This window comes from Marmota monax, unplaced genomic scaffold, assembly GCF_021218885.2.
Source record: "Marmota monax isolate L192 unplaced genomic scaffold, Marmota_monax_Labrador192_F-V1.1 WCK01_AAM20220418_F8-fsc00001, whole genome shotgun sequence".
NCBI classification, from domain to species: domain Eukaryota; kingdom Metazoa; phylum Chordata; class Mammalia; order Rodentia; family Sciuridae; genus Marmota; species Marmota monax.
Genome location: NW_026693777.1, coordinates 29,941,479 through 30,060,051, shown reverse-complemented (window position 1 = coordinate 30,060,051; position 118,573 = coordinate 29,941,479). Strand labels below are relative to the sequence as shown.

Below are 118,573 nucleotides of genomic sequence, written 5' to 3'. Positions count from 1 at the left end.
GACAGAGAAAGAAAGTGTAAAACAGAAAAAGCCATCAGGGGGAAAGTTACAACAGGAGACTGCTACTAACACCTTTCTATCACCAGAGGGTGTAAGTGTCCAACCAACAGCACCACCTCTACAGGAGACTGCTACTAACACCTTTCTATCACCAGAGGGCGTAAGTGTCCAACCAACAGCGCCACCTCCATATGCTGGGAGGCCCCCAACCCCCGCAGTTGATAGTTGGGATCCTGAGACAAGATCTCAAATATTAACATGCCCTGTATTTGAGGCAGGAGGGCAGCGATTTTACCAAGTTTTAAATTTCAAAACAGTGAAGCAGCTAAAAGAGGCTGTAACAACCTATGGTCCTCAAGCACCCTTCACTGTAAGCATGGTCGAATCCATTAACAACTTGAACATGACGCCAGCAGATTGGGCTAATATGTGTAAAGCTGTGCTAAATGGAGGACAATACCTGTTATGGAAGGTTGCCAATGAGGAATTTTGCAAGGAGACGGCTAGGCGAAATGCAGCAGCTGGTTATCCTCAGAGAAATCTAGATATGTTGTTAGGAAAGGGACCTTATGAGGATCAGCAGCAACAAATTGCATATGATCCTGGCGTATACACACAAATTGCTGCAGATGCAATTAAGGCATGGAAGACTTTACAAGGACATGGAGGTTTACAAGGTCAATTATCTAAGGTAATACAAGGAGCTAATGAACCTTATGCTGAATTTGTAGATAGGCTTATTCAAAGAGCTACCAGAGTTTTTGGGAATACAGAACAAGCAATGCCATTACTAACACCTGGCTTATGAGCAAGCGAATCGTTGGTGCAGAGATATTAGACCATGGAAACATGAAGATTTAAACACATATATTAAATTATGTAGAGACATTAATGAACAAGAGCAAGTCGTGGCAGCTGCAGTAAAACAGGCTTTAGATGCCAGAGACATTAATGAACAAGGGCAAATTGTGGCAGCTGCAGTAAAACAGGCTTTAGATGCCAGGCCAAGAACATGCTACAATTGTGAACAAACAGGACATTTTAAAAGGAATTGCCCCATTGGAGGAGGGTTTAACAAAACTAGGTATCAAAGGAGTAGAATACCAGGTATTTGCCCACGATGCCGTAGAGGGAGACATTGGGCTAATGAATGCCATTCTCAAACCACCATAGAGGGTACTCCATTATCAAAAAACGAACAAGGACCAGGTGTTTATCCACGATATCGTGGAGAAAGGCATCGGGCTCCATTGCCAAAAAATGGACAGGGGGGCCCAATGCTCCGGGGCCCAAAACCACAAATATACGGAGCACTGGAGGAACCCAGCAACCCCATCAGGGTAGTGCCCAGGACACATTGTCCATCAGATCCCTCATCAGACAAACCAGAGGGAGCGCAGGGTTGGACATTTGCGCCTCCGCCAGAGCAGTACTAACTCCAGAGATGGGAGTTCAAATCATTCCCACAGGGGTGAAAGGACCTCTTCCCAAAGGAACAGTAGGCTTATTATTGAGACGCAGCTCTTCTACTCTAAAAGGACTTATGATAAGTCCTGGGGTAATTGATCCCGATTATGAAGGTGAAATAAAAATTATAGCCAGTTCTCCAAAGGGTATATCAGTAATTTCACCAGGAGATAGAATAGCACAGTTACTAATAATACCCAGCCTACATGATAAATTTTCCAGTAGTACTGTAGAAAGAGGTTCCAAGGGATTAGGCTCCACAGGTGTAGATTGGGCTATGCTTTCTTTAAATTTAGATTCTCGCCCCATGCTAAAACTAAATATTCAAGGACATGAATTTAATGGGCTACTGGATACAGGTGCAGACCTTAGCATCATCTCTCGTCAAGAATGGCCAAAACATTGGCCATTACAACAAGCCACTCAAACGCTTCGAGGCCTAGGAGTGGCAACTAATCCCCATAGAAGTGCAATGGTATTAGATTGGAAGGATCCTGAAGGATGTGAAGGAACTATACAGCCATATGTATTGGATCATCTTCCTATAAATTTATGGGGACGAGATGTCCTAGATCAATTAGGTTTGACATTAACAAATAACATCAACCAAAATGCACCCACTATTATGACTAGACAAGGTTTTAGGAAAGGAAAAAGATTAGAAAAACAAGAACAAGGTATAGCAGCACCAATACAAATAGATCAAGGAACAGACAGACATGGGTTGGATTTTCAGAAAGGGCCACTGAGACAATAAAAATTACTTGGAAATCAGAAAGACCAGTATGGGTTCCTCAGTGGCCCCTGACTAAAGAAAAGATACAAGCAGCCCATGACCTGGTCAAACAACAATTAGCAGAAGGACATATACAACCTTCTGTATCTCCCCATAATGCTCCCATTTTTGTCATCAAAAAGAAATCTGGTAAATGGAGATTATTGCAAGATTTAAGAGCCATTAATAATGAGATGGTTATTATGGGACCTGCTCAATCAGGGATTCCTCAGTTGTCTGCTTTGCCAAAAACCTGGTATGTTTTAGTTATAGATATTAAAGATTGTTTTTTTTCAATTCCAATTCATCCTGAGGATAGTCCACGTTTTGCATTTACTATCCCTGCACTGAATCATGAAGGTCCTGATCAGAGATATGAATGGAAAGTACTCCCTCAAGGGATGGCTAACAGCCCAACTATGTGTCAAATTTATGTTAACAAAGTAATCCAGCCACTTAGAAATCAAAATCCTGAACTACAAATATTTCACTATATGGATGATGTATTATTAGCACACAAAGATAAAAACACATTGCTAGAATGTTATGCCACACTTACAAACTTATTAAAAAATTATAATCTAGAGATAGCAATAGATAAAGTACAATTAAATTTTCCAATTAATTATTTAGGAGTTCTATTATCCTCAACCATGGTCCGTCCACCAAAAATTCAAATACGAGTAGATCAACTCAAATCACTTAATGACTTTCAAAAGTTATTAGGAGACATAAATTGGATAAGGCCTTATTTAGGTATACCAACAGGAGAGTTGGGACCTTTATTTGATATCCTAAAAGGTCCATCAGATCCAAATTCACCCCAAATGTTAACGCCTGAAGCAAGAAAGGCATTAAAAATCATTGAAACATATATGGAAAATATGCATTTGGATAGAATTGATATAAGTTTGCCTTTATTATTTATTGTACTACCAACAAAAAATATTCCTACAGGAGTATTTTGGCAAGAAGGTCCATTATTATGGATACATTTATCTTATTCTCCTAACACTATTCTTACTAGGTATCCTGAGGCTGTAGGACAATTAATACTCAAAGGAATAAAAGCAGCAAAGGGAGTGTTTGGAATTTCTCCCAATAAAATTATTACTCCATATACTATGAATCAAATTGATGAGTTAGCTAATGAGTTAAATACTTGGGCAATAATCATGTGCAAATCTAATGTTTCATTTGATAACCACTTACCATCTAATCCTTTATTGTCTTTTTGGTCATTGCATCCTGTAATTTTTCCAAAAATGACAAGAAAAACACCTATCATGAATGCTCCAAATATATTCACTGATGGGTCAAATAATGGTACAGCAGCAGTAGTTACCCCTGATCAAACTTTTACATTTTTAGTACCCAAACAATCAGCTCAAAAGGTAGAGCTTAATGCAGTTTTACAAGCTTTTGTGATGTTTAAAGATTCTGTATTTAATTTATTTTCTGATAGTATGTAGTTAATGCTATAGTATCTCTTGAAGATGCTGGTAGGATTTCCCCTTCTTCTACTGTTTTCTCTTTGCTTTCCACTATACAAAGTCTAATCTGGGACAGAAAAGATCCATTCTTTATAGGACATATCAGGGCACATACAGGATTGCCTGGAGCCCTTAGTTTGGGCAATGATTTAGCAGATAAAACTACACATGACATACATATTTTCTCTACACTAGAAGAAGCTATAAATTTTCATAAAAAGTTCCATGTCAATGCTAATACTTTACAAAAGAGTTTTAAAATAACTAAGGAACAAGCTAGACAAATAATAAAACAATGTCAAAATTGTGTGACCTTTTTACTACAAGTTAATCTTGGAGTCAATCCTAGAGGATTGATACCTAACCATATTTGGCAGATGGACGTCACGACACACTTGCCAGAATTTGGAAAATTAAAATATTTGCATGTTACAGTTGATACTTCTTCTGGATTTTTGATGGGCTCCCTTCATGCCGGAGAAAAAACTAAAGATGTTATAGCTCATTGCTTACAAAATTTTGCCACTGTGGGTGTTCCAAAACAGTTAAAAACAGATAATGCCCCTGGTTATACTTCTACCTCTTTTAAACAATTTTGCTCAACATTTGGCATTACTCATATAACAGGAATCCCATACAATCCACAGGGACAAGGCATAGTTGAAAGAGCTCATCAAACTATTAAAATGTACTTATTAAAGCAAAAAGAAGGAATTGGGAAGGGGTATATATTCCCCAAAGATAAACTTAAAATAACCCTTTTTACTCTAAACTTTTTAAATTTGGATTCATCAGGACTCAGTGCTGCGGAAAGACATATGTGTCCAAAAAATGTGCATAAGCCCAAGGTACTTTGGAAGGATATTCTAACAGGACAATGGAAAGGTCCTGACCCAGTAATTGTCTGGAGTCGGGGGTCTGTTTGTGTGTTTCCACAGGGAGAACAGCAGCCGATTTGGATTCCAGAGAGATTAACCAAGGTCCTGACCCAGTGATTGTCTGGAGTCGGGGGTCTGTTTATGTGTTTCCACAGGGAGAACAGCAGCCGATTTGGATTCCAGAAAGATTAACTAAAGCAATTTCTACAGACCAAAAAGATGATTTGGCTCAAATCCATAACAACTGATATCCAAAACTCCAGTTTGGCTATTCTTACATCTGCAACAGAACCAGGATGCTTTTTTCAATATCTATTTTATTATTGCCCTTTGCCATATCATGAAGTTCTATTTTGTTTTTTGAGCTCATACAGACCTAGGTTAATGTTTTGCTGATCAGTTCTATTTTTTTTGACTATAGAGTTTTTAAACATTGCAATGGAGATTTCACCTGTAAAAAGTTATAAGGCCTTTACTATAATGTTATGTGTTGTATGTATTATATTATGTGTGCACACTTGTGTTTTGTGTTATATGTTTGAATGTATGTATGTCCATATATCATATATGATGAGCGCTCATGATAAAATGGATCCAAATATTTTTTTTTCACGTGATTTATATGATTTAATTTAAATTGGGTAAACAACTGTTGAGGATTGTTTTAATATGTAAACAAAAAAGAAGGTTAACAGATCTGTTTGTTTACTTTCACCTTTCCTTTTCATTGTATTTAATAATTCTCTTAAAGACAATGTAAATTGTTAAGAAAATTGTTTTCTTTTAGTGCCTTCTGTAATGTTACATAATTTTTTCTTTAGCCATTATTGCCAGAATTCCTATCTTCATCCCAGTGCCGGTGAAGACAATGTAAATTGTTAAGAAAATTGTTTTCTTTTAGTGCCTTCTGTAATGTTACATAATTTTTTCTTTAGCCATTATTGCCAGAATTCCTATCTTCATCCCAGTGCCGGTGAAGACAATGTAAATTGTTAAGAAAATTGTTTTCTTTTAGTGCCTTCTGGAATGTTACATAATTTTTTCTTTAGCCATTATTGCCAGAATTCCTATCTTCATCCCGGTGCCAGTGAAGACAATGTAAATTGTTAAGAAAATTGTTTTCTTTTAGTGCCTTCTGGAATGTTACATAATTTTTTCTTTAGCCATTATTGCCAGAATTCCTATCTTCATCCCAGTGCCGGTGAAGTCAAAGATAAAACCAATCTACAGCTTCTACAATAGCCATCACTGAACTGCTTGCAGAACTTGCCTGGACACATTGTGAGCTCACCTGTATGCATTGTGAACTATCTGTTGGTGCAGCGACTTGTGGTAGTGTTGGGGTATTTTTGCTGATGATGTCATTGGTGGTACAATTTTTCCAAAAGGAGCCGTCAATTGGCTTGGTGTATCTTCCTCCCTTCTGCTTGTCATGATCGTCCAGCTAAAATTTGGGGGCCAACAGAGGTGAGGCAAAGAACCTCACCCCCCCGCTGGTACAAAGACCTCTCCACAGGTGTGGCTGTATACTGGACCGGTAGTCAGTGACGGGTAAGATCCAATTGCAATGGTACCAACCTAAGGACCATATGTACTATTGGACAACCTAAGGCAGGCACGGTCCCTAAGCCACATACTTGTTGTTTAAACAGAGAGGGGGAGATGTTGAGAGCCACAGCCGAAGGGGCCCCAGCAAACTTCCAGCTGGAAGTTGGCCGTGTGTGTGTGTGGGGGGGGGGGGGGAAGCTAGGTTGGCTTGATATTAAGTGCTCACCAAAAAATCCTTGCAGCCTGTGGAAGCTGCAGGGTTTAGAAGAACAGATGGGAGAGTGATGAGTGAGGATTCTAAGGGTCTTAAAGAAGGATGTTAATTTGGCCAGAATCACACTCTGCCACGTTAACCTGTGGCTGAGGCAGAGGGTGGGCAGAGTGGCTTACAAATTGGAATCTATTTTGGTTTCTTAGTGATAACCGCTCTCTTCCTCAAAAAAGTGGGTACTAAAACAGTGTCTCTTGATGCTCTCAGCAAATTTTCCCCTGACAGGCATACACCATGTTAGGCTGGCCTGCAGGCTTATGGGAGTTGTCTGTGACACAGGACCAAGAGGAGACCTAGAACAGCTCACCCTACCTTTGAGAGATTGTGATTTTCCTCTTGCCTCACCCCAGCTGAGGTTTGTTGAAAAATGCTTCTAAATCCTAGGGTTTCCTGGGTTCAAGTGAACAGTGCACCTCAGAAGTGCCTAATAAGTTTGTTGTGATTCATAATTTGGGAATCAAAGAACATAATACATATACAGGACTTATGTTCAGCCGCATGTGAAGTGCCCAGTAATGTCAGCTGTCATTGTTGCTATCTGTGGTTTTCCATGTGCCCAATGTGGACACAGGATAAACAACTCTGGGTTGGTCTTCATAAGTCAGCCACTCCTGATTTGGTTATCACAGAGAACACAAAGCTGACCGGTAAGGGACTGAATTGCCTGAGAGCAGAGGCACAGCAAGAATGCCCCAGCCCCATTTGGCTGCAGTACTTGAGGCCCTCAAAAAACACTGTTGACCTGTTTTGACTATATGCCAAGACCTAGCTCCCAGTGCTTTCTGTGGGTGGTAGAAATTTTTAGCAGGTGGCATCAGAGAGACACTCGCTGGGCTTCATTTCTAGCCAAGTGTAGCTGCCCACTTTGAGACTGTTTCAGGGCCCCCTAGTGTCAAGCTGGCGAAAATACTTCCTATCATGGTACAGTGCTACTTTCCTGCATTACTGTAGGAGCCTAAGACTTCAAAGAAGGGGCTAGGGAGGCAAAGACCCTAGCCCCTCACCAAACACACCAAAGGAAACCTCCCCTTCAGCTTTTGCTTAGGCTCTGATACTCTGGCTTTGTCTTTCTCCCATCTCCCGTGTCAAGCCCTCATTTGACCATTTTGAAAGAAAAACCAAAATCAGAGAAATTTGTCCCTGGGGTAGTTTAATTTTCCCCTGTCCAGCAGATGAGAGCAGAGACACAAGGAATGTGTGAATTAGAAAGGAACAAAAGCTTAAGATTAAAGTTTGCTTTTTCAGGCTTTTGTCAAAGTAATCCTTACAGTTACTGCCTAAGCCTGGAGCCCCTGTGTTTAGGAAGTACCTTGTTGAGAGCCACAGCTGAAGCGGCCCCAGCAAACTTCCAGCTGATTGGCTCCTCTGCGGTGTCATTGGGCTGTTTCCCCGCCCTTTCAGACCATGGAGCTGCTCATTGGGGGATTCTTTGGCTCTGCCCACTTGACCCAGCCAATCGGCCTCAAGGGCGGGAAGAGCCGGTGGTGGCAGTTGGGCTCTGAGGGAATTCCTGAAGAGCTAGCATGGTGCAGCCTGTGCATTCTAAAAATAAAGTTCTTTCCTGCTTGATAAGTGGCTCCTGAATTGTGCCCAGCCAGACCTCCTTCTGAGATCCACCCCATACGTCCACTCACCATGGTGGACCAGTTGTCTTCCAGAACTCTGTGCATATAGACCATCACATGCCCCTCCTATATATCACTGTATATGAACCTCTGACCACTGCACTGACGAAACCACTAGTTTGTACCACTACCCTCAGCGCCTCATGTGGTACACCCGCTGTAAAATGTCTGCATGCCTTGTTAGTGACGCTCTTAATGTGAGGGGTATTTGTGCTGTTCAGAGCAAAACTATTAATTTTCAATCTAGGATGAGAAGCTTGAAGTGAGGGACAGAGGGGGTCTTGGGTGATCTTCCTCTGTTCATCGCTGGTCACATGGGAGCATTTTGTATATAGGGAAGCTCCCATAACACCCATGGGTGAGGGGAGGAGTGGTTCTTTAACAGTCATTGTCAAGCATTTGGTATAATCTAGGCTCTGTTACTGCAAAAAGCTGCAGGCTGATGGTTATGGCATGACCTCAGGGGTCTATCCTAAGCTTTTCCCAGCCACCATTGTAACGGACTCGTCACCACCTTGTACCAAATCTCTTCTTTCTGTACACTGCAGTTGGCAACAATAAGAGCTAGTTATTTAAGCCAAATATCAGTTACTATGTTGTGTTTAAATGTATTTTCTACTGCACAGTGTCAGGCACCGGTGGAATCAGATCCTTTCTAGCCCCATCTTTCCTTTGGATTCATTGTTAAGCTAGTGTTGCAATCTCTTCTGAGTTGGTGGAAGTACCTGTGCTGGAAAGGTGCAGTCCCTTTTGACATGCTCACTATGAAGTTTGTGGTCATAGCTGATGTTTGCACAAGTTCATGGGAAGAGCAAACATTGTGGTTATGCACCCTGGGTGATGTCCAGAGTGTTTATATCAAATTGGTTTAAGCAAAACCACAGCAAGGCGTCATCCTTCCTCTCCATGGGAGTGACATGGTAGCAGTGCCTCAATTCTAGATGGTGGTTTTGACCCTGTGCTATTTAAGGGGAGCAGAGCCACTAGAGTTGCAGCTGGGAAGGGAGAAAGAACTGAAATGCCAACAGAGAGAACCTGTTTCCTAAACTTGATGAACTTTGGGAGGCCCTTAATGCATAATTGAGAAGGTGCTCACTAAGCTCTAGCAAAAGCTGTGCCATCCTGTGGAGGCCACTAGCCACAGGTAGCTATTCAACACTTGAAACTGGCTAGTCCCATTTGAGATGTACTATAAAATATTTAACCAGGTATCCATTTTTTTTTTCAATATGAGAATGTTGAATAATACTTTATAAATTTCATGTTTCTCAACTTTTAAATGAGAGCCACACATAGGGGTTACATTATTTCCATCTGACAGTTGTAGCTCTATATCTGTGTTCTTTATACAGTAATGCACAGGTGAATTGCTGGAGATTCTGACAGTGGGTCTAAGATGGTACCCCAAAACCTGTATTTCTAACAAGCTCTCAGGTGATGTTGATTCTTCAGTTCAAAGGATGACAGGGTAGCTAGGATCTGGAGAGATGGAAGCACAAAAGGGCTCTGGGCATGGTGAACTCTAAATGCTCAGGCTGTAGTGGGTGGAATGGCACTCAAAGGCCATCAAGAAGGGTAGCAGAATTCCCTTAAGATAGTACCAGTGGCCCCTGCACCAGAATATAGGTGTTTCTCCCCATGGTCACTAGACATAGTCCTCCCTATTTGGAAGGCAACTATTAAATTGCTGATCACAGGTGCTCTGCTCCTATCATTCTTTAATCAACCTTATGCTGGAGATGCCTCTTCCCATCTAATAATCACAAATCACAGCACTTATATTCCAGAAAATAAGCTGCTAGGAAGGGCAGGAAAGCACTTTTCCTCAAATTCTAGTCCTCATCTTAAAGTCATACAGAAAATTCTAAAATGGCATACACAAGGATGTGGGGATAAGGGACAATGATAAAGAGAGATCAATGCCTCAGCCACAGGACTTTTACAACCCCTGAGGATTTTTCACTCACCCGACTCTAGCCTGTTCATTGCTTACCTGGTGTCCTTAAATAGCTCCTGCCAATTTCCCCCTGATGGGCTAAAGTCTCCATCACATTTCCACTCTCCCTATGACTCCTTCCTACAAAAGCTCATGAAAAAAAAAAATCACTGATTTGACTCTTATTATTTTACATCTGAGTTTTCCCCACTGGTTGCTCCTTTAAAAAAAATTCACTTATGTAACTTTCCAGTTTTTTTTTTTCTCACCAGATCTCAGAATGGGGGGAGATGATGGTTTTCCTTATTGAGAGTTTCACAACTAAGGTGCAGATGGCTTGTTCGAGTCCACTTGCAAATTTCCTGTGCTTCCTGCATGAACCATTATATAACTCTAGGGATGGGGAATTTCTCACAGCCTGTTGGAGAAGCCTTTCACTTCCTTGCCTATTCCTCCTGTTCCTGGATGGCCTACTCCAATTAAAGGGTTGGGAGTGACATGGTAGCAGTGCCTCTGTTTCTCCTGGCAGGCCAGGCTCTTCTAAAGCAGCCACTTGTTATCCTCTCTCCACGATAACCTGAAAAGTACCATGAGTGGGTGGGGAGCGGAATCCTTCAAAACTACTCAGTCTCTTCTAACATTTTTTTCTTGCTGGTTGCATATGGGTACCTTGGAGGCCCACTCTTGTCTGTTGTAAAAAACCAAATTATTATTATAAGTCACACACATACTATGGCTGCCAAAGAAACTGGTAAGCAATCAATTTTCTCAGCTTGCCAAGGATGAATTGTTAATAATACCACCATGATATATAATTAATGAATGTATTAACAGAACACCTTTCCTTACCTGCCCCCCAAAAAAGTATGTGTGTGTGTGTGTGTGTGTGTGTATCCCCCACTAGCGTTCATTCTTGCTACCCTCAATGTAGTAGTTGAAAAAGACATTAGCAAAGTACTGTTAAAAGATTTATTGCAGTAATACAATAAAAGTTTAGAAAACATTTGTATGACTCAAACTGGTTTGGAAGTTGCAGAGCAACGGGAAATTCCTGCAACATGACACTGAGAGAAGATTCTTAGACACTAGTTCTTTGAACAACATGCCACCGAATGTTTTCCCAAATTACACACAAGTACTTAAGTGAGTCCTGTCTACCATACCCAGTGGTGACATACTGTTTCCCCCTTAATTTACAGAAGTGCAAAACTTTAAGTTTTATTCCATTACCTAAACATGTCTTTTGCAAGACCATTTAAAGCAGCCTATTTGGTGCCTGTGGGTTTTTAGTAGTATTACCTTGTTTCAATAAATCATTTTAAAATGGAAACATGACCAAATTCTATGGCTTTTTGTTTAAAAAAAAATACCAGCTTTTTAATAAAGTTGTTTATATATATGATTCTGGCACCTACATGAAAGACTTTAATGAGCAGCAAAAAGAGTAGAAAAAAGTGGTTGAAATGTGTATTTAAGAATATTTACAGGATGGATCCAGTGCAAAATAATGTAACCCCAAATATTTCAGCAGTGTAAGCCAGTTTGTTGGTGTTCAAAACCTTTAAAGGGTTTGATCATTTCACCCAACATAAAGTGCCTCTAGTTGATAGTAACAAAATATATCTTATCAATCCCCAGATTTCTCACATCCTTGTTTTGTTCAATTACTCTAGACATGAATTTGTAATCTCTGAATTCTATTCTTTAGCTTCATCTCATTCATGGTTTGTAAATTCATTTGGTATTTGTTCATTCTACCATATCCACTCTATGAATACCAGAACTGGATGGTAAAATACAAGCCCAAGAATCACAAAACTGAGTACTTAAAACAAAGAGACCAGCTGTATAAGAACCCACAAGATGAAAAAAACTGTTTCCTCACAAGTGGAAATTCTTAGAGCCAGGGAACTTGGGACTCCTAAACAGGAGTAAACTCCCTTCTGCAATTCTACCCAAAACTCCACCAAACACCAAATATACCAATAGCCAAGGCTAGAAGTAGCACCTCGGATTTGGAGTATCAACTATAATAATTATAATGAGAAGCTAGGGCATGGCGAACCCCCCAATGATTTATGTGAGGTACTATCATGCTAATCACACTAAGATATGGTATGGTAATAATGTCTAGTAGAAATTTGATAAGGATTCTTTTGTAGTTACATAAGATTATTTTTTGCAGTTATTAAAAATAAACTACTTACATATTTGTACATAATGCCTCTTTCATTATAGTTTTCTGTAAGATTGTCACTAGGAGAATGACAAAACACATTAGCTGGAAATGATCTCTTGGTGAGGGTAAGTTCTTTATTGAGCTTTCCCCAGGGTAGAGAAGAGCAGCACCAGCTACAAGGATGTGCTCTGCATTCTGGGCAAAGGCATCACTTTCGGAGCCACACACACCTTGGAAACAAGCAGGATGGTTTTCCCTGGAAACCTGTGGTGCCATCTACTAAATCCCTCCGAAACAAACTGCGAGAATAACAAAAGACCTCTTAACTAAGCGGCTTTTAACCTGTGCCTAGATAGGCAGTAAGCTCACACGCAGGAATGAATGGCCTTAATGACTTATTTTCGATCACAGAAAATAAGTTCCATGCAAGAATGAACATAGCGTGGATGGCAGGAATTCAATAACCTAGGTAAGAATGAGCTTAATTCCAGTCAGACTACAAGAAAATAGTTTAAACTTGTTCTAAGACATTATTGCAGCTAGGATTTCTTCTGTTCATGGATGTGGGTCCTACAGAACAAAAAGACCTTAGTTTCTTTGGTATGGAGGGAAAGGAAAGCAGGAATGTGAAAAGCTACAATGGAGCAGCACAAATTAAATAAACTACTCCTTTCCCTCAAAAAACCACCCCCTCCCAAACAAGAACCAAAATCCTTGATCTAAAAGCCAAAGATGACCAAGTTACAAAGAAAATATTTCTAATTGCCTACAGATTCTCCGCACAAAAACTGATGGCAGAAAAACTCAGTTTTTCTTTCAAGTCCTCATGAGGAACCAATTCCTTATGGTTCGACCTACCTTTAGAAAGTAGTGTCAGGCAAAGTCTTAGCATCACTAGGACCAGCTCACTGACCAGGCCTGCGAGGCCTGGGACCAGATGGTACCCAGAAAAACGACTTCAACAAACACCACCAACCACGTGCACAGGTCTGCACAGAAGAACCTTTGTGCCCTCTTCTACATCATAAGCATGTCAGTCACCATCACAGCTACCTCACAAGCAGAAATGCTCCTCTCCCTGCTTAAAACAATGGTTTAACTTACTTTTGTTCCAGGCACTATCTTAACTAAACAGGATTCCCTAGAGTGCAGTGGGAGAGCTTTTGTGGTACAAATCTGGCATGTTTGAGTCCATACTTATTAACGGTGTCCGGTATAAGCTTTGAACCAGGAAGTCACAGAGGCCGCAGCAGAGGAGATCATCCCGCCAGCACTGCTGCTTGCAATGGGTGGGGACACCTGGGTACTCTGGCTCTGGGAGACTTCCACAGGCTGGGAAGGGATATCACAGAACCGGGGGCTTGGCAAGTTCTCCCAGTCTGTGCCCAGATCAGTTTCCTCGTCACTTATGTGCTCATCTCCACTCTCATCTGATTCTCCAGCGACTCCAGGATCCACAAATTCCATGGACTCCTCAAGGTCTGCTCGCACTTCAAAAGGTCCCGACCTATGTGCACACAGTGAGGGACTACTTTTAGACAATCACCATTTCCAGGAGATTAGATGCGGTCTTCCCTAAGACCCTACCCAACAGGACCAAGGGACCCAGAGCCCATCACCACACAGTTTCTTAAGTTGACACAGCACTCACAGCTGATCTATAACTGTTTTTTGTTTTATTGGTACCAGGAATTGAACCCAGGTGTGCTTAACCACTGAGCCACATCCCCAGCCCTTTTTTATACTTTATTTAGGGACAGGGTTTCAATAAGTTGCTGAGGCTATACAACTGTTTTCTTTACCCAAATGCCGACTGTCATCCAAGTAAGTAATAAAATCATAATACCCCACTTTTTTTTATGTATTTATGTATTTCCTGGTTAGAAAGAAAACCCATCCATAGACACAGCGCATGCTGGGGGTCGAAACTATGGCTTCCAATTTTTAATAAGTGCACTATGCATGGATGATACAATTCCGACAAAAATGGTCACTTGATGCATACTCTGGTATATTATTTAGTGGTATACAAAAGAAACTATACAGATAGTCCCTGCCTTATGGAAGCCCCAAATTATAAAATCTCTTAAGACTCAAAAAAGCTAAGTGGTGTAGTTGTCTACAGGTCAGCAGCTTCTCTGGATTATGGTCAAGCTCCTGCACACACATGAAAATATTGACTCATGATTTTCCAAAGACATGTTTGTTACACAGAACGACAAAAACTATCTAGAACATATTCATCTGCAGTGAGGCCTGCTTCTATATGGCATTTCAGGAGAAAACAATTTCCCAAAGGACCCTACCTTTCCTTAGGGCTCATCCTGCCCAGCTCCTTGGTGCCACACAGTGGGATGGACCTTTCTGCTTTTTGCCTCCCTTCAAATGTCTGTCAGTTTGTGCTTTGGGGGCACTGGGCAGCCACCCCATCCCATGATCCCTGGAGTCCACGGAAGAGCAGAACTGAGTCCCTCCAGTATCCCCTATCTTCCTACTATTGCCAATAAGCACAGGAGGCCTCAGTTCATTTAAGAGTTTTACTGATAATTACTTAGGGGGAAAATAATAGATTAACAAAAACAACCAATGAGAAATATCCAGCCATATTTTGTCTGTGGTCCAAAATTCTTTCCAGTCTGGAATGATAAAAGGGCTAGAGGTCTGTCTCCTGTATATTGCACTAAAGCTACACCTTCTGGCTTACTTTCTCCAGGGTCCACACCTCTTATTCTTCTAAGACAACTTTGCTTCCCAGCTGGAATAGAGCAGCAACAGCTAACATTGATATTTCAGGTAATGTTTTTAGGACAACTATTCATTAAATAGATATACCTGTAGGGTTTTTCTTCTTGGTCTCCTGTGAGCAACCTATAAAGAGCTCTTCAACGCAAGCTTTCTAGGTTTTCACCTGCCTGGAAGTCATTTTGCAAGGGCTGGAGGGGGTGACCAGAGGGAGGTTTCTTAAAACTTTCCCTGGCTGGGCATGGTGGTGCATACCTATAAACCCAGCAACTTGGGAGGCTGGGGAAGGAGGATCACAAGTTTGGGGCCAGACCCAGCAACTCATTGAGACTCTGTCTCTGAATAAAATACAAAAGAGGGCTGAGGATATGGCTCAGTGGACAAGTGTCCCTGAGTTCAATCACCCACCCCCCGCCGCCAAATAAAAAAATAAATGAATGAATGAAAAAAGCCATGGTGGGGATGTGGTTAAATGCCAGAGTTCAATCCCTGGTATTAAAAAAAACATCTTTCCCTCACTAAATGAGCACTGACGCTGGTACTTTAGCTCTGCAGATCTGTTTCCTTAAGGTTCTCCTTACACTCAAAACTCTTCTCCCTTCCCTTTTTCTTTGGTAAGCTATTCTCCTAAGCTCTACTCCCAAATATGCCATTGCTTGCTCAATCTCTCAGTCGGAGGGTAACTAATGACTCAGACTCATCTTCTTAGGTATCTGAGCCAGTCAACCAATCTCAAAACAGGTCAGTTAGGACTTCTCCCCTCCTCTACATTCTCAAAGGTCCACTCTAGCTCAGGGCCCTACCCAATGACCTCCTATCTGCCTCATTCTGGAGAGCTACCTCCTCCTCATGGCATCTGCCTACTAAAAATGTTCACATTTTGAACACCTTCTTGGGCTCCCCTACCCCCCTAGACACTAGACCTTGCCATCCCTAGGCAGGAGCCAAAATTAACACTCTCCCATATCCTCTTCCTTCTAACTTTGGAGGCTCAGCCTGTTCTCTCTTCTTCCTTGATGCTACCTTATCTACTCCTGAAGTCCTCTCAGCCTAGGATTGCCACTGTCCCTAGATACCCTTTCACGGGTCCCAGGAGCCAGGCAAAAGTGACACAGGAGGAAAGGGCCCTTCTTCCAGGCAGAGTCTTTCCTGGGGGAGTCTAACTAGACTCCAGTTCTCTGCCTGGAATCCCCCAGGGCAGAGTCTTCTTGGCTTGGAGCAAGTGCTCCAAGAAGTACTTAAAATGATAAACAAATGGAAGATCCCTAAAGCAGCCAGTTTGGAATAATTTTGGTTCTCAGGAACCTATGTTCCTGAGAAGCCACAGGAGGACAGAGCCCTTGCCTGCTTCTCTGCATTATTTCTATGGCCTGACATCCCCTGAGCTGGAGGAGAACCAAGCAGTGAAAGAATGCATTCTTCTTTCCTTAATGTCTTAGGAAATAAAGATTATAGAATTGTTTAATTTGTAGTTTAGCCGAATAATTACTATGATTTTATTCAAGACCCTGAAGCCAGACTATTCATTTTATTATGATGCTGTTGTAGGGAGTTTTTCTATCAAGTAAGGTAACAAACTGACCTTTTTGGCTTTCTAAAAGTCTCCTAAGCAAAACATCATTGAAAATGATGTGTTAATGTAAGCACCACCATCATAAAGATGAGATCAGATCCATTAACTGACACTTAAGTCCAGGGGGAAATTCTGGCAAGTTCCCCCACAGAATGCTTATTAGCTGCAAGGAAGGAAAAACATAGAAGTACACAGTGGGGAACTGGAAAGCATCTTGACTGGGCATGGAGTGAGTATCCCCTGCCAGGAGCAGGTGGATGCTGCCTCCTGATGCGATGTCCTGAAGGAGACACCCACTCAGGCAGAATGGCAGCCTGAAAGTTCTATTAAAAAGGGGTGGGGGACTCTGTTTAACCATAGGTGAATCTGGGTAAACAGCATATGAGTCTTTGCTATTTTTGTTTTTGCAAATTTTGCAAGTTTGAATTCATTCTAAGACAACTATAATTCTTGATTCAGAAGAGGATCCTTGGTTCTGCCAAGTGCATGGAAACAGGAAGTCCCAACCAGGCTCTGTCCACATTCCTGTAGGTCTTCATTCCGACTGGGAACTTCAGTAGCTCTATCCTGACCATGGGTTCAGACTGTGAACTCAGATGCGACCGTCAGCCAGATGTGTGTCCTTTTGCAGGGCATAGCCCTCTAAATGGAAGAGGTGACTGAAAGGTAAGCCTATAGGAAACTTTGGACCCTCCAAAGTAACCATGGGTGGGAGTATGCCTGCCTGCTTCCTAACAGTTCCCATGTTGAATATCATTAGTTCTTTCCATCTTCTCAAATGATGGTTGAAATATGGAAACATATTTTGAATTTGCATTTATTTTTTGCAGTACTGGTTATTGAACTTAGAGTTGTTCTATACACTGAGTTACAGCCCCAGCCCTTTTTAAAATTTTGAGATAGGGTCTTGTAAATTGCCCAGGCTGGCCAGGGTCTTGTAAATTGCCCAGGCTGGCTTCCAACCTGTGATTTTCCTTGCTCAGCCTCCTAAATTACAGAGTTTACAGGCATGCGCCACCGTGCATCACTAGCATTTCTTTATTCTTGATTAAGGCTGAAAATTTTTTTTGTTACATCTCTCTTGTGTAACCCTTTGAATTCTTTGTCTATTTTTCCTATTTGGTTGTTTATCTTTCTTTTATTGGTCTGTAATCTAGATTTAATCTGCTGCCTATTACACAGGTTGCAAGTGTAAAAGACACTGGTCTTTTAACTTTGTTAATGATATCTCTTTTACTAAACCTTTACTTTTTTTTAATATATATATATATATTTTATTTTTTTTAAACCTTTACTTTTTAGTGAACATTTAGTCAAACTCCTTTCCTTTACATTTTGGGTTTTGTGGCTTGCTTGTGAATTCTCTCCCCACCCTATGATTATGGAACATTGTCCTTTCTAGTTTGTTTTTTTTTTAAATAACATCTTTTATATCATCTGGAATTTATTTCTGTATATGGAATGTGGTATGAATCCAACTTTTTCCCCAGTTGAATACCAACTGACCCAATACTATATCTGATTCAACTTGCCACCCCTATTTTATATATATTACACATATACAAAGATCTGTTTGGAGACTCTTCATTCTAACTGCTATACCCTTTTGCATGCTAACACCACCTTGTTTTGATTAGCTTTATATTATGTTTTCAAAGGGGCCAAGCCCATCCCTTTGAATTTTTTTCCCCAAATTTCCTTGCAGAGTATGATTCCAGCTGAACTTTAGAATGAGCTTGTCAAACTCCATGAAATATCTGTTGAAATGCTGATCAGTTTTCCTTTTGGGAAGAAGTGGCATTTCTGCAATTCTGAGCCTTTCTATCCCAGAAAAAAAATCATAAGGGATATCACTGCCTCAGCCCTTCTTTTGTTCAGTCCCACTCCTCATACTGCCTAGCGGGCAGTCAGGAAACACACTGAGTAAAAAGTTATTCATTTTCTTTAAACACATGCTCAAGGGCTGGGGATGTGGCTCAAGCCACATGCTTGCATGTGGCCTGGGTTCAATCCTCAGCACCACATACAAAGGTGTTGTGTCTGCCGAAATCTAAAAAATAAATATTAAAAAAATTCTATCTCTCTCCCTCCCTCTCTCTTTCTAAAATAAATAAATAAATAAAAAATAAACACATGCTCAACTTACAATGGAGTCATACCCCAATAAACCAATAAGTTAAAAATCCTGAGTTAAAAATGCATTTAATATACCTAATCTACTAAACATCATAGCTTAGTCTAGCCTATATTAAACACTCAGAGCACTTATATTAGCCTACAATTGTGCAAAATCATCTACCACAAATCCTATTTTTCTTTGAGCTGTCTTTCAAAAGTGTGAATACATTAGCCATAGCCCATCTCAGCAGAAATGTATACTGCTAGAGCAAGGAAAAAAGGGTATGAACCTAGAGCAGGGGTAGCAAAGATGAGCCTCATCTAATTCAAGCTTTTCCAGGCTGAGAGACTTGGTCCTTGGAAAGCACAAGGTGGGCCTATCCCAGGAATATTTGGGTTTTTCTACTGCATTTTAGGTGATACATATGTTTGATGCTAATTTTCTCTGAATAACGAGTGCAAGAGGACCATAAAAGTTCAAAGATGATAGCTATTGTTTCATTCAGTGAAGAACTATACACTTTTTGTCTTTTTTTGGAAGACTGGGAACTGGAGAACAGGGAGTACTCTGCCAGTTCACATGATACCTCTACTTCAATGTAGTCACAAAAACATACCTGAAGAAAAGCAACACACACTCTTCTTACCTGCCCAGGTGTTCCGAGTTTGAACTGACCAGGTACATTAAATTCCTGAGGGTATGCAGTGGTTGTAACTGATCTAAATTTACATGCTAGAAAAAGCAAAGAGTTGGTTAATATTTTCAACTATGCAACAAATTTTTAAAAATTTAATTTATAGCATATTTTCCATACCTGAGAAAAACAAAGGTAAAGGATATTTGTATTGAGTTTCTTCACTGCTCGAGTAAATTTCTGTTTGCTGAGATTTTCTCCACAAAACTCACTGTTAAAAAAAAATTTGTAAATTATTTTTCTGAGGAAATTCTATGTTCAAGTGTTCATTTTGAAGAGTTCAATATAACACATACTGTGTCCTTTGCCTCTTTAGTAAATTGCCATTAACAGAAACTTTCTAAGAATAAAGTACTGTCCTCGTAGATAGCAATTTCTCTACATCCACACAAAATTACAAATGTGTGGACCCTTTGATCAAGTAATTCTATTTCAGGAATTCATTCTATGCAAATACTTGCACACTCAGGAAATGGCAAAAGTACGAGATTATTCCTTGAAGCATTATTTAACAGGGGACTGGTAGGACCTTGGTATATGCAGAGAAGGGAAAACTTGGCAACTGCCAACTTATGCAGAAAGACAGCCCAAAGGTTACAATAGCTCCCTGCTGCCCTCTGCTTCCATTGCTCTTAACACTCGTGCCTCCCAGGGCTTTGCACCTGCCATCTCTACCTCAGCATTTTTCCTTAGGGGTCCCCATGGCATGTTCCTTTCCTCCCTTACACTCACATGTGCCAACATCCCTGCCCACTCGAATGCAGAAAGCCCTTCCCTGCGGCCACATCCCCTCTCTCATCCTGTTTCATTGTTCTCCACAGCATGTATCACCACCTCACACAATGTTTTTTATTGATGCCATTCATTAAAATGTAAGCTCCAAGAGGGTAGGGACTGTTTTTGTCTTCAAGGTACTCCAGTGCCCAGTGTCTGCACACAATAGGTGTTCAATAATTATGTGTTACATAAATAAAAACATATAAATGCAAAACACTTTGGCATGCTATCTTTGTGTTTATGGAGAGATAGTAAAAAGAAGTTTACATCTGCTTGAAATGAAATATGAGGGCAATTACCTGGAGGATGGGAGGAAGATGTTAAAGGGAACTGGGTAAACTGTATCTTAAAATACTTAAAATTTTAAATTTTTTCTTTTCTTAAAAAGAAATACAAAATCAAAAACTCCCAACTTTTACAATTTATCCATCTCTTATATATACATATATATGAGGATCTCAGCATATCTTGTGAATATCCTGATTTTTCCTTTTGTTATTTTTTCAAGTGGAACAATTCTCTGTGGTCTTCTCAGACTTCATGTGCCATTGTCAAACAAATTTGTATACAGATTTTTTTTTTTTAATTTATTTTTTAGTTTTTGGCGGACATAACATCTTTGTTTGTATGTGGTGCTGAGGATCGAACCCCGGCCACACGCATGCCAGGCAAGCGTGCTACCGCTTGAGCCACATCCCCAGCCCTGTATACAGATTTTTAAATTAATCAGAAACTCTAGAGAGCCACAGTAAGGATAAGATCACCACCTTCAATTACTTGCCTGTTGCACAGCTTCTTAGGAAGATTGACATCAAGTATATGAGACAAAATGTTGACCAGCTGTGTGGCGTAACACAAGGCAGCACTAATGGTGTGTGCAGGGTTATTATGCTCCATGTCTAAAGGACAAAAGCAAGACTTATTTATACAACAACTTTAACCTCAATAAAAATATTCAATGGTCGAGATTTTATGATCTGTAATTTTACCATCATATCACTGTTAACTTTTTACTTCCTACTCCATGGCCAGACATAAATGGTTCATTTTTATTGTTTGTTTGCTGAATGAAATGCAACATAAGCAAATGAGTATAACAGGCCAGACATAAATAAAATTAAAGTCTAATTTGCTTGGACATGATAATTTTGTTATCACCCAAACAATTCCAACTTAAATGTCACCCCAGAGAGGCCTTTCCTTTATATGTACCCCCATGCTGTTGGCTCCTGATGGCACCCTCTCAGTGTACGGTGCCACTGACCATTCATGTATGCTTGAGTACCTAAATGAATTCTAGCTGGTGAAAAAAACCATTTCCTGTCTCCCCAGAGAAGGGCAAAGGGCCACACCTGTTTTAGCCACCTTTTATCACTAGTAATTGGCACCGTGCATGACATAGCCCTTCCTCACTAAATGAGCTGAATGAATAAATGAACAATTCTCCACCAGATATAAGGTGCAGGAATTTTCTAACTATTAGGAATATTTCAATTTCCATTTAGGACTACTAAAACAAACATGGTACAAAGTGATAAACTAAAAATGAAACTTAATAGGCTAAATACACTTCTTAAAAATAAGGTTTTTTATATAAATCAAGCAACATTAACCCCCAAAAGTGAAATATTTAAAAACAGACACGCTTTCAAACTAAATAAACAAAATGTGGTTTAGCCATACAATGGATTATTTTGCCATAAAAAAGCAGTGGAGTACTGATATATACCTTAATGTGAACCTTAAGACAGGAAGCTAAGAGAAAGCAGTGGACACAAAGGCCATACATTCTATGATTCTGTTTATGAGCTGTCCTGCACAGGCTGTCTATAGGTAGAAAGTAAATTAGTGGTGGCCTAGAGTTGGGGGGAGGAGGAGGGGGAGTGATACCTTCATGCCATGGAGTGAGTTTGGGGTAACGGAAATGTTTTAAGATCTAAACAGAGATGCTAGTGCCACAATGGTGTGTGTACTAAATGCCACTGAATTGTTCACTTTAAAATTATGTAAATTTTACACCAATTAAGATACACACAAATTTTCAAAGATATTTCGTTTCTCACCGGGCCCCTGTGTTGTTTTCTTCTCTTCCACCCAATTATAGTAGGCAGAGTAGTCCCCATTGTTAGGAAGGCTAATCCATGGCCCTGTAATGCTAATGCTGGTGTCGCCATTGTGGTCATCACAGACCCATCTTCCAGAGAGGTAAGTTGTCCTCCGGGCTTCGGCAAGTTTGCTGACAGTGCTGGAGGTCATGGCACTGTCGCTCTCGGAAGACACATCTGCAGGATCTCTGAAAATCAGGAGACATATGGATTTCAAGAGATAGGGTTTCTGAGGGCAGGCAATACACTTGCCACACAAAGCAGAATACTGAGGAGTTGCCTGTAAGCACAGGACTTCAACTGAAATACAGGCAAGTATTTACCATCAGAGAAGATGATCAAAGTGGCACAGAAGGTCACACAATGTGAGGAAGATGGCACTGTGAGCTAGGGTCCGACATTCAGTTCTCAAAGTATGTGGCTCCAACACCCCTTCCCATGCTTACAAACTTTTAGGATCTCAAATAAATTTTGCTTATCTGGGTTGGAATACAGATACTTAGTTGTATTTGACATTAAAAATGAGTAAAGTTCTAAGTTAGTTCATTAAAAAGTAGTAAACCCAGTGACAAAGCTGACACACACACTGGGAAATACTAAATGCTCAATAAATACTTGCTGGATTAATGTTTGCTTGAACACCTAAATGAATTATAGCTGGGGAAAAAAACCATTAGATGTTAGCAGTTTTATGTAAAAAAAATCTTTTTCAAAACAAAAAATTAGTAAAGTTATATTGTTTCTTTTTTCTTTGTGTGGTGCTGGGGATTGAATCCATGGCCTTGTGCATGCAAGGCAAACACTCTACCAATGGAGCTATATGCCCAGTCCTATCTCACCCTTTTGAAAAATCTCTTTTAATATTCAAGACTTTCTGTTGTTCTTTCAAGTAAAAATAGTATCCCAAGAAAGAAGCAACTCACTCAAGTGCTTTCCCCTGAGCCAACTCTTAGTGCCTCAGTATGCAGCTAGAGTACTTTATGCACACTTCCCATTTCATCCTACTGGACTTAAAAAGATGTGCACTAAAAGGTCAAGATATGATAACATTAATAATTTTCACTGTTGCACTGAAAACATTAGGTAAAACTACCTGTTTTTAATAACTGCAAGTATACAGTAGACTATAATGACTATTACTACAGTTTAGTGTTCCTGCCAGAGGTTTTCACTCCCACCATGGCTTTTGAGCCACCAGTGCAAATGCCAACACGGTGAAAAAGGAAAACTTATTAGTATTACTATAAAGGCAGTTTTGACATAGCACAGACTCCCTTCAGCATCTTAGATCTGCAGAGATGCATGTACCATCTTTTAAGAACTGCTAGCTTAAAGTGTGGAACAGAAATCAACCATGAGAAGGACAGCAGGTACAAATGCAAAGAGGGCAAAGAAACAGTGTGCTTCGGGAACAGAGCTGTTTGGACTGGTTGGTGTGTAAGATGCAAAAAGAAAGTGCTAAAAGATAGTGTAGGAAAAGCAATTAGCAGCCTGAGAAGGGCCTCCAGAGCTAACATTCTGTCCTTGTGGCCAGTGGTTCTCAATCTCTTTTCCTTCTGTGTAACATACCACCACCAGGTTAACTCCTGCTGCTATCACAGATGAGACTAGGGGCTGGGATACTGTGGCCAGTTCTAAACTATACTTCTAACTCTTTCTACTCCATTCAAAGAAGTATAGAGAAATACAAATGAATGAAAATCTTATTTTATGGATGGATAACTTCAAAATAACCAGCTTAAATATTATAGGTACATTAAATATAATAAACAGTAAAAATATTATACCTACAAAATACACAGTTTAAAAATGATTATAAACCAGCACAGGCACAGAAGAAGAGAAAATTCTTCACCATGTTTTCTCTTCTAGTACACAACACAGTCATGTGTCACTCAGCAAAGGGGATATGTTTTGAGAAATCTATCACTAGGCAATTTCATTACTGTGCAAACATCAAAGAATGTACTTCACAAATTAAGACAGCACAACATCAATAGGTGACATAATCTTATGGGACCACCGTTGGATATGTAATCTGTTGACTGAAGAGTCATTATGTAACATATGACATGTTTTCTTCTTGAGAAAATTTCTATTTTATGGGAAAGTTGCAAGAATTTTAAAGTTTTTCTGTATACACTTTACTCAACTTCCCCAAATTATCAACCCAGGAAAATACAATAATCAAAACTAGGTAATTAACACTGCTACTATACTATGAACTCATCTAACAGATTACTCAACTCTGTAGCTCTGATTAGCCTTTTGATAGCATTTTGTGGGCCCAGGATCCAATACAGGATCACACACTGCATTCAGTTGTTGGTCTCCTAAAATCTGGAACAGGGCCTTAGTCTTTTTTCTATTGTGACATGTTTTAACGTTAATATTGTTGACCCATCAGAACTTCATTTGGCATAAGGTTCTAGTTAGCCAGCTTCTACCTCTCAAAGGCTTAGCCGGCTGTCCTTGTATCAATTTTTGGACAATCCAACTTCTCCCCACTGATCTAAGTTGCCCTGGTAGAGTTTGCTTCTGAACTTCCTATTCTACTCTATTTAAAATCTGTGCTTTTATTTTTCTATTTGTTAACTCTTACTAATAACAAATTACCTGGAAGCAAATATCAGACCTCTGGGTTTTTAGGAAGCCAATTATGGCAACAGACCAAAGGCCAGCCTGCAGTACAGGCAAGAAAGGTTGCTTTCACTGCCTGATTCCTCGATGCTGGAGACCGAAGAGCCAAAACAGACAGAATATCCTCAACTGGAAATAGCCTGGTGGTCAGCCAGAGCACACAAGAGCCTTCAGTGGTTGTTTCCAAAGCTGCTGATCATCAGCAGCATCTACAGATGTATTCTGAGATGGATTGGGAGGCTGGTGGCGTGCCCTCTGGAACCTTAGTTTTCAAAAGCCCATGGGTGATTCGGATGAAGAACCAGGTGGGGGACCACTGTCTTTGTGCATCCCTAATTTCTAAGGATCCCCATGCATTTGTGCCTGAGACTAAAATCACAGCATTCAACTGACAACAGCTAATATAATAAAAGCCAGTTACCAGGAAAAGGTGAAGTCAACATGTGTACCCACCATCTAAGAGAACCAGCACTAGGTGTTTTCCTACATATCAGGTCATGATTTCTCTGCAAAGTAGGGATTTTTCCATCCCTACTTAAATATGTAGGGAAATCAGACTTGGATGATGTTCAAGAACACGCCCCAGAGCAAACAACTAATGGTCTGGCTGGGAATGCAACTGACATGACCCAGCAGGTAGGTCTTAACCAGGAGGGTGAGTCACATATAACCTCTATGAGAGCACATATGTGGACCATGCCCCTCACCCTGGCTGTCTCCCCAACTTCGCACAGATAAGACTTAAAATTCATTATCAGGAAAACCAATGACCCTAGAATGACACTTAATATATGCTTGAAAAATAATATTTGGAACTTGAAAAACAATATTTGGAGCACCTATTCCTAGAATCAAAAGCCTTGCTTATTGTACCTCATACCAGTCTTTACTTCATCAATTGGAAAAATGACAGAGGTGAGCTCTAATATATGGGATCGCCGAAGACTTGCCAGACGCTCATAATGACTTCTTAAGTCATTGGTTTTTTTTTCCACCAGGTCACCAAGTTTGCGATTGTGCCTCTGAATCTTCTCCTTTTTCTCTTGGTGCCGTTGTGCTCGACTATACAGCTTCTGGTTCTTTTCCTTGGTTTTCAGAAGGCCTTCAGAATCTAAAATGTATAAACACCACACAATTATCTCTGCAAACAGTTCCTGTGTGCTGCAGTATCTGTGTGTGCATTAAGTATCTTTCTGAGGACCTCTCAGCCTACCTGTTCAGTTGCAGGTATGAGATTTCCTTCTAATGGTTTTACTCTTCCTTAGATGCATCTCTTTACCATTTCTACTCAATGAGAACGTCTTAAAGATTCAGTCTCATGCAGCAAGTTTATCCCTTTTCATGATCTCTACTGAGCTTTTACAGGTGTTCAAAGGAGTATGTTCAGCCACGGTGCTAAGTCAAGACTTTTGGGGACAGTTTCAAATCTAATATTATAAACCTTCACAGGTGGCAAGAAATCACCATGGTCACCACATATGCAACCAGTGCAGATCCAGAACATAGAGCTGTCCTTTTCATCTCCCTCAAAATGGCAAAACTTTTTTTTTTTCCTTTTAGGTATTAGAGATTAAACACAGGAGTGTTTTACCAATGAGCTATATCCTTTTTTATTTTGAGACTGGGACTTATTACATAAGTCTAACTTGTCCAAGCTGGCCTTGAACCTCCTATCTTCTTGTCTTAGACTCCTGAGTCACTGGATTACAAGCATATGCCACTAAACCCAGAAAAATGTGAAAACATTCTATCATCTAATCTTGCATCTTTAAATAAGTAACTGATTGCAGCACAGATAAACTCAACCCTGCAACTGTTATATAATTTAACTTCCTATCTATGCCAGATATCTGTATTTAACTATATTGTGAAACTCTAAAACTGAAAAATTGTGAAGTGAGTCATCAGGCTTTGAAGTTTATCATCTGTGCCCTTTCTTTCATACCTGTGATAGTCCAACATCACAGGTTAAAAACAAACAGACTATTGGGTGGCATGGTCTTAATTCATGAGCTGAGGCCAAGATCACTTCTGGAATCAACTCCTTCAAAATTTTTCACAAAATTGTGAGAGTATGGCCTAGAAGGTGGGAATAAGACCTCATTTACAGAGCAACAGTTCCCTACCCTGGCAGGCAGCCATACTACTCAAAATGAGGCCCATGGATCTGGGATGGCCTGAAAACTGTTGCCAATCATGGCAAGAGAACAGGCCTTGCTGGTGTACTAGGCCCTGGGTTCCATCCCTAATACCCATGGCAGGCGAAGGAAGTACATAAATTCAGAATAATCATGTAGAATCATTTTTCTTCAACAGGGCAACACAATATTGCCACAACGTTCAAATGTGTGATCATTTTTCTAAGTCTAGGGGGATCCCAGGATTTTCTCTCTATAGTTTAACATAGTCACCAGGTGACTGACAATTTGCTAGAAACAGTAACCATTGTCACAGACTGCACCGCTTTAGAACTATGTTTTTTATTTTCTGTGGCGGGTGTTTTTGTTTTGGGGTTTAGGAACCTTCTAAAAAGAGCTGACCAAAGCTTTCAACTTGCTTATCAGAAAAATGTGCATGCTCAGTACATTCTACACTTCACAAATAACTTCACAAACAGATGGCTGGTGGCAAACCCTAGTCTGAACACCATGGGAGGACGGGGTAAAAAGGCGAAATAATGTTAAGTAATGAGTGCCTATGCTGCTATGGAACCCAAAACTTGGAGGAATGCAAGCCAAATGCAGTGGATCACTGGCTGGCTGTAGCTCTGAGCACCACTCGCTCCATGCTGCCCCGCTTCTCTAGCTTGCAACTCCACACAAGTTCTTTATTAGAACGTTTTCAAAGGAAGCTTTTACTCCATGACATGCCACTATAAAATACTTTGATGCTTCTGAAAGCAACAAAGACAAAGGGATTCACGAGGTAGAAGGTGACTCATTCTAAACTTTAAAACATTCATCTTCAAAAATACATGTTTCTTAATGTTTTGAACAACCAATAAAATAAAAAAAAATAAATAAAAATAAAAAAACTACATGTTTCTAAGGATGTAGGATTGCTAAAAGTACTCAAATTTTGACAACCACTTAAGAATGAAGTCTTCAAATGTAATGTAAAATCTGTAAAGATTAAAATATGTAGGAGATTCACTAAGAGGAAAAAGTCAGTATACTGTGCTTCTGGCATGAGCTAATGATTATTATAAGTGAATACCAAGTTAGACCGAGTTTCCTATTAATTAAGGAATTAAGAAGTATTTGCTCCCATTTGCCTTTTCATTTTGTGATGCTGGGGGTCAAACCAAGAGCAAAGCATGTCCTCTACCACTGAACTACATGCTTGGCCCTTCCTTTTTGTTCTCCTTTCCTTTTTGTGGTACTAGGTATTGAACCCAGGAGCCACTACCACTAAGTTACTAGTAAGCTCCCTAGTTGTTGTTGTTGTTGTTGTTGTTCTTCTTCTTCTTCATTGTTGTTGTCGTTATCGTCGTCGTCGTCGTTGTCATCATCGTCATCGTCGTCATCATCATCATCATATTATTATTATTATACTGGGGATTGAATTCGGAGGTGCTTTTAAAAAAATTTTTTTTTAGTTGTAGATGGACACAATATCTTTATTTATTTTTATGTGGTGCTGAGGATCGAACCAAGTGCCTCACATGTGCTAGGCAAGAACTCTTATCACTGAGCCACAACCTCAGCCCCAGAGGTGCTTTAACAACTACATCCCTGGCCCTTTTTGTTTATTTTGAGACAGGGTCTCATTAAGTTGCCTAGGGCCTAATTTTCTGAGGCTGGCCTCAAACTTGCAATCCTCCCATCTCCGCCTCCCTAGTCACTGGGATTACAGACATGCCACTCACTGCACACAGATTATTTTTTATTTTATTTTAATTAATGTATTTAATTTATTTTTTGGTAATAAGAATTGAAATTCAGAGCACTTAACCACTGAGCCACATCCTCAGCCCTTTTTATTTTGAGACAGGGCCTTGCTAATTTGCTGAGGTCAGTTTTGAACTGGCAATCCTCCTGCCTTGGCCTATGGAGTTGCTGGGATTATGGCATATGCCATCATGCCCAGGTGAGCACTTCCTTACTTTAACTGGGAAGAATAGCAGGTTCCTGAAGGGCTCTAAATGGTATGTTTATATAATTCCTTATACGAATGTCTTTTAAGAAGAAGGGAATGCAAGTACAGGTTGAGCATACCTGATAAGAAAATTTGAAATTAAAAAATACACTACAAATCCAAGACTTTTTGAGAATCAATATCATGCCACAAAAAGAAAATTCCACACCTGACATAATGAGACAAATCACAGCCAAAAGACATACGCACTAAAAATAATGCATAAAATTATCTCTACACTATGTGTACAAGGTATATATGCAACAAAGAAATTTTTTGTTTAGACATGGGATGCAGTCCCAAGATATCTCATTAATGTAAATGCAAAAATTTTTAAAAAATTGGAAATCTGAAACATTTCTAGTCCTGAGCATTACAGGTATGAGATGCTCAACTTGTAAATTTTTCCAAGTGGATATTGCTGTTATCCTGCCTCTCTTTTGCCATCCCTTTAGTTTATTAATCCCATGAAATTCCACATAAGCCCTTTACTAGGACTGGATAGAAGGGGGAAATTACTTACTTTTCTTCATTTCTTCATTTCCTTTACATATGGTTTGTTTTAGCTGTTCAATCCTCATCTTACAAGACATTATTTTCCATCTCTGGAAAAAAGCATATATCAAACATTAATCTCTTATGATTAATATGATTATCTAGGATCACTACTTATTTTCATGCATATATTAGAAAACATAATAAAATGAGCAACATAATCATATCTAGTATAAGTATCGTAAGTATGGTAGATTACAAAAAAGAAAACATTTTTCTGGTTCAATGCAAAAGCTGCTAGGAAATTGAGAAAGAAATTCACATAGTTCTTTTCCATGTGTCAATGAGCAAAGAGAAAAATGTTGAAAATTCTTAACTTGCTCTGTCCAGTATACAGCTAGCTCCTAGTCACATGCGGCTATTTAAAACTCAATTAAAATTACACCAAAGAAAAATACATCAGTTTCTTACTTAGTCTACCCACGTGTCAAAAGGTCAACACCACCATAGCTAGTGCTATCATTTTGGAGGGTGGAGACAAAGGATATTTGCATCATTACAAAAAGTCTTATTGATGCACTGATCTACACTTTGAGTGATGGTTACTAAGACACTATTAACATTACTGTATGATCTCACACAGTAAGTAAATTATTCCTATGCAGGGCATAGAAATAAAAACTGCACTGAGACCAGTTTTATTTTTAAAGTGTATAACAAGTAACAATTTTCTGAAATGCTCAGAAAATTATGTGAAACATGAAATTGACTATTTATTTATTTTTTTGGCACCAGGGATTGAATCCAAGGGCATTTTACCAATGAGCCACATCCCAGCATTTTTTAAAATTTTGAACTGGGTCTTGCTAAGTTGCTGAAGCTAGCCTTGAACTTGCGACCCTCCTGCCTCAACCTTTCAAATTACTGGGATTACAGGTATGTGCCACTGTGCCCAGTGAAATTACCTTCTTATATCACCAGGAATGGCACAGCCAGGTAATAGCTACCCCTAACATGAATAAAAGATAAAAAAAAAAAAAAATGGGACCATACTTTAAGTTAAACAGTATGATTATTTTCTAATACCTCCATAAATATGGACACTTAAAAACTTACAACAATGTTCCAATGTGTATAGCATTAACACTTATCTAAGTAGTCTATGGCAAAAGACACAAAACAGGCTGTAGGGAAGTGACAAAAGGGGAACTTTTACTCTCTCCGATGAACCCAAAGAGACATTCAAGAACAGATTCAGCTGGGTGCAGTGGCTCACACCTGTAAGCCCAGCAGTTTAGGAGGCTGAGACAAGAGGATCAAAGTTTGAGGCAATCTCCAGCAACTTAGAAAGGCTCTATGTAACTTAGCGAGACCCTGTCTCAAATCAAAAAAAAAAGGGGGGGTGGGGAATGTGTCAGGGTAGTTAAGCAATTCCAAAAAAAAAAAAAAAAAAAAGAATGGACTCAGAGGGACTGACAACTTCAGAAATAAATTGGAAAAGAGTTATCTTCACTGCTGCTGCTGCTGCTGTGTGTGTGTGTGTGTGTGTGGTGCTGGGGATCAAACCCAGGTGCACATGCTAGGCAAGTATTCTACCACTGAGCTACACCCCTAGACCTGAGAGATTTTCATTCTAAAAGGTAGTGGTTTTTAAGAATCAATACTGACTAGAAATTCTAGCCAGAGCAATTAGGCAAGAGAAGGAAAATATAAGGGATAAAAATAGGCAAGGAAGAAATCAAATTATCACTGTTTACAGATGATCTGAAACTAGAAGATCCAAAACACTCCACCCAAGACTGCTATAGCTAACAAACAAATTTGGCAAAGTAGCAGGTTACAAAATCAACAGCTTTCCTATACACCAATTATGACTCTGCTGAGAAAGAAATCAGGAAAACAACTCTATTCACAATAGCCTCAAAAGAAAAAAAAAATCTCAGGAATAAATCTAACCAAGGAGATGAAAGACCTCTATCTAAAATGAAACTACTCTACAGAACATTGAAGAAAAATATTGAAGACCTCAGAAAATGAAAAGACTTCCCATATTCATGGATGGGCATAATTAATAGTTAAAAATGTCCATATTATCAAAAGCAACATTCAGATTCAATGCAATCTCCCTTAAAATATCAATGACATTCTTCACAGTACTAGAAAAAACAGTCCTAAAATTCATTTTGAAGAATAAAAGACCCAGAACAGCCAAAGCAATTATAACCAAAACAGCATTGCTGGAGGTATCACAATATCTGACTTCAAATTATACTCAGAGCTATAGTAATAAAAACTGCATGGTACTGGCATGAAAACAGAAACATAGATCAATGGTACAGAATAGAAGACACAGAGACAAACCCACACGTCTACAGTCATTTGTTCTTTGACAAAAGTGCCAAAAATAAATTGAAGAAAAGATAGCCTTTTCAAAAATGGTGCTGAGAAAACTGGTTATCCATATGTACAAGAACGATGCTGGACCCTTGTATTTTACCCTCCACAAAAATCAACTCAAAATGGATCAAAGACCTCAAAATTAGACCAAAAACAATGCAACTTCTAGAAAAAAACATAAGGTCAACACTCCAGCATATAGATACAAGCAATGACCTTCTCAATAGGACCCCTAAAGCTCAGGAAATAATGCCAAGAGTTAATAAATGGGACGACATCAAATTAAAAAGCTTCTGCACAGCAAAACAAACAAACAAATAACTGAAATGCAAAGAGAGAACCTACAAAACGGGAGAAAAATCTTTGCTAGTCCTTCTTCTGAGAGGATTAATATCTAGAATATACAAACACACACACACACACACACACAGGGCAAGTAACCCAATTAATAAATGGACAATGAACTAAACAAACACTTCTCAAAAGAAATACAGTCAACAAGTATATGGAAAAATGTTCAATATTATCAGCAATTAGGAAAATGCAAACCAAAACTACATACTAATATTAGGAAAATGCAAACCAAAACTACATACTAATAATATTTCACATACTAATAGCAATCAAGAATACAAACAATAAATGCTGGAAAGTATGTGGAGAAAAAGAAACATTTTTACACTGTTAGTGGAACTGTAAATTAGTACAACTGGTATGAAAATCAGTACGGAGGTTCCTCAAAGGACTAGGCATGGAACCACCATGTGACCCAGCTACCCCACTTCTGTATTTATCCTAAAGAATTCAAGTCATCATACTACAGTGACACATGCACACCCATGTTTATAGCAGTACAATTCACAATAGCCAAACTACGGAACCAGCCTAGGTGTCCATCAATGGATGAATAAAGAAAATGTGGTTTTATATACACAATGGAGTTTTATTACTGGTCAAATTATATTGTTATATCGTGTGCATGTACAAACATGTACAACAAATCCCATCATGTACAACTAGAATGCAAATATTTTTTAAAAATGTAAAAAATGGCAATATTGAAGTTTTTGACAGGAAAAATAGAGAATTTAGAAAAATTTCCCACAGACTTTGTTTACTCATTTCATTCACAGCATAAGCAATATTCACCTTTATTATAAATATTCTTTGTAAAAAAACTATGCATGTGTAAAAAAGTATGCATCATAAAAAATTATGATTATTGTGTGTGGTGTGGGAGAATCAAACACTGCAGAAGGAAAAAAAGAAATGTGACTGTTAGCCTGTTTCCTCTTCCGTAGTGGAATCTCTGTGTTCATGTATGTGTATGCTGTGCTAGGACCTAGGGCCTCTCGAATGCTAAGCACGCACTCCTCCACTAAGCTCAGCTCCCAACCCCAAGAGGCCATCTCCAAAATTTAAGTTTGATGAGTATTTTTGATTTTTAGAGAATATTTACATCTAAAATACACTCGCAACAACAACAAAATAAAATACACACAACAAATGGAATCATACTTTAGCTTCACCTTCCATTTTCATTAAAAAAATGTGTCTTGGGCTGGGGATGTGGCTCAAGCGGTAGCGCACTCGCCTGGCATGTGTGTGACCCGGGTTTGATCCTCAGCACCACATACAAACAAAGATGTCGTGTCCGCCGAAAACTAAAAAATAAATATTAAAAAAATTCTCTCTCTCTCTTTAAAAAAAAAAATGTGTCTTGGGGGCTGGGGTTGTGGCTCAGTGGTAGAGTGCTTGCCTAGTACATGTAAGACACTGGGTTCGCATCTCAGCACCACAGAAAAATAAATAAATAAAATAAAGGTGGAAAAAAAAGATCCTGTAAAAAAAATGTCTTGGACATACTTCTATACTGACACATGTAAATCAATCACTTAAAAAAAAATCTTAAAAATTTAATTGACATGGTAATTGTATATATTTATGGGGTTCAGTGAAAGTGACCTTTCAATACAGAAATACAAAGACCACTTTTTTTTTTTTTTCCAAAACCTTCATACTGTGATAGCTTTTTATCTCCTACTGATGGATGAACATTTAGAGTATTCACACACTAACTTTACCACCAGGGATGAGGATAGCCTGCTTCTTTATCCATAAATCTATGCCTTTAGGTGCACTTCCTTAGGAGGAAAATGGCTGGATATGTGATATGTGCTCTTTAAAAACCGCCACAAAACTGTCCCCAAATCAAATGTGCTCATGGATACTCCCACCAACATGAGATGGAAGTGTTAAGAGTTGTCACTTTTATCAAACTCCTTATTTCCTATGTTGTTTTTCTCAGTCTGTTAATTTTGTTTAGTGTTTTTAACACAGAACCTTCTAACTTGTATATATAATCTGTCCAGTTACTTTACCCTATGGCTTATAAAGATCCCACACTCCCAAAGGTTACAAAAATACTCTTGCATGCTTTAATATTTTTATGGGTTTACATATTTCATTTAATCATTGATCCACCTGGAGTGTGTTTACTATGAATGATTTTTGCAAAAAGAATAGGCCATTGTTTTGTGTTTCTATATCTACACCAAACTTCAATTACTCTTTGATGGCTCCACAATGATATGCCCATATTCTGTTTTGGGAATGTAGGTGAAACGTCGGAGAGGGCTACATAAACATATTTAAGAACAGGACTGCCAGGCTTGAGCCTCTGTTTCTCACTCCACTTTTTAATAAATCTGTACTTTGCCTGTTTAAAAAAAAAAAGACTTCCAAAAGTAATAAAAAAATAATTTAAATTCAAAATTATTTTGAAGCTTCACCAACTTAAAAATATGTAGCCTCAGGTATAAAGAATATTAATAGAATATTAATATAAATTCTTCTTAGAACTTACCAATTGATCTGTTATCCATTTTCCTTCCATTGCTTTTAATACCCTGAAGGAAGAAAAAACAGAAAACAAATTCTTAATAGAATTTTGTGAAACTTGGAAGTGTAAAATCAACTTTTTAGAATAAGCTGGGTGCAGTGGCACATGACTATAATTCAGTGACTCAGGAGGCAGATGTGGGAGCATCACAACTTCAAGGTCAGCCTCAGAACTTAGCAAGACCCTGTCTCAAAACAAAAAAATAAAACGTACTGGGGATGTAGCTCCATGGTAAATTGCCCCTGGATTTAAGCCCTGGTACCACAAAAATACATAAGGACTTAGAAATGGCTAGAAATACTAAAGTGGGACTTGGCATTTCAAGTGTTTCCCAAATTCCTTGTTCTCCATAGTTCTCCTTTGCTCTTTTCTTTTTGTACTTCTAACACTGCCAAGAGCCTTACTATAGACATCCACAATAAAGTTCCATGAAGTTCCTGTTGTCTTCAGTCATAATCAATAATTCCCAGTCATAATTAATGATGCTGTGCACGGTGGCACATGCCTGTAATCCTAGCAGCTGGAGAGATGTAGGGAAGAGGATCGAGAGTACAAAGCCAGCCTCAGCAAAAGAGAGGCACTAAGCAACTCAGTAAGACCCTGTCTCTAAATAAAATACAAAATAGGGCTGGGGATGTGGCTCAGAGGCCGAGTACCACTAAGTTCACTACTCCCCTGCTGCCACAAAAAATAATGATGACAGCTGTAAGAGAATTCATAATCTAAAATATAATGATTACTTCCCAAATGGCATGAACCAGCAACTCTAAAATTTTGTCCTATGGAATAAAGTATTCTATGGAAAAAAAATATATAGTTCCTGTGATCCAGTAATAAAGAAAATGTGTTGAGTTAAATAAATTCAAGCAGGTTTCTCTAATGAAGAATATTTTATTTGTTCACCAATGTGTTTATTCAAAACACAGCAAACTCTCTTTAGAGGATCAGACCCCACTTTGGAATTCACTGGCAAAAATGTCAATTATTTTTATCTGCAGAATTAGACCTCCATGTTGGCCTACTTTAGGAAGCCTTTGGAGAAAACCCCTATAAGGGGCAGTCACATTCTGAGATACTGAGCATAGGCTTTCAACATCCAAAATGGGTAAGAAAATAATTCAGCCCATAGTAGTGAAGTAAATGTGAGACTTCACAGGAGAAAATTTAATGTTTTAAGATCTCTTCAAAGAAGCTGGGAATGTGATGGTGCACATCTGTAATCCCAGCAACTCAAGAGGCCGAGGCAGGAGGATCAAAAGTTCAGGGCCAGCATAGTCAATTTAATGAGCTCCTGTCTCAAAAGAAAATATTTAGAAAGGACCAGGGATATAGCTCAGTGATGGAGTGTCCCTGGGCTCAATCCCTAGTATTGCCCCCCCAAAAAACAAAAACAAAAACAAAAATTCTATTGAAAAGTGGAATAAAATACCTGAAATTGAGGTTGTCTTAAAAAATATGGGGCATGTGGAACCATGTTTAGATAATAGCTACTTCCCCAAAGTACTAGAAGTAGCTAATCGTCAACCTAGTAACATCAGAATAAATTTCAACTCTACTATCTGAGATTAAAGATGGAGAGAGAGGAAAGAGATTATTTCAAAAAATCTAAACTAGGCTGGATACAGTGGTACATGCCTGCGATCCCAGCTACTTGGGAAACTGAGTCAAGGAAGATCACAAGTTCAAGGCCAACCTGGGCAACTTAGACCCTTTCTCAAAATAAAAAGGACTGAGAATGTAGTTCATTGATAGAGTGACCCTGGGTCCAATCCCTAGTTCAACAAGAACAACAAAGAAAAAGAAAAAAAAAAAAGAAAAATTCTACAGGACAATTCTTAAACCTAGGAGGTGAGAGATTCATTAGAATACTCACTAACATCTCAGATTCTCAGGCCTTGCCCCAGACCTACAAAATCAGAATGGCTCAGGATATGATTCTAAGAATCTGCATTTTTAAAAACTGTTATCTCAAATGACTGAATTCTGACAAAGATGATCTGCAGACCACAGTTGGCCCAACACTGAACGGAAGAGGAGAGGTCAATGAAAGCACCAAGATCTTATGGGAGCCACCAGTACCAATTTAAGTCTAAGCAAGCCTACTATTGTGAGCCCACATGCCACACGTCAATAAGAAAGGCCTGGGGTTTGATTCATCCATCCAAACATTTGCCAAACACCTGGGAAACCTACTGTATGCCAGGCACCAGGTCTGGGGCTGATGTTTTCTAGAAGCCTGATATTCCCTGCTTTACCTTTCTCAGATATACTCCTTTCCCAAACTTTAAAAGACTATGCACTAAACTCAGTAAGTTAACAAACATTATATCTGCATACCTTAGCAATGAATTAAACCAAGTGGTGACAGATAACCTCCACAAATAAAAAATCAAATTAAAAAACTCACTCTTTTTGAAATTCTTCTTGCTTGCTCTTAAGTTGACTTAACCTTTCCTTCTTGTCAATAAACCTGTAAGAAAAAAATTCAATGTTTTATTTAATGTTCATTTTTTCTCAGTTCATTAACATTATACAGGTCCCAGAGAGTTGATCATTTCTGTGAAAATGACACAGTTCTTAACGTAACAGAGATCCTCAATGGGATGCACACAGCTGCTTGCTGGGTTTATAAAATGTTTACAAATTCTTTCTCCCAACAGGTTAAATTATTTTTCAAAGGATTCACATGAGAATATTAAAATAAATTTGAATTCAAGAAAATTGAGACTGTCATTTTTTTTTTTTTTTTAAACAGTACTGGGGATTGAACCCAGCACTTACCTCTGAGGTAATCCCCAGCCCTTTTTAAATTTTCTACTTTGAGACAGAGTTTTGCTAAGCTGCCCAGGCTGTCCTTGAACTTTTTTTTTTTTTTTTTTTTTGGGTAATGGTAATTGAAGCTAGGGGCACTTAACTACTGAGCCATATCCCCAGTCCTTTTTCATATTTAGAGATAGGGCCTCGCTAAGTTGTTGAGGCTGGCTTTGAACTCATGATCCTCCTGTCTCAGCCTCCTAAATTGCTGGGATTACAGGTGTTTGCTACCATGCCCAGCTGACCTTGAACTTTGATACCCCTGCCTCAGTCTCCTAAATTGCTGGTATTACAAGTGTGTGCCTCCATGCCTGGCTTGATGCTTCCATTACAAAAATAATTTTAATTATATAATTATCTATAGTCCCCCTATAGTGCAATAGCACATCAGAACTTCTTACTCCTATTTAGTATCCACTGACCACCCTCCCTCGATACCTCCCTCCCCACTACTTTCTCTGACTCTTGTAATCACCATTCTACTCAATTTCTATGAAACTAACCTTTTTAGATTATACACATAAGATCATGTGGCACTTTTCTTTTTGTGCCTAGCTTATTTCACTTAACACAATGATCTCCAGTTCCATCCATGTTGTTGTTAATGCTTTCTTCCATTTTAATATAGTTAAAAAAAACTTCCCTCTGCTTGTTTAGCTACAGCCTAAAATTTTTGATGTGGTATATTTTCATTATCATTTAGTTTAAAACTTCTAATTTTCCAGAAGATTCCTTCTTTGCCCCATAAGTTATTTAGAAGTGTACTGCTTAGCTTCCACATATATAGGTTTTTTAGGTAATTTATTGTTACTGTCTTCAAATGTAACTCAGATGTAGGCACAGTATACTCTGAGACTTTAATGTTTGATTAGTGTGTCTAATGGCCTTGCATATGGTCTGCCTCTGTGAAAGTTCCATTTGCACTGGAAACAATGAGTGTTTCACAGCTATCAGGTACAATGTCTAAACTGTGGGCTACTTGACAGTGTAAAAAAAAAAATCATTCAGATTTTTCACATCTGTGCTGGTCAGTATGGTGGCCACCAGCCACACATGACTACTAAGCACCTAAAATGTGTTCTGCTACTTAATTAAGACTTGGGGGATAGAAAGTATGACTAAAAGCATGCAACTGATTATGAATTGAGCAAACAGTGGGTCACTATTTTCAAGGGGACTGGGTAATGACACATGCCACAGTAATATGGTATTGAGTCCAAGAATAGGCTTTTGGCCATCTCCTGAATTCCTAGCATGAATGAAAACAATTTAGCAGAACCAGCACATCCCTAAAAATAATCTGGACAAAGAAATCTCTCTAAAATATTATTTCTATAACCCTTACTTTGAAACATACCAAAGACATCAACTTCTAAATGTAAAGGATAAAATGATATAATTGTGACCCTACTGTTTAATAGTCACTGAAAATGTATGACATATTAATCAAAAAAGCAAATCAAGTAATATTATATGGAACAAGATTATAAATTTATAATGTGACAATTTAAATTAAATCTTTAGTTCCTCAGCTGCACTACCACACTGCAATAGGCACCCTGACTAATTGGGACAGTATGGACACAGAACAGTTCCTTCACCACATAAAGTTCTACTGGATAGCACTGCAAAGTCCATAAGGTGACAGCTGCATGAAACAGTATGAGGTCATTCAGAAAACAAAATGTAAACAAGCCCACAGACTATCAATTGACTTATCAGGTATTTTCTATGTGCCTAACAAAGCATACTCCAGAATATTAAGAAATCTAATTATATATTCTTCTGTTCACTGTGCATTCTCAAATGTATCTTTTGTTACATGCTTCCACTTCCTTGTATCAAAAATGGCAAACTAATGTGATATTTTACTATCTCACTAAGACAACATGGTGATTTATGTTCTGATACTCTGAAGGAAATTACAAACTCAAGACTATCCAACCAAGCAAGAGACACACACAAAAGATAAAATCTTGCTCTCTGGGTCTATGAAAGTTCTTTGGGGTCTGTTGGAAAAATGCCACTGTGCACTAAAACCATGTGGGATGAAAGACAGCTATGTCCGGCTTCACCCTGAGCTGGCTCATTCTCATGGGCTTTGTTAGAAACACACCCCCTTTAAAAACAAACATACTGATAGCAGTAGGAATAACAACAGATAACGATTTCTACTGGATCAAATACTTTGTGAGTCATGTTAACCCTCATGAAGGAAATTAAAAAGAGGTGGCACTAACAAAGCTAGCCAGCAGATGCTATCATGAACGTAGCTGGATCCACATGCCATGTCAATTGCTCACTTGTTACACTCATCCATTCTTCGCATTCTCCAACCCACCACTCATGGAAATGGACTCATCCCACCATCCTGTGTGTTTTCAATATGGTTTACAAGAAAGAACTAAGAAGACAGTCACTACATTCAAACATATTTTATCTTAAAAGGTGGGTAGAGAGAGGTGGATTTATGTTTTACATACTGTTTTGCAAGTTGGGTTTGTTTTCATTGACTAGATATCACTAAAGTTACATAAACCCTTACCCTTTTGTTTGTTTAATAATTCTAGTTTTTGTGATGTCTTCTAAAAGAAATCTGCCAGTGAACCTGTTCCATACAAGGCATTTACAACACTATTTCCTGTAGTTTCTCTTCCAATTAAAAAATACCTTCCCGATGGGTATGGTGGTGCACACTTGCAATCCCAGCAAACTGGGAGGCTAAGGAAGGAATTGTGCAAGTTTGAGGCCAGCCTCAGCAACTTAGCAAGATCCTGTCTCAAAATAAACAATTAAAAGGTCTGGGAGGCTGAGGTTGTGGCTCAGAGGTAGAGTGTTCACCTAGTATGTGCGAGGCCCTGGGTTTGATCCTTAGCACCACATAAAATAAAATAAAGTTACTGTGTCCAACTACAACTAAAAAATAAATTTTAAAAAAAGGTCTGGAGATGTAGTTCAGTGGTAAAGTACCCCTGAGTTCAATCCCCAGTAACAACAACAACAACAAAAACCCTTCCATATCATGTACTAAATTCCTCCATACTTGTAAGATTTAAGGTTTTTGCTCCCTAAAAAATTACTCCCTAAATTGACTTTGTTGTTTCCTAAATTCTCCCATATTTTCATGATTTATTTTTTCCTCATTAAAAAAAAATTACTCCCTTAGGCTGGGGTGTAGTTCAAAGATAGAGCACTTGCTTACCAAGTACGAGGCCCTAAGATTGATCTCAGCACCACCCATGCAAAACCTACTCAAAATTGACTTTCATAGTCCCCCTGCAGTAGGGACTGATGAAAATTAGGAGAGGGTTTGGTCACAGAGCCCAGTGGTATGAGAGAGCACACAACCCAGCTCAGGTCTCAAGAGGGAGCTTTCTGGGAGTGATACCTTTCCAAGCTGAACTGTGAGGATGAGTTATGGTTGGCCCTGTTAAGGGAAGGAAGGCATTACAGGCAGAGGGAATTGGGCTTTGCAAAAAATTACTGTCTTGAACACCAAAACATTTCAATACACCAAGCAGGTAACAGGGATACAATATGCTGCTAATGAGGCAATGATGGGACCCTGATTCCACTCTGCTCCCTAGCTATAATCATGGTGGCTGAGTGGATCTATCCACAGTTCAGACAACTCACATCAATCTATCCTATACTACCAGAACAACAGCACTAGGCATGCACTCTATTAGCATTCCATATTATTAATTCTGTACTAGGGATAATTAGCACCATAACACCTGCAATTTATTGAGCACCTACTATGTTAGATGCCAAGCAAAACACCTTTCATAAGATAATTATAATCCCTCTACCTGCCTGCTCAGTCCTTTCACTCATCTTAGAGCCACATGTGTACCCTATGCCTAAGGTTATGGTAATACTTCAGTCTGAGAGACACTACTAATGTATTTTAAGAAAGACAAAAATGACACATTATATACATGTACTGAAATGTCACACTCCATAAATATGTATAATTATATGTCAAATGGACAAAAATGCATTAAAAGAAATTCTTCTGAGGTAGGCCTGGAGGTGCATGCCTATAATCCAGGGACTCAGGAGGCTGAGGTAGGATCCCAAGTTTAAGGTCAGCCTAGGTAACTAAATTAGACTTTGTCTCAAGATAAAAAATAAAAAGGTCTAGGGATGCAGCTCAGTAGTACGGTGCCTCTGGGTTCAATCTGCAGTATTGGTGGTGGGGGGGAATGGCAAATGAAGGCCTGAAAAAAATACACAAAATCTTTGGAACTATAATGCATTTGAAGGAATCAAGGAAACAGATCAGAGATAAAAAGAGATTTGTTTGAAGGTGTCAGTCAGTCATAATAGCAAAATATTGGAAACAATTTTAATGTTCACTATGACAATTATGATGGCTATGAAGGAGACTAAAATATTTTATGGGAAAAGATGTGAGTACGTTTTTATGACATGCTTTGTTTCAAGAAGCAGAAATATATACATGTGATATGATTCTAAATATATATGAATACCCACAATACTGAAAGGAAGTATAAAAAATATTAACAGCTATGAAAATCTGAATAATATCTATTTCTTTCTGTATGTGCTTATGTACAAGTTTTTTATATTAATCATATATATCTTTATAAAAAGGTTTAAAAAAAGAAAAAGGCATCAATCAATTAAAAAGTACTCATGCTCTCCTTCTGAGGATCAACCCCACTATAAAAAATATATATATAATTCCCCCACTGCATCTAAAGTTCTTGAGACAGATCATACCCTTTCTGGTTTCTTAAATATGGAGGTGGAGGGGGGCAAGTGATGAGAATTAACTTTCAGCTCAGTGGGAGAGAATTTCCCAGACCCTGATTTTGGCACAGGTTGCTGTAGAGTGTTAAATGACACTTTCTCTGCTTCCTGGATGTGACCTCCTGAGCAGTTTTCCTCTGCCACTTCCTTCTGCCATGATGTTATGTCTCACCTCCAGCCCAGAAGTAGAGTTGACCAACCATAGACTGAACTTCTGAAATCAAGGTATTAAGACTCATTTAAGAGATGCTCTCCCCACACCAGGAGGAAAGGAACAACCTTATCTCTGAAGACATAAAGACACAGAGAAGAATCTGAACAACAGGTCTTGCAATTTCCCCCAGTTTCTTTCTGTTTAAATTTCTTACAAAATTTTTTTTGTAGTTGTAGATGGACAGAATGCCTTTATTTTATTTGTTAATTTTTATGCAGTGCTGAGGATCGAACCCAGTGCCTCACATATGCTAGGCAAGTGCTTTGCCACTGAGCTACAGCCCCAGCCCTCCCCCCAGTTTATTTCCAATAGATCATACTCTTTTGTCTTAAATCATATTTCTGACTGACCATTCTTGCTCAAGACTAAGCATAAAAATACACAGGTTGAAAAAGAATAAAAATCAGACAGTAAGAGCTGGGTGCAGTAGTGCACACCTATAATCCACCTTTGGCAGCAGAGGCAAGAAAATCACAAGTTTGAGGCCAGCCTCAGCAACTAGTAAGAGACCCTCTCTCTTTAAAAAAAAAAAAAAAAAACAATTGGGGATGTAGCTCAGTGGTGGAATGCCCCTCCTCCCCCAAAAAGGAAAAAATTAGTTAGCAGAGCCGTCTCTACCATGTTATGTGCCAAAGCTACTGAATAAATAAATAAATAAGTTTAAATAAAGATGGCTGAAGAATTAAATATTTATTGAAATGGAATACTAACATGGTAAGAATTACTTGTCATCAAATTTTCATTTATTTTTGGTGCTGGGGACTCTCAAATGTTAAGCACAAACCCTGCCACTGAGCTACACCCAAATTCCTTCATCCTTAAATTCGTAAGGCATTCAAAAATATTAAAACATACTCCAGTGGTAGGAAAAGAGGTTAATAAAATAGAAATAAACCATTTTCCAGTTTCCTCACTTGTAAGATGGGAATTACGCTTATGTTTTACTTGGCTATAGGGATTAAATAAAAGAAATGTGAAAGTATCAGGTTCAGACACTTGGCACATAACATATGCTAGTCTCCCATTTGTTCACTGCAATGAGTGATTTTACATCTTACTAGTATTAAACTGAACTACAGAATCAGACCATGTGAAGAGACTAAAGAATTGTGAAACTAGGGATAAGAGGGTCCTATTACCTGCGGTGTCTGCACATGTAAAAAGAATGTGCTTTAAATGTCACTATTCATCTTACTCTAAAGCATCCTTTAGAAATGAAAATAGAAAAATTCATTTTTGTTTACAAAATAGTAAACAGAAAAATAAAAAGGAACATTCTGTATAACTTATTTTTCATGGAGTGGCTGAATGATTGTAACTCTAGATTTTTAAAAGAGGAATTTTACAGTTGTAAAAGAGTAAAATAGATGAGAAAAGACAGATGTAAAAGATGTTTATGTATAATAGATGCAAAATAAAAACTACCCTTGCAAAATAGTATGTATCTATATATCTCATTTCAGCATAGATATGCAAGAAAATATTGAGACTACTCCTCATCTAAAATAGAGGTACTGCTACATGGTAGGATTGAGAGACTTTGTATCTAAGATGTTTGGATATTTTAAAATCCCATATTTATAAAATTGTGTTTTCTAAAACACGTGCATTTTACATGTTTCATCAATATAAAAATTCAAACTAACCAAATTCAACCATATTTTGAAGAAAAATAGACACCCCCCCCCCATAAAAAAAAAAGTTTCTGAAATTTTAAAGGAAAGCAAGTGTCACAAAGTTACTATTTCCCAAGTGGAGGACCCACCAAAGTGGCCTTCTGAGATTCAGGGTTACAATGTTTACTTGAGGAAGGTCAACTCTGGAAGAATTCAGGAAAAACAAATTTATCTGAAACATATTTTAAAGGGCTAAATTTGGAAACACTCAATAAAATCTCACATTAATACCTTTCTTACAACCCAGATCTCTAAAGCATCTTGCTCCTTTTTGGCAATTTTTAAAAGAAAACCCAGACCTCTGAGATATGTCACTGGCTGCTCTGCCACACTCGGGTAAGCACCAGGCTTTCAGCAAGTGTCGATTTCATCAAGACATCAATTCAGTACTTTCCCTACCAACAGCAAATTGTAAATCCCAGGATTATTTTTATAATCATACTTTATGTTTTATTTTCCGTAAGTGCTATATGGCTTTGGTGTTTGAAGAAGACTTTAGATTATGAAAACTCTTTTTGGTTATGACAGGTTTTGAAAACACAGTGTAGATATGATGAGCACTGGAGAGAATCTTCTGAACGTTGGGTCTGGGGATAATTAGAACCTGGCAAAATAACAGATGGAGCTACCTGGAGGTGAGCGAACCCTGCCCCAGGAATCTTCCCACCCTGGTAGGGTTCACAGGCTCAGGGCACTGGCTTTCTGGATTCAGCCCCAGGCCTTGGCTTACTTGAGCTTATGTAACCCTCTGAGATACAGCTCAATCTGTGTAACAACATGATATTGTTAAACTCAATTTTAAAATACAGTTCAGATTTAGAATTTAAGAATTAGCACAGACCATGAGTAAATCAGCCCCCAAAATGCTGAGCCTTGGATTTCTATCTTTAAAATGGGTTCATAACTCATGAGGGTGTAGTAAGGCACAAATGAGCCAGTAAGTGTGAAACCTTTTATAAATTCTAAAAGATATCCAGTGATACTGATTAAAAACAAAAACTGTATTTTTCCTGTAATCCCAGCAGCTTGGGAGGCTGAGGCAGGAGGATCATGAGTTCAAAGCCAGGCTCAGCAATTTAACAAGGCCCTAAGCAATTCAATGAGACCCCATTTCTAAATAAAACATAAAAAAGGGCTGGAGATGTGGCTCAGTGGTTAAGCATCCCTGGGTTTAATCCCTAGTACCAAAAGAAAAAATGATATCCCTCCTAAAAAAAAAAATAAATAAATAAATAAAGACCCTGTTATTTTCTTAGCAAATTCACATTTTGTGAGGGAAACACTAGTGATATGCTGCATGGGATGTGATGACAACTTTCCTAAAATACATAATCAGACAACAGTGAGTTAATAACCTCTTTCTAAAGATGAGGAGCCTAGCCACCCTGCAGGGTTTTTCTGCTGAAGCAGCACACAGAATTGAATTCTTAAGACAATAGATTTTTATAGGTCACCATGAGTGACAACCAAAAAGATACAGGAAACGGAATGGCAATATCTAAAGGATACTTTCTGGATATTGGCTGAGACCTCTCCTACAGAAACATCAGCATCAGCACAGAAATTTACAGTAACATCCAAATTTCTTCCCATCTTTTATCCTATCTATCAGTTTGCTTAGTGCCTGCATTTCTGTTTCCTGGAAAAAGTATAATCATAATACCCACATAGTTCTAAAATGTGTCTTTTTAATCCATACTTGAAAAATTGCTGGTTTCTAAACCAGCAGACAGGCCGAGCTTGGTGGCATATGTCTGTAATCCCAGTGGCTCAGTGGCCAAGGCAGAAGAATCACAGATTTGAAACCAGCCTCAGCAATCTACCAAGGATCTAGGCAACCCAGTTAGTACCTATCTCAAAATAAAAAACAAAAGGATGTGGCTCAGTGGTCCAGCACACTTAGGTTCAATCCCTGGTAACAACAACAACAACAACACACCTGCTGACAGATTTCTCAGATCTCATTCCTGGCCCCATTCCTCCACCTATCATGAACTGATAACCAATTTCTTCGTTTGGGGTGGAAAGATTACTCAACCTACAAGTTATCTATGCTGATAATATCTATGCTTAGAATGCTCTTTTGAGTCAGATAAATGTATAATCCAGAAAATTACACTCCTGTTAAAAGGCCTGTAATTTTAAACTGTTCAGAAGTTACTATACCCAAAGATTATACTGCTTGTTATCATTCCTCTCCTAAGGGAATCTAAGTTAAAATGTGGACAAAAAAGCAGAAAAGAACATGTTGTTTTAAGACTGGGGGCAAGAAAGACGATAAGGAAGGATCATGTGGGTGAGGATACAAAAGTTATGAGGTTATCCCACAAAACAAAGAAAGATTAAGTTTGGATATTTTTCCAACAAACCTATATGCCACATTCATATGGTTATATGACATAGACTCCCTTCTTGGGAATTAAAGGAACTATTGTGAGGTAGATTTATTCAATACCTAATTTCCCTTGAACCGCTAAGCCATTAAAACTAGCAGTCAGTGTAAATCCTGAGAGCAGAGACCCATCTTTCTCTGTAACTTGCCAGAATGTTTTATGCATATAATGGTACCCAATGAGAAACCATTAAAAATTAGTTGGCTATTAGGACAGTGGTCCTGGATCTCAAAAGATTCTTTCACCCTACTAGACACTGAGCAACGTCCGGAAACAAAGAAAAACAAAAGCCTCTTTTAAAGGCACATGGAGTTCAGAGATGGGAGAAAGAAGGGAAGCTGGTTGAACAGACCTCTGTGGTAGTCCTGTTACCCCTGAACCTCAAACTCTCTTTTGTAGCTCCAAATTATGAATCGTTGGGGAATTTGCTCTCCATTTTTTCTATTTGGTCAGGAAAATAAATCCAATATAATAAATTATTTTTCTGAATATTCACTGTAATGCTAAAATTTGGCAAAGAATCTATATGTAAGGGTTTTTTTTTTTTTGTTTTTTTCAATGCTGGGGATTAAACCCAGGGCCTCACACATGCTAGGGAAGCACAATCTTCTACTGAGGTCCACCCCCCCACACCCGCCTAAAGTTTTCTTTGATCATGGTCTATGTGCCATCTCCTGCTGCTAAGTCATGCTTTCATGGAACTACATTCTGGATGCAGATATTTTTCTCAAATAGCATTACACATCATGCCTACCACCAAACAAGAAATAAACTGAATGTTATTATGACAAATAATGGTGAGAGATGGAGGTGGAAATCTACCTCATTGAGGAAGGTCAGGGAAGCCCTCACTGAGGAAGTGACATTTAAGTTTGGAGATTAAAGTTAAGGTAACAGACAAAAAGAAAAGTGATGTAAGCAGAAGGGACAGCATGTGCTTAAGGATTTAAGAGAAGGTCATGACTATGGAGCAGTGAATAAGGGGGGGGGGGGGAGCATGGCACGCATTTTTTTTTTTAAATGCCTAATATTTGTAGACATCCTGCTAGGCCCTTTGTATGCATGCTTTTATAAAATCATTACTAGACACTTGACACCCAATCTTTTTCAAAACGAAAAAGGCATAAGAGGTTAAGAAACTTGGTCCAAATCACATAGTAAGTTGTGGGATTTGGATTTAATTAGATGTAGCATGAATGCAAAGCTCACATTTTTAACTCAACCTTATAGCCAAAGTTAGAGAAGCAAGCAGCTGCCAAATCACATGGGGCTTCATATGCCTTTGCAAGGAGATTGGATTTTATTTTAAATGAAATGGAATGCCATTGAAAGATTTAAGCAACAGTGGCATTATCTGCTTTACATTTCTAATGAAGCTGCTGTGAGGAGAGAAGTGGGAGGGGGAGTCTTGAGTAAAAGATCATTAAGTAGTAACAATGGAAAAAACAGTGGCCTGGATCAGAAGTGGACACATTCAAGATGTATTCTAGTGTCAGATTGCATTAGGCCAATGACTTAGATGTAGGGAATACAAGAAAGGAGAAGGCTAACCTAACTCCCGGGCTTCTAGCTTTGGATCAGGAATAGTCCAGGAATAGATTACTTGCAAAGGAGGGGTAGATTCATTCAATCATTTCATAAACCTTTATTGAGCTATGTGAAGATAGAACAGTGTACATAAAGTCTTGCCTGCATATAGTTTTACATCACTGGAGTGGGGGGCACAGTTAGACAAATTAACCTGTGAACCATCCGATGATGATAAGTGATACGGAATAAAGCAGGTTAAGCAGTAAAGAGGTTACTATTTTAATTGAAGGATCCTAAAGAGTCTTTCTAATGTATAAGCAGGATTTAAACAAAACAAACTGTCCTGAATATTTTGGAAGAAAAGATTTTGGCAATCTGAATGTGACTGCGAAGGCCCTAAGAGAGTGTTCTTGGACTGACAAAGAGGCCAAGGTGGTAAAAGAAAGTAGGTAAAGAATATAATGAGATTAGATCAGAGGAGGAACAGATGATACAGAACTTTGGTTGAGGATTTGGCTTTTACTTGGGGCAAAAATGGAAAAGTGCTGACAATTTGAACAAAAGAATGAAGGAGTAGTATTACTCTGACTACAAGAAGGAAATTGCAATAACAGGGCAGGCAAGGGTGGAAGGAGAGACACAAGAGGCAGTAATCCTCTAGTGGATCATACCAGGTGATGGTGAGAGGATAAGATTCAGTACAGGTTTTGAAGAGTAGATAGGATTTGTTGATGAAATTAAATATAGCTGCTTAACACTGGAGTCAAAGAGGACTGGAAGATTTTCTTTTTTGGCCTACATAAAGGAAAAATGACATTGCCATTTACTGAGTTGGTATGAGGTATGAGGAATAGATTTATAAATTTAAAATCAAGAGTTCAGTTTGCCATATTAAGATGGGATACTTAAGTTTAAGGCTTGTGGCTCTTAAACACAGATGTTGAATAAGCAGCTGTTTTCTGGATTTCAGAGAGGTCCAAGTTGAAGATATATGACTGATAAACTTCAGCATCTAGAAGGCATAAATCATAGGAATATTTCTAAGAAACAGTATAGATGGAGAAAAGATCCAGAATTAAACCCTTGATAAACTAAATCAATTAGACATTTCCATCTCACACCAGTATTCTTATAATAAAACTGTTTTTAATTTTTAACACTATCACTTATGATATGGGTGGTTGGTAAAGTCATCTAATGCATCAATGTGGCAGGGGCCAAATTTTTTTTAAAAAATGTACATATCTCCTTAAAAGAGAAAAGAACTCCCATCTATGATCACAAGGATACTAGGAATGTAAACAATTCCAAAATCTAGAGGTTGTAGAGTCCAGTAATTAGATGCATGGGTATATGAATCCACATTGTCTGGGTTTTAATTCTGATCCTTACCCTTATTATCGGTATGAGGTAGGGCAAGGCACTTACTGTGCCTTGGTTTTCTCAGTAATAAATTGGGGATTACTGGGTTATTGTAAAAGAATACACTGCTAACTCTTTGAACATGAAAGTTCAGATATCTTACCATCATTGGAACTAAACTAGTGAAACAAAGTATGGGAATGGAAGACCCTACTGCTAATCATGCTTTTTCAAGGCCTTTAGCAGGGCTTGTGGCTCTATTTAGATTTCAAATTGAAGCCATAACACATTGCTAAATGCAATTTTCTTAACTAAAGGCCTGCAGCTCCGGATGTGAATTTTAAAACAAAGCCAAAACACGACTCTCAAACCCTAGGCAGCCAAAATAATCTTCAGAGATAGGGAGGAGGGAAAGGGAGCAACCAGCTAGTCCTAGTTCACACACTGGAGTAAGATCATTTGATAAAAAGGCTTATCTGTGACTCGGACTAACAGGGCCCAAGTGTCTCTCAGTTATTTGATTCTCTCTTCATCTCTCCTCTTGAGACAAATGATACTGACTGTGCTTCCGAAGACAGAAAAAGGTTAAACCAAGCTTTATGAATGGGACTATAGCAAAGAAATAGGACTCCCACTCTATGGCAGCAACAGGGGAGGACTTCTCCCGAGAACCACCATCTATTCCTCTTTCCCTAGTATCCAGTAGCACAGTGGGGTCAAACTCCTCTCAGGTGGGTGATGGAGAAACAGCGACCTTCTCTCACCTGACACCCCCAACCCCGACTCTGTTCCCTGGCAAGCAAGCGCTGGCGTACAGCCACTACCCCTCCCCCGATGCCTGGCATCCGGACCAATACTAGGGGCCCCGGGCCCTAATCTCCAGTGTTTGATCGCCGGGCAAGAGAGACAGAGAAGAAACAATAGGGCCGTGGCGGCCGCCGTACCTCTCCCGGTCCCGGCCATCGAAGTAGACGAAATCGCCGCTCTGGACACACTTGGCGCAGGTCAGCCGCCGGCGGGTGGTGTTGCAGAGCGGACACCGCTCGACCGCCACGTACAGCCCCTCAGCGTCATCCACGGAGTCCACCAGGTCCCGGGCGAGCGTCTGGGGCCCGCAGCCAGGAGTCTCGGGCGCCCGGGCTCCCTTCCCACTGGGAGACGCCATGATGGCCTGAGCGCAGGGCCGGTCACGTGGGATTTTGTTTTCAACCAGGTGCATCCTGGGCGCGGAGGAGGGGCCTAGGAAGCGCGCTGGGGGCGGGCGTGGGTCTTGGAGGACCCCGGCCCCGCCTCGGCTGCCGCTTTGCCAGCCCTCCAAGCCGCAGCGAGTTCTACCCACGGCGAATCCGCCAAACAAAGCATCGACTGCTGGACGAGGTCAAGGTTGCGAGTTACCGCCTCAAATTTATGCAAAAAATAGCTGTACGTTGCCCTAAGGATCCTGGGGGAAAGGAATGGGAAACAGAACAAGGGAATTCGATTTTCTAAGGATGCTTTTCAGTTTGGCTAAAACCACATGAAAAAGTTGGGTGAGGGGTTGGGTCTTGGAGCCAGGTAAAAGTTTGACTCACCCACCTACTTAATAGCTGCGTGATTTGGAGCAAATTCTTTAACCTGTGTTTTTTTCTCCTCGTAAATGGATATAATTACAGTACCTGCCTAGTGCCATAAGAATTAAGTAGATCCATTTAATAATCTCATACTTTGCCTATATCAACCAGTGAAACCAACCAAACTGAATGTGTAGATCAAAGTTCTGTGGTTTTGAAAGCAATTCTAATAACTAATGGCCAACCTTCCTTCCCGACCCTATGTTCTAAAAGAATTTGAACTAGGTAGGTTAGGGTTTCGCTTCGAGTAAGTTTCTGGGGGTTAAGTAAGGTGGTGGGTGAGAAGGTTCGACTGTCTCTAAGCTACAGGATAAAAAAGAAAAGTAGGTTTGTGGGTCAAATCATTTAGACTGATTCTCAAGGATTATTTCTGTAGAATTGCCACCGACTACTGCCCTGAACTCTCTAGTTGGGAATTCTCTCCAAGTTCCACACGCAGAGACTCAGAACTGCCTCCTAGGTATGAAAAGATGTTCTGAAGCCATCACATACAGTCTCTGCATTAGAGAGACTGAAGTGTCTCTTGAAGGACATAATCAATGCCACGTAGAATGTTAGTCCCATCCCTGTTAACCCGACATCTCCGTAAATGCTGGTGATGCTACAACCTAGTTAGGTCTTCAGTCTGTACCCTTTGCACCTCCATCCTCAGTCTTATCTGGGTTGTTAAATACAGTTACTATGGAGTCTAAGAGTATGCAGAAAACAATTTGTATTGTTTCCAAAATGGCTTACTCTAAACCTGAATGGTTCCTGAAAGTGAGATTTTTTTAATATTTTTTAGTTGTAGTTGGACACAGTACCTTTACTTATTTTTATGTGGTGCTGAGGACCGAACCCAGGGCCTCACACATGTTAGGCAAGCGCTCTATAGCTGAGCCACAGTCCCAGCCCAAAAGTGAGATCTTTAAGTGACAATTTTCTCTGGATATTTCAAACAAAAGATTCAGGTTTCAGATTTTTCATTTTTTTAATTTTTTAGTTGATAGACCTTTATTTTTATTTATATGTGGTCATGAGACTTGAATCCAGTGCCTCACACATGTTAGGCAAGTGCTCTGCCACTGAGCTCCAATCCTGGCCCTCAGACTTTTCATGTTTCACTTGCATTCCCACAGGATCCTTTATAGTACCTTTATCTAATGGTCAGGATAATCTTAATATTTAAAAAAAAAAATCTATGCTGCTAAATGATATTACAGGTATTAGTTTATGCAGTTATTTGCAATTTTATACATTGCTACATATTCAGAGACCACATGCTACTGTATTACATATTTAACAAAAGCAGAAAATTGAATATTAATGATGCTAAAATATTCTAATAAGGCCATAAATCTTAAATTCTAAGAACAGTTTTCTTATTCAATTTTTAAAATAAGATGCAAGAGTCATTTTGTGCAAGAAATTTTCTTCATTTCTTAAGCATGGTTACTCACATAGAATCAACCACCCTATGAAAAGCCAAAATAAACTTGAACATCTACAATTAAAGTTGCAAGAATTCAGCTGTTGCTATGCTGGACTTATGTACATATTTCAATTAATATAATGTTGAATAACAGGCTCAGGCTTTTTTAAAACCTTTTAGAATAGGATAGATGTTTTCAAATGCTTCATAGATCTCAGAACGTTCTTTGGCACCTACAAAGAAAACCAAGTTCATATAATCTTTAATATAAAAATACCAAACTTTTCCTAACATTAAAATTTAATTGTGTAATCTCCAGTTACTTTGCATATGATGAAATCTCTTGGAAGTCTCTTGCACTATATGGGTGTCATCTTTGGCCCCACAGAGGTTAAATATAGAGTGTTCTATAAGTGTTCCAGGAACACAACCCCAGAGTGACTTCTTCAGCATTGAGCACTTCCTTTGATCCATTCATCTCTAGTTATTGTCTTGATTCCCTAATTTGACTAATAGATTTAGACAGAGTGGAGCTGTTCTAGAGTGTAAATTTTCAGTGTTTGGGAAGGAATTGGAAATTTTGCACCATTAGCATTAGTCTTAGCTTTTAAGGGATCTTTGATTATACTGCCTAGAAGTTAACAGGGATAAAAACATGAATTAGTCTTCACCCTTGAGAAGTTAACAGTTCCTACTTATCTCTCACCACCATCCCATCACCTTCAAAAGTATATGCACACATTGTACTGTCATGATGGCACTTCTGATGTCTATATAGCTAATCATGAAACTTCTGACATTTTTGTAGCCAGGAAGGTGGTTAATGAAAGGAACAAAAATTTAGCATAAGGAGAAATGGACAATAGCCAAAATTAGTACTATTCTTCCTTAAGAGCTATAAAGTTGGAGAGAAGAAGGCTTCATAAGAGAAAACCTGATAAGTTTTCTGGTTTTTGTACTAATGAGGGAATTCCAAAAAGGAGTGCCAATAGAGATGAGAAGCACAGCTGTCAGGATTCAGAATCAAGGATAAGACATTTTTCTTAAAAACAAAAACAAAACCCAAGTGATTGCAAGAGTGAATTAGTACTCTGGTAAGTTGCTGATGGAAGTACAAAATTGTTCAACTCCGGTGGTTCAAGAAATTAGGTGTGGTGGTACATTCCTGTAATCCCAGCACTTGGGAGGCTGAGGCAGGAGGATATCAATTTCCAGACTAGCCTCAACAACTTAGTGAAACTGTCTCAAAATTTAAAAACAAAAAGGCTGGGGATGTAGCTCAGTGGTGAAGCACCACTGGATTCAATCCCCATAATTAAAAAAAAAAAAGAAATTAAGGACTTAACACATGATTCAGCAGTTCTACTCTGGGGTAAATGCCCCCATAAAACTGAAAACAAACTTTCATATCAACACTATTCACAATAATCAAAAGGTGGGAAACAACATAAATGCCTTTCAATACATGAATGGATAAAAATTTGTAGTACATACATAATAGAACATTAGCTATAAAAAGAAATGAAGTGTTGACACGTGGTAAGATATAGATGAGTCTCTAAATAAAGCCAGATGGAAAAGGTCATCTGATTATATCTATATGAAATTTCCAAAGTAGGTAAATCCATGGAGACAACTGAGACAGGTGGTGGTAGGGGGACTGACTCAGGAGAGGGGAATGGGGGGAAACTAATGACCCAGGATTTTGAAACAATGGAAATGTCTTCAAGCTATATAGAAGTGGTGGTACATTCACAAAGTACAACTTTATGAAAGTATGAAATGCCACTGAACTGTTGACTTTAAAGTGGTTGCATTTGTTATATGAATTCCACCTCAGATTCTTTAAAGAAAGTTCATGTAATTTTAAGGTTTTTTTGGTTGTTGTTGTTTTTGTTTTTATTGGGAGAGGCAAGAGCAAACGGTTACTTATTTACTGCCAAGGAGTTTACTATTTGTGTCTCCACCCTGAAAGATGTGGGTAGGGAGGGCAGAGAGATAAGCTCTGTACCTCTGTAGCGAAAACTCAGATGATTTTGGTTTCAGTACTGAAGTTTGGTTTTTATAAAACCAGTGTCTTTAGAAACTAAGACAGTGAGTTGGGGAAGAAGAAAAGATTATTGTAAAAGAACCCCTTGTCTCTGGCTTTATGTACATGTTTGACTGGAATAACCTTTTTAATGTAGAATGAAGAATGGTTACAGCAAACCTACCATGTGTCCCCCCCAACCCTCGCCCCTGCTCCCGATCCCGATCCCCCCACCAAAAAGATTCACCTGAAACCAAGGCTCTCCTTTCTACATTTCACTGAGAAATGTGTTCAGGTGCAGCAATTTAAATAATGATGTACTTTTTCTCCATAACACTTTAAAACCATGCCCGAGAGCATAACATTCAAGCACAAAGAACATACCATCTAGAGTCTCCTGGGAACCAGAAAACACCCATTGCCAAAAGGGAATGGACACTGGAGAGGTCATTATTTTATAGCATAGGAAAGTGTCTTTAAACACAAGGGCTGTAGGAAAACTACCTTGTGCATTTTCTTCATTTTATGGATTGGAGAAAAGAGCAAGAAATCAAAGTTATCTAAATCATAAAATAGTTTCTGTAAGCTGGGGTTGTGGCTCGCATGCGTGAGGCACTGGGTTCAATCTTCAGCACCACATAAATAAGTAAAATAAAGGTATTGTGGCCATCTATAACTTTAAAAAATTCTTTTAAAAAATAGCCGCTATGGTAGAAGAGGTCATGTATCAGTGTTTCTTCTTTTACACCAAAGGTCAAATAAGCATCTCTAATACTGGTAACTAGGTGTTAACTGAGAGAATTTAGTTAATTTAGTCAAGTTTTGGGGGGAGGGGTGTTAAGGATTAAATCCAGAGTCTTGGGCATGCTAAGCCACCATGTTCTACCACAGAGGTATGACTCCAGCCCAGTTTAGCCAAAAAAAAAAAAAAAAAAAAAAAAATTGGCAGGGAGGAGGGGATGTTTCTGGGGATCAAATCCTGGGCCTGAAACATTCTAAGTAGGTGCTTCACCACTGAGCTACATCGCAAGCCCTAGTCAAACATTTTAGTCAAACATTTCCTCACTGAAATGCTGACATCAAAATTTAAGGGAGGGGCTGGATTGTGGCTCAGTGGTAGAGTACTTACCTAGCATGTGTGAAGCACTGGGTTCAATCCTCAGCACCACATAAAAATAAAGGTATTGTGTCCAACTACAAAAAAATATTTTAAAAAATTTAAGGGAACTTTAATTTGTTCCACAATCCTATTCAAATCAAATCAAAACCCCCAATTTGTAGCACCAGACTAATTATATGGCCCTTGACTTTTAAGCAAATCATACCATTGTTTTTCTGTAGGCAGTAATGCTGCTACCGTGGGGAATAAACACTATTCCTAACCTTAGTGACAGAGGTGGAAAGGAGATTCTATGGCCTGGTACACTGGAGAAAGGGCTGGCTCTGAAATCAAGTAAGGGCTCAAATGCCAACTCTACTTGTTTTAACATAACAGGCAATTATTTAACCTCCGAGTTTTAGTTTCCTTATCCATAAAATAGGTACAATAGGCTTTATCATAGAGTTGTGATAAGGGTTATATGATTATTGTTTATGGAAAGTCCTCTGGAAGCCAGAACATTTTGTAAACCTTATTTTTTTTTGTCCTTGAATATACTTCAAGATAAGAGAAGCTGGGAAAGCTGGTCCAAGTACCTGACTTCTTACTTGGTAAGAGCCACTGTCACATAATTTGCATGTCTCCTTCGTCAGGGCTGGGTTCCTGCCAGATACTAAGTTGGATCCTCAGCACCTAACAGTACAAATACCTGGTATGCACCCCAAAATAAGCATATCATTTGTCAATAAGGGTTGCCAGCACATTTTCATGTCTTAGCCAGCCCATGTATCAATCTCCAATACTACTTGGACTTCCCAATGCTATTCTTACCAAGAGTAGAACTGTCCATTTTATTTTCCCTAAGTGATGCCACATTTGTGTGCACACAAGTTCAAATCTTACATTTTTTTTAAAGTAGCATTAAACCCCTGAGTACTCATTTTATAGTACATACCAACTTGCTGTATGATTGACAGACATGCTGTGTTCCCTCTGGCCCACTCATTCATCAGCTCTGCCCTTTTCCTGCTGTTCCTGACCTATTTTCCAAGAATCACTGAGCTATTGAGGCTGACCCTCAGTAACAATGACTCAGCTTCTTAGTCCTTTATTTTGGAAAAAAAATAAGTAAATGTGAAGCATTTTACTAAATCCTCTTTAGACATCCTGTTCCCATCAGAGCAAGGCATCACAACTAAATTCTAGTCTTTTTCAACTTTACGGAAACAACCAGGAGAGTAGGATTGTTTTGTATTTTTGTACTGGGGATTGAATGTAGGGACACTGAGCCACATTCCCAGAACTTTTTATTTTGAGACCAGGTCTTATTTTGAGACAGGATCTTGCTAAGTTGCTTAGGGCCTCACTAAGTAGCTGAGGCTGGCTTTGAGCTTGTGATGCTCCTGCCTTAGCCTCCCAAGCCATTGGGATCACAGGTGTGCACAACCACACCCTGCTAGGTTTATCAAAGATCCTAACAGCTAGTGTTTACACCATATATGGGCACTGTTTTCTGCTTCCTCTGAACACTTAGGGAGTTTCTATGGTTACCTGCATTACACATATGAAAACCAAAAAGTGGAAACTTAAATTCCTCTGAAGTCATGTGGCTGATAAATGGCAGAGCCTGGATGCAAACTGGATAGTCTCCAGTGTACATCTTGGCCATCACACCTGTTCCCCCTCACCACTAAGTATTTATCATTCCCTCAGCTGACAAGAATTAGAAAAGAAGCACACAGGAGACCATACAGGTGTTATCATACATAGATCTCTAAAGAACTGGTTGGCCTTGTTAAGGTTACTAAATTTCTCCATTGTCTCCATTTTATAGGAGAGGAAACAGGTGTAAAGTTCAATCTCAGAGATAAATAGACCCCATGTACAAGTTGCTAGCACAGTGCTGGCATGAGTGCCCAACAGCTGTTAATTATTACACCTGATCTCAGAAGTGAAAGTTGATTTATTTGCTGTTTCTTGTGTATTATTCCAGCAGAATAATGAGGCTATTAATTTTTTATTAATAGTGAGGCTATTAATTTTTCTGTGGTCTGAGGAGAAACCTGGGTCCTTAATGTCACATCAGTAACAGAAAATGAGGGAAAACAGTGTAATCTCATCCCAGGTACCACTGCTATCTGCAACAACATGAGATGATGATCAAGGAGCATAGCAGGGCCTTTTTGTCCTTAGCTCACTTTTTATTAGAACATTCAGATGTAGCCCTAGGACATGGTGACTGCAGCTTTGGCACCTTGGGAGTGAGAATTTTACATGGGTTATTATTTTCTAAACCAGGAGCTGTAGCACAATCCTGTAATCCCAGCAACTCCCAAGGCTGAGAGGAGAATCACAAGTTTGAGGCCAGCCTCAGCAATTTAATGAAGCCCTAAACAACTTAATGAGACCCTATCGCCTTCCTCAATTAAAAAAAATTGAGGATATAGCTCAGTGGCAAAATGCCCCTGGGCTAAATAACCATAACAACGAAATCCTAAGGCCTTGCAACTGGCATGTGATACAGTGGTTTCAAGTAGCCACACATTTGTATTATGCACACTGGTGTTTTATAATTCTAGGGAAAGGCTGGGAATCATTTTCTGCAAACTCAGAGTGAATTTGTAACTTCAACACTTGAGAATTTTCTAGGCAAAATATTTGTTCTTGTTGAGACCATACTTTCAAAACATCTCTACTGAGACCTGATCTTGCCATGGTGTCTGAGGCCACATGTGAGCCTCTAGGACTCTGTTGAGCACCCTACCCAAGCACCCCAGCTTCTGCATACAGGCAAGGCTACAAAGAGGCTGCCTTGGTCCCTTTTCCTGGATGTTTACTTGCCCTAAATTGGGCTCTTCAGTTTTTAATTCTTTTACATTTGAGAGGAATGTAGGTAACTAAGGTTAATGAATAAGGAACATTCATCTCTAAAGTTGAGGGGAAAGTAGCCTAAATCTTGTAGCTCTAAGCAAAAGTAATTTAAGACAATATGGTATAAACAAAAGACAATATGGCATTAACAGGTAAAAACCCAATGAATGATAACTATCCATCAATTTAGTAGTAAGTCATGGATTGACTTTACTTCCCAATAGTACAATTTGAATTTCAGTTAAAATATTCATCCCCTCTTTCACAAAAGTGATGATTCACATTTGCAAGGATGAAGAAATTGTGTTAGGAAAGCTGGGTATAATGGTGCAAAGAATGAGGAAATTTAGGGCTGTGAACTGGTAGAGCCCTTGCCTGGTATGCATGAGGCTCTGAATATGATCCCCAAGCCCTGAAAAGAAAAAAAAATTGGAATTGCTTATTTTACTTGCTTAACACAAGATTGTGTGTGTATTGGGGATCCAGCCCAAGGCCTGGAGCATGCTAAGCAAGTGCTCTACCATGTAGCTATATCACCACTCATTTTTATTTTTAATTTTGATAGAGTTTTGCTAAATACCAGAGGTTGGCCTTGAACTTATGATCCTCCTGCCTCAGCCTTTCGAAGAGTTAGGATTATAGGCATGTGCTAACTAACATACCCAGTTTACTTACACAAGTTTTAAGGATGTACATTTGTTTGCTCTTCAGGATTCTGTAGTAATGACATAACTTGTGATTTGAAACTTGCAGGAAATGTGTAAATGAGTTTTTTTTAAATTTAGGTTAAGTGGGAAAGCCATTTCTTTTCCTGCCTCAACCTCCCAAGTCACTGGGATTACAGGTGTGCATCTGGCCATGGAAAACTGATCTGAATTGAGAATATTTAAAGAAATCTGTAATAGGAACTTTAGTCTGTATGTGGCAACGTGTACATTTAATGAGATTGATTCATAATGATACACACAATGTACGTGGAAGTATACTTCCAAAAGATCTTGAAAAGTTTCTTCCTATTAAGTAGGATCCATATATCAGTACTACTCAATTTACTTAGCAGGCTTTCCCCTTCCTCTAGGATATACATGCTAGTCACTGGGAAGTCCCAATACTCCCGAATCCAAATTTGTGACATCTGAGGAACTGTAGTTTTGCTCTAGTCAAAAGAATCAAATTTCCAAACAGGCTTTACCTGCTTTGAAGACAGTTATTTCTAAAAGAGCAAACTATATAACCTTATGAGAGTTATAAAAGACTTTTTAAAACAAACATTCCATTCTGCTGGATGCCAAGTTGACAACAATTTTTCTTAGTTCAGGTAATACAAAAATCTTGGGGTGAGTGAGTACTGGGAATTCAACCCAGGGGCACTTCACCACTAAGCTACATCCCTAGCTCTTTTTATTTTTTATTCTGAGACAGGGCCTTGCTAAGTTTCTGAGACTGGTCTTGAACTTGGGATCCTCCTGCCTCAACATCTGGAATTACAGGTATGTACTACTGTGCCTGGCACAAAAATCTTAATTTTTAAAGAGGAGATGAAGTTTTTTTTGGAAGAGTAACTGCAAGAGGTGATAAGAAAGATACAGAAACAAGGAGGGGAAATTGGAGCTTTCTATCAGATATAAAGAACACAAGAATTAAAGATTCATGAGGATAAATGCAGTAGGATTGCAATAGGCAGAAACAGACCCACATGAAAAAATAAAAGTCAAAAATCACAAAGAGAATAAGAATGTGCTACATCGATTTGGGTGGTTATTTGGGAGTGGGATGTGAAACTCAAATTTGGCTCATGCTTTATAAACCTGACATTCATTTTGGGAGAAGAGTAAAATACAAAAAAAAAGTCAGATAAAACTAGGCAAAAACAGCAAACTTTGGTGAAATTACATGGAAATTCAATCATTTACCTCAAGAATTTTTTAAAGCCTTCTTTATGTAAAAATTGGTAAAAAAAAAAAATCAATTAAGGGGAGCCTAGTGGCATGGTGGTACATGCCTGTAATCTAGCAATTCTGGAGGCTGAGGCAGGAGGTTCAAGGTCAACCTAAGCAATTTAGTGAGGCCCTGTCTCAAAAAATTAAAAGGGACTGGAGATGTTGCTCTGTGGTAAAGCACCCAAGTTCAATCCCCAGTATCAAAAAAATTAATTAATGGAAGAAATTCACAAATTTCTTTAAGATTATGGTGAATTAGTACAAATTCCAAGGGGGGCAAATAACTAAAACTTGACAAAAGGGTATGTTATGTACACACTATTTACATGAAAAAAATGCTACTTATTGGCTATGTTGAAAAGCTATCAATTTCTATTTCTGATTACTAGTAATGTTAAAGTAGTAAGATCATTTCACTTACATAATTTAAAAAGTTTTCTACTCTTTTTGCGTTGCTGAGGGTTTGGCAAAAGATACTTAGATACATCGCTGGCAGGAATGTATGATACAAGAAAACCATTGTATACCTTTAAAAGAATTTGGCAATTTGTACTAAGAACCTTGAAAGCAGTCATATCCTCAGAAGTTCCATTTCTGAGTGTCCACACTAATAATTCTGCACAAATTAAAATAACCAAATGTTTGTGCCATTTATAGGTAGCAAACAAAAAATGAGCTCAAGTATCTGACACTGAGAATAATGTTGATTCAACTTGCTAGAATAGGGGTCAGAAAATGTAGGTCTGCTGGCCAAAGTCAGCCCTTTATTTTTGTTAGTCTGTGAGCTAAGAAGGATGGTTATGTTTTTAAGGAGAAGCTGGGGGCAGTGATCCACACCTGTAATCCCAAATACTTGGGAGGCTGAGGCAGGAGGGTTGCAAGTTTGAGGCCAGCCTGGGAAACTTACCTGTCTCAACAAAGGACTAGAGATGTAGCTCAGTGGTATAGCACTTGCCTATCCATAAATTCTATGAAATTCACAAAAAAATATACAAGCCCATTCTCCGTGTGATTTACACAGCTGCTTTTGTACTACAGTGGCAGAGTTCAGTAATTCCAAGAGAGACCCCATGGCTCACAAAGCCTAAATACTTATTATTTGGTCCCTTATGAAAAAGGCTTGCTGACCTGTCTTAGAACATTGTTTAGCTATTAAAAACCATCATAAGTATGCATCAAGCTATTTATTAGTAAGCAACAAGCTACTTATTAAGCTACTTATTAGTAAAATCTTAATAAAATGTACTGAATGTAAAGATGAAAATATATATAAATATATGTGTGTGTGTGTGTGTGTGTGATAAAAGTGTTATCCTGAGGACACTTTTTTTTTGGCATACAGCACTGGGGTTCAAACCCAGGACCTTGTGAATGCTAGGCAAATACTCACCTGCTGAGCTATGTGCATATACCGCCCCCCCAAAATGACACCCATGGAAAAAAAGCCATATTGTTTTAGGAATTGGGGCCAACAGGTGATGTTATATTACTTTATAAACTCATTTTACCAATATTCTATAGTAAGAAATTACCTTCTAGGGAACAAAGCTATTTAAAAAGGAAAAGCAAAGCATATACATAGCTATTGAATTTTGTGAACGTCAGAAAATAATTTTAGAACTTACCTGTCAACACAACTTTCCCAGATACAAAGATAAGCAACACAATTCGTGGTTTTACCATTCTATAAATAAGGCCAGGAAACAGTTCAGGTTCATAACTGTTAAGACAAAAAAGGAAAATGTAAAAAATAGCACTATTCAGCTACTTTCCACAAACATTCAAGACCCAGTATATTAAGCAGTTGTAAATAACTGCTATTTAAAAATCCAAAAAAAAAAAAAAAAAAAAAAAAAAAAAGAAAAAAGTACTTTTAGTTATCTTGATTAAAGTAGTATCCTGAAGACACTTTTTTGGGGGAGCATACAGTACTGGGGATCAAACCCAGGGCATTGTGCATGCACTTACCCAATGAGCTATACTCCAACCCTGAGTATAGACACTTCTGGCAGTCAAGAACAGAATTTTTGGTTATATTTTTTCATTTTCAAGTCAGCCTAGGTTATTAGAAATTGAGGTAATTTAGGGCATCAGATTTAATGTATTATGACCTTGTTGATTAAAATTCTCCACCTTTCAACAAAAGCCTGCCAATAACAGTACATGAATACAATTTTCTGGATTTTCCAAGTTCCTAATAATCAAAAGCTTTAGTGTTTTTTAGCCCAGATAGGGCCTAAAAATTTCTAGACCAGTGATTTTTTCTTTGGACAATTACTATGTAAAGAAAGATAACTAAACTATCCTGAGTTTGTAAAATTCAGAATTTGTTCCTGTTCCTGTGAATAGTAACTCATTCATATTTACTACCAAATGTAATCTGGCTTCTATGGGACAAAAGATGATAGGACTTAAAAACCGCCTTTCTATACCCCAGTTCAAACAGGACAGAGTCCATAAAGAGGTTGAGAAGCTGCCCACATGGAAGTCAGGAGATAAGAGGAGGCTGATGAAATGTTTTCTCTGATAAGTGGATGCTGATCCATAATGGGAGGGGCGGGGGAGTGCACCTGGGAAGATTGGAAGAACTTTGAATTGGACAGAGGGGAGGGGGCATGGGGGTAGGAAAGATGGTGGAATGAGATGGGCATCATTACCCTAGATACATGTAAGATTGCACCAATGGTGTGACTCTACATTGTGTACAACCAGAGAAGTGAAAAGTTGGCTCCATTTGTGTACAATGAATTGAAATTCATTCTGCTGTCATGTACAACTAATTAAAAAAAAAGGAGGCTGATGAAGTAAAACTATTCTCAAAACAATGGCTAATGAAGAATAAAGAAATCTGATAATATAATGTACACGAATATTTGCATTTAAAGGGTAAACCCAGACCACACAGAGAAGCTCTGTTTAGTTCTACAATGAATAAAATCCATAACAGATGTGAAACCTCTTATTAGCACCAGAAAGATGCACTGCAGTTGTGATGAGAGCCTTGTGTAGGGCATGAAAGTCACCATGGTAGATCTTTCCTCTGGAACACCACTCTGCCTTACTGCAGAAAATCTATCAGGATTCCCATCCACTTTCTGCTTCCTGGTCTTCAAGAGACCATGATACTAGCTGAGTCCTGAAAACCCTTCCAGAGCTTTGATGTCCAGGCCAATAAGATGAAGGCTGGGGAGACAGAAGGAAAGTTTTCATCTCATCTTCCAACTGAATCTTAGGAATCTGAGGGGGAAAAAGTAAACAAGACCTTGATGTGTAAATGGTGAACTGCAGTGGCAGAGTTCAGTAATTCCAAGAGAGATCATTTACCTTCAAAATCATGGTTGTAAGGTAACCAGCATAATGAACTCCTGATTAGATATTTATTTATTCTGTTTCATTCTATAAGAGAGGCTGGGAATATAGCCGAGTGGTCAAGGTCTCAGATTCAATTCTCTTCTCTGAAAATAAATAAGGGCTAAGGCAGAGAAAAGGAGTAGTTTTTGTTAAGAAGATATTCCATATAGACTGAGGATATTAAACTCCTGCCAATTTCTTGGCCATCCTGAGTCATTCTTTAAGTCTCATGTGAAAAACATTGACTAATGCATATCATAAAAGCTAAATCTCAGAATGAAAAACCTAGCAATTTTTAACTTCTGTTGAGATCATCTTTAAAAGAAAAACTAATTAAGGTTAAGAAAAGCATGACTTCCACTATCCCCATCCACTCTATTGTTCACTGGCAAAGAGAAGGTAAAATGTTTGAATGAAAGAACTTAATTTCAAGCTTGATCAAGAGAATTTAAAAGCATTTGTGATTCTAATTACAAGTTAGATGCGTTAGCCCAGGTGCATAGCCAAAGGAGTGGAGGGATTTGGCATTGCTCTGAGGGCCAAAGCAGGTAGGGTCAGAAGAAAAAAAATGGCGGTTCAAACAGAAAGTTAGGTGTGAAGAAGACATGAAGGGCTGGAGACTTCCTTGGGAGTAAAATACAGTAAAGACAACATTGTGATGGAGGATACAGCTATAGTCACCAAAAGAGCCACCCCCAACAAAACAAGTAGGTACGATTGCTTTTTTAGAATATGCTACAACAATTTTTTTCTTCATTTTTATCTCCAACCCTTTCTCTGCTCACCAGCTGTAACCCCCTCCTATTTGCCCAACCAGTATTGCACCCCTTCATTTCTTGCTGTTGCCATCAAAGTCATGTGTGCCTGTTTTTTAAGTCTGTCAATCAGTGGGTCTCAAACCAAAGGCCACTGACCAGGAACACTGGCATCACCTGTGAGCTTTTTAAGACTTAAAATCAAAGTCTTTGGTGATGTAGCCCAGCCAGGAATGTAGACTCTAATAAGCTGTCCAGGTGATCACTATACAATTTAAGCATGAGAACCACTTTTTCAAAAGAATGGGCCCATATGTTGATCCATAAGGACTCAGACACAGCATCTGAACCATCTAACCTACTGTGCCTCCCCCTCTTTTGATAATTGCTTTCTCTAATACTTTATATGCTAAGAGTGCAGTGCCTATCTGTAATCCCAGGAGCTTCGGAGGCTGAGGCAGGAGGATTGCAGGCTCAAAGCCAGCCTTAGCAATTTAGTGAGACCCTGAATCAAAACAAACAAACAAACAAACAAAAACATAAGGGCTGGAGATGTTGCCCAGTGGTTAAGCACCCCTGGGTTTAATCCCTGGTATCCAAAGCAAACAACGACAAAAAAAAAAAAAAAAAAAAAAAAAACCAAACATATATAAATAGCTCACAATGAAACCTCAAAATCTTGGTAAATGCAAAGTTAAGCTCTATAACCGTTTTGTCATACCTACTGAACTGCTGATGGGTTAACACCAAACCCTCCAGCCTGATGGAAAATCTCACGTCGCAGCTTCCAACCATGTTCTGAATTTTAAAATCGAGAAATCTGGCAGGGAACCCAAGCTTCTGTACCACACGAGCATACTTTCTTGCTGCTAGTCGAGATTGCTCTTCACTGGGGAAAGACAAATATAATTAAAGACATCTTAACACATGTCCCCTTTAATATTTGTGCCATATTTACATCATTCTTATTTTTATTCTTTATACCATGTTTACCTTTCAGTGTGTGCTATGTAACTGTAGGTTTCAGAAGAACCTACCTCCCATAATTCTGTTCCCAGTATCTTGTCAAAGGTCTGATACAATGTACAGTTGTTCAACTGAACCATAAATTGTCTTAATTCTTCACCTGTCCCATATAAGGTACTTTTACTTGTGTTATTTGATAAATGAACTATTCCACTGGTTCTCAGTGTGTGTCTTCAGATCAGCAGCAGCACCTGAAAACTTGTTGGAAAGACCAAGCCCCTGGTTCCACCTTAGACATGCAGACACTGTGCGGGGGGGGGGGGGAAGACCCTTGTACTGGTATTAATAAGCCCTTTAGTGCTTCTGATGCTCGAAGCTTGAGAACCACCTATCTATTCTAAAATTTAGGGTGTGCAACATTTATGGTGGAACAAGGACAAAATTTAAAAAGAAAAAAAAAACCCAGAAGGAAGAAAGCTTATGTGCCAATTGAGTGGTACAGTCTTGAGTCTTTATGTAATAAAATGCTAAAAATGTCAATACATTTAAACCTGCTCAATTTTGCTCAGACTTTCTCATCCACCTCTAACTCCTGAAATGTCCTTAACAAGACCATGTCCCCCACCAGTGGTAAAGTTAACTTCCATTTTGAAAAACTACATTTTGCCATATGACCCATTACATTTCTCATAATGTTAATGAATTCAAATTATAAGAACTAACATAATTCTGTAGTTCGAGATACCATGTGTGACCATCACATATAAATTCCTCTTGAAGCCGGGCATGGTAGGATTTGCCTGTAATACCAGCAACTTGAGTGGCTGTGGCAGGAGGATTGTAAGTTTGAGACCAACTTCAGCAACTTATGTCTCAAAAAATTAAAAGGGACTGAGATTTGCTCAGTGGATAGTGCCGAGTTGGCCTCCCAGTACAAAAAACATTCCTATTCAAGTAACAGTTGAAAGTCTACATTGTACAAACATTAGAAAATGTGTTTAAAACCTTGAAATCTCACCAAAAATAATAACCACTTAAATTTTACCTTTTGCACTCTTCCCAAGCAAATACAGTGCTCTTCACTCTTGCTATTATAACTAAATAGGTTTAGATAATAAATCTCTCTAACTGATCTCACTATCCAAGCTTTTACCTCAGATTTTAGAAACCAAATTCAGAGGGGAAAGATTCATGAATGTGTGCATAATATGAGCATATCTCACAATGAAAGTTGGATAATGAACCTATAATTTAGTTGCCTGCTCCACAACCAGTCCAACATAACATGTGACCATCCTTCCAATTCAATATCCATGTATACAGCTAATGCAATTTACTTTGACTTTAAATCAAAACATCAGATTTTTAATTTGGTTTCCCCCATTTTAACAGTGCTAAAATGAACACCCTTACAAATATCTTGCTTAAATGTCCATCTAAATTTTTTAAGTGGAGATTTCTGGGACTAGGGATCCATAGATCAATTGAAGAGAGTCCAGAAGTTTATTCAGATACGTGTAAAAAACTTAAAATATAAAAAAGGTGGGAGAACAGAGTCAGAATGTATATGGGCACTGACTAATGGTTTGAGAAGTCATTTTATATTGACAGAATTCTAGATCTGCTCCATCTGATGAATTTAAGTTAAAAATTCAGACCTACAGTTGCACTAGCTCTATTTCCAGTGCTCAACAGCCACATGTGATGAGTGGCTATTCCACTGGACAGCAGATGCATAATATTCCCATCATCTAGAGAAAGCTCTATGGGAATCAAAATGTCAGCTACCCTTTCCCTAGTAAAAAGCAGGACCTGAAAAAGACAAGAAAAATATGGAAATCTTTATATAATGTTGTGCAAGGGGAATGCCTTCCCAAGCATGAAACTAAACAAACCAGAAAAATTGGATAGACTATATATACACCCCAAAATTTTAATGGCACTTTAAAAAGTCACCATAAAACACAAAACTAATCTGAGAAAAAAAATATATATATATAATGAAAACTTAACCATAAAAAGCTATTAACAAAAAGTTGGGCACAGTGGCATATATCAATAATCCCAGTGACTCAGGTAGCTGAGGCAGGAGGATCACAAATTCAAGGCCAGGCTTAGCAACTTAATACCCTGTCTCAAATTTTAAAGTAAATACTGGGGATATAGCTCAGTAGTAAAGCACCCCTTGGGTCAATCCCAAGTACAAAAAATAAGCTATAAACAAAAGACAAATATGGTAGAATATTGAACCAAATACATAACTAAGCAATTTAACACGATTATGAAATGATATTTAATCTAGTAATCAAGTAAATGTACATTAAAACATAACTGTCCATAAATTTAACAAACATATTTGAACATTTATAGCCAGGATTTATGGGAGAAAACTAATGTTTGGCACATCTGTAGGCAAGGAGAAATTGATAAAACCTTTCAGGAAGACAACTTCCTACACATCTTCCAGCACCTATAGGGAAAAGCATCCCTTCCACTAGCTTTATGGTGAAAGAATATATATTAGCCTAGGGCTTCTTCTGCAGGAGATCCAGAAAGAAGCCTTGTCAGTGATGCCTCCTGAGCTAATGCTCAAGAAATGTCCATTTAGAAAATTCTACCCATTTATCTGCAATGAGGAAAGTCCACAGTGATGACTTCTCTAGTCTTATAATAAATTTGCTTTGTCACTACTATAGTTTTTTTAATGCTTCTTAAAAATAAATTGTAAAGGGGCTGGGGATATAACTCAGTTGGTAGAGTGCTTTCCTCGCATGTGCAAGACCGTGGGTTCAATACCCAGGACCACAAACAAACAAATTGTAATAATACTTCCCCAGGTAAGTCTAGGGGACTTAATTTGGTTTAACTGGCAGACTGTATTGTGTGGAACATAACTCAATATTATTAGACTGAGTTCTTTTAACTCAGAATTTGGCATTTCATGGTGTGAACTATTCAGCAAAGAAAAATATATTGCTCCCATTATGTGCTTCCCACATCCCCTTTACTGGGGATCAGATCCAGGGCCTTGTATATTCTAGGCTGCCACTCTATCAATGAGCTACATCCTGAGCCCAGGTTGCTATACTAATAGCTACACTTGTTTTACATAGTAAGTTGTTTGTCTTATAACAGTGGAGGGTGGTTCTTCATACCTTTTGGCTCCTGTGCAAACCATTTTCCCAGAGCTAAATATGAGGGCTGTTGTCCTGGGCTCTCGGATCCTCATTATGACTGCGGCAAACCTCTGTACACAGAACCAAGAGAAGAATTAGCCTGTTAGAAGTTAGCACTAGCTCAGTTGAAAACCTGGGATGGATAAGAAAACAGTCTTGAAGAAACAGATTGCATGGAAAAAACAAACAATGGTTTATTAATCATTTACAAAAATTATTGAGAATCTAAAATAATCTAAAATACAAATAGTGACAGTTAAAATTGAGTGCCCATTATGTTTCAGGTTCCGTGTTATGAACTTTACAGGTTATCTCTCATTAATCCTCATGACCCGACTGAGTCCATCATTATCTTCACTTAGTACAGAAGGAAACTAAGTGGTTACTTAACTTCCAATATTATATAGGAAATGGTATGTTTAGGATATAAAGTCACAACTAATCAGACTGTTACGCTGATGTACTCCCCTCCACAAAGGATTTTGGGAAAAGTTCAAGTATAGTATGTTATAGGTGTGCCAAAACTCTAGAGAGTACCCAGGTAACCAAAATACAGAACGGAATATATATAATGACAGACATCCTGAAGATGAAGGAAAAGGCTGCTTTGTCAGGTTCCTGCCTTCCATAGTTCTTAAAGTTGGCAAACTCTCCAGGTGAGGCTGATGCTGTTGAGAATTGAGACCTATTGGTCCTCCACATTGACATGTCATTAAATGACCTGTCTCTCCTGCTGGCCCTCACAGACACTTTCCCAACTCTACTCTCCCCATTTAGCTGAAACCCGAGTCAACACTAACACAGAATTGATCAAGTCTTATTCATGTTTTTCAGGTATTTATTACTGAAAGGTAATAGCCTTACCATTCATTTTGCTAAATTTCTAAGGTAGTGTAAGTGCTAAGCAAGAATTTCTTTGGGAGTCAAGTATAAATTCTGAGAGCTGAAAATAGACTGAAAAATATTTTTGAATGTCAAAAGAGGCTACATGTCCTCCAAAAAGAAATGGGGGGGGGGATGTAGGCAAGATGCTGATTTTTTCAATCATGTTATTAATCATTGCTGTAGCCATAGGAATTCTAGCCGTTTCCTTTTCATAGCCAGCAATATGAACTAAAAGGACAGCTATATTGTATTTGGGTAACACTTAGGTAACATTAAATTTAGATATCAGCAACAATACTACAACAGCAAAAGAAAGTTAATCCAGAAGTAGTTACAAGGACTCTGGGTTCGCACTAATGTGGTCTTTTTCATTTGACTAAATCTCCCACTACCTAAGCCAGTGAACTTTTTCTTGGTAGGAACCAGGTATTCCTTATCTTCATACTCCTAAGTACAGAGCCTGGAAACAACAAAAAAAAAATCAGTAAATGTTGATGGGCTTAACAAATCCAATTCCCACAAGGTCAACAGGTCATTGAAAAGAGCATGCCTGCCCTTGGCAAGGCACAAAGAATAGAGTTTAATAAACTTTGGCAAGTTTATTTCTTACATTAGCAAGTATAAGATTAAATTTTAATTTAGCTTTCTCAACTAAGAGAAACTGTAAATGGAAAAATAGAAGTGTCAGTTAGATGAGACAACATTTAGAATGTATTTCCAGAAACATAATGGCATTTTAAGAAAGCTGAAAATAGACTGAAAAATATTTTTGAATGTCAAAGAAAAGATTAATTTTTAGGAACTACTCAATTACTACTTCATTCAGCACAGAGAATATGATGATGTTGATGATTTTATGGTACTAGGGATTGAACTCAGGGTGCTCTGCCACTGAGATGCATCCCCAGTCCTTTTTATTTTGAGACAGTCTCATTAAATTGCCCAGGCTGGCCTTGAACTTGTGATCCTCTTGCCTCAATCTCTAGAGTAGCTGGGATTACAGTCATGTACCACCAAAGATTATCTTTCATAACTTTTAGATAGTTAATGTTTTAAGTTGCAGAAGCTTTTCATTAGTTTTTTTTAAGAGTTATATTCACATGAAGGAAAGTAAATCTAAAGAGAAGCTACTGGTTGAAAGAAAACTCAGAAATCTTACCTTTGGGTTGTATTCTGCATTTTTGGCTTGCAAAGCTATTTTCTTCAGATCCAGTCTACAGGCCAGGTTTACAGTGGAAACTATGTTCCTAAAGAAATAACTTAGAAAATTATATCAGCTATAAAGAATAAAAATGAAACAACTTATTACCTCCCTCATTTCATAGATTGTGCCACAGAAACTTCCTAGGGAGAGAATTCTTCTCAAAGTGAAGTATATAGTAACAAGGTCCCTAATAAAGTGTACAATCCCAAAGTGAAGTAGTAAATAGCTTTTTCTAAAATTCCATCAGTAAAGTTTTAAATTTTAGACCTATGCCTGAAAACAGAAACCACAATTCCAAAACTATTTGCAAATCAAATCCAATTTTACATCTTCATAGCCAACCCTTACCACAATTTAACAGCAGTGCTTTAGTGTAAACAACATAATCTTTCAAAAATGTATTAACCCTTGACCCCCTCTTAATCAAGAATTGGCACTTCCTTTTACAGAAAACCAAACTGTCTAAAGCCATAATCCATTAGGAAATATTTAATAATGAAATCTGAAATTCTCTTCCATACATTATCTTTCAAAATTGTCATCACATTCAGGAATATAATATGCATACCCAGTAGCATCTATTTAAAAAACAACACTTACTGTATTTGAGGCACAATTCCAGAACATTCTGAAAGAGGGGTCACTGGAGTCATGGGAGTTATGGATGACAGAGGCAAGGTGTCAGAGTTTGTTTTCTCAGAAGAGAGCCAGATTGAATCAGCACTACCAGGGTGCAGATGTGAATGGGAATTTGATAAACTGCTGCTTTTTACGCTCAGCTGTTCGCTGGGTAATGGCAAGCTATTTTGTCGAGTTTTACAATTTTCTTCAGTTTCACACTTGCTTTTAATGATAGTCTGGTCTTTATTTTCTTGGGTAAGTTCATCTGGCAGGAAGCTAAGATCCACAGATGAGAAATCACCGGACGTTTCTCTGACTTCAAGTTGTGAACTAAGTGCAATCTCTGAATTGGATGGATTAGGTAAGTACCCCTCATAAGGTACAACTGGGCTGAACAGGGGAGACACTGGTAGGGCAAGGTCATCCTAGGCAGTTCCCAAAACAGACAAAACACAACAGACAAAACAGCACATTAAACACCAAAGGGATAGCACTATGGCAGGCAGGCAATGTGTTAAGCTTGAGGCATTTCAAGATGGCTTCTACTCATACCCTGCATCTTTCTGTAAAGTATCATTGAGATTCTATTACAGGCAGCTCCTAGCAACTTCAGAGGCTGAGGCAAGAAGATTACAAATTCAAGGCCAGTCTTGAACTTAGACCCGGTCTCCAAAAAAAAAAAAAAAAAAAAGGCTAAGGATATAGCTCTGTGGATGATTTACTTGGATTACATTCCCACTACCAAAAAAAAAAAAAGTATTACAGATTACAAAACAATAACAGGAAAGTATCTTAAAATACAGAAAGAATACTTATCACAAAATGTTTTTAAAACTTCAGTTAAAGACCTAGAAGTGTTTTTGGTGGTTGTCTTTCTGAGAGAGTACTGGGGATTGAACCCAGGGGTGCTTTACCACCAAGCTACATCTCCAGCCCTTTTTTATTTGAAACAGGCTCTCATTAATTTCTTCAAGCCTTGCTAAGCTACTGAGGCTGGCCTTTTATTTGTGATCCTCCTGCCTCACAGGCCACTGGAATTCCAGGTGTGCACCATCACACCCAAGTTGCCACTCTTTAAATCCAATTTTGTAATAGAGACAATTGAACAACCATGTTCTAAATAGTGTATACTTAATAGATTCACTGTACTACTTGTTAATTATAAACTCCAGTTGACTTAAATAACTGAATTTTAAATTCTTATTTTATAAAATATGAAAATATAGTCTTAACTATTAATCAAGACTCACCAAATAACACCAATAACCTAGTGTTTTTTTTTTTTTTTTTTGGTCAAAGGACAGATAAGAGGACATTCTAGTTATGTAATTTACAATAGGAAAAGTTGCTGAAGTTGAAATGTTAAGAATAGTTTAAATCAATGTTTCCTGTTTCCAACCCAGGGAAGCTGTTCAATTACTATTACCCAGCACCTGAGGGCAGCAGCTGATGTAAAAACGTGTTCCATTGCTCCATGCATTACCACCTGCTTTACACAAGGCACAGACCTGGGATCTGGATTTTGAGCCCTGCTTACAGAACAACTGAATGATCACATGCATCATGTTGCATCCTCTGAGTGACCAAGCTCCCTCAACTAACACAATATCTGGCTGGATCCTATCGGACTGCTCTATTATTACAAGACCAGCAGATGGCAGGGGTGACTTGTTCAAAGAACTTGCTTAGAAACATGAAGTTATTATCTTGAAACAAGATTTCTGACGGCTTTCATTTTGAATTATATAATTTTAGACCCCATCTCTCCCCATCCCCACTCCCACCCTAAGAAAAGTGGGTACAAATGGGCCCTAATTCCTCTTCATGGTTTCTTCACTTAAGCCTAGGAATTCAGGACCGCCTTGGGCATCATAGCAAGACCCTGTCTCTTAGGGATGGAAGCCACAGGTGCCTACAGTTCACATTTCCGTAAACCCCATAACCAACAACTCCCCCAGGGAGACTTTCTTTAGCCTATCTTTGGCATCAAACGCTGCCATAGCTTCAAGTACAGCACCAGTGCTGAGCGGAATAGGAGTCTACCTTTGCCTCAGAGAGGCAGAGCCCCGTAGTAGCCAGAAAAGACTAGGGGAAGCAAAGGGAACTCCGTCGTGTTTCGCCTTGGCGCTCAGCAGTAGGGCGGGGCCTTGACTCCGGGACAGTAGTTTCCAGGCTCACCTGGGCAGCGCATCGGTCCAGGTAGAGCTCCAGGTATGTGTTCACCTCCATGGGCGGAGGTCCCACTGTTGCGGACTGAGGACGTGAGCGAGGTGTGGGCACCGGGCGCACAAGCCATTTATCAAACCCTCAGTGGCACGAGGCGAGGCGGGGCCGTGCGGGGCCGGGCAGTGCTCCCCAGGCGCCGCGAATGAAGTGATGAGCGGGATGCAGAATTCACCTGGCCCGCGGCGCACTGGGAAGAGACTGCAGGCTGCAGGCGGGGAGGGGCGGGGAGGGCAGAGAGCCTGCAGGGAGCTGGCCCCACCGCGCGGGAGGAAGGGGCGCTTCCCGGGCTTGCCATCATCGCACCTGGCTCACAGCTGACAGCGCCTGGCCCGTCAATTTCATTTCCTTCAGTACTTGCAAATGCTGCCTTCGCCTCCATAAGTTTCCGCAAGTGGCACACAAAGTGAGTGCAGTGGACCGTGAAAAAAATGAAAGGTTTTCTAGGTTTTTCAGAATCTTTCCTTCCAGGGCTCTCCCCTGCTGTGTTTTTTGTATTAAATGCCTACCTGCCTGCCTTCTTTCCTTCCTTCCTTTTTCTTTTTCTCTCTTCCTCTCCTCTTCCTCCTTTCTCTCCTTCCTTTCTTTTCCCCACCTCTTCTCCTTTTCTTTCCAGTGGAACTTGAAACACCTAACCTAATCAGCTGTAGTATTTTTATGTTACTACTTTTCATCTTCAAATCCCAGGTGGGTCTTCTCCAATCACAGAGAATTTACCAAAAGCCACATACAATTAGGGATCTTGCAGCTCAAGAAGGTAAAGGCAATATCAAATATTCAGAGAGGGGTTATTTTTCTGGAAATCATTATTTTAATTTTGACTGTCTCAGCTTTCATAATAACTTAATTGTGCAGATTCTATAAATATAATTAATGCTTATTATGTAAGAGTTTTCAAAATGAACATGGAGACATACATAAAATGTGTCTTTCTTACTTGATTAAACTCTCTGAGAGCAGGAATTTTGATTACTGATCTTAGTGTCTCTGTACCAAGCTCATCTGCTCAACCAAACTTGGTGGGTGAAAGATATTGTCCTAAAAATGGAGCATGGAGACACATTATAGTAGAGACAGATGGCTCTAGGAATCAGATCACAAAAGAAATCCTCTAGAATTCCTAATCAAGAATGAAGAAAACATTTTGAGAAATCTGAAATTTGATCTAATGGCATGTAATTTAATCTAGTGATTTATATAAGTGAGATAGTCTACAAAAAAAAAAAATGTTTAGCACAGGATCTGCCCAGTAGCTCATTAACTATTGGCTCTTAATTTTGTTTTTCCACTGTTTGGGCTGAATTTTGTTCCCTGAAAGTCATGACTGAAGACTTATTCAAGTATGACTGGTGTCTTTGCAAGAAAAGGCACATGCCTATAATCCCAGAGATTCAGGAGGCTGAGGATCACAAGTTTGAGGCCAGCCTTGGCAACTTAGGGAGACCCTGTCTCAAAAACAAACAAACAAACAGAAAAGCATAAAAGGGGCTGGAGGTTATAACTCAGAGGGAAAGTGTCCCTGGGTTTAATCCCATCCCACCCCCACAAAAGGAAAAAGAGCAAGTCTGGACACAAAGACAACAGGATTGTGAATGTACTGAGAGAAAGGTCATGTAAGGTTAACACAGCCAGAGGCAGCTATCTGCAGACCTAGGAGAGAGGCCTCAGATGACACCAAACCTGCTGATATTTTGTTCTTGGACTTTCAACCTCCAGAACTGTGAGGAAATCAATTTCTGTTGTTTAAACCACCCAGTCTCTGATATTTGTTATGCTAGCCCAAACAGACTAAAATACACAATGTGTCTCATCACACGTGGTGGGCCGAATGCTGAAATGGCCTACTCATATCCCTTAGAAGAAACTGGAGGAAGATTTGCTATGAGGCACATTCTTTACTGCTGGCTTTGAAGATGGATGGGGACATGTTGTGAGGAATGTGGGTGACCTCTAGGACTTTAGAGTGACCTACATTTGACAGCAAGGAGACAGGGACTTCAGTTGTATAACTGCAAGAAACTGAATTTGGCCATCAGTAGTGCATAAGCTTGGAAGTAGATTCTTCCCAGAGCTGCCGGAAAGGCCAGTCTTTGATTTTAGCCTTGTTAGGCTCTGAGCAGTGAATTTGGCTATGCTATCTCCAGACTTGGGACTGATATCACTGTGAACTTATAAACTGGTAATATCTTCAGGTGCTATTTGTAGTAATTGGTTACTCAGAAATGTCAAATAAGTACATTATAAATTTTGAACATTAAGTTGAGACAAATTTGCAGTGATGTGTGGCACAAAGGACAAAGCAAAGGAAGGAGATGTTAACAGTAAGCAAACTTGGGTAAAAACTGGCCACATAAGGATTCCTTCGATTATTTTTATTTTTGTAACTTTTGCAAATTCGAGTATTTCTGAATAAAAACATTCAAAATAAAATAATAGTGATTGGCAGTTGTTGGGCAAGAGTTAATTTATCCAAAATATAAATTTGTTCTTTTTCTGGAAATCTAAGATTGATATGATTTGATTGGATAATAGCTAATTGCTAGCATTCATTAAATTCTAACTATGACCTAAATACTATTCTAAATACTTCATGTACATGAACTCACTTTAGTGTTGCAACAAACTGGAGAGGGAATTACTCTTTTATGCCCAACTTACAGCTTAGTATACTGAGAGGTTAAGTAAAACATCCCAAGTCATACAACTCCTAATCAGAATATCTGATTCTAGAGTCACATACTATGATCTTTCAAGTTAGTACTATGCTTGTTATCCTTTTTGACTCTGATTTATTTTTGCTTCAAAACTTAAAATATTTTGTACTTTGACAAAAGTCAAGAAAATAAAAATTTAAAAAATTATCCAAAAAAATTCTTCTTTAACTTATTATTGTAAAGATTTAAATAAATTGGGAGTATGTGTAAACTTTTACCAAGCAATTGCATGTCCTATTACTTTTTAAAGATTTTCTGTCATTTATTGCTTTTTGTCTGTGTATGGGGGTGGGTGAATGAACCCAGAGATGCTTAACCATTGAGCCATATCCCCAGTCCTTTTTCATTTTTTTAAATTAAATTTATTTATTTATTTTTGGTACCAGGGATTGAACTTGGAGATACTCTACCACTGAGCCACATCCTCAGCCCTATTTTATATTTCATTTAGAGACAGGGTCTCTGTGAGTTGCTTAGCACCTCACTCTTGCTGAGGTTGGCTTTGAACTCACGATCCACCTACCTCAGCCTCCTGAGCTGCTGGGATTACAGGCGTGCATCACCATGCCCAGTCCTTTTTTATTTTTTATTTTGAGACAGGGTTTCCCTAAGTTGCTGAGGGCCTTGCTCAGTTGCTGAGGTTGTCTTTAAACTTGTGATCCTCCTGTCTCAGCCTCCTGAGCTGCTAGGATTACTGGCATGTACCACTGTGCCCAGCTCATTTATCGTTGTTAATATCTTTAAGAGAATAATGCTAACTTAGGTTTACCATGTCTATGGTCATGAAGGGTCTTCAGAAGTCGACTCTATGGAAAATGTGCCTTTAACTCCTAAGAGGACCCATCTCTGAAGATAGAAAATAATAAAATGAGCCCACATTACACATTAAATATAATTTCCATGTAACTAAGAGTTAAATTGCTTGTGATGAGTTGTATTTTGTATCCATTTAAACACATTTATTAATTTTAGCTTTGTAATCTAAAAAGCCTTTTTGGAGCCAATAGCTTTCTGCAGATCTCAAACAGTTAATTGTAAAAAGCTTCTGGGCCCTAGGCACTGGGCCTTGGCTTCTCGAACACAGTCACCACTGTTGGGGCCTGAGATTCTATGGCAAGCAAAATGGAGATGATTGGTCAACAGGTGCAAAGTTACAGGTAGGAGGAATACATTCTGTTGTTCTATTGCACAATAGGGTGAGTATAGCTAACAAATAAATGTAGTTTATATCTAGTATATATTTCAAAATCCTACAAGAAAGGATTTTTAATGTCATTTAAAAATTAAGAAAAGGAAAATGGGAGATGGAAATTTGGTGTTGACTGTTCAGAAACAGTTTCACTAGGGGGCGCTCTCTCCTTTCCATGCAGGCACTATCTTGTGGTTTAGGGAGCAAACAGCTTTTGGGGCCAGTTCACCAAGGAGTGCATGCATCCCCTAGATTTTTTCTTTTTCTTCTTTTTAAAAGATGGATATTTCTTTATGGAAGAAGACCAGAGGATATTTCCAAAAATAAGTAGGATTAGTTACTGTATTGGTCAATGCAAATATCTTTGTACATTTTATACAAGGAGGTTCAATTTATAGTGGCTAAATGAAAGTGCTTGCAGAGGGATATGCATTCACACTACCTTGATGGGTGTTAAATGTGAGGGGCAATTTTGCTGCCTAGGATATAAGTGAAAAGCAAGAATTTGCATAAACGTGATTAGGATTCCAGAGGCCATGTTAGGAAAGAACATTTTTTAATCTGGTGGCAATTTTGTTCGCTGCAGCTTCTCTTTTTCCTGGGAGCCATGGACATGGTTGTGATTAATGTCTACATTGAGCTGTCAGTTTCCAGACAGGGATTTTATAACACAAGAATATGGAGGTGGATTTTAGCATTGCTCGAAGGTCTTTTCTAGATCAAAAATTGATGAATTCTTGTCCTTTCAGTAATCATTTGAAACCAAAATAGCCCCCAGTAATTCATCCTTCCCCTTTGTGGTGGATATGGAGCTTAAACTTCAGTATCTGGGGAGGGACCTGTGTAATGGCTTAGTCAAGGAAGTGCTGCACTCTGCACAAAAACCCTTCTTAGTCCCACATCACGGCCCCACTCAGTCCTTGAAAGTCCTGAATCATAACTGCACCACAGTTCCTCCCTAATAATGCCAAACTTTCTCACCCACTGTGCAGGTGCTAATGGACGCTGTCCCTAAAGACTTGCTGTGTTTGTCATTTTCCCAGGAAAATGGTTCGATTTCTTGTAACATTAAGGGTAAGAATTAAAATTTCACAAGTTCCTTTTTCTTCTTTGGCTAATCTTTATTTCTTTCTCTGTGACTATTTCCAGTAAGAGATTTCTACAATAAAGAATGCATGATTTTAAAAACATACTATAACTGAGAAGTATTATTTATAAGCATGTTTTAGCCATTGTTACATGGAAACATAACAACTTCAATCAGCACTGATTCTGGGCAGGAGAGAGTTGCTTTACCATTTCCCAAACTGAGCACATCCAGGAAATTATGATTGATCCCAGACAGCAGGACCCACCTGCCTAGGCCATACCCAGCAGTACAAACAGATTAGGTCTTACAACGTGTGCTTGGAAAAGTATAGATAACTATTTCAACTTCTGTCTTCTCATTGAACTTTATTTCCTATTACAACATCATGACAAAAATGAATATTTGAGGATGTAACTCAGTGGTGGAGCGTTTGCCTAGAATGTGTGAGGCTCTGGGTTAGATCCCCAGCACCTTGAAACAAAAACAACAAAAAACAAAACAAAACAAAATGGGTATGGTGGTATATGCCTATAATCCCCAATACTGAGGAGGCTTAGGCAGGAGGATCACAAGTTAAAGGCCAGCTTCAGCAACTAAGTGAGCCCCGTCTCAAATAAATGATAAGGAATGTAGTGGTAGGGCACCCCTGGATTCATGCCTCAGTACCTACGCCCCACCCCAACACAATAAAAAAGAAAAAAGAACCTTTATACATTTCTACCCTTGCATGCTATATAATTAGAATAAAGTTGGGGGCTACTCTCTAACATAGTCCCCCCACACCAAGAATTTACATTTAAAAATTTAATTCTGAGCTGGACGTGGTGATGTGCACTCATAATCCCAGACACTTGGGAGGCTGAGGCCAAAAAGATCACAAGTTCAAGGCCAGTCTTGCAACTTAGTATAGCCCTCAGCAATTTAGTAAGACCCTGTCTCAAAATAAATAAAAGGGCTAGGGTGTAGTTCAGTGGGAAAGAGCCCCTAAGTTCTATTCCCAGTACCAAAAAAGAAAAAAAAAAGTTCTAAGAGACATTCTCTATAAACTTGACACACATTTATATTTATTATACCAAATTGAATAAACTTCTGAGATCGCAGCTGTTTATCCATTTGTGAAGGGTCTACTCCAATGTTTCTACCCTGGGAAATGAAGGAAGTTTGTTTTTTGTACTTTTGGGGTTGTGGAGAGAGAAAAATCTGCATTTCCTGTGGTGTAGATTGGGAAGCAGGAGTACTGTGTTCAAGAGCTTGGACATGGAAGTTAGACCTCAGTTTGAATCCTTGCATAATAGCTTATAAGAATTGTGATTATCAGTAGGTTATTTGACATCTGTAAGCCTCAACATTCTCCCCTGAGATGTGCTGTTAATAATGGTCTCTCTCAGAGCTGTAGCAAGGAATAATCAGTGCAGCACTCAGGGCAGGGCTGGTATGGAGTGAGGGCTCAGCCAATAGAGGTGGGCTTAGTAGGATTATCTGCAGTTAAGTGGGAGTAAATAGCCCTCAATTCTAACAGCAAAAGTCTTTTAGAAAACTTCAGAGTGAACCTCTATCTAGAGCTTTGTCCCTCTAGAAGGTAACTTCACAAAACAGCTCATGGGCTTATGTGGAGGAAAATGGTAGTGTGTGTGGAGGAGCAAGGCTACCATGAAAGGCTCCTGCCACTCCTGAGAGGCCCTTAAAAGGCAGCAACCTTTGGCAGGAGGCCCAAGGTAGAAGTGAGTCAGCACACCTACCCAGTTCCCGAACTGAGGCTCCTTCCTATAGCCACTGAGTCACTCTTCCCTTAAACCAGAAGCCTGCCCCTCCCAATGTCCTCTCTTCCCTTCAGTTTCAGAACCACATCAGTGTTAAAGGTACAATGCAAATACAATATAATTACCAAGATGACAGACCAGCAAATGATGTTCTTTATGAAAAGGATTTCTGCTTTGGGTATGAGTGATCGATCTCCAAGGTGTGCTTCTTGTGAGTCAAAGGGAATGACTGTTGGTAAGAACCAATTTAAAAGTGACCAGAAAATAGGTACCAATGAATCCTACCATTATGTACAACTACAGTGTACCAATATCCCACCATTGTGTCTACCCTAAAAAATGGGGTCCTAATTAGAAAAAGATATACCCCATGCTTGTATAATTTTATCAAAATGGATTCTACTGTCATGTATAACTAAGAAGAATCAATTAAAAATATTATCATATCCTAATGATATGTGTGTGTGTGTGTGTGTGTGTGTGTGTGAATAAAAACAGTAACCAGGACAGGACTGTGTATCTTTGAAGAAGATATGGACACTTTTCACTGCTGATGTGGCATTGGATGGAAGCATCACTTCCTTCATGATATTTCCAAATACATCTCTGTGCTGACGTATTTCAAGATGACTTACCTGTTTAGTCATCCATTATTCTATGCCAGACACTTTTTTAGATCCACAGAGATGCCTATCTTTTTTTTTCAGTTGCTGATGGGTCTTTATTTTATTTATTTATATGCAGTGCTGAGGATCAAACCCAGTGCCTCACACATGGTAGGCAAGCACTCTACTACTGAGCCACAACCCCGCCCTGAAATGCCTGTCTTTTTAAAATTAATTAATTAATTTGTTCTAATTAGTTATATATGACAGCAGAATGCATTTCAATTCAAAGTACATAAATGGGGCACAATTTTTCATTTCTCTGATTGTACTCGAAGTAGAGCCACACCGTTTGTGTTCATTATATGTGTACCTAGGGTAATGATATCCATCTCATTCCACCATCTTTCAGATCTCCATCCCCCTCCTTTGCCATCCCTCCACATTGTCCTATCCAAAGTTCCTCCATTCCTCTCATGCCCATTATGGATCAGCATCCACTTATCCGAGAAAACATTTGGCCTTTGGGTTTTTGGGATTGTCTTACTTCACTTAGCATAATTGCCGGGTTGCTCGTGAATAAAACACTCAGGGGTCACTCCAGGGGAACTGGGCTAATTGGGCTGTGCAAAATAACCACACAAGAGACAGAAATACTTTTTTCTTTGGGGTCACTGTGATGGCACCTCTGACATTAAGGGTCTGAAGAAAGAGAGAGAACATGTGCGCTGACCCCTTTTATTGAGGAGAAGCTATTCAAATGAGGCAAGAGGTCAGGTTTCAGGGGGCTGAGTCTAGCTTCATGATGTCTGCTGTCAGCAGGTTGACTGACATCTAGGAAGGCCACACTCAAGGGCAGAGTAAGAGAAGGGGACACACAAAAGGTGTTTCCATGGAACATTCTATCCCAAACAGGGCAAGGGATAATATTACAAAAGAACAGGTGAGCATAGCTCCACCCAAGGGGATGTAGGAAGGCACACCCATTCATGAAGACACAGTCACTTGAACCCTAGAAGACCCTGGTGGCTGCTGCAGGACACTACACCGCTCAGCAGGGGAGTGGACTCAGTCGGTCTCCTAAACATAACATTCTCCAACTCCACAAGATGCCTGTCTTTAAGGAACTTGCAATATAGTAGGGTAGATGAATGAGAAGAAAGAATAATAGCATGAACTGGTGATTCACTACACTAAAGCACTATTCCAAGTTCCTTTAATTTTTATTACACCAAAATGATGCTATGAATAGATGCCATTATTATCTCAATTTCAAAGACCAGGAAACTGAGACCTATGGAAGTTAGTCAGTTCACCCAAAGATAAGCTTTGTATAAAAACACACAACACCACACAGTGAATTCAGTTAAGTGTGTTGGCAGGTTGTAGAAAGGAGAGATTACTTCGGGAGCTAGATGTCGGGGAATACCTCCCAATAAAGCAGGGTCTTCCAGGGTGTCCAAAAGACATGTCCACCCCAAACTTGGGAATGTGATATTATTTGGACTTTGTAGATGTAATTAAGATTCTCAAGATGAGATCACCCTTGGATTTGGGGTGGGCTCTAAATTCAATTTCAGGTGTGAGAAAGGCAGAGGGAGATTTAAGACACTGGAAAACAGAAGGAAAAGGACCACGTAAAGACAGAGACAGAGAATGGCAGCCCCAAGTCAAAGTGCTCAAGCCACCAAAACCTGGGAGAGAGGCAGAGAGCAGAAACCCTCTCAGAGCTTCCAGAGAGCATCAACCCCAGTGACACCTTGATTTTGGACTTGTGGCCTCCAGAATTGTGAGTGAATATGCCTCGGTTGTTTTAAGCCACCCCGTGAATGGTTGTGACAAATACAAAAAGTATGTGGGGGTGGCTGGGAAACCACAGTTAAAGCAGAGACACTGAAATGGGAAAATATGAGGGCCTATGTTTGTAGACATTGAATTGTCCAAAGCACATGGATTAGGACAGCAATGGGTTGTTTAAACTATGGGTTCTGCTAGGCAGGATTTTGAGTGTCAGGTTAGAAAATTAAGATTTTTTTGATGAGCACTGAAGCACTTGATGAGTTGTATATTTAGAAAATTAAGGTGTCCCTGAGCTAGAAGCAGGTAATTCGAGCATGAATTAGGGCAGCGACAGTGGGAAATGAAGAGAAGGGAAGGAGAGAAAATATCTTGCAGGAATTCAAGAGACTTGGTGATCAATAGATTTTCAGTCTGACTTGTTAAGTAGTTTGATTCATATTTTACCTATTATTGTTTATGTGTTTTTGTCTCTGAGGCTGCATGGCACTCACACTTTAAATGAGCTACCCCAAGTCATTTGGCTGCATGTCAAGTTGGATTATTCACTTATTTGTCCTTCCTAGTAGTCCATCTGTGCTGTACACTGAGAATTTTCCCGAGTCTTAGGAGTGTTTCTTTTGCCTCCTCTGCCCCTGTTCCTCCTGCATGCAGTCAACCTATGCAAACTGTTTCATTTCCCACACTGACCTTACCTTAGCACCCATCCTGCCAGAGTTGGGAGCAGGAGGAAGGGTTTTAGGGCTGCTATGCTGGCCTCATTCCAGCATTTTATTATAGCTCCTGTCTTAACAATTCATGCTAGATGCAGAGTAGAGGTGGTGACACCTTGAACAGTTGCAAGCCTTACAAGAGCTATGTAAGAGGCTGGATATCACCAATACCCTGGAGACCTTTACTGTGGTCTGTGGCTTTCAGCCTCATCAGCATCATGCTCTGTTGGTTCATTTCCCTAAATCACACTAACCCTCTTGATCTGACTTTCTAATATGAAGCTAACGGAAGGAAGTAAAGAGGAAGCAGTGTTTTTACCTAGGATTTAATGCCAGATATTGTATGAGATGCTTTGCATATATTATCTTGTTTAATCTTCATCTCAGAAGTATGAAGTGGGTGCTTTTATACTCATTTTACAAAAGAGGAAATGGACGCTCAAAGCAATCAAGTTAGTGCACAAGGTCACACAGAGGGCAGAGATGCCAATATCTAATCTCGGAGCTTTCCCAGATGTCCCCCTTGCCTCTTGGAAAAAGAGATTATTTGTTTCAGGGCTATTAAGGCAGAATTCAGTTTTTGACACATGTACAGGATTTGCTTGGCATATGCTGGTTTTTCACTTTGTGCCACGATTTTGTTCAATCATGTCTCCTGTGGTCCTGACTCAGTACTTCCTAGACATCAGCTTCAAAGATGTTTGCGGACTTTCCAGGCTTATGAACTTGTGCCATTTCTCCAAGGCACAAAAGTGTATTTTAGAATCAGGTGATAGTTTCTTGGTTGCCTCTTAGGTTTGGTTGTATTGGAAAGAGCAGATTAAATGGATTCTCGTATGTAGCCTTGATCTCCACTTTGGTCTTGGGAAAGTTTGTGGCTTTGATAACAGTGCACTGGGTCCGGTTGCCTGAAAAACTTGTGCTATTGGGACCTCAATTCACACCCTCTAATCTCCAACCTATATCCTCAGGCACCCAAGCCATTGTCTTGCCAGCCATTGTCCAGGGCTGTTTTTGGCCCGCTTCCTTATGCTAGGTCCCAGAGTGCATTTCTCCCTCATTCTGTAACCCCAAATCTCAACCTGGGTCATGGCTCAGCTCCAGCTCACTTCCTCCTCTAAACCTCTTCTGACCAGCTTTCCTTTTCTAAATTCCTGCAGCTAGTTTGCTCATATGGCAGTTTACCCAGCTTTCTGATTCAGTATTTGTGCATTATCTCTTTGACTATAGCCTATTAGATCAAGGAATGTAGTCTTTCTCCAACACCATGCTGTCTGGAAGAATACTCAGCACACAATGAGGGCATTGATTATTGACTGAATTCCACCTTTTGGATCTGTGCTTTCAGAAAAGGGAGTGAAATTAAATGCTGTCATTCAGTAAACAATAAAACCACATAAACTCCTTGAGGGAAGTATTCCAACATTCATAGAAGGTATTTCTGGTAGTGAGAAATTGGTGGATTTCCTTTTCTTTGAATTTTTGTTATTTTCCCAATTTTATGCAATGAACACTTGCATTATACTTTTTTTGCCATTAGGTTAACATTTATCATTTTTAAAATCTCAGTATTTTATTTTTTATAATTTTTTAAAATTTTCTCATGTCTACCTAGAATTGAGCAATTTATATGACATAATGACCTAAATCCATGTACTTTAGGAGTAGTTAATCATCCCAACATCATCTGTTGGCTGATCCATTCTTTTTTAAAAATTTTTTTACTTGTTTTAATTAGTTATACATGACAGTTGAATGCATTTATGCACCTTGATATATCATACCTAGATGGGGATATAATTTCTCATTTTTCTGAGTGCATATGTTGCAGAATCATATTGGTCATGTAGTCACATATATACATACAGTTATAATGTCTGTTTCATTCTACTATCTTTCCTATCCCCATGTCCCCTCTCCTCTTCTCCTTCACTGCCCTCTACCTAATCTAAGGTAACACTATTCTTCCCTAGTGCTCCCCACCTTATTGTGAATTAGCATCCTCATATTAGAGAAAACATTTGGCCTTTGGTTTTGTGGGATTGGCTTATTTCACTTAGCATGATATTTTCCAACTCCAACCTTTACTGTCAAATGCCGTAATTTCACTCTTCTTTAAAGTTGAGTAATATTCCATTGAGTATATATACCACATTTTCTTTATTCATTCATCTATTGAGGGATACCTAGGTTGGTTCCATAGTCTAGCTATTGTGAATTGAGCTATTATAAACATTGATGTGGCTGCATCACTATAGTATGCTGATTTTAAGTCCTTTGGGTATAAACCAAGGAATAGGATAGCTGGGTCAAATGGTGGTTCCATTCCCAATTTTCTGAGCAATCTCCATACTGCTTTCCATAGTGGTTGCACCAATTTGCAGTCCTACCAGCAATGGATGGGTGTATCGCCAACATTTATTGTTGCCTATATTCTTGATGATTGCCATTCTGACAGGAGTGAGATAAAATCTAAGAATAGTTTTGATTTGCATTTCTTTAATTGATAGAGATGTTGAACACTTATAGACACTTCACAGAAGAAGAAATACAATTGTGCATTTTACTTTTTAACCAAAAGGGTATTTTTAAATAACACATATAGGAAAGGATAGTTGCCGTTTGTTTGTTTGCACCAGGGATTGAACTCAGGGGTGCTTAACCACTGAGCCTATCCCCATTCCTTTTTTACATTTTATTTAGTGATGGGGTCTTGCTGAGTTGCTTAGGGCCTTGCTCAGTTGCTTTACGTAGTTGCTAAGGCTGGCTTTGAACTCACGATCCTCTTGCCTCAGCCTTCCAAACCACTGGAATTACAGGCATGTGCCACCACAACCAGCAGGATAGTGCCTTTTCTCTATCCCCATTTCCATTTTTTTTGATGTCCATAGAGATATGATTTTTTAATTTAACCCAGTGCTTCAAAATCAGAAATCTTGTGTGAGCTCTGCTACCAACTTTCTGGACAACTCTTAAAACTCATTGCTTTCCGGTCTCCGTCAGGCGAGTGATAAGGGAATTATCATCTGCCAGCTTCTAGAGCCACTGGGCATCTAATGAGGAAATGTTGCAAAATTACTTTGAATCCATCTGGTCAAAGATCATAGACCCAAGTTAGGCTGTGCATGCTCTGGATTTATGTGTAGCTCCAGACTCTGCAACTCAGTTTAGTAATGCAAGTCTGCCTGAAGAGATAATGTCTAAAACTTTTAGCACAGTGACTAGCCATGACCAAAGGCTCAGTAAGTTACAGATATGTTTCTAGGCCACAGATTACCTTACTAAAATGTAATGTTTCCCTCACTCCATGCTTTTAAAAAAAATCTGCATTATTTTCCCCACTATGTTTAGAATAAAATACAAATTCCTGAGCACAGAATTCTCTCTCTCTCTCTCTCTCTTTTCCTCTCTCTCTCCCTCCCTCCCTCTTCAGTTTCTAAAGAACACCTCCAGGCTCTGAAAATGATGCATCGGTTGCTCCTACAGCTGAGAGTGTCCCTTCTCTACCTTTGGAAGTCCTCCCTCAGCCTCAGGTGTCCCCTTTTGTGTGGTGCTCTCCTTGACCTCCCAAGACACAGCCAATCTCAGCCTTTCTTACGAATGCCCACATCATGTCACTTTAGCCCAGTTCAGCCTGCATTTCATTTAACCTTGTTCTATATTTCATTGTTGACACTTCCTTCTGGATTGCACACTCCCTGAGTAGAAGGGGTTGATCCCAGTGAGTGCCTAACACGGGACAGTCAGCCTTTTGTAAAGTTGGCAGAGCTTAGTATAACGCCTGATAGGAATCAGAACTTGCTTATACAGGAGCTAAAAGGGGAGGGATGAAAAGAGAATGTTCCTGCTCCTTCCTTCTCTCTCTCATCAAGTCAGCAGCAGAGACAGGGTGCCTAGGTCTCAGGATGCTGGCCTACTTTTTTTTTTTTAAGTTGTAATGGACAAATACCTTTATTTTGTTTACTTAGTTTTAAGTGGTGCTGGGGATCAAACCCAGGGCCTCACACATGCTATGCAAGCGCTCTACCACTGAGCTACAACCCCAGCCCCTGGGCTAGCTTTCTGAGGAAATAGAAATCATTCCTGATTTAAGTGCAGACACTACATCAGAGGCAGGCTTGGGCCCCTTGCCTTATGAGTCAGCAGGCATTAAACCCAGCTCATCCCTTATCCTTTCCCCTTACCTTAAAAGCTCACAGAGCAGTAAACTCATTATTGATACACAAAGAATAAAGAGCATGAGGCCAAGGACAGAGCAGCTGGATTGTTGCAGGGGCTGCTTTATTCAGGGATGAGGCAGTGACCATTTTGCCTTCAATGGCTCAGTACTTACACTACTGCCCGATGGTGAACCCGAGACACCCACTTGACATTATTAGTAGTACGAGCCAGATGTTAGCCTCCAAGTGTTTCCAACTTTTCCAGCTTGATGTGCTCAACTGGTCCTTTATGATTTAGTAAAAATGGTCTCAAATCTCCATCCTTTATGTGGTAGAAGCCCAGATACTTTTCCAAGGGACATGAGGAAGGAAGCTCTGTCCCCTCGTCTCTGCTTCAGCTGATTCTTGGTTTCCACTCCGCACTCTCCTCCTCCGGTTTGTCTTGTTCTTTCTCCATAGCCTGCCTACCTACTGGGCTCCCCTACAAACCCCAGTCCTCACAGTGCCATTATTCAGGGCTGTGTGGGTGGTGTAGACTATAATGAAGATTTGGTCAATGGAGGTGTGTGTGTGTGTTTGTGTGTTATTTTCCTAGGGTTGCTGTAATGAAGTCATGCAAGCTGAGTAACTTAAACAATAAAAATGCATTGTCTCACAGTTCTAGAAGCCAAAAGTCTGAGGTTGAAGTGCCAGCAGGGTTGTGATCCCTCTGAGGTTACAAGGGGTCTGTTTCAGGCCTCTCTGTCTTCTGGTAGCTTGACTTCTGGTAGCATAATTCCCATATTCACATGGCACTCTCCATGTGTGTATCCAAATATCCTCTTTTTATAAGAACAGCAGCCATATTGGATTTGGGGTTCACCCTACCTCAGGATGACCTCATCTTAATTCACTACATCTGCAACAACCTTACTTCCAAGTAAGGATACATTCTGAGGTACTGGGAGCTGGGACTTTAACATATAGGTCTCAAGAGGACAAAATTCAACCCATAATTCTGTGTCTTTTTGTGTGTTTTAGGATTAGGAGTGTTACATTATAGACTAGAAGGTCAGAACACTTGGAACTGTATATTCTTAAAAATCTGCAGCCTTTCTGTCCCCTGGAAGAACTTCTATGGTTGTACCTTCCCCAAGGCCTCCTGCCATGTTGTTGGGCCCCTTCTGACCCTCTTCTTGAACCCTTCTCTCCTTCCTCCTGGTTCATTAAGCTCCAACTCCAAAATTACCGTGCATTTCTGATACAAAAAAGTCAAACTATTTTCTTCTTGCACACCATCCTGGCGGCCTAGAGGGACACCTTAATAACTAAAACATCCACTGGTGATTCTTCTAAGAAGACGGTCATCTGGCTTAGGAGAAATTCTATGATCAGATCTGATACTAACAATTTTCCCCCGTCCCTGTATCAGTAAGTAATAATTGAAATTACTTATTAATCTAAATATTTTGTGAACTAGTTTGTATTTGTTTATTTCTGGGTACATTTAAAAAATGCCTCCTGAGCAAATGCAGGGAAAAAAAAACACCCAGAAACAACAGAATACAAGTTGTGCCTTACAGACCAAGGATGTGCTGCTTATCTCCTGTCCTTCTATCAGAAGACGTGCTAATAACTATGGCACTCTATCAGGCAAGGACATGGCTTCAGAACACTTCTCCATAGAGTCAACTCAAGCCATCATTATGAGCCCATTAGAGTTGACATGAGAGATGAAATCAATTTTGCTGCAACTGTTCTAGATGTTTTGTTAGAAGAGTTTTATGATTCTAGTGATTATGTTTATTTCAGTTCATTAATAGTTGCCAGTTTGGGGAAATGAATAGGATATGGAGAATGTGATTTCTGTATGAGTCAGAACAGGCTGGGTTATGCTGTGATAATAAATGATCCCCAAGTCTTGATAGTTAATATCAACAAGAATTTATTTCTTGCTTGTAATACGTATCCTTTCAGGATCAGCTGAACCTCTGATTACCTTTATTCAGGGACCTGGGTTGACAAAGCAGCCTTTTCCTGTGATATTGCTGGTTTTGTGGCAAAAGGAAATGACACAAGGGTGGGAATCATGAATTGGCTCTTAAAGTTTCTGCTCTTAGGTGACCCAACTCACTTCCACTCAAATTTCACTAGCCCAGGATAATGTCAATGAGGTGAGTAAGATAATTCTCCTACAGGGAGGGACATCAAAAGCATTAATTCACTGTACATAATGTACCAACTTTTAAATTATTGTTCTTAAATAACTGAGAAATGAAGTAAAAAAAGGACATCTTTTCTATTCATTTTAATGGTTATTATTTATTCTTTTTACTATATATGGTATAATTATGCCATTAAAAGAATAGAAATACATATTTGATGTAATTAATATCAGAACCTTTATTATTCAGCATCTTTTCCACAGAAGGAATATAATTAGCTTTAACAGGAGGCTGCTTAATATTCAAAATGAAGTGTATTAATGCTTAGTGGTTAAATCCTTCATAGGAAAGTAAGATAAACCTAACTGGATTAACCTAATGAAACATTCCTTTTGAGGTTTTTAAAGTGCATTGTACTCCTATACATACTTTTGGTAAGCAAATAACCTTTTTGTATTGAAATACATTATATCAGATATTTAAAAAAATGATCACAGGCTGTGATAATTACTTTGTTTCACTAATGTAAGAGTTTCAGCTTGTGATATACAATATGGAGTTGTTAAAGTGCATTTGGAAGAATGTAAGTCTAGCAGAATGTGAACAGATATTACACTAAAAAATATGTCAGGAATTAAAGGGTTCAGAGAACACTTAGTTAAATATGGTAAACAGATGCTTTGGTTGTAAGACATGTCCAAATCTTAATAATGCATCATTAGGGCATGAGCCTGCTGTTGGACAACGGTCTTCAGAACACACTGTGGGAAGTGCAGACTCAGCTTTCAATCTGTGTGTGGCACCCCCATTTTGCCTCAGCTTTACAAACCCATGGCCATCCCTTAGACTTTGTCATCACCAGCCATGCCTGAAGCCACCAATTCAAGAAGTGCCTTTCAGGCCACATCCCACTCCTATCAACCATCTTTCATTCAGTTCTGTGAGAGTTAATTTGTCCTCCTCATGGGAACTCCAATCCTTCAAGCTTTCTGTCCCTTCTTATCCACCAACCCTCTGCTTTTTTTTACTTCCCCATCTATCCACCTTAGTTTACATGACATGTCATTTTAGTAACTTTGGCCAATTATCCAAAGGCCCTTTCTAGTCTCTTTTAGTTGTACTCCTTTGTCAAGACTCAGCTGTGGATGGTTCCATTTAGGCCTGTTAAAAAAAGTCACATGGTCAAATAGGCCCTTAATATCGGACAACCTTACTATGTTTCCCCACTCCACTTACTTCTTACTCACCTACTTCCCATGATGAGTATTTCAAATCATTTCCATTTGTGGATTCTACCATCACTTCTGCTCTTCCTGTGTGCTGTCATTTTCTTGATCCCTTTAGAGAATAAATTTGTCCCACACCTACAAGTCCCCTATAGCTGTCTCCATTCTAGCCTCCTGTCTCTGCTGAGATAGGGGAAATGTTTTATCCCCATCTAAGGACAACTGTACTTGGACGTTGACCTTCATACCCTTCCAACTTTCCAAGGACCTTGCACTATTGATGATACCTGCTTTTTCTTCATTCCTTTCTTCGTTTCCTTTTTTTGGAGGGTGAGGGAGTGGAACCAGGGGTGCTCTACCACTGAGCCACATCCCCAATCTTTTTTACTCTTTATTTCAAGACAGGGTCTCCCTAAGTTATTAAGACTGGTCTCCAACTTGTGATCGTCCTTCATCAGCCTCCTGGGTAGCTGGGATTACAAGTGTGGACCACTGTGCCTGGCCTATGTGTACTCAACCCAACCCTTCAACTACTCTTTCTCATCATCCATTGGCTTTTAGACATGCTTAAGACTTTCCCATTACAAAGGGGAAGAAGGAAGGTAGAGAAAAAGGGAAGAAGGATGAAAGGAGAGAAAACTCATCTATGTCATTCCATTCTGTTCTAGCTAGTCTTGTTGTTGTTATTATTGTTGTTATTGGGGATTGAACCCAGGGCACTGAGCTTCATTCACAGTCCTTTTTTGCTTATTTTAAAAATTTGAGACAGGATCTTGCTAAGTTACCCAGGCTGGTCTCAAAATCTCAATCCTCCTGCCTCATTCTCCTGAGTTGCTGGGATGACAGGCATGTGTCACTGCATTGGGTCAATCCATTCTTTTCATACACAAATCCTACTGTCTCCATTTCTTCTTCTTTCACTCATTCCTATCTAGTTAGGAAAATAATTGTTGAGAAGTAACAGATATATGGTAAAGTGTACTAATCTTAAATGTTCATATAGCTCAATGAAGGTATTTATATATGCATCATATGTAGCTATACCTAAATCAAGATGGAGCATTTTCAAGAATTAAAAAGTAATAATATTCCTAATGTTCTATAACTTGATATTTTCACTTAAGAATACATCCAGAAGATAACTTCATAGAAGTACATCAAGACCTTCATTTATTTTCAACTGTGTAGTGCTTTATTATACAGATGTACTATCATTTATCAATATTCTGCTAATGGACTCTTAAATGGATCTAGTCTTTTGCTGTTACAAATAGTGTTTCAATGAATAGTGTGGTGCAGATGTTGTTTTGTATTTCTGCCAATGTATATTGGATACATGTTCTTAAAAGTGGGATTTCTGGCACATGCTTATAATCCAGTGGATGTAATTTTAGTGGTTCAGGAGGCTGAGGCAGGAGGATTTTGAGCTCAAAGCCAGCCTCAGCAACAGTGAGGCACTAAGCAACTCAGTGAGACTCTGTCTCTAAATAAAGCACAAAAGTAGGGCTTGGGATGTGGTCAGTGGTTGAGTGCCCCTGAGTTCAATCCCTGGCACCAAAAAAAAAAAAAAAAGGAAAAAATGGAATTATTGGGCTAAAGTCTAAACGCATTTGTAATTTGTCCAGATATTGTCTAATTCTTCTCCATAGAGGTTGTACAATTTTCCATTCCCACCAGCTCTCCAGAAGAGTATGTGTTGCCCACAGACTTGCTGATAACATTAGTTGATAAATTTAATTTTATATACATGCATTTTTCTTTTCCTGCAGCTTAATTGAAATATAATTTACATACAATCAGTAGTCATAATTTAATTTGCCATATGGATACAAAAATGAAACCACTTACAAATAAGATAATACATCCAAATGACCCTAAAGTAGATTTATGTTTCTTTGTAATCTATCATTCCCTCTACATTTCTGCCCCCAAACATGGGAGTTCTCAAAAATTTTACTTCTCTTATATCCTTTCTCAAGGTCTCAAGGGATACCCCCCAACGTGACAGAGCATATTCAAAAGGAAGAAAACAGGATTGCAAACCTTGGAGGGAGAAGCAACTGCCATCAGGACAGTAAAGGGCATTCCCAGCCTTAAGACCTGGTCTTACAGTCTAGACTGCTGGCACCAGCTGCAAGGAGCTATGATCCCAGAGACTCAGAAGACTGAGGCAGGCGGATCAGGAGAGGCCTGGACAATATATAAGACCCCCATCTCTAAAAAGAAAAAAAAATCACAGTATATGAAAATTAAAATCAAATTACAGTGATCCTTTACCCTGCGTATTTTTATAGGGCATATTGATATTAGCTAACATTGAAATTTGTCTACATGTTAAAGATCATCAATAAGGGCTATGACAGAATACAGAAGAAACAGGCATTTCCCAAGTGTCTTGGATTTAAAGCTGGAAGTAGTAACTGTTTAGACTTTGAGACTTCAGAGAAAGAGTGAGTATATTTTTGTTTGCACGAGGATAATTTAATTTTTTCAAATGAGAGTACTTTTGAAATTATAATTGTGCACAGAGAAGTTGACACTGGGCAGTGAAGGGGTGGTATAATATAATAATGTTTCATATCCAACAGTGAGCACTTACAATGTGCTGCTTTTAATCCTGACAACAGCACTGTAAGAATGGAACTGTTATTATCTCCATTTACAGAGGAAGCTCAGGTTTCTACAGTTTAAGTAACTTAGTCACAGTTACAGATCATTTGCACCTAGACATTCGGTGTACAGGGCCTGCTATTGCTGGGATGTGGTTTGTCTCCCAAGGTTCCATGTACAGGAAGCTTGGTCCCCAGTGTGGCCATGTGAGAGGTGGTGAAACCTTTAAGAAGTGGGTCTGGTGGGAGGTGATCAGGCCATGGTGCATCACCCCCTCAGAAAGGATTAATTATAGTTCTCATAGGACCCCGGTTAGTTACCTTCAGATTGAGTTGTAAAAAGAGTGAGTCTGGCCCCTGAATCTCTTTGGCTTCCTTTCTTACCATCTGATCTCTTCCTCTATTTTTTTTCTTTGATTTTGTACATGGGCTGAAACAACATAAATTCAAAACTTACAGATAAGTGTTAGCTGTATCTTTTTTTTTTTTAAGTTTGTTTAAATGTCAGGTCAAAACTAATAACGTATCTCCTTTGAAATGTTGTCTACATGGATTTCCAAGTAGACCATAGGACTGTATACTGTCTTGGAATGTCCTTAGAAGACTATTTCACTGAATGACCTCTTTCTCTTGCACATACTTCTACCGTCATGCTAATCTGCCATGTTGTGATGCAGCCAAGGGGATTGCCACTTGAACAGATGGAGTCCCTCTATATTGGACTTTCAAAAGTGAGCTATATAAGCCTCTTTTCTCTCTAAAGTACTCATCTTTGGGTATTTTGTTACAGTAATGAAAAACAGACTAATATAGGGTGTATGTTCTTGATTTTTCTACACTATATTGCCTTATTCTAAAAAGGAGATGTGTCCTTCTATGTTGCCTAGCAATTGAATCTTCTTCTTATTTGGGAAATTCTCTTTCATATGATCTGGGTAGGAGACAGAATTTACTGGCCTCTACAAAAACTGAAAATACAGATGCTCACTTCCTAGTTTCCCTGGAACTTTGGGTGTGGACACGTACTCTAAGTTCATCAATCAGGTTTACCCTCAGTTTCAGGATGATTAGGTGTAGCAATGACAGTGGTAGCCTCTAGGGTGTTGGGGTTATAAGCTGCAGCTTCCAGTACTTGGCAAGGATGATAGACCGGTCCTCACTAGACCAGTCTTATAGCATTATTTTGGATGTTCTTGACTAGGCAACCTTTAAGGTTCTATTTATCTAGCTGAGCACAGTGGCACATGTCTTTAATCCCAGACATTCAGAAGACTGAGGAAGGAGGATTGCAAGTTAATAGGCCAACTTTGGAAACTTAGTGAGACCCTGTTTCAAAATAAAATAAAATGGGCTGGGGGTGTAGCTCAGTGATATATCACTCTGGGTTCAATGTCTAGTACCTAAAAAAAGGGGAGGGGGTGCTATATATACCTAGCTTTCCAAACAGTTCTGTGAGGTAACCAAATATTCTGATTTATAGCAACAGCTCTCATAGTTTGTTTATTTATTTTTTGGTAAAAATTATTTTAAATGGCCTCATAATATTTCACATATATACATACACTGTTCCCCTACTTTTAAAAAAGTTGTTCTTTTCAGATATACCTTCAAGTATAGTATATTTTGACATATTATACATACATGGAGTATAACTTACTTTAATTAGTATACCATTCTTGTGCTTAAACATGATGTGGAGTTTCACTAGTCTTGTATTTACATATGAACATAGGAAAGTTATGTCCAATTTGTTCCACTATCTTTCCTACTCCCAACCCCCTCCCTTCCCTTCATCTAACCCAACAAACTTCTATTCTTCTCTTCCCCCACCTTATTGTGAGTCAGCATCTCATATATCAGAGAGAACATTCTGCCTTTGGTTTTTTGGGATTGGCTTATTTCACTTAGCATGATCGTCTCCAGTTCCATCCATTTACCAACAAATGTTATAATTTTATTCTTCTTTATGGCTGAGTGATATTTCATTGTGTATATATGCCACATTTTCTTTATCAAGGGCATCTTGGTTGGTTCTGTAGCTTAGCTATTATGAATTGAGCTGCCACAAACATTGATGTGGCTGTGTCACTATAGTATGCTGATTTTAAATTCTTTGGGTATATACCAAGGAGTGGGATAACTGGGTCAAATGGTGGTTCCACTCCAAGTTTTCTGAGGAATCATCATACTGCTTTCCAGAGTGTTCACACCAATTTGCAGTCCCACTAGCAAATATGAGTGTACCTTTTTCTCTACGTCCTTGCCAACATTGATAATTGCCATTCTGACTGGAGTGAGATGAAATCTCAGTGTAGTTTTAATTTAATTGCTAGAGATGTTGAATATTTTAAAATATATTTATTGACCATTCATATTTCTTCTTTTGTGAAGTGCCTATTCATTTCCTTTGCTCACTTATTGATTGGGTTATTATTTATTTTTTCACATTAAGTTTTTCAAATTCTTTATATATTCAGGAGGTTAATACTCTATCTGAGGTGCAGGTAGCAAAGATTTCTCCCATTCTGTAGGCTCTCTCTTCACATTTTTGATTGTTTCCTTTGCTGTGAAGAAGCTTTTTAGTTTGATGCTATCCCATTCATTGATTCTTGATTTTACTTCTTGCACTTTAGGAGTCTTATTGAGGAAGTCGGTTCCTAAGCTGTCATGATAGAATGCTAGCCCTAGTTTTTCTCCTAGTAGGTGCAGGGTCTCTGGTCTAATGCCTAGGTCCTTGATCCACTTTGAGTTGAGTTTTGTGCAGGGTTAGAGATGGAGTGAAATTTCATTCTGGTACATAAGAATTTCCAGTTTTTCCAACACCATTTGTTGAAGAGGCTATCTTTTCTCCAATGGATGTTTATGGTGCCTTTGTCTAGTATGAGATAACTGTATTTATGCGCATTTGTCTCTGTGTCTTCTATTCCGTTGGTCTTCATGTCTGTTTTGGTGCCAATACCTTGCCATTTTTGTTGCTATAGCTTATAGTTCTGTAGTATAGTTTAAGGTCTGTATTGTGATGCCTCCTGCTTTACTTTCCTCACTAAGGATTGCTTTGACTATTCTGGGCCTCTTATTTTTCCAAAAGAATTTCATGATTGCTTTTTCTATTTCTATGAAGAACATCATTGGTATTTTAGTAGAAATTACATTAAATCTATATAGTGCTTTTGGTAGTATGGCCATTTTGACAATATTAATTCTTCCTATCCAAGAACATGGGAGATCTTTCCATCCTCTAAGGTCTTCTTCAATTTCTTTCTTTAGTGTTTTGTAATTTTCATTGTAGAGGTCTTTCACCTCTTTTGTTAGATGATTCTCAAGTATTTTATATTTTTTGAGGCTATTGTGAATGGGATAGTTTTCCTAATATTTCTTTCAGTTGATTCAGCATTGGTGTATAGGAACGTAATTGATTTATGGGTGTTAATTTTTTGAATTAAATAATTTATTTATTCTAATTTGTTATACATGATGGCAGAATGCAATTCATTTCATATTACACATATAGAGCGCAATGGGTGTTAATTTTATATCCTGCTACTTTGCTGGATTCATTTATGAGTTCTAGAAATCTTCTGGTGGAGTTTTTTTTTGGGGGGTCTTCTACATATAGAATCATGTCATCAGCAAATAGGGACAGTTTGAACTCTTTTCCTTTTCATATCCCTTAATTTCCTTCTTTAGCCTAATTACCCTGGCTAGAGTTTCAAGGACTGTTGAATAGAAGTGGTAAGAGAGGACATCCTTGTCTTGTTCCAGTTTTTATTGGGAATGCTTTCAATTTTTTTCCATTTAGAATAATGTTGGATTTGGGTTCAACATATATACCTTTTACAATGTTGAGGTATGTTCCTACTGTCCATAGTTTTTCAAACATAAGTGGATGAACAGCTCTCATGGTTGTTTAACATTTTTTTTAAAATAAAAAACAGCTTTATTAAGGTATAATGATAGACAAAGAACTGCACATATGTCATATGTTCAACCTGGTAAGTTTGGACATTTGCAAACAACCACAATCAAGATCATAGATATCTCCAACATCTCTCAAAGTCTCCCCTGTGTCATTTCTGGGTGTGTGCCTGGTAAGAACACTAATGTAAGACCTAACCTCTTAACAAATTTTGAAGCACTTGATACTGTATTTTAATTTCCCTCCCAGTGCTGGGGATTGAACTCAGGGTCTCATGCATGCTAGGTAAGTGCTCTACTACTGATGTTTCCAGTCCTGTATCATTGATGTTTAGTCTTATTTCTAAAATAAAATATTTGCTTACCTATGTATAACTCATAGCTTTTTTTGTTCCTATACCAACTACATTTCACATAATAGAGGACAGATGGATATAAGTGGTAGGATGTGAAATTAAGGAAATAAAATGTGCCAACTGTGCTGACCCCCACATGCTTTCATGCTTTTTTTTTTTTTTTTTTTTTTTCTTTTTTCTTTTTTTGTGCTAGGGATTAAACCCAGGGGCACTTAACCACTGAACATTTTTTTTTTTTTTCCTTTTGAGACAGAGTCTTGCTGAGTTGCTTAGGACCTCACTAAGTTGCTCTGGCTGGCCTCAAACTTGTGATCCTCCTGCCTGAGTCTCCCAAGTTGCTGGGACTATAGGCTACCTACAAGAGAAATGCAGGCCTTAAAATGCTGATAAGAAGAACACAAGTTTCCCTGTAATGGGTAGAGGAGGCTTTTGTGACCTTTACATAGATCAGATTCTGGAACTCAGGGAGATAAGGATAATTCCCCCTAAACACTAAATCTTTAAGAACAGGAAGCTCGTACCCTCTATAACCAGCATTTTTTTTTTCTTTTTTGTTTTGTGTGAACCTTTTGCTTTTCTCTACCTGGATTTTTTTTTCCTTCATTGGGATATGTCTTGGGTTTGGGGTCATTCTACCTCAGTTTTCCTGGAATATTATAATCTTTTGTCTTGAAGTCTTTATTTTGAAAGTTTTCTTCTATAATTCTTTTTTGAAAATTTTTCTTAAAAATTTTTTCTGCTTCTATTGTCTTTGGGTACTCTACAAATGAATATCAACCATGTATATATTAGATCTCTTTTACCTCTATCATTTTCTCTAATTTTTTTTATATTATTTTCCTTTTTCAATCCTTTTTTGGGACTTTAAAAATTTCTGCCCTTTACTATATTTTAAATAGTATTTTCTACTTTTAGCTCCCTTTAATATTTTTATTTATTTATTTTTTTAGTTGAACATGGATACATTAACTTTGTTTTACTAATTTATTTATTTTATGTGGTGCTGAGGATTGAACCCAGTGCCTCACGTGTGCAAGGCAAGTGCTCTACCACTGAGCCACAACCCCAGCCTCAACCCTTCAGTATTTTTTCATAATGTTTTATATTTCCTTTCTACTTCATTTTCCCAATATCTGCTGGCTTGTATTTTATTGCCCACTGGTTTTCAACTTTTCTGTTTCCTTGGATTATTCCTCTTCTGAATGCATTCTTCTATCTGTATTTTCATTACATTTTTTTGTTACTTTTCTTTTTCTCCTTCTCCTCCTCATCTTCCTCTTCCTTCTTTTTCTTCTTTCTCCTCCCCCAGCCCTCCTCTGGCATACATGGATAGGACCTGGACAGATTTTATTTCCGATGTCAACAGGGGGAGATGGGTAGAGGGAGTAGGTGAAGAGTGAAGTTGAACAGTCTCTAGCTTCCTACCACTTCTATATCCTCTTTCCTAAGGGTTCATATACTCTTTGTATTTGACATCCAAGAGGTTGGTGTGGTGTACAGTAAAACCCCTTAAATTCCTCAACTGTCTATCTCTGTCTCAGCTGTAAGACCAAGTTATAGGCAATACAGATTAGTCCTATTTGCCATCTCTTTTTCCCTCTCTCTTTATAGTGCAGAACTGGTTTCTCCTTAGGGGAACCCATGTCTAGACTCCACTCAGGTGTAGCCATTTTGAATTGTAACCACCATGAATAACCCAAGTGGTTTTCCCTTCATAGTTTCCCATCATAAATAGACACAATCATTGGACTAGTCTGTGGAGCTTTACAATTGGACCCTGATGCCAGGAATGTATCTGACTTTTTTTTTTTTTTTTTGAGATAAGATGTTGTTAACTTGCCTAGGCAGAACTCAAACTTGGTGATCCTCCTACTTAAGCTTCCCAAGTAGATGAAATTACACAAATGTGTCACCGCACCCCGTGTGCCTCTATTTGATATTAACTTGAGATAAACCAGGTACATTCCAACTTGAATGAAGTCATTTTTGTCCTGACCACTTCATATACACTATTTCTTTTAACCCTAATTGATAGAATCAACCTAGTCTTAATGCCACCCAGGATGATGTCAGTAAATTCCCAATAGATTTTACTCTGTGATCCTGGGTCTGTCTGCCTTTTTATTCAATCTCAGAGCACAGTGGACTGGTCTTCATGCACTAGGACTGTATTGTTCTGGAACAAACCACTTCTCGCATGGTTTCCTTATGTTCCTGGATCTTGATACTTTAATCAGGCACTCTTTGGAATTGTCACTTCTTCTCAGAAATACACGTACCCTGCCTGAAATCCAAGGCTCTCTATGTTCTCCATCTTTTCTGTTCAAATATGAAAGTTCTTGGCAAGTATTCCTCATGGTGATTGTTTGCTACTGCAGCATCTCCCTGTTTCATTGAGAATGGCATTAGGAATCCAGGAGCGGCTTACCTGGGTGATTCTAAATCAGGGACTCTCATGAGCTGGCATAATAAGGCGTAAGTGGAGCTGACAATTCCTATCAAGCTCTCTCTCTCATGGTTGTTAACAGGTCTCATTTTTGCTCCATGTTGTCTGGGGTCTCAGTTCTCCACCATCTTCATAGATTTGCTCATACATGGAAGCTTTCCCCCCAGAATATGAGAGGGAGATGGAAAGGGAGGGAGGGAAAGAAGGAGGGAGGGAGGGAGAGAAAGAGAGAGATATGAGAGAAGATAAAAAGAAACAAGAGAGCATTCAAAGTAGAAATTGCATTTTTTATAACCTAATTTGGAAATGACATATTTTGGTTTAGATATGAGTTGTCCCCCAAAAGTTCACATGTGAAAAAATGTAAGAAAGTTTAGAGGTGAAATCATTAGGTTATGAAAGCCTTAACCTAATCAATGCATTAATTTCCTGCTAGGGAATTAGTAGGAATTCCCCTGATAGGAAATCACCTGATGTAGGCAGGTAGGGTGTGGCTGGAGGAGGTGGGTCCCTGGGAGTGTGCCTTTTGTCTTTGTTGAGCAGAGTTTTCTCTCTGCTTCCTGGTAACCTGTCCCCATCTCCTTTCCTCTGCCACACACCTCTGCTATGATGTTCTGACTCATCTTAGGCTCCAAGAAATGGAGTCAGCCATCTATGGACTGAGACCTGTGAAACCATGAACCCCCAAAGAAACTTTTCTGAGGGGAGCCACTCTGAATGACCCATGCCTTCCCATTCTGAAGCAAGAGGCTCTGACCAATCACTACATTTCATAGTGATTTGGGTGGTATTGTCCTGGGAAGTAGAAGGCGTGTCTTCAGATATGGGTGTCACTCCTGAGGTTGAGTTATACTCACCTGTCCCTTGTAACCCTGCTCCTTCTGGCCTTTTTTGGATAGAACTTTCTAAAGAACAGGAGTCTCCCCAATAAAAGCCCATTTCTGAACCTGCTCACTCTCTCTTACCAGACTCTCTTTTGTTCTCCCTTTTGGGGAGCCTGAGGACAATACCATCACTTCTGCTGTATTCCATTCATCCCCCTGGCCCAGGAGGTACCACAACATATATTTGTGTGTGTATGTACGTATAAATATAAATGTATAATATATATTATACTCATAAACACAAATTAACCAGGAGGATGTTTATGGTTCTAGACAATCTTTTTTTTTTTTTTTTAGGAGAAAATGTATATAGATCTATTAACATGTGAAAAAGGAAAAAAAAATCACAGCAAGGGGAAAATCACAGGACTGAAAGACCCAGGAGCCCATCATAATTCCGAAATTTAAATATTTTTCTACAGGATAGAGGGGAATAGAGAATTTCAGGGGAAAGGCAAATGACTTTTAGGGGAACTCGGTGGGTTTGGAGAACAAGCAATGGCCTGGGACAAATTCTGTTTGACTCACAGTAACCCAGGGGTGCTTACCACTGAGCTATGTCTCCAACCCTTTTTAAATTTTTTATTTTATTCATTAAGTTGCATAGGACCTCACTAAATTGCCTAAGCTGGCCTCAAATTTGTAATTGTCCCATCTCAGCCTCCCAAGTCACAAGGATTAGAGGTGTGTACCACTCTGACTGACAATAAGCAAATGATTCTTTTTTTTTTAATATTTATTTTTTTGTTTTAGGTGGACACAATATCTTTATTTATTTTTATGTGGTGCTGAGGATTGAACCCAGTGCCTTGCGCATGCCAGGCCAGTGCTCTACCATTTGAGTCACATCCCCGCCCCAGCAAATGATTCTTTGGGACTAAATAGAGGACAACTAAGTGTGGCAAAGTCTGTCCAGGAGCGCTGATAGACTTCAGTCTTTTCTGCTGAGATATGAGTTTAGTTAATGAAAGCTCAGAAAATGAACTCTATGTCATTGTTTCTTTTTTGGCAGGTCTGAACTTTGGGCAGATAATGGAAATTTTCAGAAAGCTTCCCATTGCACTAGGAGAGGAAGAAACCAGGGAAGGCAGAGGGACCTTGGTTCTGAGGCAGGTTCTAATGCCTTTTAATTTCCTTTGGATCAAATTTCTCAGTATACTAAAGAATTCCACATTATGTGTGTATCATTATCTGATCTCCAACAATAGTCTCTATCTTTTTTTAAAAGGATGTCTTTTTTAAAAAAAAATGTTCTAATTAGTTATACATGACAGCAGAATTCATTTCAATTCATCGTACACAAATGGAGCATAACTTTTCATTTCTATCATTGTACACCATGTAGCATCACACCATATGTGCAGTCATACATGTACCTAGGTTAATGATGTCCTTCTCATTCCACCATCTTTCCTGCTCCCATGCCCTCTCCCCATCTGGTGGTATCACTATGAAACATTGATGTGGCTGTGTCACTATTGTACGCTGATTTTAAGTCCTTTGTGTATAGACCAAGGAGTGGGATAGCTGGGTCAAATTGATACTGCCAGTTATTGGAGACAAATTCTGCTCCCTCACATGTTGAAGTTTGAATATTAGAGAAGCACGCTAAAGCAAGCATATAAAGCAAGGTTTATTTAAAAATGGGTAACATAGACTTCTCTCAGGAGGGAGAAGAGGGCCATAGCTGGTCTCCTGCTATCCCAAGAAGCAAGGGTATTCTGCCTTTTTTTTTTATATGTCCTAGGCTTCCTTTGTTCTCCTGCTCTCTTCCCCTTATCTCTCTCCTTCCTGCATTTGTTCGGGTCCAGGATGCTTGGTGGGATGGCCAAAAGGTGGGAAACGGGTGGGCTGAAGGGGGAAGGGCAGGATGGAGCAGTCCAGGACACTGGAGGAACAATTCCTGGGACAGGATATCTTAGCCACAGGTTGGAGCAGGGCAAGTTCTTGATAAGGGTGGAGGTCCCAACTTCCCTAACTCACTTAAGCTTGGCCTCCTTGACCTGAGCTGACTTGATTTACATATCTATACTGACTGCCTGTCTAATTCTAGCTTCAAAATGATGGTTCCATTCCAAGTTTTCCAAGGAATCTCCATACTGTTTTCCAAAGTGGTTGTACCAATTTGCAGTCCTACCAAAAATGTACATTCTTTTCGTGCCACACAGAACCTTATGAAATTTGACTACTTAGTAGTCCACAATTCAAATGTCAATATATTTTAAAGAACTGGAATCACAGTTTTTGACTACAATGCAATTAAAGTTCAAATTAATTTGTACTTTTTCCCCCACATCCTTACCAACATTTATTGTTGCTTGTATTCTTGATAATTGCCATTCTGACTGGAGTGAGATGAAATCTTAGTGTAGTTTTGATTTGCATTTCTCTAATTAATAGAGAAATTGAGCATTTTTTCATATGTTTGTTGATGGATTGTATATCTTCTTCTGAGAACTGTCTGTTCAGTTCCTTAGCCCATTTATTGATTGGGTTATTTTATTTTATGGTGCTAAGTTTTTAAACAGTAGTCTCTTGTGTATTTTTCTCTTTCACTCAATATAATGTTTTATAAATCCACCCATATTTTGTGTATATTGTTAATTTGTTCCTTACTTCTGCAAAGTGTCCTTTGGGAACCCATTACCAATCATTATATTATGTGTGACCTCTCATGTCTGACTTCTCTCTCACTTTTTGAAGTTTGAAGAATGAACTTGAGATTCTAAATAGGATAGAGGCAGTAAGATCTTGGCAGCATCCCAAATGGACTATTTTGTGGTCCATGGAGTGGTCTGTAGGGACCTTGAAGTTAGGACATATGCTGAGTTGGAATACAAGTGTCAAATGACCTATATGAACTAGGGCCACAGGACAGGAACCATCAGGGCCTCTGGCTGTATGTCCTTATGTCTCTGGAAAGGACTAGTCTTGACTCCACCTCAGGCTATTGCTGATATTGAGCTGAACACGATGACAGTTTGCTTTCTTTTTCTTTTTTATGTGCTTTCTGTTTTGCAGTGCTAAGGATTGAACCCAGATCCTCACTGGGCAAGCACTCTGCCACTGAGCTATACTGTCTGTCAGCCTCTGCATTTCACGTTCTTGAGTTTGGGTCTGTGTTTCTTGAACCAAACCTGGCCTCATGTTTGAGGCCATTTCTTTCTTAGGGCTAGAATGTGGGTACGAGAATTAATTTTACCCAGTAATTAATAGATCAAGTCAATGAAAAAAAAATCTAAAATATGTAAGTTTTGAATCAAGACAATTAACAAACTTGATCTAATGAGCATATAAGATCCCATAAAACTCCTGGAGAATGTACATTCTTTTAATGCCACACAAACCTTATGAAATTTGGTTACTTAGTAGTCCACAATTCAAATGTCAATATATTTTAAAAAATTGGAATCACTGTTTCTGACTACAATGCAATTAAAGTTCAAATCAATTTGTGAAAATTGACCATGAAAATCCTATACGCTAGAAAATTTAAAAGCATACTTTTAAATAATTCATAGATCAAAGAAGAAATCATAATGAAAAAAATTTACATATGCAGGATAAAAAAATAAAAACAAATTCTACACACAAAAATTATGGTCATTTGGGTACAGCAATGCATACAAGCAAATATTATAGTTTTTTATTGACAAAAATTTTATGTTTATAGTGTGCAACATGGTGTTTTGAAATATGTATACACTATAGAATGACTAAATCCAGCTAATTAACATATGCATTATTTCACATACTAATCATTTTTTTGTGTGTGTGTGGTGAGAATACTTGAAATCTATTTCTCCAGCAAGTTTTGAAAATGCTATATGTTGGGGGTTGGTGATGTAACTCAGTGGTAGAGGGTTTGCCTAGCTCTTTAGGAAAGTCCCCAAACAAAAATACATTATTACCAACTATAGTTCCACATTATACAACAAAAGGAAACTTAAAGTTTTAAATGGATAATAGAAAAGGTGAGAGCCCCAAAGTTAATGAGACAAGTAGTGAATTAAAAAGTTATAAAATAACTTTTATAATAAGTTATAATACACCCAAAAATAGTGGAATTGTGGAGATTATGGAGAACAGAGTAGAAACCAATGAAAAAGAAATAAAGGTAAAAAAGGTCAACAAAGCCAAAACATATTTCAACATTATATAGAGGATGATAATGGGATATAACCCAAGGAGGATCAGAGGTTATAAAGAGTTAAAGAGAAAATTTTCATGACACTAAATTTTAAAACATATAAAAATGAACAGATGTCCAGAGAAAAAATGTAATTTACCAAAAGTTAACTTGAAACAAACAAACTAATCCCTGAGTATTCCTTTAAACATGCGGAGTTAGTTATTTCATATGGTATTTTGTAGAGAGAAAAAAAGTCCAGATAATTTTGAAGACAATCTATGACAAACATTCAATGCAAATTCTTTTAGACAATTAAATAATACTAACAATTTATTTACTTTATGAAATCTGTTATATTATTAAATTCAGAAGATTATTATGACAGAATTAATTAGCAAAAATATTTTGAGATTTCTTATATTAAATATTTAGCCAATGTAAAGTAACTCTTGGGTTTATTATAAGCTTTGTCTGATTTAGCTGATGTAACCGAATGTACCTCAACTGGTAAATATCAAACAGGATCCTGTTTTAAATTCTCTTATTCATCTCTATTAATAATACATTCTGCTGCAGTTTGGATTTTAAATGCCTGATGTGATAAAAGCTTGTTCCCCAGGGTGGTGCCATCAGGAGTTGGTGGAACCTTTAGGAGGTGAGGCCTAATGGGAGGTGTTTAGGTCATTGGTGGCATGTCCTTAAAGAGGCTTGTGGAATCCCAAACCCTCTTCCTCTCTTTGTTCCCTGGTCATGATGTGAGTGGTTTTGCTGTGTCAAATGCTCCCACCATGATGTGTTTCCTTGCCACAGGCCCCAAAGCAACAAGGCCAAGTGATCATAAACAGGAACCTCCAAAATAGTGAGCCAAAATAAATCTTTCCTCTTTAGAACTTGATTATCTTGAGTATTTGTTTTAATGACAGGAAGTTGATTAACATGTATTTTTTATGATAAATTTTGAACTTTCCAACAATCTGTGTATGGTGTTGCAGAGGTCAGTAAGCAGAGTTCACTAAGTTTGCCTTAATTTTTCTACTTAATCTTATATAACATGGCTGAGTTGAAATAATCCCTCCTCTTCCAGCAATCCAAAGAATATCTGAATCTGGGAACACAATCTTAACCACAGAGTTTCAGAATAATGTGTTTAATTAATACAAAATGTAAATTCAACCCTTTTCTCTCACTGTTCTACATGCTTCCAAAGTTGGGATCTTGTGACAGTTGGTCTGTTAGGGTATGATGCTTGACAAATCCTCTTACAAATCCTCACTGAGCCCTTCTGGCATTCTTGCTGGGATCTCTGATTTGTCTTTTTCTTTTGTGATTAAGAAATGTTTTCTCCCTTGTCTAGGAATCACAATTGCAGAGCTCTTGTTGAATTGTCCATTTTCTTTCTTCTCTGAGTTCCATTTTACTTCTAGTGGAATCATCTTCCAGCCTTTTCCTGAGGCCTGTGTTTCCAGCAGCCCCCTCGTCTTTCCTGTGTGGCATCATGCTAAAGGTGAGGCTTTGGAGCTTGGCACACTCAACTGGGTCCTACAGAACTATCAAGCATCCTGAGTAGTTTCTTCAACATTTTCTGCTCAATTTTCTCATCTGTTTACTGGGAATGGTGATTTTTATCTTGCAGGTAATATGAGCTTACAATGGAATTAAATGCTGAGCATAGTGCTTAGAACATAGAACTCAATACATGCTGACCAATATGATTTTCATGATCCCAATCCCCAAGGTCAGTTTTCTATGTATCATAGAAATAAATACATCTTTGAAGTTTTTATTGTAATCTCTACCAATTATCTATTGACATTATCCACTTGGGGAGAAGGTATGTTTTTAGGTTTTGATATTTAAATACCCTCTTGAGACCTCTGGGAGCATAAACTGTGCACATAATGGTGATGGCTTGCATCTCTAGTTGCTCTTAATGTACACACAGCCTCCCTCTGAACTCATATCGAGTCCTTGTAAAATTCTTAGCTATTACTACGGCAGTACTTCTGCTTCAAGAACCCTCAACAGTGAATTGATATTTAAATCCTATAACTCATAATTCCAGATGAGGACATTTTCTTTATGATCATTTCACAGAATTGCACGAGGCATCTTCTGCATACTTGAGGACTCATTGGATCCCTTCTCAGGGTTTGGCCCACTTGTTGACCAAATATTTTAGATAAAAAATGTTAAAAGAGTGCTCACTAGTGAAAAATAATATTGAAAAAATATGATAATCATTTCAGATTGGTTAGAGAGCTGGTAATATAGTGATTTTTTGTCAAGCCAGTTTAATGATGAAAAACTTGAGCTGTATGTTACATTAGTTTCTTTTGTTTTTTTAAGATTCATTCTTTTTAGGCATACATGACAGTAGAGTGTTTTGACATATTATATATACATGGAGTAGAACTTATTTTAATTAAAATAAGGACATTAGTTTCTTTTGTGATTAAGAAATGTTTTCTCCCTTGATCAAATTTATTTATTTATTTTTATTTATTTATTTTCCACAATTAGAAAACTCAAATTTATAATTATAGGTTGCTGAGAAAAGCCACAGATATTAGCTTTGCTTTAAGATAATTCTAGCTGATATTTGGACCAAATTGGATCCCATATTTTTGAACAATGACACCCATCCCTGATGCACACAGCCATTTTCAGTCAGCCTTTGCTGTTCCTCTTGGCAAGAGGCAAAATCTATTCCATCCTCTATCCTGTGTAGTAGTTTTCTATTGCTGCATAATGAATGATCACAGACTGAAGCTTAAAACAATACAAATCTATTTGCCCACAGGTTCCTTAAGACAACAGTACAGCAGGCTGTGGCTGGGTCTCTGCTCAAGGTCTCAAAAGGCTGAAATCAGGGTCATCCAAAAGCATCCTCATTTGAAGACTCAAGGACTGAACACTCTATTTCCAAACCCCCTTAGATTGTTGGCAGGATTTATTCCTTCCCGTTTTAGGACGGACTTGCTAGCTGTTGGCCAGGGACCACTCTACTGACTTTTTAGCTGTTAGCCAGGGACCACTCTTAGCTGCTAGAAGCCATGCTCAGGTCCTTGTTATGGGCCTCTCTTCCCATCTCAGCAAAGGAAAGCCTCTGTTTCACTGAGTCCTTCTCATACTTTAAATGTCTCTAATTTGCCCTCTGTTAACATCCAGAGAAGACTCTGCTTTTAAAGGGTTCTTAGACTGAGGAAAGATCCACCTGTATTATGTCTCTCTCTTCAGGTCATTGATTAGTAATCTTAATTACATCTACAAAGTCCCTTTTGCTGTGTAGCATAACCATGAGAATAACACCAGACTGCATGGACTGAGGGAGTCACCTTAGTATGTGCTACTACACTAAATCTACTCTGGTTTAGGATTTGCTTTGTTCAGAGAAATGTGGCCCTTGGCCTTGAGAAGATTTCTGCTTAACTTTTTAAAATGCTTCATCATACTCTGAGAAATTTCAAGGTAGCTATGTGGAGGACAGCCAGATGTGCCAGTGCACCACAGCTGGGCTGCTAGCCGATGGTTAGAACCAGCCACAAGTCTTGTGATTAATGTCATTCTCAGATGGTCCAGCCTTAGTTTTCAAGCCACCCTAATCAATACCGAGTGGCTAAGAGCCATGCTGTTTGAGCTGACCCCTGATTTAATTTTAGAATTGTGAGCAAACAAATAATTGTTGTTGTTGTTGTTGTTGTTCTTGAAGCATTAAAGTTTGACATTTTTATCATAGGGATATGCATATGTAGTTTTAAGGTTCTAGTATATCCTAAGAATGTAGCATCTCCTACCTATACATTGAAGTTTGAACATATTGGGTTAAGAGAGAATGTAAATGTATTCTTCATTCATTCTTTGATCACAGTGGACTTTGGAAATAAATGTTTCACTGTTGCAGCTTTTGAATGTGATTTAAAATATTCTGAGTAATATATCAAAGATTTATTTCCTAGATGTCTGGAGAATCATTAAGAGTTAATGAAAATTTAAGGTCTTAGTGATTGAATCAATTATATAAAATTTGGCTTTAAATTTTTTTGTTTGTTTTTGTGTATGGTACTGGGGATTGAGCCCAGGGGTATATTATTACTGAGCTACATCCCCAGCCCTTTAACATGGTCTCAGACTGGCCTTGAACTTGTGATCCTCCTGCCTTAGTCTCCTGAGTCACTGGGCACCATGGTGCCCAGCTATAATTCAGTCTTCTAAAGATATATTGATATTTAACCCTTGATACTAAAAATATAGATAGTTGGGCATACAGTTTCACTTCAGGTGGGCTTCAGATATATCATAGGTTCCTCCTAAAATTTTTCTGGATGCCACTCAACCCTTAGCTAAAGTCTACATTAGCCACAAAGTCATCCAATTCCATTGTGGCCCACGTGATCTAAGCAGCTTCTGGCTGGATTGTTCCCCTGCCTGCTATCCTGCATTCAGACCAACCATCCACCTGCCTGGGAGTTCTGGCTTCTCATGTCACTGCTGGACCTGGGACAAATGCCATAGCACTGGGCATAGGATCTGCCTTCCCAAGAGGTCACAAAGGGACTTGTATTAGTCAGGGTTCTGCAAAGAAACAGAACTTACATGGGATCTCTTTATCCAGATGTATATCTGTATCTATCTTTATGTCTATCATCTGTCTATCTAGAGAAATTTATTTTAAGGAATTGGTTCACGCAATTATGGAATCTTGGTGGGTCCAAAATCCAATAGGGTAGGCCAGTTGAGTAGAGACTCAGGAAGAGCTGCAGATGAATACAAAGGTATCGCTGTAGAACTTCCTCACCCAGGCCTTCAACTGATTGGATGAGACTCACCATGTTATGGGGGGTAATATATTTTACTCAAAGTCCAATGACTTCCATGTTAATCTCATCCAAAAATCATCCTCACAGAATAATGTTTAACCAAATATCTGGGCACTGTGCCTCTCCACCACCAAGATGACACATGAAATTAACCATTCCAGGGTTGAATAATGCAACCTGGAAGTGTAGAGGACAGAAATACCCATAGGAGGAACTTTGTCCAGCAGTGGGAAATAGGAGTCTAGAGAAAGAAGCCAGATAAACACTCTCTCCTTTCTTCCTCCCATGGACTATACTTTGAGGTCTTTCTGGAGACACCTGAATGCTTGAACAAGTGTTTTTTTTTTCAATATTTGGGATTGAACCAGGGCCTTGTGGATGCTAGGCAGCATTTCACCATTGAGCACCAGCCCCTAAGTATAAGCTCTTGATGAATGACCGACTAGATTTCTTCATAGCTCATTATGAAGCAGTAGTCAGCTTGGTCATGCATCTCCTTGCCCTGATCCTGTTTCTCCCTGATTCACTTCCTCTGGGCTTTTACTTCCCAATAAAGCATCTGCACTTAATCCTTGTCTCAGGCTCTGTTTTCTACAGAATATGAGCTAAGAAAAGGGCTTTCAGTATGCTAAAAAAATACTACTGAGCTATCCATTATGAGTAAGACAATTTCAATCTTAAAACTGGTCTTGTTGGCATTACCAATAGGATTTAATAAATACATGTAAATTAACACTTTATATATTGGAAATAGTTGAAATATTAAAAAGAAACCTCGTGTATCCTGTTAACAACTCATGCACTTCAGTATGGAGAAGTAGAGCCTTATAGTTACTGTTCATTTCTTTATACAAATGCTAAAAATTGCATAGCTGTTAAGTAGTAAGTAAATGAATGGTGACAGTGAGAGCCATGCTTCTCACTGTTGGAGTTTTCAGAGAAGGAAGGGGAAGAGGGTGGAATGATCCATGTAGTACTGGGATTAGAGTTGGATATGGCACTATAATTCATATTTAGCCTAATATAGACACAGGTAGTTACATATAGAAAGAGAGATATGGATACATGGGTTAGTATACACACATATATTTCCTTGTTCTGCAAATTGAGTAGACCTAGAGGCAATGACAACTCAGTAATAATGAGCACATCTAATTTCCAGATAATTTTATTTTTCCTTCCCTTAGGGGAGATTGAATCCAGCATCTCTTTACCACTAAACTACACCCCCTTTTCATTTTCATTTTTATTTTTAAGACAATTTCTTGCTAAGTTCCTAGACTGGCTGCAAACTTGAAATCCTCCTGCCACAGCCTACAGAGTCACTGGGTTTACAGGTGTGTGCCACCATGCCTAGCTCCAGATCTTTGTTTCAAATACCATTCTCCATTAAGCGGAACAGGGTCTCCTTGGAAAAATGGCTAATTCTAGCAGTGGGGCAAAAAATACACAAGATGAGGCTAGAACATATTATAGTATAGAAAGTTAGGATGAACTAAACACACATTGATGTTCAAAGTGTGACCATAGGGACCAACTGAAAGAGCTCCAATGGCCAAAGCTGGAACTATTTGAGCAACAAAATAAAGAAGCATTGCAATATAGCTCAAAGGGTAAAATAAATACCTAAATCTATACTGAGATTAATAAATAAGGGAACAGAGACAAATCTCCTTTGCAAAAGAGTTCCAAATCTGTATAGATGTTTTGTCCTCAAAAAGATGGAGCATAACTGATTCCTAAATATATGTGCTGACTTTCTTTGAAGGAGTACAATATAGAAAAAGGGAAAAATATAGTAGCTTGCCAGTAGAGAAACCTGAGAACACTACTTCAGCCAGGTGGTCAAATTCAACATCAATGGGGAAGTCATGGGAAATAGTATGACTCTTGTCTGATATGATAAAAGTGGTTCTTTGCTTCTGTGGTATTACTTCCCAAACCCATAATCTCAGAAGAAAAACATCAGGCAAATCCCAAGTGCTTTAGTCAGCTTTTTCACTGCTGTGACTAAAGGACCTGACCAGAACAATTTTAAAGGGGGAAAAGTTTATTTGAGTGCTGACAGTCTCAGTGGCCATAGAAGTCCACTCCATTTCCCCCAGGCTCCAGGTGAGGCAGAACATCTTGGAGGAAGAGTGTGGCAGAGGAAAGCAGCTCACATATCATCAGAAAGCAGAGAGAGAAACTCTACTCTCCAGATACAAATAAAGAGATGCCCCAATTCTCACCTCCTCCAGCCACACCCTACCACTTCAGTTATCACTCAGTTAATTCCTATTAGGGGATTAAATCACTGATTGGGTTAAGACTCTCACAACCCAATCATTTCTCCTTGGAACCTTTTTGCATGGTCTCACACGTGAGCTTTTGAGGGACACCTCACATCCAAACCATTACACCATGTGAGGAAAAATCTGTTCAGTACACCTCAAAACAGTCAAGGTTATCAAAAACAAGGAAGTCTGAAACAGTCACAGCCAAGAGGAACTTAAGGAGATGTAGCTGTTAAATGTAATGCAGTGTCCAGGATGGGATCCTGGAATATAAAAAAGACTCTAGGTAAAAACTAAGGAAATTTTAGTACAGACTTGATAATAATGCATCGATACTGGTTCATTACTAGTAATAAATATGCCATACTAATATAAGATGTTAATAATAGAGGAAATGAAAATTCTGTTAGGGTTTATGAGATCTCCCTATGCTCTCATGATTTTTTTTCTGTAAACTTAATCTATTCTAAAAGTAAAATTTATTATAAAAACACGTGGCTGAAATTGCATTGGATTTATATATTTCATGATTTCCTTTCACACTGAACTGTTGACTGTCTATTCTGTGCGGTGTCCAGCGGCATTCAGGTGTGGCATCTGTTATTTGAATACCATTCTTGTGTCGTACTTACCCAGTGCTGTCAGTGTTGAGCTCAGCATAGTTTTTCCTGCTGAAAAACTATGGTTGACTAAGTGAGTGATTAGCATGGATTTTTAGGAATAAGGAGAACAAAGTCATCTAGCACTTCTCGCTTGCACTTGCCAAGAACTGATTTATGTCCCAGGAGCTTTCTCTGTGAATGTGATTCTTATTTGCTTTGCAACGACTGTGCAGCAACATCATGATATGTACCCACTTTTAATAAGACTCATAAGAATGAGTGATAGTCATTGTTTCAGTCTAGCAGTAGATTTCATTGCTTTCATATCAAGGAACATTATTTTCTGTTTGTTTTGGAAGAGAATAGATGATTGGTTCATTCGAGTGGTCTCTGTGCTTTGGATCTTACACAAAGGATTCAGTGGTATCATGCTACTATTTGACAATATTTTGAGGCAGACAATACACTGAAAGCTAGAGAATAGACTGATGAATGAATACCATTCAGTTTCAAAGATTCATATTTCCTGTTCATACTCTTCATCTTTGATTACTTGTGGGAAAGTATAATACTCAAAGATTTATTTGTCTCAATATGAATAGACGCACATTCTTTGTTTTCGATTCCTGTTCACTTTTTTTTTTTCTTTAGTCCTAGGGATCAGACCCAGGACCTTGCACAAGCCAGGCAAGTGCTCTACCACTGGGCCACATCCCCAGCCTGCATCTGTTCACTTTTTGTTTTTGAGTTGTTCTCAATTATAGTGTTTATATTATAGCTTTTATTACTGCTTTTATACTTCAATGAACCACTTTTAAGCTTCTGTTTCATTTTTGTGATTTATACATAAAATGTGACAAAGAGTAATTTCAAAAAATGCGTACTCAACACGTCTACATAAGCACCACTTAAATGGTATTAAAATATGCTTTCTGAGATAAATTATACCACATTAATTGAATGTAAGCTGAGGCGAACTAAATTGAAGTAGTCCTTGTAACATATTTACAACCTTAAGAATGTAATGATTATTATGCATGAAATGGGATTCATAGGAATAACTTATTTAATTATATGAATACATTTCATTTGTAAATATTTGTATAATGGCTTATTAGGTTTTGCCTGAGGCTTTAAAGTCTGATAAATTTTAAGATACCAAAAGGTCTGAGACCATCATGCAAAATTTTAAAATAAGTGTTCAAGAATCAATAAAACCTTCTACAAATGATGAATTCTTTATCTGAAACATTCAAATACAGTAGCCACTACCATAAGTGGCTATTGCACTTGAAATATGGCTAGTGTGGCTGAATTACTTATTTTATTTAGTGTTGATTAACTTAAATTTAAGTAGGAAGGATAGCACAGAAATAGTGGGTCTTAAGCCCTTCACTATCAGCTGGCAGCTGGAAGTTTGCTGGGGCCACTGTGAGCCAATCATCAGCTGGCAGCTGGAAGTTTGCTGGGGCCCCTTCGGCTGTGGCTCAACAACATGGATTCTCCAAATCCAAAAAGCAGAGCTAGGGGGTGGATATCTGTCACTCAGGCCCAGTGGCATAAGCTCTGTTCAGAAATCTTGAGGGTGAAACAGCGTCTGGCTAGGTGCTGACATGTAAATGAAAGAGTACTGGGACCAAGACAGCTTGAGTGTTTCCCGGCCTAGGTGTGTGTGTGTGTGTGTGTGTGTATGAGAGGTGGGGGGTGTGGTACCTACCCCAGATACTGTCCAACAGAGAGTCCTAGAGGGGTGATCAGGGCCTAGCTGAAAAACTTGGAAGGTATCACCAGGTTTCCAGGGGCTATAAGAGTAAGGGACTAGATGGACTTGAGTGTAATTAATCAGAAAATTAAGCTATAAGCAAAAGATCTCTGGTTGGGAAGTCTCTAAAGAAATCATGAAAGTCACCTGCAAAAGAAAGAATCAGTTTTAAACATCTTCCAGGCCAGTCTTCAAGGCCATTCTAGGCCATTCAGGGAAAGTTTCCTGCCTTCCTGCTACCCACACCCTCCTACCTAAGGGATCCGACATGGTTAGCAAGGCAAGAAGGAGTGCATGAGTCCAGACAGCTTACTTTCCTGCTGAGAGCCATTGCCAAGTAGGAATGACACATGGCAATTTCTTTGTCAGCCTACCCAATGTTGCTTAGAGGAAGGACTCTCCATATTGGACCCAGGTCATTTGCAGTGACATTGCATGTAAGGTGACCTTGCTCAAGGACCAGGGCGGATCCGGGTTTAGGGAGGATCAGGGTTTAGGGCTCTCCTTGGGTTTAGGGCGGTTCCAGGTTTAAGGTGTACCCTCCTGGGAATAGGGCGTATCCTGCTGCCTCAGGCTCGCCCGCTCCTTGAGTTCCGTTGAGTTCTCACAGGATTCGGAGAGTATTTGGGATGCAGAACGTGGAATTTGGCCCAGAACATGGATTTCCCCAGAATGTGTGTGTAAGAGTGCCAGTGTGAGTTCGGGAATAAAGAATTGCTGTTTGAATCTACAAAGCTGTGAGTGGCTCGTGATTTTGTGCCCAGCCAGACTGCGGCACTTTCCATTAAGGCTATTCGCCTTCCTTCCTTCCTTCCTTCCTTCCTTCCCTCCCTCCCTCCCTCCCTCCTTCCTCCCTTCCTTCCTTCCTTCCTTCCTTCCTTCCTTCCTTCCCCAGTGTGCTAAATTATACATTAAACTAAACACTAAGCTACATCCCAGCCTGTTTGAATATTTCAAGTCATAGTAGTAATCTTTATTTCCTAAGAGCCATCAGAAAAGTCATGAAACTCCCTGAGTTTCATTCAAAGGCACAGGAAGAACCAGCCCCATCTAATAAATTTAAAGGGAGAGTGAAAAGCAAAGTTAAGTTGATTTGTGATTACAGCTCACAAGTCCAGTATTTTAGCTATATATACATATGTGAACAAACTGTTTCATCAATTTTTCCACTGAAATTGACTGCCAGAGAACCACTGGTTATGACAGGATATTAGACATTGCTAGGCCCCATCCAGATCTCCATAACTAGCCTATTGGATTCATCCACCTTATCTATGGATGCTAAAATTCTGGGAAAGGTTTATCTTCCTCTTAGAAAGGGAGACAAACCAGGCACAGTGGCTGGTGCATGCCTATATTTCCAGCTGCTCCAGAGGCTAATGTGGGAGAAACACTTGAGCCCACAATAGTGGGTGGGCTGCAAACCACTGCTTTTTGAATCTTTCTCCTAGAGAACCACTCTTGGTCAAGGAGAGCCACCTCCTCTACAGAAGTGAGGGAGGTTGTCAGTCACTCTCTCTGTCCAACCAGCAAATGAATGATGTGAGGAAGGAAGCTCAATCCTCATATCTCAAGGCGGGCCTGGCTCTGCTATGGAGAACCCTCCAGAGCTCCCAAGGGGGTCAGCCTGAAGTAGACTCCAGCTGAAACTCTAGCTTTGTCCAGCTTTTTTCCTGTCTGTCCTGTCCTTTGCTCTTCCCCATCACGTTTCTTCTGAGAGTGCTGCTCACGGGATTACTCACCCACCCCATCTCTGGCACTTGGGGTAATCAGATCTAGGACTGTCAGGGGCTAGAAGGAAGTTCTCCTTCAAAGAATAGCCTGACATTTACAAGAAACAGCCCCCTGGGAGACATCCTGCCTGGGAGACACCCTGCAGCCATCTATCTCCCTGAGACATCCTGCGGTTATCTCACCTTGTGCAGACATCCAGCAACTGGAGAGCTTCCCCATCCCCCTGTATGAACAATAAAAGTTTGCAGCTTGATCAGAACTCCTGTCTTGCTGTCATCCTTCGTGTCTCTTGTCCCTTCATTCCTCCCCATCTAGGTTCACTGCCCTCGTTGATGTGTCCTGCTGGTCAGGACATAGGACTGTTGGTGATCACTGAGAGTGTGCTGTAAAATCTTCTTGAGTGTGCATTATGCTCCTTCTTTTCATTGATTTGCATAGAAGTTCCCAGGTTTTTTAATTTCATGGACCTGTGAAGTTCAAAGAGAATTAGAATTCCTATGTGTGGTCACCAAATTTTAGTTTTGCAACAAAATTAAGAAAAACAAAGGCAACAAACACATCCCTGTGACAGGCACCTTTGATAGCATATTAAAATCTTGTGCTCCATGGATCCTTCTCAAAAATAGATCATATATTATGTCACAGGGCAACTCTTAGACAATATAAAGGAGTAGAGATAATACCATGCATCTTATCTGATCATAATGGAATGAAACTGAAAATCAACGATAAAAGAAGGAAGGAAAAAGCATACATCAATTGGAGAATGAACAATAGGTTACTGAATGATCAATGGGTTATAGAAGACATCAAGGAGGAAATTAAAAAATTCTTAGAGATAAATGAAAACACAGACACAACATATCGGAATCTATGGGACACATTGAAAGCAGTTCTAAGAGGAAAATTCATTGCTTGGAGTTCATTCCTTAAAAAAAGAAAAAACCAACAAATAAATGATCTCATACTTCATCTCAAAATCCTATAAAAAGAAGAGCAAAACAACAGCAAAAGAAGTAGAAGGCAAGAAATAATTAAAATCAGAGCTGAAATTAATGAAATCGAAACAAAAGAAACAATTGAAAAAATTGACAAAACTAAAAGTTGGTTCTTTGAAAAAATAAACAAAATCGACAGACCCTTAGCGATGCTAGTGAAGAGAAGAAGAGAGAGAACTCAAATTACTAGCATACGGGATGAAAAAGGCAATATCACAACAGACACTTCAGAAATACAGAAGATAATCAAAAACTATTTTGAATCCTTATACTCCAATAAATTAGAAGATAGTGAAGGCATAGATAAATTTCTTAAGTCATATGATCTGCCCAGATTGAGTCAGGAGGATATAGAAAACCTAAACAGACCAATATCAATTGAGGAAATAGAAGAAACCATAAAAAGACTACCAACTAAGAAAAGCCCAGGTCCGGATGGGTATACAGCAGAATTTTACAAAACCTTTAAAGAAGAACTAATACCAATACTTTTCAAGCTACTTCAGGAAATAGAAAAGGAGGGAGAACTTCCAAATTCATTCTATGAGGCCAACATCACCCTGATACCTAAACCAGACAAAGACACTTCAAAGAAAGAAAACTACAGACCAATATCTCTAATGAACCTAGATGCAAAAATCCTCAACAAAATTCTGGCGAATCAGATACAAAAACATATCAAAAAAATTGTACACCATGATCAAGTAGGATTCATCCCTGGGATGCAAGGCTGGTTCAATATACGGAAATCAATAAATGTTATTCACCACATCAATAGACTTAAAAATAAGAACCATATGATCATCTCGATAGATGCGGAAAAAGCATTCGACAAAGTACAGCATCCCTTTATGTTCAAAACTCTAGAAAAACTAGGGATAACAGGAACATACTTCAATATTGTAAAAGCAATCTATGCTAAGCCTCAGGCTAGCATCATTCTGAATGGAGAAAAACTGAAGGCATTCCCTCTAAAATCTGG

At 38.8% G+C, this 118,573-nt stretch overlaps 2 protein-coding genes and 1 long non-coding RNA gene across 5 annotated transcripts; 1 reads left to right on the top strand and 2 right to left on the bottom strand.

Moving 5' to 3' along the window:
• Positions 1 to 10,948: 10,948 nt before the first annotated feature.
• Atg14 (autophagy related 14) lies at positions 10,949 to 50,725 on the bottom strand. The gene is made up of 10 exons (XM_046461112.2): positions 50,466 to 50,725; positions 37,161 to 37,223; positions 34,718 to 34,760; positions 29,483 to 29,564; positions 25,696 to 25,933; positions 22,141 to 22,370; positions 20,859 to 20,976; positions 19,421 to 19,511; positions 19,253 to 19,338; positions 10,949 to 13,679 (listed from the first exon to the last, which is right to left on the bottom strand). The coding sequence occupies exons 1-10, from the start codon at positions 50,684 to 50,686 to the stop codon at positions 13,373 to 13,375; spliced, it is 1,479 nt and encodes a 492-aa protein (XP_046317068.2). The 5' UTR covers positions 50,687 to 50,725; the 3' UTR covers positions 10,949 to 13,372.
• Positions 50,726 to 50,744: 19 nt separating this feature from the next.
• Positions 50,745 to 93,293, top strand: LOC124104285 (uncharacterized). 2 transcript variants are annotated; one of them, XR_009228378.1, is made up of 7 exons: positions 50,745 to 50,943; positions 56,235 to 56,281; positions 59,964 to 60,031; positions 71,700 to 71,800; positions 72,843 to 73,650; positions 78,558 to 78,639; positions 93,040 to 93,293. It is a non-coding gene; the product is annotated as an uncharacterized LOC124104285 (long non-coding RNA). The 2 variants fall into 2 exon arrangements; XR_006855400.2 differs by lacking the exon at positions 56,235 to 56,281.
• Tbpl2 (TATA-box binding protein like 2) lies at positions 52,074 to 73,851 on the bottom strand. Of its 2 annotated transcripts, XM_046461115.2 has the most exons (8): positions 73,618 to 73,851; positions 71,419 to 71,864; positions 70,774 to 70,861; positions 68,709 to 68,800; positions 65,309 to 65,476; positions 62,107 to 62,201; positions 55,701 to 55,765; positions 52,074 to 52,775 (listed from the first exon to the last, which is right to left on the bottom strand). In XM_046461115.2, exons 1-7 carry the CDS (start codon positions 73,666 to 73,668, stop codon positions 55,731 to 55,733), a joined length of 975 nt encoding a protein of 324 aa, XP_046317071.1. In that variant the 5' UTR covers positions 73,669 to 73,851; the 3' UTR covers positions 52,074 to 52,775; positions 55,701 to 55,730. The 2 variants fall into 2 exon arrangements, with proteins under 2 accessions (XP_046317071.1, XP_046317069.1); XM_046461113.2 differs by lacking the exon at positions 55,701 to 55,765 and having other exon boundaries at positions 52,076 to 52,775.
• Positions 93,294 to 118,573: the final 25,280 nt, after the last annotated feature.

Excerpts from the sequence above, each read along its gene's own strand:
- Atg14 (XM_046461112.2), bottom strand. The coding sequence starts at position 50,686 with ATGGCGTCTCCCAGTGGGAAGGGAGCCCGGGCGCCCGAGACTCCTGGC. Across the intron at positions 22,371-25,695 it reads GAAGTAAAGACTGGTATGAG|AGATCCTGCAGATGTGTCTT; the intron begins GTACAATAAGCA and ends CCTGATTTTCAG. Across the intron at positions 19,339-19,420 it reads TTTACCTTTGTTTTTCTCAG|CATGTAAATTTAGATCAGTT; the intron begins GTATGGAAAATA and ends TGCTTTTTCTAG.
- Tbpl2 (XM_046461113.2), bottom strand. The coding sequence starts at position 73,668 with ATGGAGGTGAACACATACCTGGAGCTCTACCTGGACCGATGCGCTGCC. Across the intron at positions 70,862-71,418 it reads GGAATTGTGCCTCAAATACA|GAACATAGTTTCCACTGTAA; the intron begins GTAAGTGTTGTT and ends TTATTTCTTTAG. Across the intron at positions 62,202-65,308 it reads ACCCATCAGCAGTTCAGTAG|TTATGAACCTGAACTGTTTC; the intron begins GTATGACAAAAC and ends TTGTCTTAACAG.